This window comes from Trichosurus vulpecula, chromosome 3 (genome assembly GCF_011100635.1).
Source record: "Trichosurus vulpecula isolate mTriVul1 chromosome 3, mTriVul1.pri, whole genome shotgun sequence".
NCBI lineage: Eukaryota > Metazoa > Chordata > Mammalia > Diprotodontia > Phalangeridae > Trichosurus > Trichosurus vulpecula.
Window position 1 is genome coordinate 159,560,814 of NC_050575.1, and position 144,179 is coordinate 159,704,992.

The 144,179-nt window shown below is 43.4% G+C and overlaps 1 protein-coding gene across 1 annotated transcript; it reads right to left on the reverse strand.

Moving 5' to 3' along the window:
* Window positions 1-17,081: 17,081 nt before the first annotated feature.
* On the reverse strand, window positions 17,082-106,710 carry ZNF618 (zinc finger protein 618). Its single transcript, XM_036750839.1, has 14 exons — window positions 106,671-106,710; window positions 75,461-75,717; window positions 53,326-53,403; window positions 52,343-52,381; window positions 49,190-49,279; window positions 48,265-48,300; window positions 48,077-48,154; window positions 47,202-47,291; window positions 36,876-37,127; window positions 33,036-33,116; window positions 31,614-31,658; window positions 28,564-28,641; window positions 19,254-19,355; window positions 17,082-18,660 (listed from the first exon to the last, which is right to left on the reverse strand). The coding sequence occupies exons 2-14, from the start codon at window positions 75,624-75,626 to the stop codon at window positions 17,147-17,149; spliced, it is 2,649 nt and encodes an 882-aa protein (XP_036606734.1). The 5' UTR covers window positions 75,627-75,717; window positions 106,671-106,710; the 3' UTR covers window positions 17,082-17,146.
* Window positions 106,711-144,179: the final 37,469 nt, after the last annotated feature.

The following is a 144,179-nucleotide window of genomic DNA, read 5'->3' on the forward strand; positions in this document are numbered from 1 at the left end:
AGATGCTGTATTATCAATGCTACTACTACTGAGTCACGGTGTTCATTTTAAACCACTAATGAACTATGCAGAGATTTGGCCTAGTCCTGCCCCCCTGTGGCTACAGCCAGGACCACAGCCTCCCACGTTGGTCACAATATCTCTATTCACCTGTGGATTAGGGCATCTCACCTGCATGGTGCTGCCTTCACGTGGTGCCCGGAGCAGAAACTACCACTCAGGTCGTGGGCTCTTGGTTTCTACTAGGACAAAATGCCAGGAGATTCGCTTCTTCCAAGCAGATTCAGCCCACTTGGGTTTGGGAATAAGATTTTCTAGGTCCACATCCTAGGGATGAAGGAGTGGTAGTAGGCGATAGATGGACAAGAGACAGGGCTCCCAGCAGGGACATGATTGTGGGGGCAGCAACCTGGGCTATGGCCCAAGTACTACCCTCAAGTCCTGTACCAGGCTCAGGTGGGGCAGTAAGACTTGGCCAGCACCCTCCCGCCTCTCTCATCCCTAAGATCTTGAGAGACTGGAGGTAGAACGTGCCCCTTCTCTGGCCTCTTGTCCCTCCCACACACACCCCCACTCTAGCCTGTGCTTCTCCATTTCCTCTCTGCAGGGGAAAGAGCCCTCCCCCTCCCCCTTTCACCCTTAAGAGCCCAAATGCCCTGCCCTCAACAATCCCAGAGTTCTCGAGGCTATGAGTGATGCTGCTGCTGCAACTACACCTGACCCCCATTCTCCCCAGTCTGCAAGTGAGACTCTGCCCCCAGGGAGAATGGACAGCGGCGCTCCCCACAAGGGGGCCAGAGATGGCTCTCACTCTTCATTCTCAGATACCATAATCTCCCAGCCCCCTTGTTCCATATCTCTCCTCCCCTCCTTGACTAAACACCTTGGGAAAGCTGTCTGCCTTTCCTCTCCCCTGCAGTCTGACTTCTGATCTCATTCTTCAACTGAAATTGCTCTCTCCAAAGTTACCAATGATGCTTTAACACCATTGTTAAGGGCTTTTTTACAGGTCTTGTACTTCTTGAACACTCTGGAGGCTTTGCCGCTATCCTGAATATTCTCTCCTCTACATTTTCTTCACACTGTTCTCTCCTGGTTCTCCTCCTGCCTGTGTGATCACTCCTTCACCAGATCTTCCTCCAGGTGATGCTGACTCACTATGGGCGTCCTCCAAGGCTCTGTCCTGGAACCCCTCCTGGAACCAGTCTGGCTGAGTGATCTCATCAGCTCCCAACGATTCAATCCCCCTGTATATGTAGATGATTCCCAGGCCTAATTATGCAGACCTAATATCTCCTGAGCTCCCATCTCCCATCACCAGCTTCCCCATGGACACCTGAAACTTGATGATATCTCAAGCTTAACAAGTCCAAAACAGAGCTCTATCTTTCTCCCTTAACTCCTCCCCATTCTGAACTAGAGGGTACCACCATCCTACTGGTCATCCTCCCAGGAGCACAACTTCAGTATCATCCTCTGTCATTCACTAAACATAGCTAGTCTGGGGTCATGTCTTGGCATCTTTACCTCCACAAAATCTCTCCCATATACCCTCTTTTCTTCAAGCACACTAACACCACATTGATGCATATTCTCATTACCCCACACCTGAACTGTTGCAAGAATATTCTAATCCGTCTCACTGCCTCAGATCTTTCCTCCCTCCAAACCATCTCCTCCATTCAGCCTTCCAAAGTGATTTTCTTAAAGTGGGGGGCGGGAATGATAAGGAAGGGATCTTTGGAAGGGGTTAGGTTAAGTAATAGGAAGTCAAGGCAGCAGGTAGAAGTGAAGTTGAGGAGTCAAGAAGGATAGGAAATAAGAGATACACACCAACATAAAATAAAGATCAGGAGTAGAATTTATTAGGGAAAAAAAACTGGGGTAGTCACCATGATCTCAGACAAAGTTAAAGCTAAAATAGACTTAAAAGAGAAAAATAGGGAAACCATATTATATGTCAGCCATATTAATCAATACTGTTTTAGATTATTTAAAATAACTAGACAGTATAAGGTTGGAATATTGCCATGGTATAGCAAACAATGAGTTGGTGAACTCAGAAAAATATGGAAAGACTTGGACTTATCAAGGAAGTATCCACCTTTAGAGAAACAGAGGCCAAATAAGTATAGTACAGTCTTACATAGACATATATTAATGTACATGTCTGTGATTATAGATGTCTAAGTATATGTATGTATATGTATGCATATACATGTGCATATAGGTCTATATATGTCTGCATATGTATACAGAATCATATATACATATGTGTATATATAATCTCCACATTTAATTATAGCCTCATTGTGGGGGAGGGGAAAGAACAAAGTAAAAAGTGCACAGCAGAGAATAAGAGAAAACTTACAAGGAAGTAAAAAAAAAAGATGGACAGCTCAGAACACAATGGGTAGTATTTATTATATAGGCTTTCTTGGAATGGAAATTTACTGCCATATATTTTGAATCCTCTCTTATGTTTTGCTGTGCACATGACAATGCTTTTTTCCTTTTTTGTATTTAAGTTTATGCTTCTTTTTCTTTTCTTATTGTGTATTTAAGTTTAAAATAATTTTTTTAAAAAAAGGAGATTTTAAGCTAGTTCTCTGAACAATATTGTTTATAAAATCCTCACTGTTTTGTCCAGCTCAGTAAAATAATTTTTTGGTAGTTCGATTGGTATGGCACTGAATAGATAGATTAATTTAGGTAAAATTGTCATTTTTATTATATTAGCTCAGCCTAACCATGAGCAACTGATATTTTTCCATTTATTTAGATCTGATTTTATTCACGTGAAAAGCGTGTCATAGTTATGTTCATATAGGCCCTGGGTTTGTCTTGGCAAATAGACTCCCAAATATTTTATAGTGTCTATAGTAACTTTGAATGGAATTTCTCTTTCTATCTCTTGCTGTTGGGCTTTGTCAGTAATGTATAGGAATGCTGAGGATTTATGTGGGTTTATTTTATATCCTGCAACTTTGCTAAAGTTGTTTATTATTTCAAGTAGTTTTTTACTTGATTCTCTAGGGTTCTCTAAATAAATCATCATATCATCTGCAAAAAGTGATAATTTAGTTTCTTCTTTTCCTATTCTAATTCCTTCAATTTCTTTTTCTCCTCTTATTGCTACAGCTAAAGTTTCTAGTACCAAATTGAATAATAGGGGTGATAATGGACATCCTTGTTTTACCCCTGATCTTACTGGGAATGCATCTAGCTTATATCCGTTACAGATAATGCTTGTCGATGGTTTTAGGTAGATGCTATTTATAATTTTAAGGAAGGTTCCACTTATTCCTATGCTTTCTAGTGTTTTTAATAGGAATGGGTGTTGTACTTTGTCAAAGGCTTTTTCTGCGTCTATTGAAATGATCATATGGTTTCTGCTAGTTTTGTTGTTGATATGGTCAATTATGCTAATAGTTTTACTAATATTGAACCAGCCTTGCATTCCTGAAATAAATCCTACCTGGTCATAGTGTATTATTCTCGTGATGAGTTGCTGCAATCTTTTTGCTAATATTTTATTTAAAATTTTTGCATCAATATTCATTAGAGAAATTGGTCTATAATTTTCTTTCTCTGTTTTGACTCAAACAAGAGGTCTAGAATATCTAGGGTATTAATGAAAAGAAATGCTAGAGAAGGTGGCCTAGCCATACCAGATATTAAACTGTACTACAGAGCAGCAGTCATCAAAACTGCCTGGTACTGGTTAAGAAATAGGGGTGTGGATCAGTGGAATAGGATAGATACACAAGTAGGAGAAATCAACAAGTTTAGCAATCTACTCTTTGATAAACCCAAAGAGGCCAGCTTCTGGGCTAATAATTCACTATTTCACGAAAACTGTTGGGAAAATTGGAAAATGGTAGGGCAGAAACTGGGCATAGATCAACATCTCACACCATATACCAAAATAAAGTCAAAATGGATTCATGATTTAGGAATAAAATCTGATACTATAAGTAATTTGGGAAAGCAAGGAATAGTTTACTTATCAGATTTATGGAAAAGTAAAGAATTCATGACCCAACAAGAGATAGAGAGCATTACAAAATGCAAAATAGATAATTTTGATTATGTTAAATTGAAAGGTTTCTGTACAAAAAAAGCCAATGCAACAAGAATTAGGAGGGAAGCAGAAAATTGGGAGAAAATCTTTGCAACTAGTCTCTCTGATAAAGGCCTCATTTCTAAAATATACAGGGAACTGAGCCAAATATATAGCAATACAAGCCATTCCCCAATTGAGAAATGGTCAAAGGATATGAACAGGCAGTTTTCAGAGGAAGAAATTAAAGCTATCTATAGGCATATGAAAAAATGCTCTGGATCACTACTGATTAGAGAAATGCAAATCAAAACAACTCTCAGATACCACATCTCTCCTGTCAGATTGGCTAAAATAACAAAACAGGAGGATGACAAATGCTGGAGAGGATGTGGCAAAATTGGAACATTGTTACATTGCTGGTGGAGTTGTGAGCTGATCCAGCCATTTTGGAGAGCAATTTGGAACTATGCCCAAAGGGCTATAAAAATGTTCATACCCTTTGACCCAGCAATACCACTTCTAGGGTTGTATCCCAAAGAAATCACACAAGCGGGAAAAGGACCCATATGTACAAGGATATTTATAGTGGCTCTTTTTGTGGTAGCCAAGAAATGGAAATCAAAGGGATGCCCATCAATTGGGGAATGGCTGAACAAGCTGTGGTATATGAAGGTAATGGAATACTATTGTGCCATAAGAAATGGGGATGACACGGACTTCGTAACAATCTGGAAAAACCTACACGATGTAATGCTGAGTGAGCGGAGCAGAGCCAGGAGAACATTGTACACAACCACAGATATATGGATTCTGTGAGGACCAACTCTGACATACTTCGCTCTTCTCAGCAACGTAAGGTACAAGGACAACTCCAGGGGACTCACGATGGAGAATGCTATCTTCATCCAGAGAAAGAACTGTGAAGTTTGAATGCAGATTGAGGTGCACTTCATGCTCGCCTTTTTTCTTCTCTTTGGTTTTTGTGTTTTTTTTTTGGTTCTGTCTCTTCTTTCTCATGATTCACTCCATTGGTCATAATTCTTCTCCACAACTTGACTAGTGTATAAATTAATTCAATGCGAAGTTATACATGGTAGTTATATGAGATTCCATGCCGTCTTGGGGAGGGAGGGGGAGGGAGGGGAGAAAATCTGGATCTCAAAATTATGTAGAACCGTGTGTTGTAAACTAAAAATAAAAAAAAAAAATTTAAATAAAATAAAATAAAATCCTCACTGATGTGGCAAGCATAGAAAACTATGGAAGGGACTTCAAGCCATCAAATAGCAGAACCAGAAAGAGCCTAAAACAAAAGTCAGAGGCGGAAGGCACCTTTGAGCATGGAATGTCAGAACAAGAAGGGGCCCTAAAACAATGTTCAAACATCAAATGTTTGAGTTGGAAGAGACGTTAATGACTGTGTTGTCCAACATCTTCTCTTTATAAAAGACAAAATTAGTATTTCCAAAAGAAGTGACTTATCCAATGTCACAAAGGTAATGACAGTCAAGCAAAGAACCCTGGCCTCCTAACCCCCAGGTCAATGCTTTGTTCCTTATACCTGTATCTCAAGGTTCTGCTCTCTGTTAGGTGAGAATTGGAGCCAATGAGTTAATGTGCTAAACCCTCTCCAGGTAACACCACACCTTCACTCAGTTAAGGTCCTTAAGAAGACTTTTAAGAAATGAGGAATGATGGGGATTTCAGGTTTGGGACATGGGATCGGGACAGCTATCTACATTGTCCTTCTAAGAAGTCCAAATCTGCCCTGTCTAGAGCATGAAGACCATACCCTCTCCCAGGTAATGAGGACTGCTTAGGATGATAGGATCATAGATTTACACACATCTGAAAGACACCGTAGTGATTTTCTAGTTCATCCCTTAATTTTAGATGTAAGGTACTGCCCCTTCAGTATATAGACATATTGATTGTTATTCACTGAAAGAGGTAGAAAAAGGATATTCATGTGAGATAAACAGCTTGAGATGGACCTGAGGACCTGAGGGAAAGACTGCCCCTCAAATATAGGTACTGAGAGGACCTGTTAGAAAGCAGTTCAAATCCACCCTGAAGATGGGCGTGGCCACAAGGTACTATTATCTATCAGCTTGTGTACATATAACTCTTTTCAGGGTTTTGAAGGCTATATCTTAGAACCTATAAATCAAAGAACTGATTGGGACTATGGAAAAAAATGAGTATTGTTTGTATGAAAACTGAATTGTGGACTTTGGGCTCTTCAGCCTCAGTTAGACATGGGTCACTTCTTGTAAGAGGCCCTGGTTTAAGGCACTAGAAGTCATAGGAGAAGAGAGATGTGAAGCCAGAGATCAGAAGAATGAGAAGACAGGACAGCTGCCCGAAGAAAGGTGACCAGGGAGACTGTCCCCCCTTCCTTGTGAAAGAAGCAGAGTGGAAAAGAAAACAGGAGATTAGAGCAGCATTTTTAGGCCGAATCTATAGCTGCTGGGACTTTACCAGAAGAAGCAGAATTCTCTTGTTGGGTAAAGAGCTGCTCTTTAGCACTGTTGAGGACTTGACAGCTGAAGACAGAAAAGCCCTGTGGATGCTCTGGGATCTGATTGGAAGAAAGCAGAATCCTGTTTCTGAGTCAAAGGCTGGCCAGACATTGCCTTCTATACCTTAGGTGGAGGTCAGCCTGTCATGGCTTGATTGCATTGCACCTCTACATCACTTCCCAACTGGAGAGGGCAAAATCCCTGAGAGTCCCAAGAGCAGATATTAGAAGCTTTGTAGTTCTCCAGCTTAAGGGAACTGCTTGTCACTGGTTCACATCCCAGCCAAAGAAGTGGCCTCGAAGCTTCAGAACTCAGGCTTAGGGCTGCTGTTCACTGAAAGGTTGTAATGCTGATCCTTTAATAAAAGAGCTTAATACAGCTTCAACAATCCTTGAGTAGCAGGGAAGTGGTTTCATCTACCTAGAGGGCAAAGAGGCTCAGAAAACGAGCAGCCGTTAGACTATTCTCTAAAAGAGACTGCTGACATCTAGTCCTGCAATCCAGAGTTGCGGAGGGCCCTGGGCACGTGTTTACTTTTCCCACTACAGACACAGTGTTCATTAGTGGGGAGGGTGATCCAGGTTTACTGGTGGAATGCTATGTTTCAATTATTCTTTTTTTTAATATTTTATTTTTCCCAATTACACGTAAAAACAATTTTTAACATCCATTTTCTAAAATATTGAGTTTCAAATTCTCTCCTCCCTCCCCTCTCCCTTCCCTGAAACAGTAATTATGCAATACAGATTTCTATATTAGTCGTGTTATTTCAATCACTTTTGCTTTTGCCTTCTTTTTGTTCAGTTGTTTTACAGTTGTGTCTGACTCTTTGTGACCCCATTTGGGTTTTTCTTGGCAAAGATACTAGAGTGCTTTGCCATTTCCTTCTCTAGCTCATTTTACAGATGAGGAATCTGAGGCAAATGGCGTTGTAACTTGCAAAGGGTCACATCTGGTTCCAGGCCTGATACTCTGTCCAAAGTGCCACTTACCTGCCCTTTTGCCTTCTACTGACTAAACATTTTATGACTGTTCCCAATTTTTACTTCAGAGATGTAATAACTATTTTTGCCTTTGCCTTGCTATTTAGTAAATATTTCATTTTTAAAACTTAAGTGTCATTGTGGCTGGGTTTCTGTTAATGGGAAGCACACCAATGGAGGCTCAGGAGCTACAGTAGTAAGTAGTAAAATTATATCTTTCCCACACCAGGGTTACCCTTGTAAACAGTGGTAGTGACCGTTAAGACACCCCTTTCCAGCAACCCCTCCCATTCCAAGCTACCAGCACAAGTGAGTTGTTGGCCATGCTCCCTTTATATGTGCTACAGATGAGGAGACAAGCTTGGAGGGTTTAGCAAGGTCAAACAGATGGTCAAGGGCAAAGCCAGGACTTGAACCTAGATCCTCTAACTTCAAATCCAGGCTGTTGAGGCGATGAGGGCAAGGGTAGCCCTCCCTCTATTCTGCCTGAAGTCAATTATCCCTTATCTCAGGCTGCTGATGGCCTAATCAGTCTCCTGATATCTTTGGAAGCAAACAGGTGAAGAACACAAGGGTTTGGCCAGCTGATTCTTCCCCCCACCCCTACTCCTGCCCCAATGCCTCAGAGGCTGGTTCAGTGGAAAGAGATGAATGAAAATGAAAATAGTATGAATGAAAAGCTTTGGCATCAGAGACTCTGGGTTCAAGTCCCAGTTCTGATGATTACTGCTCCTGTGATCAGTTCTCTTTCCTGGGCCCTAGTCTAGTCTGTGAGATGAGGAGGGAAGCTCAAGTACACATCCTCTGCAGTCCCTTCCAGTTCTATCTCATCTCATATGCCACTAACTCCCCAGCCCCCTTCAGGAGGGCTTGAAGCTGGCCCACTTGGAAAGGCGCTGCATTTCACTCCCAAACCCCGCCTTGGTGCTCCCTGAGGAACAGGGTAAAAAAAGGCACTGGACTCAAGTCAGGAAACACAACTGAGCCCCAGCTCGGACACTTGCTAGCTATGTGACCAGGGAAAATTAGCTCACTTCTCTGTCTCATCTGAACAATAAGTATGGTACTTATATTAGCATCTCACAGGGCTATGAAAGGGCAGAAGCCCATCACAGGACCCACATCCAAGCTCTGGCTACTGGAAACAGTTGTGTTGTTTTTCAGTTGTGTCTGTCTGACTTTGTGACCCCATTTGGGGTTTTGCCATTTCCTTCTCCAGCTCATTTTACAGATGAAGAAACTGAGGCATACAGAGCTAAGTGACTAGTACAGGGTCACACAGCTAGTATCTGAGACTGGATTTGAACTCAGGTCTCCTTGACTCCAAGCCCAGTGCTCTATCCACTGTGCCACTAAGCTGCCCTTACCAGTTGTGACCTTGGGCAGGTCACTTCCCTTCCTTGGTGGGCTCTTTTCTTCATCTGTAAAATAAAGAGATTGAACTAGAGGCCTCTGAAGTCCTAAGTGATCCTAAGTACTTAGAAAACCGAAGAGTCCTGCAGATAGGAACTATTGTTGCCCAACACTCTGAAGTGAATTTTAGACCGATTTCATCTGAATAAACACATCTGGGGAGCGGAGGACAAAAGAAGAAAATATGGATATGCTCCTGACACTTACTTCTATGACAAAGAGAAAACCTGGCCAATCTGCAGTCTACAAACTATAGCAAGACTTCTTTCTTCTCCACGGGGAACCCTCACCTCCCATCTAGGCTGCTTAGCACCAAGAAGTCAGGCCCTCAATTCTGAAGCTTGGGGTCATCAGATAGAAACAGGGGCCACTAGCCATTCCCAAGAATCCTGCAAGGATCAGAAGGAAGGAAGGAGTTTTCTGATACCTAGAACTCTTTCTTTCTCAGCACAGGAGTTTTGACCTCTTCCTATTTTCCTCTCCCTAGGTGACCTCCTCCCACCCACTTTGGGGCCCCCATATTAATGTTGAAAATATAAATACCCAATTGGCTTAGTCCACTCAGCTCAGAACTCTTGAGCTCAGGGCCTTTGCCTTCCCGGGAGCAGGAATTAACAGGCACATGCCACCACGCCCAGCTATCAGAAAATTCTTCCTGAAATCATATTCCTTAGATCTACTGGGCAAGGCACTTAACCTTTGTGGACATCAGTTTCCTCATCTGTGAAATGTGCTGGGAGTATGGTGTGGTGAAGGGGAAAGCATAGTGGATTTGGAGTCAGAGGACTCAGGTTTGAATCTATGTTCTGCTATACACTACCTATGTATAAATGAAGAATGGCTGGGACTTGGCACACCATACCTCATCCACAGTAAGGAGTCATAGATCAACTACAGGAGAATTCTCTTCTCCAGAGAGAACATTCCTAGGTCCTTCGTGTCTTTTTTGTATGCTAGAGTTTGCAGTCTGCCCTCATTGTCCTGGCTTCCTTCCTCCGGATGTACTCCATCTCATCAATGTCTCCCACACCTGACACCATCACTGCCATTTAAAAAACAAACCACAGCACCAGATGCAGCCATTTTCCTAAAGGTTGTTTTATTGTAAAACCATAAATACAACACTGACATGAAAATCATTAAGCAACTGATCCTTTCTAACAGTTACAGTATGTCTTTCCATGTTGGCATCAGCCACTGGACATGGAAAAGAAACTTGTAGGAACGCTTGAGACCCATCTCAAAGCAGGGTCACTGAATTCTGGACAAGGGCTTTTGGCTTACAGATAAAGAACGGAAATGGGAACTGCTCCTTTTCTCATTGGAAATGCCCCGCTTTCCGACAGCAACAGACTGGTAAAAAACAGCAACATTGACACGGCTCAATTTCCTTTTTTTTTCCTTTTCTTTCTTCTTTTTTTCCTAAAAATCTTCCCCCCTCCCCCTCCATCTGACATCAGTCTATGTTTCAAACAGCACTAAACGGTTTTGGCTGCAAAAAGGGAAAACAGAACCGTAACGTTTAAGGAGAACAAAACGAAACAAACAATAAACCGAAAGAAAAACAAAAAACGAAAACCCAACAAACAAACAGAAAAACCCTAAACCCTTGAGCTGGCCCCAAGCGTTTTAATATCACAATGAGAACTGGGAACTCAATCGTGCAATTTGGCTCTCTAGAGAGTCACTTGATCCACACCAACAATACAGGAGACTTCAAACAATTTCTTTTGTTTATTAACACAGCAAGTGTGACATTAGGTAACCTTTTATTTTTATTTTTTTAAATACAGTACACGGTACACAGGGCCCCCGCAGGCTGCCCTGCGCATTCCCCTCATGAAGACATAGCCAAGCATTGGCTGTTTATAAAAATATTGTGTTGCTACAAAAGTATAAATTAATGCTACCGGTATTAAGAAATATTAAACACATAAAACTTATAAGGATTAAGAAAAATATTCATTAATACCTGTAGAAAACTCTGGCCTAAAAAAGATATTTTTGTTTTTTGTTTTTTTGTATTTTTTGTATTTTCTCTTTTTTTTCTTTTTCTTTCTTTTTTTTTAAAGATGACTTGAGTTTCTTACACTCACAGAGAAAGAGACGCACACTCAGGTGCGTCTGTGGTATTGCCTAGAACGTCTGTTATCTACAGAAAGAGAAAGGAAGGTGGATACCCACAGTTACTGAGGGAAGGGGGCAGGAGAGAGAGGGAGAACAGCTGGTCATGGTCTTGACCTGATGTGAATGACTCATAATTCAACTCCGACGTGGGTCATGGGGGTAGGAACACCAACAAGTGACAGCAACAAAAGACAGACTTTTCCAAAAATAGTTTTACTTGGGTTATTATATAAAAGGGTTTCCTGACATTTGTCCAAGTGGGTTTGCACCTCGACTTTCCCACCCCAAGGGTCAGTGGGTTTCCCCCAGCCTTCTCTTTGCACCAATTCTCTTAAGTTTCCCTCTTAGGGAATGACCTTGGCTCCCATGGAGGGAGGAAGTCCAAGAGAAAGGTCCCTTGCCTCTCCTTCTGCTTGTCCCTCTCGCCCTTCTCCTCCCCAACCCCCAGTACAGCTGGTCTTTCTCCTTGTTGATTACCAACCAGCTTGGATTTCAGAAAGCACCAAAGGAATCTGGGACCCCTGAGGTTGAACACGAGGCTAGGCCATGCCCCATTTAAGGAACTTTGGTTATAAAAAAATAAGTTGCCCATTAGGACATGATCTGTCCTATGTCCCTTGGATGGGTGGGTTGGGATCCCTGGTGGATGAGTGGGCAGGGGACCCACTCTTGAACAGTGATGTGAATACCCAATGGCAAACCAATCATATCTTCCTCCAATAACACAGATGTGGCATTAACACAACTTGGGTTTTTCATTATGACCGAGGGAAAAGAACAGTAACTATCTTCATGCAGCTGTCTAGACCACAATTTTACACCTTTAACAAGTATGAGTGAGCCCTGTGCCTCAGGGCAAGCCTAGAGCTCCTCCTGTTGAATCCAGGGTTCAACAGTAATAGTTCTGAAAACAAAAACAACAAACAAAAAAGGAAAAACAAAACAAAAAAACCCAACCATCTCCAAACCCCCAAATCCAAACCCAAACAAAACCCTAAAAACAATAAAATTAGGGGGAAGGAGACTCCAGGACAAAAATGCTAAATCATTGGTTTACCATACCTGGCCTAGCAAAAGAAGTGCCACAGTGATGGATGAGGGATTGAGCAGAGGGAGGGAGGACCAGCTAACTTAGACTTCCTCATTCTTAATGACCCATGTTTCTTTCAAGACATGGGGTTGGCTTGGGGCTCCTCTGGGGCGGCAATAGTCAAGGTTGCAGGAAAAAAAAATCCTTGTTTTTGATTCCCAGGCAATGGGGGACAGTGGGGGTGGGGAGGATCTAGCAGCCAGCTCCTGACCTCATATACAGGTAGGAGATTCTCCTCAAACCGTTAAATCTCATTCTTCAGAAATTTCCCCAGAGATGAGAACATAGCAGCCATTTGAGACAAAAACAAATATTAAAATCACAGCCTAATTATTGGGGGGGGGGGCGGAGAGGGGAAGGGTTCTGTCTAGCTGGGTTCAAAGCAACAGCAACTGAAGGAGCAGTTAAGATGCTTTGAGTTATGGCCATTTCCTTAGAAAATCCATCTTTCCATTGAGCAATACCTCTCATCAAGTTTTCCCAACTGTCTTTGGTGCTCCCACTGGCAGGAGCCAACTCCTGCTTGCCTTTAGTCATATCTGACACCTCTAGGACTTTTCACATACTGCTCCTTTTGTCTCCTCGGCTTGTCAGGTACACTGAGGTTCAGAGACAATGTGCTTCTTGTATTTCTCTGCAGGTGCCTGCTTTCCTAGGCTCAGAGCTATGAAGGTGCCATCATATTCTTCTTTCTTCTAAGGCTGTGCCCTGGAGACGGAACCCAGGGATGTTTATGGCTGGACTCAGTTCTCTGGCTCCCAGAAGACACGCCCTCTCAGGAGACTGGGATCTAATGCCTTCTTTTTACCCTTTAAGCTAGCATCTGCCACTGAGCAGTGATGCAACGATCACCTATCTTCCCCTGATCTGAGTCCCCTCCCCCAATCCCTTTCCACAAGGGCTCCTTGAGTCACTTAAAGGGACAGTTGATTTGGCTGAACAAGCCAAAATTCCCGAGGTAAAAGGGTAAGGGAATAATGACAACTCACAAAAACAGACAGAGGGGTTTAGTTTCATTGCTGAAGGTATTCCCTGTAGCTGCTTGTTTTCCTTCCTAAAGGTGCCTGACACAAGTCTTCTAACTTTCAGGGCAGGAGTTAACATTGGGCTAAGGCAGGAGCCTCTGAGTCTTCTCCTTCACAATGAAGAAGGGCATCTGGCTCTCCCTGGTGGACACTGGCTTGCCCCACCAGAGGAGTAACACCCACAGCTGACTAGGATGGTAACAGGATGAGTGGGCAGAGTACTTCTGAAAGAGAGAACAGAAGCAAAAGCCTGGATGGCAAAAAGAAACATCCTCTGGTTCTCCTCTGATGGAAAAACCTCGTCTTCAAATGTGGCTAGTCACCGTGGACCTCCTGTCTCTGTTCTTGGGAGCCCATGTGCTTTCTCTGTCTCACCAGTAACTGATCTGAACATGAGAGATGAAGAATACCACAGAGACCTGGGTTCCTCTCATTTGGGTGCCTTATAAATTGGGTCTGTACTGGATCTGAGGGTCTCTCAGGACAGAAGAGCTGACAGTGATAATGTTTCAGATGTTGCTTCACAGGTGGTAAACTCCTGGATGGTGGAAAGAGATACCAAGAGCAACCTTGCTGGGAAAGAGAGAAAAAGGGGGTGTGGGGATGGAAATGCTGGATCACTGTCCCCCCCACCTGGGAGTTCTATATCTCTACAAAACAAAGTGGGCACAGAACATTTTTGTCCTGGAGATTTAGTGGTTCTGTAAGAACTGTCCATTTCAAACCACAGGCTCCATTCTCTGGAGGACCTGAGAACAACTCCACCCATGCGTCTGTCCTTCAAGCCCTATGGTCAAAATGACAGATATCTCATCGATCCCCAAGATCACAAAACTCTATGTAGAGCGTATGAAAGGTCAAATGCCATGCTAGTGACCAAATGCCGAAGGAGTTGTCCAAATTCTTTGGCTGTGTGAAAATTTGGAACAACTGAATATTGCTGAGACTAAGATAGGGATGGGGGGTGGGGATTGGCCAGGCCATGGCTATTTTCTGGCTGTGCCATGTAATTTGTTGTAATGCCACTTGACTTGTACGAGAACTCTAGCCAAGAGACTTTGTCAAGGTCTCTCCAGTTCCCAGTGCCAATTTCTGGGGAAGCAGAGGAAGGAAGAGAGAAACCCTCACCAAACCCCACCAATGAATTGTTCCCCTTTCACAGCCCTTTGGAGACTAAGACAGTTAGTTCACAACAAGCAGCAACCTTCCCAAGGAAGAAAAACAATACAGAGTGGAATTCACTGAATTCATCTCAAGAATGAGAGGGGAGCGCTCTTCTCTAGTCCAGTCCAATTCCTGGTTGGGGTGGGGAGGTTGCGGAAAGCAGGGGATGAGACAACAATGAGGCAAGACTGGTTGTTTACTTTGAATTTCAAAATCAACATTTTCACTGCAGTATGGTCTCTAAGCTTCAGAGTGGTAGGCGCCACAAACGTGTCCGAGAACCATATGCAAAGTTCACTTCCCTGGGTGCAGCAGACAAGGGATATACAAGATCATGCTCTCCTTTTAACAAAATGATACAATCAACTCAAACGCACAAACCACCAACTACCTGGATGACATTCCCCTTTAAATGCCCTAGATGGGAGGATTAGGGGAGGTTCCAATGACAGAGGCTGTAAATCAAAGTGATCCTTTCTCCCCCTAAAGAGCATGATCTGGGCCTGGGGTTCTCAGGACCTCACAAAGTTTCAACCAACCTCACCCCTCCTGCTGGCACAAGAGAATGTTTGGAAGGAGGGGAATCCAAGAAATGCTCACAGGCCAATTAAAAACATGAGAAGAAAATGGGAATTCTACTTTCCCTCCTCATGGCATGAGGCCTTTGATTGTGGAGGTATTCATGGTAAAATGGGGTAATGCATAAGTTACTGATGACTTATTCCTTACCTAAGATGTCAGAACTTGTCTTTACAAACAAGGCAAATGATACAGGAAACCACCTGGGGTCACCTTCTGAGAGGGCCAACAGCCTCAACTCTTTTCCCATAATAGGGATCACCCGAGGATGGCTATACCTCAACAGGGTTTCCTTAACTATGCAGGTCAAAGACCATACAGTACATAAGCCTCGAAAGACAGAGTTCTTAGCCTTCCTAGCCCATCTCTATCCAGTGAGTAAAAGGGTACCAAGTAGAGAGCCGGCATCTTTAGGATCGGCCCAGATGGTCACTGCCAGTTGCTGAGTCCATAGACCTCAAATCTCTGTGTAGAGAAGGGAAATAAAAATTTCACAACTGGGAGGGGCCCCCAAAACGATGTAGTCAAGTCAGGCTCAGCTTAAATACACTGATGAAGGCGAAAACCCCTGACATTGGACTTTGGCATGAAGTCTGCAGAGGCCCACAAGGTACCCAGCCCTATTGCCTTGTAGGAATAGGATTCTGAGTCAAACATTAGGGGCTGACCAACTTGCACCCCCTGCTCTGAGGGTTTTGTGTAGCAGGGCCAAGGGCTAGATGAGGGGGGAAGCTGTGGGTCTGACATGCCACTGGACATGAATTCTGATCAACTCACAAGCCTCTAATGAGCTAGAGTAATTCAGTGATGTGATGAGTAGTGTAATGCACTATAGGTATTTCAGTTAGACATTCCTGGTACTAGAGACAAATGAGGCAAAACAAACTAGGAGGGTATATTCTTTTCACTTACATTCAGAAGATATCCTAAGCCACATGCTTCCACCAGATGCGATGCTATGCTTGTGAAATCATGGAATCCTCTGCATGGTTATGCCCCAACCCCCCACCCCGACCCACTTGCCCCCATGCCTTCGGAAGGAATACATCCTTTGGAGTTCCGGTCTATACAGGGAAGCCTTAAGAGAAATGTTAGGATGTTGGTTACACCACTGAGATGAGCTAGTTTACAGTGTGACTTGGGGAGGAAAGGCAAAGGGGAGGGAGGAAGGGAAAAGATTTTTTTAAAAAAACCATAAACATAAGTTACAGACATTCAGTGCCTCCTAGAGGGTTCTAAATCAAATTTTAAAAATTAAAAAAAAAGGTTAAAACCCACTAAAATGTTTAAAAAAAACTCAAAAAACTAAGGTGTGGAGACAGTTTACTAGAGTAACTACTTTTCTGAAAATTTTTCTTCTCCATCTCATATTTTAAAAAGCACAAAGTCCTATTTGTTTCCATATGTCTCCTTTCCTGATCTGAGAGGTGTGTTTCTAGAATGCAGCTGCCTTTATAACATGTGGCAGATGTTAGGAAGGCGGCTGATCAATGCCCTGAAAATATACAAGGTAATTGGAGAAGCAAAGTCCAGTGCAGATATTGTCCACTTAATGCAGATACAAATATCCATGGCAAGACAGCCCTGAAGGGGAGAGGGGAAGGGAGCGGGAGGAAAGGAGAGTAGGATGGAGGGGGAAGGGAGGAGAAATCAAAGAAACTTCAAGTCACTTTTAGATCTCAGCTGCCTGAAGACTTTACGTCAGCCTCCTACTGGTCTGCACACCTGAAAACATGGAAAGTCTGTTAAAAAAAAACCCCTGATGGAGACAAGAAGCATTTTCCTGGTAAAGTACTCCCTCTCTCACATACACTCATCTTTCCTCACATACCCCACTTAATACAACATGTACACACAGGTACACGTCCATGAGCACTGGGGCCTTTATGTGTATGCATGTATGTGGTTTCTTTGCCTGTATAAACAGACCCAAGGAACCACCTACCCACATACACAATGTATGTGTATTTATCCATAGGTATGCGTACATATGTACATACACATGCGTGTGTCTGTACACACACTTATGTATATACACATAGAAAAAGCACTTAAGTTTCCAGGGGCATTTAGAATGAGGTCCACAGTGTTTAGAACTTAAATTCCTTTTCTTTGATTGCGACAGTGTTTTATAGTTATTATTATAATTAATTATTATTTTAAACTAAAAGACAGTTTTAAAGCATGTTGGACTTCAAAAACATGAGTTTGTTCATGTCTTCGGGACTAAGAAGTCGTCTCCTTTTAATGAGAAGTGCTTGCTCACACATATTTACACACTCACTCCTGGCCCCTACGGCGGGCACCGCGAGGAGCCAAAAGGCCAGTTTGGCCAGTTTTGTATGCTTTTGGGTAACACAAGACCAGTACTGAAAGAGGTCAGGAGTGGACTGGAAGAGAGGTTCCTGCAAATAATCATAAACTTCGTTTTTCCCAAACCGGTCGTCTTCCTGAGCTGTGGCGGCTTCGCTGGTGGCCCGTGGCTTCTTGGTGGAAGGCTCAAAGTCCGCTTCCTCAGTCCAAGACTCCTTCACCTCATTGATGAGCTCACACACTTTGCCGATGATCTCCTCGTGCTGGTAGGGTGGGACGGGTCGCAGCTTCTGCTGGGGGTCCAGGATCATGGCAACTTTGTGGGCTGAATGCACCTTGAAGTTTTCCTTCAGGGCCTCCAGAAAGAGGTGGCAGAGCTTGCTGACGACCCCGGCGTCATTGGCCTTGGACGTGAAGAGCTTCTCCAGCTTGACGTAGGTGGGCAACACCAGCTGCAGGGTGGGCCGGCTCTCATGGCTCAGCTCGATCACCGCCTGCTTCACGGGGGCCAAGATGGCGGCCAGGTTGCTCAGGAGGTGCTTGTTCAGGTTCTGGATGAGGTTCATCTTTTTGGCACGGCTGTAGAACTCGCAGATCTGTTCGTAGCGCTCGTGCACCAGCAGCAGAGAGTCTGTCACCGAGTTCCAGCAGGGTGGGGGAGAGGTCTCCTCCAGGGAGCCGAAGGTCTCCTTCGAGAGGCCTGTGGAGCCCGCCAGGTCTTCACAGACATTCAGCAGCTCAATAACCTCGTGCATGTTGCGGGCCTGCAGCGTCCGCTTGTTCAACACGCTCTGCACCACTGAGTTCAAGGCACAGGCTGAGCAGCGAAGGCACATGCCAGCCTTGGAGAAGGCAGATGAATTCACCCTGCAGTCTGTCACGTAGACTGTCCTGATTTCAGACATCACAAACTCGGACAGCACGTTCTGGACCCAGTGGTGGATGAAGTCGCCACTGTCCCGGATGTCCACACCCTTGATGCCCAAGACGTAGCTCTTGATGTGGTTGCCCTCAGCCTGGTAGGCCGTCAGGATGTAGCAGGAGTCGGGGCCGATGCTCTGAGAGTGGCAGGTCACGCCAATGCCCAGGCAGGCATTGCTGCCCAGGGCACAGGTGACCTTCACCTTCACCTGATTGTACATCCGAGGCAAGTGTTTCAAGGCCAGAGTGTTGAAGTTGCCGAGGATCTCGGTAACCGAGAAGGCGCCGTAGCGGGCACCGCTGTCCACCAGGGTCTGTGCCAGTTTGAGGAACTCCTTCCCGCTTACCACACTCAGCGTGCCCAAGTCTGCGCACATTACGCGTAACAGCCGCTCTGCGATGTTCTGCCGCTCCTTCTCTGGGATGGTGCTGTTGGGTGCTGAACTGCTCACCGATGCTACAGAGATGGAGGGGGGACAAAGCAGAGAGTGATTACTCCTAGCAAAGGACTCTGGGATTTTGCTTATCATTCTGGGAAAAACTGAAGCTGCTTTTCTTTTTCCTACACGTGACAACAACCGCAACAACAGCAAATATTTATATAGCACCTACTGTGTGCCAGGCACTGTGCTAAGTGCTTTTACCAATGTTACCTCATTTGATCCTCATGACAACCTTGAGGGGGAGGTGCTATCATGATCCCCATGATCCCTATCCCCAGATGAGGAAATGGAGGCTGACAGAGGGCAAGTGGCTTGCCCAGAATCATCACCCAGATAGTAAATGTCTGAAGCTGGATTTGAACTCAGATCTTCCTGAGTCTGGGTCCAAGCCTATTGGCTTCAATAGGCCTTGGCTTGGTCATCATTTCTCCTCTGTCCTACGGGAAGCCAGTGGCCTAGAGGTGAAACAGCTGGGAGAAGTCATCAGAGCACTAGGGAGCTGTCCAGGGTGCTGGTAGAGGGCAGCGGCATGGAGCCAGCCCATGAGAAGGCAGAAGGCAGGAGGATCCTGAGCAGGAAGGCCCCCTCACAACCCTTCACAACGTACTGTTGTTGGTGCTGTTCCTTTGGGACTGTGGTTTCCACTTCTCTTCCACAACGGCTGGAGGTGACCGGGGCTGGTTGAAGGCGATGTTGTTCTCGTTGTCAGCTGTAAGACACAAAAGAGGGTGATGACTGAGCCCTGGCTCAGGAGGATGCTTTCAAGCTACGCCCCTGCCAGGATGCAGGCTCCCTGGGCAAGTCAACACCACCAAGGCAGTCTCTTAAAAACCCCATTAGGAAAATGGGTCTTCTTCATGACTTAAACCATGAGTTTATGCGTATGGGTGTGTGTAGTTTCTCCCCCAATTAAAGTGATGGCCAGAATCCACTGGCAGAGAGAAACACTATAAAGCTGACTCCTGGCCCCTCCCTGGTAGCTTTTCCTAAATGCTTTCCTGATCAGTCTAGCTCCAGCTCCATTGACAACTCACTATGTGACCCTGGGAAAGTCATTTCCCTGCCTCTAGGCCTCAAGTTAGTCCTCTGAAATCCTGTGTTCTAAGGTCTCTTCTAGCTCTGACCTCCCATGTTCTAATGTCTCTTCTAGCTCTGACCTCCCATGTCCTAAGGTCTCTTCTAGCTCTGACCTCCTGTGTTCTAAGGTCTCTTCTAGCTCTGACATGGTGTTTTAAGGCCCTTCCTTGCTGTGATATTCTGAATTCTAAGGTCCCTTCCAGCTGACATTGTGTTCCAACAGCCCTCCTGGGTCTAATGTGCTCTGTTCCAAGGGCCCTTCTATTTCTGGTATTCTATTTCAAAGGCCCCTTCCAACTTTGACATTCCATGTTCCAAAGGCCCTTTAGGCTTTGACATACCAAGGAAGGTCCCTTGAAGCTCTGACATTTTATATCCTCCGACCCCAACCAACTCTATCGATCTATGTTCAGAATCCTTCCCACTGTCATTCAATATTTTAAGTTTTTTTTCCCCCATAGCACAGTAGAAAATTCCCTGGCTCTGGAATCAGAAGACCTGGGTTCGAAACTTGTGCAAATCACTTAGACTTCCCAGGCTTCAGTTTCCTCATGAAAGAGTTGCACTAGAGAGCCTGGAAGTGCCTTCTAGGGGTCATCTCAGGATCCCTTCCAGCTCTGACAGTCTATGTTCCATGGGCCCCTTCCAGCTCTGGCACTCTATGAGTCATGACCATGAGCACCCCCCGCCACTGTCCATGGTAGGGCAGGGCGAGAGCAGAAGGTTTCCAGCTAGGAAACTGAGAAGGTAGTTTATTAGGGGGAATTAGCCTCTGTGATTCAATACCAAGTTAATGAGATTTGTGTATTTGGGCTTGATCCTCCTTATCAGGCAGGCTGTGAACTGCACAGATCATGGCTCTTCAAATTCACTCAATGGCGCCAAACCTTTAATCCTGGTTCAGCCTAGCTGTCCCTTTTATTCCTGTGCACTGGATTGCCGGGAAGGCTTTATGCAGTAGCACCAGACCTGAACAAAGCAGTCTAAAGGAAGTCAGAGCTGTATATTGTACTGTATAATTACAGAATAAATTCCCCCCTCTTTGTATTTTGCTGTTCTAGCTCAGAAACTCAGGCACCAATTTGCATTTTAATTGCTTCTCTCCATTGTGTTGCTGTTTGGGGATGAGGATGCACCTATAATCTTCCCTAATTATGGTTTAGCCTCCAGAAGTCACTAAAGGCAGGGCTGGAGGGCAGACATCTCTTCTGTCAGGAACCTGAAGTTCCGAGGATTTCATTATTCTCAAGAGAAGAGGAACCTAACCAGGAAGAGAAACATAACGCTAATAATAATTGTAAATAACAATAATAGCCAATAGTCATTGCGCTCTAAGGCATACAAAGTGCTGTACACATATCATCTCATTTGATCCTTACAACAACCCTGCGACTTTGGTGCAATTAGCATCCCCATTTAACTGATCAGAAAATTAAGGCTGAGATAGGTTGAGTGGCTTGGCAGGTTCATACAAGTCAATAAGCTGTCACTGTGTGCCAGGCATTGTGTTCGGTGCCAGAGATACAACGAAAGGCAAGAAAACCGTCCGTGCTTTCAAGAAACTCAGACTAGTGGGGGAAACAACTAGTAAATGTCTGAGGCAGGATTTGAATTCAAGACATCCAGAATCCAAATCCAACACTGTCCTCTACAGCACCAAGCTGCCCACTATTTAATCCCGGTTCAGGGCAAGCTGGTAGGAACCTTACAGGTTATCTAGAACCAGCCCCTTCCTTTACAGTTAGGAGGCTGAGACCCACAGAGGGCGGTGTGAGTTGCCCCCAGTCACACAGGGTTACTCACAGCAGGGCAGAGCTCTCATGTCAGGACTATTCAAGGCCTTCCACAACCCTGTCCTAAACAACACCTCCGGGTTTCTCTCTCTGCTCCCCAACATGCACTTTCTGTTCCAAGCTTTTGCTTATGGCCAGCCTTTTGTGTCTCTGAGATTTTGATCGAGTGGCTGTCAATCAGGCCCCTGCCTCTCTTTCTAGACAAATTTCACATGGGCTCCAGGACCCACCTCTTCCAGGAAGTATTCCCTGACCAGCCCAGGGTTTCCTTTGTTTAATGCTTATGTCTCATCTGACACTGAGCACATGATGCTTCCTGTTACAAGTAGACTTTTTGGGGGCTGTCTATCTGACTTATCCTACTAGACTATAAGCAGAGACAAGGTTTCCCTCATCTTTGGAACCACCCCCACCCTCACTTTCCAGAATCTAGCTGCTAGATTTAATAAAATTTGTTTTATGAAGTTTGGATTCAGTCAAAGCGCTGCACTTGAAGACTTAGAGGGCCACATGTGTCCTCGAGGCTGCAGGTTCCCCGCCCCTGATTCTTAGCACAACCCCCTGTTGCACAGAGTAGATACTCTATTTGTTGACTGATTCACTAACTGACCCGATTAATGGATATTTGCACACATATAACTATCAAAGGAAAATTTTCAAAGGTCGATTTCTCCAAGTTGCTTCCTCTTTTTAACTTTACCCATTCCCTGGAACAGAGTCCTTGCTTTGCGGAGGCATGGGGCTGGTGCTGGGGATGCAAAGGCAAAAGTGACAAATGCTCCCCTTCCTTTAAGTAGCACAGGTAATCCTGGGGGAGCACAATATGTACACAGATAAGTAAATACAAAGTAGCATCTGATCTGAGCCCTGAAGGAAGCTAGGAATCCTAAGAGACAGAGGTGAGGAGGGAGGGCATTTAAGGGATGGGAACTGCACGCAATGGGACAATACCAAGGTCAGGAAACAACACGAAGAATGGTTTGGCTGGATGGTAGATTATGTGAAGAGGAATAATAGGAATTAAGTCTAAAAGCTTGGCTGGAGTTAAACTGGGAAGGATTTAGAGTCTCAAGCTGATCTTTTTGTGGTGGCAAAGAACTGGAAATTGAGGAATGGATGAACAAGTTGTGGTATGTGAATGTAATAGAATGCTATTGTGCTATAAGAAATGACAAGCAGGGAGATTTCAGAAAAACCTGCAAAGACTTACATGAACTGATACAAAATGAAATGAACAGAACCAGAATACTGTACATGGGAACGGCGATACTGTACAATGAAGAATTGTGAATGACTTAGCTCTTCTCAGCAAGACAATGATCCAAGACAATCCCAAAGGACTCAAGATGAAAAATGCTATCTGCCTCCAGAGGAAGAAGTGATGTTTAAATACAGACTGAAGCAAACTATCCTTCTTTCTTTCCTTCCTGTCTTCTAGCACAAAATGACTAATACGGAAATGTTTTTACATGACTACACATGCATAACCTTTACCGCTTACCATATCAGAGAGGAGGGAGAAGAGGGATAGAATTTGGAACTCAAAACTTTTAAAAAATGTTTAAAATGTTTTTACATGTAATTGGGAGAAAATAAAATATCATTTTAAAAAATAAAAGGCATGGGAAAAAATCCCAGGCTGATGAGACTGTGTTTTATCCTCGAAACAACAAAGAACCACTGAAGATTTTTGAGCAGGGGTGTGACATCACTAAACCTGTGCTTTGGTAAAATATTTTTACTAGCAACATGGACAACAGCCTGCAGCGGGGAAGGGAGGGAGGAGGGAGGTGAAGAAGATGAGGGGAGGCAGAGGGAGGGAGGGAGAGAGAGGGAGGGGGAGGAGGAGGGGGGAAGGGGGAGCGGCAGTGAGAGATGGGGAGGGGAGAGGGAGGAAGGGAGAGAGAGAGACATTGAGAGAGAGAGAGAGAGAGACAGTGAGCACATTCAGAGGCTATTATAATAATAGTCCAGATTAGATGAATTGATGGTTTGAACCAGAGTAGCAGCCATGTTAGTGGAGAGAAGGGGATACAGACAAAGATATTGCGGAGGAATAACAGATGTGACCTGATGACTGACTAGATGGAGAGGGAGGAGCGGGGAGAAGTTAGGAGTCTGAGGTTACAAACATAGAAGATTTGTAAAGATGGATGATGACTGGAAGGACAGTGGAAAGAGGGGGATACAACAAGAGACAATATGAAGGAAAAATACATATGACCTAATGACTGATTAGAGAGGGGGAGGGAGAGAAGGATGGTAAGAGTTGGGGATGGCTCTGAGGCTATACACCTGGGTGACTAGAAAGATGGTGGTGCCCTTGAAAGATACTAGGAAGTTACTTCAGGCACTCTAACCATTACCATCTGCATGTTTATTTTGTTCAGAATCATAAAATTTCTGAACTTTAAGCACTGGAAAGGACCTTCAAGAGCATCTAGTCTAAGCTCTTTAATTTGCAAATGAGGAAACTGAGACCCAGGGCAGTAGCTTGTCCACACAGCTAGCTCTAGAAGAAGATCCAGGGCTCCCACCCCTCAGTCCAGTACTCTTCCCATTACAAGGGGCTATCTTCTCATACATACTCCATGGTATATGAGCCTTTTCAAGCTGTCTTTTTCCTTAAAGATTCCCAACTTATTCCTTTGGAAGCCTCTCCCTTGCTCCTGGCCTGTGTGTAAGGCAGTTATGTCTTTCTCATCTGAACAGAAGCAATAACACCCATATTCTGATTCTTGCTACGCACAGTTAAATCCCAAGACACCCAGGACCCTGTATTCTCATAATTCTTGGTCTCTGAATGATCTTTGGCTCCCCCTGCCCCACTTTGCAAAGGAAAGCCTCCCCACCACTGAAACATCGAATGACAGTTGTGCTGACCCCCAACACTACTAACAGCATTTGGCAGCTCTACCTAGCATCTGGGCCCCTACTGTAACCAACAGGGCTCAGCTAGGTGGTGCAGCGGCTAGCATGTTGGGCCCGGAGTCAGGAAGACTTGAGTTCAAATCTGGCCTCAGATATTTACTAGTGGTGTGCTCCTGGGCAAGTCACTTAACCCTGTTTGCCTCAGTTTCCACATCTGTAAAATGAAATGGAGAAGGAAATCGCAAACCACTCTAGTATCTTTGCCAAGAAAACCCCAAATGGGGTCACGAAGAATTGGACACGACTGAAAACAACAAAGGATCAACCTAGCTCAAATTCCTCTTCCTACCTACTGGATATTTAACTAGGAAAATATCCATTTCCTGGGACCAGGAAGTTCCTGAGTGACCTCTGTCTCTCCCATACAAATGTGCAGTAACCCTTACACAATATACCCACACTCATTTAGCATCATCACACATAGTTCAAAAAAAGACAGCAATGATCTGTAACCTGTGATTTTAATAGCATGGGAATTTCCAGTGGGAAAAAACTCCCTCTATCGATGCAGATGAGCAATTGCATATTGTGTACCTCATGGTCTTAGAGAGTTGCCTGGGAGGCCGTGAGATGCTGAGAGACCTAGCCAGGGTCACACAGCCAGTGTGCACCAGAGGCGAGATCTGAACTCTTGGTTCTGAGGCCAATGCTCTATTTACTGTGCTATATGGCCTCTTATGGCACATTCGATAAATTACTTCCCATCTCTGGGTCTCGGTTTCCTCATCTGTAAAATGACAGGGCTGAACCAGATGGTCTCTACAGTACTAATGGGAGAGTACAGAAACCATGAAAAGAAGCCGAGAAGAAAGGAAAGGACAGTGAAAAGAAGAAAAGAAAGAAAGAGATGAGGAGTGAAAGAAGAGGAGAATGCCAACTAGTAGAAAGAGGAAGAATGGGCAGAAAGCTTCCCAGAGGACATTTTCTTCTCCCTTCAAAGACTCTCCAAACCCTGAACATCCACCTCTAAAGGATGCTTGCTGACCCTCACCCACATTGCTCATGATATAAATGGACTTCCAAGCAACCCACCTGGGAGCCCTTCCAACCCTTAGAACCAACAACCCTATGGAGGGGCCATTCCTGGACTCCTCTTGGTCCATTATTCATAACAGAAAAAAAAAGCAGAGGTGAGCCATAGGAAGGGAAACACAATCACTGCACAGACTTGGTTTGGGTCTGTCCACAGAGGCTTGCTTTCCATGCTAAGCCAAATGAAGGGCTGGAGGGGGAGACAGTCAGGTATTCAGTTCTCGCTCGTCTGGACACAAATGGTCCAGAAATGACTTTCTAACCCCAACACGCATGGTCAAGAATCAGAGGGCAGGGGCAGGTAGGTGGTGCAGTGGACAGAATGCTGGCCCTGGAGCCAGGAGGGTGTGAATTCAAATCTAGCCTCAGACACTTGACACTTACTAGCTGTGTGATCTTGAGCAAGTCACTTAACCCCAACTGCCTCCCCCAGCCCCTACCCCCCCCAAAAAAATCAGAGTGCAGCAGGGGCAGAGAAGGGGGCAAAAGGGAACCTGCCCCAATAGCCTGATGGGGAAATAGTCACAGCCCAGTATCTGTGGCTCAGGGGAAGTTTCTAACTCCTCAAGGGGCTAGTTTAATAGACATAGCTCTTTGACCAGGATATTCTGAATCCTGTTCACTACGATCACTCAATCCAAACTCAAGAGCCATGATAATGATGGGTTTTTTTCTTTCCCTTCTTTAATTCCCTCTAGCATTCTCTTCCTTCTCTTCCTCCTTCCTTTCCTTCTCTCTCTCTCTCTTTCTTTCCTTCCCTCCCCTGTCCCTTTTCTTTCTCTTTCTTTTCTTTTCTTGAAGACTTGGTCTCCCTATCTCACCAGGCAAGAAGCACAGTAGCCACTCAAAGGCCCAACACCACCACTGACTGGCACGGAAGCACCGATCTGTTCTGTTTTTGCCCTTTCTTAGGCAGCCTATGGCCTCCCCCTCCCAGAAGCTCATTACACTTGATAGGTTCTGGCTGTGCAGTTCAGAATGCCTGAGCTCAGTCAGATCAGCAGCCTCAATTTTCTCTAGTAGTAGGGATTAGATGTCTGTACGCTACACTCAGAAACACAATGACAGATTCCAAGATCATATGGAAGGAAGAGGGGGTAGGGGGACAAGAAGGTTGTTCCTGTGTCCAGTCTCTGAAGTGAGAAGTAACTGGGGTTGAAGGTCTTCATGGAGGGGGGGGAGCCAGAGTGGGGAGCAGCAATAACCAGTCAGTGTGCAATGGGGAAAAGAAACATCACAGGCTGTTGACCCCCTACCCAAGGCTATGGCATCCACCCCTTCTGAAGAGAGGAGAACTGAATCTTAATTGGTCCTTTGCTAGGGGAAGATTACCAATCAGGAGGTTCAGAGAAGGACACCCTCCCCCGCACCGACTGTGCTGGAAGGGGCCACTGGGCTAATGAAATGATGGTAGTTACTATTCTTAGGATGAAAAAGCTGGGGAGAGTTCTAATTTAATGTGCTCCCGACGAGTTCCACTCCTGCCTTTGCACCTTTCTCAGCAGAGTGAACTTAATTAGCCTCACACTAAAGTCCCCTGGGAGTATGAAGCTGGCACTCTCGCCAGAATGCAGCCTGGTTCCTAACCTTCCCAGGAGGAAGAACAGGGTGGAATCACTGGAGCCTCTGAAACCTTCGGCACAGGAAACTGTTCAGGCCACTTGCCCAGGGCCACCATTACCAATCCAAACATAATGTAATTATTAGCAAGACTGATTAACTTCACAAGCAGGCACCTCTGGGGTGAGATGAGAGACACGAGGCAGGAGCCCCTACTCAAAAATTACCCATCCATCCCACTGCCTGATGTTTCGCTCTTAACAGTATACTCCTATGGATGTTAAAGAAGGTTCTGCAGTCTCCTAAAATAAAGCCCCCCATGAGAGTAGTTGCATCATAATCCATTACCAGTAGTATTGGCGGGTGGAAGGGGGGAATGGCAAGGTGCTAAGAGCCAGCTGAAAGCAGGGTCCTGGGCCAGGAAAGGAGAGGGAGAGACAAGACAAAAAGATTCCCAGGAATGGGGAGGTGATAAGTCCCTTTGCCCTGGGACAGACCTCATTTGGTGTACTGTATTCAGGTCTGAGCGCCACGGTTCAGGAGGGCAATGATAAACTCTCCAATATTCAGAAAAGAGCAACCAGAAAGGTACAGGGCCCAGAGTCTGTCACATGAGGAACAGCAGAAGAAACCATGGATATCTACCCCGGAGAAGAAGACTCAGGGGGGACTGAGCGTGGTCTGCTGAAGGGCCACCATCAAGAAGAAGGATTTGATTTAGGGGACAGGACCAGGAATGATGCATTAGAAGCAACCCTAGGCTTGCTGTTGGAAAGAACTTCCCATAAGTGAGACCAGCCATCCAGAAGTAAAATGAGCTACCAAGACAGGGGTGGCTTCTCCCTCCTTGGACACCTTTAAGCAAAATCTGCGAGACGATTCATCAAGTTACGTTGTAGGAGACAGTTTTATGGGTTAAACTAGATGCGTGCTAAGGTTTCTTCCAACTCTAAATCCTGGGATTCGCTGACGTCACCATTTGGTCATAGATCAGACCTGAGTGTAAAGTAGGTTGTACGGTGCTGTGTCCAGACCTGGGGCTTTGAGGCCAGAATTCAAGCTCTGACTTAGACGTACTCTAATGATAATCCTATACATCTGAATGGCTTTTTAGAGTTCATAAAATGTTTTCACATACATTATGGTGGCTGCCCTGTGAGGTAGGGTAGGCCAGTATTATTATCCCCATCTTACAGATGAGTGAACTGAAGTCTAGAGGGGTCAAGTGACTTGCCCAGGTCATACAGCAAGTGAATGGAAGAGAACCAGAACCAGAACCTTTGTGTCCTAATTCCTAGGCCTGTGTTCTGTATGCTACTCTTGATCTGGATAAAATCTCCTTTGGGCTGGCAAGAAGTGTTCCTACTGCGTGGTGGGCCTCCCCTCCCCCAACAGCGCAGACCACCGCACAGGTAAATGCCAGCTGCCTTAGGGGACAACACACACCCTGGGTCCTTGGTCTCAGCTCTCCTTGCAAGCTGAGAGAAGGCTGGGCTCTCAGCCACCTACCCACCCAGGGCTTACCTGCATGGGACTGCATGTGCTCCAGGAGATTGTTATAAAACTGGAACTGGATCCCACAAGCGCCACAGGTGTAAGGTTCTGTTTGGGAAAAACCATTTCAACCTGGTTACAATCAGCACAAGGCTGCGCAGTGCACACGTACATGCTGCAGGGTGCCAGCAGGCCGCCCTCGGGCGTACCTCCACCTGGCCAGCGCACGTCTGTCAGGCCCCGGGCATGCTGCCTGCCCCACACCTGCCCTGCCGGGCTTGTGGCCTTCCAGAGCTCTCCAGAAGAGAAGAGTCACGGTCTAGGAAACTCTCTTAGACTACTTCCTTTTGACCTGAAAGTGACAGATTTGGCTAGTAGGCAAATGGCACCACGGGGAGAATTTTTAAAAATCACTCAGCTCAGCGAGTGGCTGAGGCCTTTGTTTACATTTCAGATAGGAAAAGAACAGAAAGGCAGAGGAGACCCAGAAACCATTCCTAAGCTGTGGGAGGCACGAAGGCATCGCTGCTCACCCAGCAGTGAAATCAAAGAGCACCAGGGGCTCTTCTTGGCAAGCTGGGTCTTCCACTGGTCAGGGACTGTTGACAGAAACTTGTTTCTCTCAGGGACAGGCTGATGGAGATAAAGAATAGGAGGGGCTGCCATTCAGTGGAAAGCTAGGATGCCTGGCTGCTTGGAAACTCATCCCTTCATTGAGACTAGACATCTTTGTAGCTTGCAAGGCATGTGCCCCTAAAGACATCCCATACCTCTGCCAGGTAACATCCACCTAGAATAGCTGTCCCATCCCCACCCTTTTAATTCCTCTTCCCAATCTCAGCCCTTCCAGGCCCAGTTAGAATGCTACTTTAGGATCAGACTTAGAGGTGTGACCTCAAAAGCCATCCAAACCACCCTCCCTTTACAGATGAAGAAACTGAGGTCCTGGGGAGTGAAGGGGCTAACCCAAGGTCACACAGGTAGATAAGAGTCCAAGGTAGGATTTGAACTCAGAACTCCTTCCACTATAGCAGGCTCTGACACTGTCCCTGAGCATCCCTAGACAGGCATTATTTCTCACGCCTGCTTCTGCTTGCCCATCTCTTGTAGTGCTTCCTGCACAGAGACCGGTATTACATCCTGGGATCAGATTAAGCACCACCACCTCTACAACTTTACCTGACCACTGCCGCCCAATGGCCAGGGATAGCTCTGGGAAATTAGCCTGAATGTAATGTGCTTATACTTGTGTCTGTCACTTCCCCTGATAGAAGGGAAGTTCCTTGAGGGGTAGGATTAGGTCATTTTTCCTTTGTACTCTCACACCTGCCTGGCACATAGTAGGTACCTAATTAATACTTACTGATGGTCTTATCTTGCCCCTATCACTGTGTGAGCACCTGATGGCAGAGACTTCGTCTTACTCATCTTTCCATCTTCCATACAACATCTAGCATGGGGCCTTTCACAGAGCAGTCACACATTTGTTACACTGACTCTCCCACCTAAGGCCTGAGAGGACCCAGGCTCCTTCCTCCTGGGTCCATTTTGCCCACCCTATAAATCCTAAGACTGGTAAATGCCAAAGAAGAAAAGGAGAAGAGATGTCAGAGGGGAAGAAAAGGAAGGAACAGGCTGGTGGGCAAGTGCAGACAATGAAATTGGCAATGGAAGAGATGTCCAAGAAATTCCATTTGATAAAATTTGATACTTGGGAGAATAAGTTCACTGATCTCATTCTTGACCAAAAGCCCACCAATCAATTTGGAAACAAGAGGCCTGAAAGGCTGGGGTGGCAACAAAACCAAAGGGTTGAGACAGACAGGTGATTACTTCCCTAAATTATACCTTCCATTCCTGGCAGATGATAAACTTAGTAAGAGTCAAGGACTGATTTCTCCTCCTCTGTTCAGAAAGTGCTCTCTCTTCCCCTCCTCCAAAGCCTGTCGAATGCTACCCTAGCCTCCATCAAAAAGGGTGGGACCAGAAGCCCTCCTGTTTAGGTCCAAGCATAGTAAACCCTCAAGTCATCTCTCAGTCCCAGCCTAAAGAAATTCCCCTCAGCGCCCTAAAGAAAACAAAAGCTAGGTAGAAAGGGGGAAAGCAAATTCCTTTGCCCCCCATCACACTCTGCCTTGTGTTATACTTATCTGTGCACATGTTAAATCCCCCCAGATTAAAAGCTTCTTGAGGATAGGTCACTTCTCATCTTTGTTCATCATTCAATACCCAGAGAAGTGCCTAGCATATGGTAGGTACTTAATAAGCATTAGCTAAATTATAGAAGATAGGGGGGAAGAAGTAAGGGAAAGAAGACAGATAGGAAGGGAGAGGGGGAAAGATTAGAAGTGGGGTGGGGGAGAAAGAAGGAATAAAAGGGAGAGGTCAGACCTCCAACCTGCAGGTCTCAGAGGCACAGAAGAACCAAGTGAAAGACTGTTCTGAAAAGGATGGTGGGTAGGCATGGCCTAGACCTGCCCTTGGTTTTCATCCCATCCTGCCACTCCCTCTCAGGGTCAACAGCCCAAGCCACCCTGCCAGAAGGCCCATTCAGGCTCTAAGTGAAGGGTCTGCTCGAGGAGCGGGGAGGCTCTGTCTTTGGTAGAGTCTGTGCTACCAGATACAGTCCTGGGCATACGGTGAGGTGCTGGCTTAACAGGGAGTCAGCATGCTATAAATCACCACCAGGGCTTGGTTTAAGGGCCACGGTGTGCTGACAGACAGGCAACTTGGGGAAAGGCAACATCTCCCATAATCTCAGGCCCTTCCATAATTCAGCCCAACTATCCCAGCCACTGTGGCCCAAGTAAGTGCCCCCAACAGACTCAGATGCCAGGCTCAGAGTTCAGGAAACTGGGTATTTTTTCGAAGATTTTTTCAAGAGCTCCTAACCCAAGCTACAGATGTTTAGACAGTGCCCATACCATCCCTCCTCCCCACAACCTTCCCTAGGCTTCCCCTTCTCAGGCATCCTGGAGTGAAAACTGCTTCCCAAGAGAGACATCATGACTGAGAAGACACAGAACCATGACTGGCATTGACCAAAAGAGCCTGGGCACCTTCCGATGCCCATCACTTACTCTGCAAGAGCGGGAATGGGTTGGAAATCAGGGGGCTTGCAGCTTCTGCAAATAAGAAACAGGTTTAGAGGAGAAAGGCTCCATAAAGCTTTTTTTGGGAAGGGTGGGGGGAGGGGGAGGTGCATGAAGATGTGGCCCATCCCCCAATGAGTTCCCCTACCTCTCCAACCTTACCTCCCACTGGTCCCCATTATGCAGCTTCTGGAGCACCCAGGCTATTCTTACAGTCTCCTAAACACGCCCACCCTTCAAGGATATGATCAAGCTCTGTGTCCCTGTCCAAAGATTTTCTTGGCTACTCTAGCCCACAGAGTCTCCCTTTCCTGGGATCATGAAACCTTTGCTGTCTGTACCCCCCACTCCAGTGTTAAGATTCCCTGTGTCATAGTGACCTCTAAATGGGCAGAGACAAACTGCACCTCCCTAGTGTCCCACATCCTGGGACCATTCTTATCTAAACAAGTAGAAAGAGAAAGAGAAGATGTGGGACAGTAGAAAAATTACAGGGCTCTGGGTCAGAAGACCTGAGGGTCCAAGTCTGGGCTCTGCCACAAACTAGTGACCTTCAACAAGGCCTCTGTTTCCTCATTACTAAACAGGAGACAATCCACCCTGCCCTAATTCCCTGCAGGAGGCCTAGGGGATCCTAAGAGATGTGAAAGGGCTTTGAAAAGTTAAGATAATGAGAAGCAGTCTCCATTTTAAAACATTTTACAAATTTGTAAATCACTAATATGGTTAAGACCCAAGTACTACAGGCCAGGGCTTGCAGTTTCACATTAAGTAGGACTAAACCTGTGATTTCCTTGATGTGGTGAGCTCCTAGTGAAGAAGCTTCTTCTACCCATGAAAATCAGCAATTGTTCTACAACTTAGCTTCTTAGAAAATTCCCTGGGGATGCCAAGAGTTTACGTGACTTGCCCAGGATCCCATGGCCTCTGTGTGTGTGAGGGTATGTGAGAGAGGAGGTACATGGAGCCTAGTCTGGCTGACTCCGAGGCCAGCCTTATCCCCCCTACCCCATACTTCCCATCCCACAGGGGCTATTGCAAGCAGTATTACTGCCTGGGTCTGTGTGGCTAAGGCTTGACTTCACCAGCTTACTTCGAGACCGACCTTTTCCCATCACTGTAATGGGATGTTTCCCTTAGTGTTCTGGGGCTAACAGGCTTTTTGAATATGGCTGGATTCACAAGCTTCCCTTGGAAATGCAAAGAAGATAGGGCCAGAGGAGCCCATCTAAGAGATCTGCTGGGTAGGCTTGGGACAAGCATGCTCTGTTGTGTGCCTGTGGACTGCAAGTGCACCCAGGACCTGAAGCTACATGAGGGTTTAAGGGAAACTGTGTGGTCCCTATGGGGTAATGGTGGAGCAGGAAGGCCAATGGGAAACGCTCTGTCTGTCTAGGGGCTGATACTCACCACTTGAGTTTTGAGAACTGCTGTTTGTTTCTTCAAAGTTGTTTTGTGCTTTGCTCTCGACTCTCCTACTGAAGGCGCTTTCTGCTGGGTAGGGAAGAGAGAGAGAAAGAAAAAGGGAAAGCAAGAGAGAGGGAGACACAGAGAGAGAGGGAGGGGGGGAAGAGAGAGAGAAGGAGAGGGGGGAGAGAGAGGAAGGGAGAGGGGGAGAGAGGAAGAGGGAGGGAGGGGGAGAGAGAGAGAGAGAAGGAGAGAGGGAGGAAGAGGGAGAGAGGCAGGGAGGGAGGGAGGGAGGGAGAGGGAGAGAGAGAGAGAGAGAGAGAGAGAGAGAGAGAGAGAGAGAGAGAGAGAGAGAGGATGGTGATTGGTCAGCACTGGTCTTTAAAGGAAGATGCTGAGAGGAAGAGAAGCAGGGGTTCTTGTGCCCCCTAAAACCCCAAAGTGATAGCAAAGCCTCAGAATATGGACAGAGAGTGGGAAGGGCATGTGATCAACTAAAATCACCACTGGTCTACAGAATAGTTCTTTAGCATTCCCTCAAACAAGATGCCAGCTGGTTAGCAGAAATGTTATAGCACAACCTTCCCATCTTGTGCCCATTTTCCAGGTGGCCAGATCTCAGTGGTAGTAGTAGCCCAACCAGAGAGGGCCAGGTATGGATTCTAAATCTTAGTGGGCTGGATGTGGGGTCAGAAAGACTGGGTTGAAATCCTCTGCTAATTACTAGCTAAGGGAACTTTAGCAAATCACTTAACTTCTCTCGCTATCCATTCTCTCATCTGTAAAATGCTGGGGGTGTAAAAAAAATGATCCACAGATTCCTTCTGGTCTAGATTCATGATTCTACGATATGGAAGTAGTTGCTACAGAAAGAACACTAGACTGTGGGTAACAAGACCTAGGATTCTCACCCCATCCTTGCCACTTAGTAGCTGGGTGACCTGGGAGAAGTAATTCAGCCTTCCATTGCCTCAAAATAAGAAAAATAAATCATCAGCCCTGTCAAGTTGAAAATATTTTGATCTTTTAAAGTGCAAAACACTTAAAAATGGCAACTTACTACACAATAAAAGCATCATCTAATGCACACCATGCATTTGACAGATGAGGAAACTGAGACCCAAAAAAGAGCTGGAATTCTCCCAGGACCCCACAGAGAGAGGCCCAGAGAAGATCTAGGCCTCCTGATTCTCAATCCAGGATGCTTTCCTGGGATCCCCCAGCTCTTCTCTGAAGGGACATTCCAAAGAGGAATTTGGCTTCAGTTGGGAAAAGTTTAAAGGAGGCAGTGGAAGAGAGAGGAAGGACTGAGAAAGACAGAGGGGCAACTGGCAGGTGGGTCAGCCAGTTCTTCAACACTGGGTTCTAAACTTGAAGAAACTTCTCAAGGATTCTAAGTTGCAAGGGTGCTAGGGCTGGAATCACTGGGATAGAGGAGGAAATATTGTATCCAGAGTAGCAACAGAGTTATTGGCTCCATCAGTTGAAGTTATTCCAGTTGTTACCCTATGGAAGGAAAGGGAGATTTCCTCTTGAACAAGGTAGAGAGCAGGAAGGGGAGGTGTCCTACACAGTTTGTTTAACACTCAGCTGTCAGGGAACTTAGACAATATTTCTTAATTCCGATCCCAACCCCTCCCCACTAGTTGTAAAAACATCGTTCTAGCCCATTCTGCTGTAGGCACTGAGAACAGAACCAAAGAATGCCAGCACTGGAAAGAACCTTGGATATCATCATATCCAAGCCCTTTGTCTTACAGGTGAGGAAGTAACAGAGGCAGCTAGGTGGCACAGCGGATAAAGTGATGGACCTGAATTTAGGAAGACCCAAGTTCAAATCTTACCTCAGATACTTAGTAGCTATATGCCCCCTAAGCAAACCACTTCACCTCCATCTACCTTAACTTCTTCAACTTTCAAGTGGGGATGATAACAGCACCTACCTTCTAGGGTTACTGTAAGGATCAAATGGAAGTATATTTTTAACTTAACTTTTAACTTAACACAGTGCACATAGGCCCTTCTTCCCCACCAACCCCCTTTATCTTATAGCTGAGGAACCACAGACTACAAAAATCCATCAAAGCAACTATCGAGAACCTGCATTCCAAGGCACCCTGCTACACACCTTCCTCTCCCCTCCATCGGCCCTTTTGTGATGGGACTTGCAAGGGAATCCCCCTTCCTAGAAGGACTGTCCATAAAGGTCTTCAGGTTGTAAGTTACAGAGGATACAGTGGAGGAAAGGATAGAGTAGGACTTTCCATAAAGTTGTTGGGGAGGGGGGTGGAATAAAAACCCAATTCTTGGGGGGAAAAGTGACCCACTCTCTATTAAAACTTTTGTAAAGACAGGATCAGCTGTAATCACTCCCTCTTCAGGAGAGGGATGTGGTGCCTGAATCTATTGGGGGATACACAAACACCAAAGAAAAAGTCGACGGCAAATTCTGATTCAATGAATATCCGGTTCTTACTGCCTCATTAAGGAAGTGAACCTAGAGTGATTATCTAGGTAAAGAATAAAATTGGCTCTAAAACAAAAAGATGGTTCCGGAAGCCGTAACACTGCTGTTGATCAAAGGGTAAGAAATCACCTGTAATTTCATTCAGACCAAACAAAGTTAGGAAAGGAAGAGTTAAAACAACAACTGATTAAACAGATACCCATGGGCATACAAATCCCTCTGGCCCAGCCCCACAGTTAAATGAACTGAACATCCTTTAGATTAAATATCTGGATTTCCTTTCTCAAGAACCCAGTCATTTTCAACCCAGCCCATGAGAAAGCTAACAGTATATACAACTCAATCCACCTTTGTTGGTCATGTCATAGCTGACCACCAAGCTCACTCCACTGACATGCCTTAAACCGCTCATTACATAAACAGAAGCTTCTTTTTTCAAAGATAGTGACAGTATTGGTAGAAAACACACCCAGTCTCTAAGTGACCTTCATGGCGAATCCTGAGATTTTCAATATCATGATAAGAAACGTATCTTTTAAGCCATATTTATATAGTGCCAGCACATAGTAGGAGACTAATAAATGCCTGCTATATGAATGAATTTATATAATTAACTTGACTGAACTAATATCCATCAGCAATGGTCAAATTAGGAGAAATTTCCTCTATTCAGAATTCTGTTTATAATAACCATTTATGCCAGTTTTTGTGAAAATGTCACACAACAGCCACTGTGTTTTCACAACTGCCAGGAGCTGGAATAATTACTAACCTAATGGTTTATTAAACTGCTGTCCTCATTAAAGACTCTGAGCACATCAAAAGGATGTTTTTCTAAAAAATAACCTTGGGAATCAAAGTGTGTAAACACAAGCACATTTTATCACTTTGCTACTTATCAAGCAAGGCTTGGATGGTCTATTAGCCCCTAATGGAGGCTGGAACCATCAGTTAAAAAAGCAAATCATTAGGTTGAAAATGTGACACGTCAGCACAAGGACTTTCTCCCAATTGGCTGATCTTTCATCAACTTTTATCAAACACAATAAACAATAATTTTCACTAAAGTTCTTTCTTAGTTCAAGTGTTTCCCATTAGCTCAGGACACCAGGTTTTAAACCAGATTTACTGCCACCCTTATACTTAGTCTTGTCTTATCAAGGATTTTCCTCAGGAAATAGGTATGGCTGGGGGCTGCTGGTCTCTTTATTGAGAGTCCACACTGCTGGAGACTTCACTTCCATTCCCTTTTGCTACGTGTAGCAATGGGATTTGGTCTAAGACTGGGTTGGGTGCAGAGAAAGGCAGGGATCACTTCAGAGGTGGAAAGCCCACCCAACAGTTAAGAAAGCTGAGGGCACAAAAGCCATTGGTACCTGTGGTTGCCTTGCTTCCTGGGGATCCGGAATTTGGAGCACGGAACATCTGGGTTTGGGAGGCTGGAGGGGCACCAGAGGAGGTGCGTTGTAGAAGGGTGGAGCACCGGACTATGGAAGCTGGTGTTTTTTTGCCCGACTGGCTCGCCTGTGTCTTCACTGCCATGAAGAGTGGAGATCGAGAGAACTCTGGATGTGAACACTCAGAACTAGTGTCGGGCTCCTCAGACGGCTCCCACCCAGCGGAGGTACCTGGCAGGATCGGGTCCTCAATGTCGGCTTGCCCGAGGCTCTCCTGTGGGCTGTGCCGCCATCTTGGATTGGCAGCCTCTTATGACCATGGCCTCCCCCACCAACAAACCCCCCAAAAAGGGCAAAGAGCTGGGAATGGCTTCACCAAATTCTACCCCCTCTCCTCATTCCTTGACAAATGACAAGGATCCCGACCCCGTACCCCTTTCCACAGGGATGACTGAGTTACTTAGAATCAAAGAACCATGCCCTTAAGTACTCTGCACTCTAGGCAAGCAATTACTTTGCGGGTGGGGGGAAGGAAGGATAGAACCACTGTAAATGGGGTTTGATCTTCATAGTAGCGATGAGAGGAGTGGGAAAGAGGATTTCTTAGTCAGCATGCTTGGAAACCTACAACTACTTCCCCATAACTGAGTTCAATTGAAAAGATATAAAGGGTCATGACCAGGAGGGATAATATTGGTCTCTGGTTTCTAGCATATAAGGGACTAGCAGGTACAGTCTTTGCAAAGTAGAACCAATGAGAAGTGAATGACGATTCCCATAAATCCAGAGCACCCTCTGGTTCTCAAAAAGCCCTGTAGTAAGCAGAGTCAATCCATTTCCAGGAGTTCCTAACATTTTGCTGGTTAACATGATGCAGGGCAACCAGAACTTGACATCTGCACAAAACAGTAATCATCAAAAAGTCTCATGTACTCTTGGCCTAGGGCTAAGGCACCTATCTTTAAGATGTGGCCACCTAGGAAGGCATACCCTGTATTTATTAGTCTCAGAGAAAGAGAAGGAATGCGTGTCCCACACAGTCCTCCATGGAAAAGATCCCTTACAGGGCAGTTTCCTAAAGCAACCACGACCACAATATTCACGCTGAGATTCAACAAATCAATTCAATTAGCATGTATTACAAACCTACTATGTGCAGGGTGCTGGAAAAACCAAGAGAAAAACAAAATAGGCCCTTCCCTTAGAGGAGATTATACTCTACAGGGCTGACTTGTAGATTTAAGAGGGCTCTACTGATGCAATCCTTGATAACTAGAATTATTTCATATTGTTGTTCTCTTAGGCTGTTATTTTATAAGTCCATGGTATTCAGACCATTTCTGAGTATATCAGTGAAAAAAACACCCTGGTAAGGGGTGGAAGGGAGTGGGAAGTGTCTCTATGTATTCTAGGACTCAATATTCCTCCTTTTTTTCATGACAGTTGCTCTAGTCACAAGACACTCATGCATCTAACACTTCTGCTAACACCACTAGGTTTCCCTGATGGGGTGCTGATGGACATAAGGCTACTTGACACTCAAACATTTCCTATCTCAACTTACCTATGAAACATATTTTTCCCATCCATAATAATGGCTGAGTTCAGTGGTAGCAGGTTGAGAACCACTTACAAATTTTCCAAGACACCTACTTCCTCTCCCATACCTGGGCTCAAAAAAGTCTTTCAGGTGCCTTACAGGAAATACTTAGCTCCAACCTCATCCCTCTAGTGTTAATAAACTGTTATCCTTTTTCTTTTTTGTTCCATGAAGAGCAACAGCTTTACATCCCTGAGGAGACAGATGACTAACAGATGTCTCCTTCCTTCAGCCAGCGGTTTGTAAGGTAGGCTTCATGGCCTTACTTTTGAGGAATCTCAACAGGTCTCATGCCTTCTAAAGTAGACTTTGACTCAATGAATGTCAGAGCTAGACCATAAAGATAATCTGGTCCAAATCACGGTCTGAGAAAGGTCTGAGAGGAACATGAATTAAACTAGCTCCATCTTTACTGAGATGGGGCAGAGAGGTTTGAAATCCCCTTGCTCTCACCTCTCATAACCATTTTGAGATGATTGTGGTACATGGTATAAGATGTTGGTGTAAACCTAATCTTTGCCAACTGCTTTCCAGTTTTTCCAACATTTCTTATTAAATAGGGAGATCTACCCCAAGTAATTTATGTTCTATTTATCTCTCAAAACAGATTCAGTTCTGCCTTTCAGCAACTGCAGCCCACACCCGTGGGGAATGAATTTTTCACAAGGGGGAGGGATCTGGCACAAAAGAAGATATGTGAAAACAATGGTGAATTTCAAAAGAAAGAAGCAGGAGAGTTACTTATAATACCCATGAACATTCAAAAAAGGTGATGTACATGCAAACATGCTCATATCCAAATGACTACAGAATAAATATGATGGTTAACTCTATAAATTTAAGTTCACCAAGTTTACAAAACCAAAGGTCAGCTTTTTAGAAGTAGCAACATTAGTTCAATCAGTCCTGGGAAGTATATAAGAACATGATATTTACCATCATATCATGTTCTATAATTTTCAAAATTATTTTACAACTCTCCCTTCATCGAATTCTCAAATCCTCACAACTACCCTGTGAGATAGGCAGGGCAAGAATTATTATCCCTACCATACAGACTAAGCTCAACTGAACAAGTTGTGGTATACAATGGTGATGGGGTGCTATTGTGCTATAAGAAAGGATGAGCAGGATGGTTTCAGAGACACCTGGGAAGACTTACATGATTTGACGCAAAGTGAAGTGGGCAGAACCAGGGGAACACTGTACACAATAACAGAAATATTGTAAGAATGATCCACTGTGAAAGACTTAACTACTCTAAACAAGACAATTCCAAAGGACCCATGATGAAAAATACTATCCACCTCCAGAGAGAAAGAATTGATGAGTTCCCAGGCTAAATGCAGACTGAAGCATATTTTTTAAAATATTATTTTTACTGCTTTATTTTGTTTGGGTTTTCTTTTGCAACATGGTTGATATGGAAATATCAAGTTGCTTAGTTTCTCAGGGAAGGAGATGAGGAAGGAGGGAGAGAATTCGACTGTAAAAATTTTTTTAAATGATTGTTTTTTTACACATATTTGGGAAATATTTAACAAAGTAAATAAAATATTTTTTTAAAAAAGTGGTAATATGATTTGCTTAAGGGCCACAAAATTAGTCAATAAAAGATCCAATACTCATGTCTCCCCATTCCTAGTTCAGTGTACTTTCATTTCCTTAATTAAATGGAGTTACCTACCAGCTGACATGTCACGTATCAACTCTCTTAATCCTAAATTTAACCTTGTCCATAGCTCCAAGCCATCAAAAACATATGTTTCTGTTTACAAAGAGCTCTAGCTGATTCATACCAAAGAGTCCTCCTCCTTCTAGCCAGTCCTCTTGCCTTTTCTTCTACATTCCTCCAAATTTGTCTAGGACTCATGGAACAGGATCTTTGGTCAAACCTTTGGATTAGATATCTCTTGGTAAAGCTATCTCTTATTTTCTGTATCCACAATGATAGCTGGGTTTTATGATGGAAAGATGGAAGCCCCTAACAATTATTCACAAGCATCAGTCCAAGCCACCTACTCCCTCTCCTTCACCTGGGACGACCAACTCTTTTCAAGTGCCATAGAAGAAATGCTTAGCCCTAATTTTCTCTCTCTAGACCAGAGGTTCTTAATCTGGGATCTTTGGATATATTTCAGGGTGTCTATGAACTCGGATAGGAAAAATATACCTTTATCCTTACTAACCATTAGCTACAATTTTCCTTCCTTCAATGATGCACGTAGGCAACAATATGTCTCTAGGCTTCACTAGATTGCCAAATAGGTCCATGACATAAGAGATTAAAAACCCACATTCTAACCAACCTTAGAGACAATGGACAAATCACTAACATCTCACGTTTCTTTCCAGAAGATCGCCATCAAACCCCAACCCAATGAGAATTTCCTACTCTGGAACACCATCAAGAAAAGCTATCACTTGGCCATCCTGTTAAATGGAGAGTTCTTCTTGGTTCTAGATTAAGTCTCTCATACTCATGCAACAACGTACCTGAATCTTTTGCCACCTGAGTCTCTATCTGGTTTTCCAGACAGGCAGGAGCACATAGACTACTTTCTGGGCATCTCAAAAATACATGGGCCATTTCTCATGCTCCTAAGGGGAAAATATGATATCAAAGACTCATCGCATTTAGAGCTAGAAGGGACCTTAGCTGCCATTTAGTTTAATCCATACCCAAAAAGGAATCCCCATTATAATCCACATGACACGTAGCTGTCTGGGCTCCACTCCCTCCAATGAAAGATCTCCTGAAACATCTCATTCCACTTCTGGACAGCCCTCATTGTTAGTAAGTGTTGCCTATGATCAAGCCTTAACATGCCTCTTTGCAACTTTTACTGATTGCTCCTTGTTCTGTCTTCTAGGTCAAAACAAATCTTCTTTTTCATATGTCACGCTTCAAATACTTGAAGATAAGCTATCATGTCCCCTTCAGTTTTCTCAATCAACAAGCATTTCCTAAGCGGCAGTTCTGGGAGTTCCCTCTAACAATGAAATCACAGGTTCAGTTCCTATTTGTATCCCTGCTATGTGCTGGGCACTGTGCTAGGTTCTGGGAATACGAAAATTAAACAATCTCTGCCCTTAAGGGGCTCACATTCTACGGGGCAAGACAACATGTGCATAAATACATGTTATGTACAAAATAAACACAAGGTAATTTGGGGGGGGCACATACAGAAGGTGGTCTTTGAGCTGAATTCTGAAGGATATTAGAGACTCTAAAATTTAGAGGTGACAAGGGATGCATTCTATTCCCTAGGCTAAGTAACAGGTGATCTTCCCTTCTCCCTAAAACTAAGAGGGGAGAGATGACAGATTGGGTGGGTGGCTAGATAGATGGATGACAGGGGCTAGAAGAAGAGCAGAAGTTCTTGGTAGTCTGTCCCACGGGAGCTGATCAATAGAAAGCAGAGCTAGAAGGTATGGTGAAAGCTGTCGTGGAGAGATCATTCCTTCTTGTTGAGTCATTTTTCATTCATGTTTGATTCTTCATGACCCCATTTGAGGTGGTTGTCTTGGCAAAGATACTGGAGTGATTTGCCATTTCCTTCTCCAAATCATTTTTACAGAAGAGGAAATTAAAGCAAATAGGGTTAAGTGACTTGCCTAGGGTCACATAGCTAATAAGTGTTTGAGGCTGGATTTGGACTCACAAAGAAGATTCTAGGCCCTGTACTCTATCTACTGTACTGCCTGGCTGCCCAGAAATGCCACCCCACTCCTAAAGTTGAGAAGCTTTGTGATCTGGTACTAGCTCTGGAGAACGGGGACACAAAAGACTAGGTCATTTCACTCCTTCCATGACAGTTTTTTGAATGGGTCTTCCCCTTGAGAGTTCTCAGGATTTCAGGGAGAGGACAACTACTGAGCCTCGCTATGGAGCTGGGAAAGACAGGTTGAGTAAGCAATACTAGATTTCTGAAGACAATATGCTGCAACAGCGCACATTCTAAGGGTGTAGAGTTTGATGAGAGATGTGGCCTACCACAGGTGGTCAACTGAGCCTCTCCACCACACCCAGAAAGTGGTTCAGTCCAAGCCAATGGAGACAGAAAGAACAAGAACTCAGAACTCTAATCTGGCTGAGGCTGGAAGAGTAGCAAAGGGAAATCCCCACCTCCAAAGGGAAAGCACTGATCAAGAGGTGTCCCCAAATGCCCAGGAGATGACCATGTCTAGACACATGGCTGTGTCCGAGTAGAAGGGGATGAAAGAAGAATAAGAAGGCAACTGTGAAGAACTGGTTTCCAAAGGAACTTTTCCCTTTGGACAATTAAGAAATGCTACAGCACCTAGACTAAGCTCCAATCTGTTCATTAGATTCCTAGAATCTCAAAGCTAGAATGGACCTTGGAGACCATACAGTCTAAACCATTTAATTTTACAGATGAAAAAATGGGACCCAGAAGAGAGGAAATGATTTGCCCAAAGACACACAGTGAGTTGTTTGAGACATTAATGAAGACCTTCTGGTTAGTTGGGATTCTGCAGAGACACAGGGATAGGGCCATGAGGAAGTGGGTTTTGCCAGGGATTATTGGATAAAGTTGGGAGCAGGGTGAGGGGAGGAGAGGAAGTGAATGGGAAGAACAGAAGCAAAGCTCTTCTCAAGAAATAAAGACAAGGCACATTCTCAGTTGGTTAACAACTTTATTAAGTGACATAATTAAAAATTAATTGAGTGTAAACACATTCTGGACATACTCCCCTCCCCAGGCCCTTAGCAGATGTTACCAGACTGCTCCATTAGAGAGCATGCAGGACAGCCCCAAATTTGCCAGCTCCCAGGGCCCAGGGTCACTGGGCAAGTGGGGAGAGGGCACTGTGTACTGGTTTACAGAAAATCCTGGGATGTGTATTCTACCAAGGGAACCTGGCTCACCTTAGGAAAGAGGCCTATGATGGGGATAGGAGTTAGCCAAGTCAAGAGGGACCTAGCAAAGTCATTCTTTTGTGGAAGGCCAAATCTGCTATACCCAATCACACTGTTGTAATAGAGCAACAGAGTCTCCTAGACAATCGCCTCTCCCCACCCACCCATCACCATCAAGTTTGCCCATGAAAACCTTCCCAAAATCATCTCAGAGAGTTAGGCATTAAATCTCCTCTCCCTACAAGAACCTCACATCTACACCATCTGGCTACAGGCCAGAGCCCAGGCTTTGGAACCCATGGCATCCTACTATTTAGCAAACAACGGCAGATGCTTTCTACTCAGTGGGCACTGACACACAGAGGTCCTCTACCTGCTAGACGTTAGCAGATGCCATCTGCCTAGTAGACACTGTCATGTGATGGTGACATCCTGTCTGACAGGTACTGAGAAATCAGCAGGTATGGACATACAGATGCCCATTGGCTGGTGGGTGCTGACATATATTGATACTCACTGTCCAGTACACATGGGATTTGGAACTGATAGATGCTCTCTGTCTAGTGGAAACTGATAAGATACCAACTGATCGGAACTGACACAGAGATACCCTCTCTCCAGCAGATATGGACAGATGCCCTTCTTCCTCATGGAAACCGATACTAATAGATATCCTCTGTCTGATATGAACAGATAGATCCGTTCTTTCCACTAGGCACTGATATACAGATTCCTACTTCCTAGTGAGCAATGACACACACAGACAACCTCTGTCCAATGGATACTAATATACACAGGCACTCTCTGTCCAGCACACGGACAGAAACCTTCTGTGTACTGACAGACGCCCTCTGCCCAGTGAACCCTGATACATATGCATGAATGAGCATTTGTGCCTTTATAAACACACACAAAGAAGCTAGCTCACTGTGCCATCCTCACCAGATGGGCCCTCTCATCTTCACCATCCATAGCCCTTGGCTCTGTGCTATCCACTGATTCCCTTCCCTGCATCTGAAGCACAACCTGAGTGGTAGACTTTTGCCCTTCTTCTCTTGGAAACGTCAGACAGAGGTCCCAGAAGCACAACCATTGCTGCAAAGGACAGCCATACAGCCTGCACATTTCCCTCAGGACATGAATACAGCAGAAGGAACTGACTATTAACAGAGTGGGGGAATCATAGGATCCTCAGAGTTAGAGCTGAAAGGGAGGTAAAGGACCGTCACCTGGTGCAACCCCCTCCTTTCACAGATGAAGACATCATGGTTTAAGAAAGCCAAGAGTCTTGTCCAAGATCACACAGGCAGTAGGCCTCCAGCACAAACCCAGTCGCCTTTCTATTAAACCCTCTGCTTCATCCAGCACCCTCTAAAAGGTCTTTGGGCTTTCTGCTCCCAGACTCCCCTGTATGTACCCTGTTTGATCTCTTCTTAAAGGCTTCCAGGTGTGGTTCACCTGAACCTCCCACCACACCGTGGAAAAGATTTTGATCTGAAGGCTGTCGTTAGGAATTCTTGGCAAAGCTGTCCCCACCTTCCACAAGGCTCGGTGTGGACAAGCCACTGTCACAGAAGACAAAGAATTAGCTTCACTACCTTTGGATCACAGTTCACAGAACAACATTCCAAGAAGGTTAGATTTCATCCGTGGGCACCCTTTGCCCTTTTTACACCTAGGAATTATGGTGAACATCTCCAGTCTTCTTTCCTTCTCAACTCTCTGTCAATTGTCATGGGACAAAGGCTACCCCGGGGAGGGAGAATATGTCACCAAAACTTCTTTTATCCCCATCCCCCATACCAAAATACCTATGTGGTAGTACCCATATGGGGGTCTAGAGCTAGCACATGTATGGAAGGGAAAGGGAGGTGAAATAACTAGAGGGCCAATCTTCCCAGAGCCCTAGAAGGAAATGCCAAGAACTCTCCCGCCCAACAATCTCTGTGGAAGGGATACATTCTAGATACCTGGGTACAACTAGGAACATTTTTGCCATATTTACAAGGGATGAAAGCCCAACAGGGTTTAAGGCCCCGTCTACCAAACACAGGCCTTTGGACTCTCTCGGTGGCCCTGACCCAGAACGGCAAAGAGAACATGGTATCAGGTGGAGAGACAAACAAAGACCTAATGCAAGATGCTTGAACCATGCCCAGGAGCTCCAGAGGGCAGAAGGTCATAGTCAGAACCCACCCCTCTGAAGAGAAAAGAAGAACTTTCCAAGTCTAATGACCCTAGTTGGGTTAATGAGACAGAGGCCACTGTGAGGATCAGACATTCTTATCTATAAAACACAGGCCAGGGAGAAGAGAAGGAAACCATAAAATGTTAGAGACGGAAAAAACCTCAAAGATCAACTACGCCTATACTCTCATTTTACATATGTGAAAACAGGTGCAGAGGAAAGTGACTTCCCCAAGCATAGGGGACAAATGAATAGCAGAGATGAGACACAAACACAGGGCTCCTGCTTGTCCATCAACATCTTTTCTACTACAACAAACTGTCCCCTTACTCCATTCAATGAGTACAATCCAGAGCCATGGTACTAAAGGGTTTTGGGATATCAGGATGGCTCAGCATTGGTTCAGACTAAAGGCCACTGAGTCTAGAAGAATTAGGAAGACCTGGTTTCAGATCCTATTTCAGATAATAGCTGTGTGGTCCTGGGCCAATCAGTTAACCTCTCTGGGCCTCACTTTCCTCAACTGTAAAATGACAGAGTGGACTCAGCAGTCTCTAAGGTTCCTTTCTGCTCTAAGTCGATGACCTATGATCCTATCTCTGAACTGTACCCCCTGGTGGCTTAGGCTTCTAAGGGGAAGAAAAGAGGAAGAAGAGGAAAGAAATACCTTAGAAACCTACAAAGGGCCCCCTGCAAACCCAGCCAGAAATCTGGGTCACCTCTATTGCACAGCCTGGAAGTAATGATCCTGCATGAAGGCACAAGGTTGGACCCCTGAGACCTTAATGGTCTCCTGATAGAGGCTGCCAAGGTTCTCCTCCCAGGAGACCTGCTAGGCCAACTCACAGCACAGTAAGGTGCTTAGGCTTTTAGGAATTAAGGGCTCATGGCCACATCCATGGTACCTGAACTTGAAAGGCCATGTTGTAACCATCTGGGCAGCTAAAGAAATACTCCCCAGAACAAGTCAGGCCTAAGAATTAAGTTACTCCTCCTCCTCTCCCCTCCCCCCACCCCAGAGAAAAGCCAATAGTCCAAGTTCTTCTCCCCAAAGGTCCCCCCCACAACAGCCCAGGCTCCCCAGGCAAAGGGCTTCTATCACAGGATGACAGACTTAGAAGCGCAAGAGACCTTAGCAATCATCTAATCCGACTTCCTCATTTTATAGATAAGAAAACTGAAGATTATCCAGAGATCTGCCCAAGGTCACACAGGTAGTTAAATAGCAGAACTAGAATCTGAACCAGGTCCTCTGCCTTTAAACCCACTGCTCTTCCCATAGTACCATGGCTGGTGCTCCAAGGGGGTCTAACTATGTATATATACACACCCCGGGTCAGCTAAGAATTCACAGCTACGGAAGGGCCAGCTATGACCATGGCCTGCCACAAGGTGGCTCCAAGTCACATGCACAGTTAGGAGGAGAGGCTGGTGCTGAGAGAAATGGCCCTGGAATCAATTTCCTCTTCGGCACTTCAGCCACCAGCAGGTGCCACCCAACACACACTCCCATCCCCTCGCTGGCTTCTTCCCCCAGGGCAGTCAGTGACAGCGACTTCCCAACCCAGGCCCACAACACCGATCCACACCCCCCCAGCCCACCCTCCCTTGCCATCCTTAGCAGATACTCACTGATGGGGGCATGAAGGGCCACGTGCTCTTGGTAAGGGGTGTAGTACTTATACTGCTTGCCACAAAATTCACAGGTGTAATTACCAGTTTCTGTGGAAAAGAACAAAAATGGGTTGGGAGAGTCATTAGCTTTTCAACATCGACTCCCTCCTACAGGAAAATCTGGAACTCTATGTCATACTGCCTTCACTCTAGCCACCGTGTCCACTGCCCTTACCTTCCCCCCTCCCAGAGCCTAGGGATGCCAGGCTCTTATGGAAGAGATTTTGTTTTATTTGTCTTGGAACCAGGCCTCCATACTATGTGCTATCTCTCCCCATTAGTCACTTCCTTGAGAGCAGGGACTGTCCTGTTTGCTTGTATTTCTATACCCCACAGTCCTTAGCATAATGCCAGGCGCACAGCAAGCAATCAATAAAATTAATTCCTTTCTTCCTCCTTTCCTTTATTGCGAAGTTTGTAGGTATTGGCACCTCAGAAGTTGGGTCTCTTTTCAAAATTTCAAAAATCTTCCCTCCTTCTGTTCCCCCCACCCCTCATTGTTATCTACTTATCACCTGAAGATGGAAGACAAGGGAAGAAATCCCAAGACAGAATGTGGTAACTACATCAAGGTCCCGAAGTGTTTCACCCACTGGCCAATTCCTTGCATTAGAAAGATGACTAACAAAATGAGAAGCAAGATCAGGCCTTAGCACCTGGTACTGAATACTGTCAACCTGCCTTGACCCCTTCATCCCCCACCAACTTCTCTTTTAATAGCTCTTATAGGACTTGTTGCAGAATCCCCTTTGAATGGCTAGCCACGTCCGCGGGGACCACTCACTCACCCACCACCCCTGTGCCCTTGAACCCACCCTCCCAGGTGAGCATACTTGGCCCAATTTTCTGGAATGGCTCTGGAGGTTCCTCTTTTACTTCATCTGTAGCCACGACAGATTGTTCAAAAGGGTCTGCAGGAGAATAAATGCCATTTAGCTTCCCAAGGATGCCACTCTGTGAGGGCCAGGACCCTGGTCATGGGAGAGGGGAGGAACAAGGGAAGAAGAGGCCAAGGACTTACCTGCCCGATTTTCTGGGGCTCCTTCGACACTAAACACTGAGCCCGGATAGGAGGTAGCGGCAGTAGCAGAGGGAAGGAAGGAAGCAAATGAGTGCTATTATTCCACCCAGGAAAAGGGCTCTGATTCTCTCAGGGGGCACCTCATCCCAGTGACCTGGGCTACAACCACCAACCTGCTCTTGGGAACCTCACTCTTGGAACAATCAGCTTCCTAAACGGAGGCCAAGAAAACTGGGATGGGGAGGGGGCAGTAGAAAGGGTATCACCAAACCATGTCCCAGGTCCCATCTCATCACAACACTCAGCTCCATTACTCAGATCTCCAGGCAACAGACAAGGACTGGGGGAAATGTGGCGGGAATATGATGAGGCCTTCAACCCAACACAGGCAGGCTCAGACCTTGCTTCTTCATGAAGATATTTTCCTGAGATCACCCTGTCTCCTACGGGGGTCACACTCATGTTCCCCTTGCCATGCGCCCAGAAGTCCATCACTCTGCACCCCACAGACATGTAACAAATGTACTATTTAATTTATTTGTGGTCACCACTCAAGACGAGGAGGATCTTTTCTGTCTTCATTTGTGTCTCGATCTAGAGTCAAGGACTGTGTTCCAGGCCAGGGCTCAATAACCATCATGGGCAGGGGGAGAAGGGGATAGATGGTTTAAAGAAATAATCACTGAGAGGAAAAACTGATAATAGAGGAAAATGACAGAAAGGAGGAGAGGAAACAAGGAGGAGAAGAAGAAAGGAACGGAGGAGGGAGCCTGCTATGAACCAACTTTTCTAGCAGGATGCAGGAGAGAGAGGCTGTGATTAGCCCGTGGCTACCCTGCACCAGAAAGGGGCGGCCCTGCATCCTTCCTGTTCAATCTCATAATCCCCGGGAAAGCCCCAAAACAGAAGGTGTCACCCCACTCACCATCCACAGCATGCAGGTCTCGATGCTCCTGAAAACAGCTGTAATATTTATATTTCTTCCCACAGATATCACATGTGTACCTAAAGTTGTCTGTGGGAGCAGTGGAGGGAAAACAGGAAACGTGAAAATCTTCTTGGTCATTCAGGGATGGGAACAGCAGGCCGGCTGACCTCAGTCAGGAGTGGCTCAGGTTAATAGCAGTTATTTTGAGAAATCACAGAGTCTTTAGTTATGGTTTAGCATCCCGTTCCTATTTTCATTTGACACCACCGTCCCATACCATGCCCCTCGCTTAAATTAGGGCTCCCGTGGAAAATATCCCCAGGCCATTCTGCTACTTGGCAATGCCCGTTCCAAGGGCTATGGGAACTACTAGGATATCAGCTCACCTCTGACTACACCATCCTATTCTCTCCTAAATCGCTGTTTAACTCAAATGAAAAAGCACTCAAGTCTAGGAGAATTTATAAAGCTAGTTTTCTTTTTAACTGAAAATTGCCAGCCCAGAGATCTCTTCCTACCCTCAAGGACTTCCCAGTCTACCTGGGGAGAGTGAGAATGAAAGAAGAGTACTAGCTAGGGGCGTCCTCTAATGGATCAGAGGCAGCAGACAGAATGTTGGACTTGGAGCCAGGAAGACCCCCCAAGTTCAAATCCAGCCTTAGGCGCTTGCTAGCTGTGTGACCCTTGCCAAGTCATTTACCTGCTTTTTTTTTGCCTCAGTTTGCCCATCTGTGAAATGGGGATAACAAGAGAGCTGTATCTCGTGGGGCTGTTGTGAGGATCAAACAAAACGATATTCATAAAGCACTTTACAAACCTCGAAGCACTATGTAACTGATAAGCTGTTACTATTATTGCTATCAAAGGGCCTAGAATCTAAGAATACTAAGTGGTGCATTTAGGGACTCCACTTGAGAACTCAGAAAGATCAGGAAGAAGGGAAGAGAGCATGCTAGAACCAAGTTTTCCTGATCTTTGCGGGGAGGGGCTCAAGCAGGGCCTGAGACACAGCAGAAGGCCTGCGGTCACTGACTCACTATAATTTTCCCTCTATCTGTCTTGTTTCTTTTCACCTATAAAACAGAGAAAAGATAGAGAGGTATAGAGGAAAGATCATTTGAAAACGGGTTAGGAGACTCATCTCTGGGCTAGTCAATTCCCTTCTGTGGGCCTCAGTTTCCTAACCTATAAAAACAGAGGTGTTGGACTGGCCGCTTCCTTAACGTTGACCGATCCCCCTGCAGGCTGCCCTTCCAAATCACCAGCAGGATGCCTTACGCTCACGTGTCCACTTCCTTCACAGGGGACAGCCAGTCACCACAAACCCAAACACAGGACGAGCCACCCGCCTGCCACCCACCACAAAGGCCACGGGTGACCAGGCGGTTTTCTCTGCAGGAAAGAACGTCTGCCTCTTAATTAATTGAGCTTGGGAACAGAGAGTGCATTATTCATGTGCACATCACAGTTACAGCCTTCTGCTTTAAGTGCTTAAGCAAACACTTAGGGAAAGAGACTAATTGTTCTGCATGTGGGGAGCTAGCAGCCCCAGTCCTGACTGATACGCTGAGTTTGGAGGGCAATGGCTATGGCTGGGGCAACCCGCTGGGGCTTCTGATGATATGAACCAAAGTTCACAAGAAATGTGTCAGCGAAGGGTTTGAGTTCTAGTTCTGACACTGCTGCAAGCTAGGATCTATGACCCTGGGCAAACTGGGTATTGCCAAGTACTCTTACGGTTTCTGGGGCTTCTTATCTACCCAGCAGCTAAACTTTCTTTTATGGGCTGCCTCTCCAGATTAGAATGTGAGCTCCTTGACAAGAGGACTATCTATTCTATACCCAATGCTTAGCAAAGTACTTGGCACATACTTAACACTTTTGTTTCTTTGGTTTTGGTCTTTTGAGGCAATGGGGGGAGGGGTGGGGATAAGTGACTTGCCCAGGGTCACACAGCTAGTAAGTATCTGAGGCCACATTTGAACTCAGGTCCTCCTGATTCCAGGGCCAGTGCTCTATCTACTGTGCCACCTAGCTGCCCCTCCTTAACACTTAATAAGCCCTCCCTCCTTCCCTCATTTCTCTCTCCCTCACTCCTTTCTTCCTCCCTTCCCTCTTTCTTCCCTCCCTCCTTCTCCTTCTTTCTTTTCCTTCCCTTCCTTTCCTTCCTTCCTCATTCTTTCCTGATCTTTAAGACCTTCTCTGGCTCTAACATTGCTGGGCTCTACTGTATGACTAACTCCATGACCAGGCTACTGGATCAGCTGTGCAGTAAAGGTGATTGGGTAGGAAGCTGGCAGCAGTTGTTTGGCCTCATGAACTACGTTTGAGTGGGGGCAGGCCCCGGGAAAGAGGACAATAAGCATGGGGAAAAAAAATGAGTAACACTGAGCTAGCAATCGAGGTGGTAAAAATATTCCTGGCCATAAAGACCACAGCAACCAGCGAGTCATTCCACACAAAGGAAGCCAAGAGGCGTACAAACCAGGCCATTGAGGGGAGGGCTGGAAAGGCAACAGGGACCCAAAATAGCAAAGGAAGGAAAGATTAAATGGGGAAATTCTTTAAATACACTCAGAGGCGAATCAACGGACCAGGAAAAGAAGGGAGCTATTGAAAGCAGGGAGGACAACTTCAGGCTGAGGAGGACAGCGGAAGGTGCCCTTGCTGGCCTCTAGGAGGACAGACTGCAGGCCTTCCTGTGACTCAGAGCTGGGAAGGGCTGTGGAGATCACACAGTCCAACCCCCTCATTTTACAAAGGGGGAAACAGAGGCCCAGAGAGGGAAAGCCAATTGTATGAGGTCATGGACTGGAAGAAATGCCATGAGAACCCAGGTTCTCAGCCTCCAGGCCCCCACCTCCACCCCCTAACCCTGAATCCAGCACTGCTTCTAAATCCCACTACAAAAGGGAAGGCTGGTCAGGACCCCTACCTGGGGCTGCTGCTCTTTGCAACTTATGCCTTAGCCACAGGAAGCTGCTTTCTCCAGACAAGCAAGCCCGGATTCCAACACTACCCTCAATAGCAGGGAGTACAGATCAGGCAAAGAGAGGGGGATCTTCCCGAGAATCGAACTCATCTACATTCCCTGACTCAGCCCTCCCCCTGCCCCTCCCCTCCTCCCCATGAAGACAGCAAGATACTTACTGCCCTGGGATGCTCCTTCACCTGAGGCTGCTTCAGTGTCTGTAAGAGAAGGTGGGACAGGTAGATGAGTCCATATAGAAGGGAGCAGAGGACCAGAAAAACTGCTTTTGAGGGACAGGAAGCAGGCACATGGGAGCATGACTGACTCTGCTCTGACAGGAGAGAGCAGATCACCTTCCATAGACATCAGACCACCTTCCACTGTCTTAACTTTTCTCAATGTCCCTCCCATGTTCAATCACAGGTAATGTCCTTACCCAGAGGTTCCAGGTCCTAATCCCTCTCTTAAGATACAGGGATAAGCTTAGTAGGGAAGCACAGCCTAGAAAAGCCATGCCACCAGTCTGTCCCCAGGGGACCAACAGAATCCAATGTTTATTGTACTAGGTAGAACAAAGGAATGCTGGAGGAGTTGAGGCATGGGTCCTGTTTTCAGGGAGCTTCAGCACAGCTGAATAGCTAAGACATACAGTCATAGAGGACTCTGGCATTGCCTAAGTGTCAAATGAGTAGAACAGACTAGCAAAGACTATCCTGTCAGTCTAATCAGGTCTCCATAAAGGCATCCTGGGCCAGACTCTGACAAACCAGGATTTTCACTGGCTACCAGTTTAGCTGGATAGACTGCAACGCAGCTGGCTCCCACCTCTCAACAGCCTTGAGGTTCCTCAGTCCATTACCTACATCACACTCTACAGGGCTCAGAACGGAGGAGGCAGGCTCTTTTCTTCCCATTTCAGGGACACTGAGTTCTCTACAGTTTCCCCCAAGAGGACAGGTAGAGATCAAAGCTCTGTGTCTTTATTTCACCCAGCATAAAGCACATGTGAGGCAGGAGCAGGGTCAGAAGGAGAAGTGGAGAGATGTGGGAGCAGAAGGGGAGAAGGAAACATAGGGGCCAGTTTCTCACACCATGCCTGCCCCACCCCCCCCATTTTGCACCAATCTGAGACCAAGGCCAAGGCTGCAGAAAAGATTCCTACCTCGATGTGCTCGCACATGGGTCTGGAAACAATTATAATATTTGTATTTCTTCCCACATATTCCACACTCGTAGGACCCTGGAAAAAAGCAAGTGAAAGGATAGGTCATTCCCCTTCATCTGCAACCAACAGCCAGGCCCAGCTGCAGGAGAGTGACTGAGAACGACTCAGTCCAGGAATCCTGTAGGTTCTACCATCCTGGAAGAGGTTCCGGAAACAAGGTGATGCCCAGACCCTGTGGATCACTTGGGCACAGAACATAGGAACAAATTTTAATTCTGTTCAATCTCAGTTATCCACTTGTAGGTTAACACTTGCCTGTATCAACTTGGGATTTTCTCCCCATCTGGCCTCCCCTCCCTGCTTAGCCAGAAGGAACTTGGGGGCCAAATCAGGAGCAAACATATATACATGCCTCATTGCAGGTTAAGACATGTACACAGTGCTCCAAACAAAAACACAATTAAACCTGCTGGGAACCTATTCTTTTTTTCTCATCCTATTTCATACTGTCTGAAGCTACATTTCCCTTTGTGAATACAAGAGTCTCTAGTCTTGGCTCCATTATGAACTAGCTATGTGACCTTGGGCAAGACTCTCTGCCTCAGTTTCCCTCTCTACAAAAGAGATGACTGCTCTAGCCACTTCACCTTAAAATTAGTATGCCACGTGAAAAAACTGGAAAGAAAAAAAACACACTGTACAAATGCAAAATATTGTTTGTTATTATTGTATCTGTCCAAAGACACTTTTAGGGAAAAACACAAGAGACTCCCTATTATTAATGCTGGCCACACCATTTTTACTAGGAGTGAAGAAAATATGACTAGTTTTCTCCATAGGAGCCAATCAAGAGTAAACGGCTACTGTACACAGAACAAATCTTTACTCAAGTAACAAACAATACATTTCACAGTCCTCCTGAGACTGAGACTGAGCCAGGAAAACACCCAATCTCACTACGGCTCAAGGCACACCCTGGACACTCTGGAAGCCCATGGAAGAGAGAATCCCATTTGCATAGAAAGAGCCAGAGACATAAAGATGGAGGAAAGGAGAAGTCCACGGATGCTGGCAGCCCCATGACCTGCAAACCTTTACCTGGACAAATCTTTTGAGGGGAGCAGGAGCAGCAAGAATTTCCCCCTCTGTGTATGTGTGCTTTATTTTAAAATTCTGAACTATAGAAACATCAAATAAGAGAAGCAATTCCATATGGCTTGTGTGTGCAGCTGCCAATTTGCCCAGCTTGCTTCCCCTCCAAGCACACAAGTATATTAGCTCAACATGTTACAAAGTTGTCCTACTCATCTATGTTTCGCACTAACCTTCCCTCTCTTCAGTGAATTAAAAAAAATGCTTCGCTCTTTTTGTGGTGGCCAAGAACTGGAGATTGAGGAGATGCCCACTAATTGGGAAATGGCTGAACAAGCTGTGGTATATGAATGGAATGGGATACTATTGTCCTATAAGAAATGATGAGCAGGCCGACTTCAGAAAAACCTGGAAAGACTTGCATGAACTGATGCTGAATGTCGTGAGCAGAACCAGGAGAACACTGTACACAGTAACAGCAACATCGTGCAATGACTCACTTTGACAGACTTAGCTCTTCTGAGCAATGCAGTAATCTAAATCAATTCCAAAAGACTCATGATGAGAATGCTATTCACATCCAGAGAAAGAACCATGGAGTCTGAATGCAGAGCGATGCAGGATATTATCTCTTTTTGTTTTTTCTTTCTTGTGATTTTCCCCTTTTATCTGATTCTTCTTTCACAACATGACTAATGTGGAAATATGTTTAATATGATTGTACATGTATAGCCCATCTCCAATTGCATGACATCTTGGGGAGAGGGAAGGGGGAGAAGTTTAGAACTCAAAAATCTTATAAAAGTGAATGTTGAAAATTAAAAATTAATTATAAAATTCTTTTATATGTAATTAAGAAATATTTAATAAAATAAAAATATCTTTAAATGCTAAAAAAAATGACCTTCTTTCTTAGTTTTTACTGTTACATTTTTTTCTAGTGGAAGGTTTTAGCCATTTCTGGCCCCATACGGAGAGTAGAAAGAACTTTTCATCCCATGACACTGGAAGAGCTGTATTAACAACAGCTAAGGGGCACAGTGGAGAGAGAACACTGGGATTTTGAGTCAGAAAGACCGGATTTCAAATCCTGACTCAGACTTACAAGCTGTGTGACCTTAGACAAGTTCAGTTTCCACACCTGTAAAAGGAGGACAATAATAGCGTCTACCTCTCAGGGCTGTTGTGTGGCTATAACAGTTGGGACACTACCCAGGGCTCTCAGACACCCCCAGGGAAGCAGGCAAAAGGGACCCACTCATTGATACCTTCCCAGGGAACTTCAAGTGGCTCGGTCACATCTCAGCCTCCTCCAGAAATCACTGACACGATTGGTTCTTGGCCCCCATGCCAAGTGACCTGAGTTTCTACAGTTTGGGTTGGAGGTGGCAGATGTAAAACCTCAGCCCAAGGGAGCCTGGTCACCACTCTCAGGATTGGGGAGGCTGTCTTTTGCTTCTCTTTGTATCCCAGAGCTTAGTGCAGTAGCTGGTGCTAAATAAATGTTTACTGGCTGACTGACTGAAGATGTAGTAATGGTCAGTTGGAACCTGGGTTGTTACAGTCCCAGCTCCATTTCTAGTTCATTATATGACCTATCCTCTCAGGATCTCCACTTCCCCCTCTGTAAGTAGAGGAGGTTACACTGGATGCTCTCAGAGCCTTCTTCCAGCCCTGAGATTCGATGACTCTACTGTCTTTTGATGGCCCACGACCTGTGTCCAATCCCACCCACCAGCATGTAAACACTAACAGACAATGCCTGCCCTCCCCAGAGGAATTTCCAGGGATGATTCCATCTCTAATTTCACCCCCACAGTTCCATCCAATAAGGCCAAAGCATGAAAGAAACCTAAGGATTCTTGGTGCTTCTATTTACCCTCATATGATAAAAACAAAAGCTCGAACCAACTATACTCGATTTCTTTTTCCTCTGCTCTTTAACAAAAATGAAACCAAAATCAAACAACGGCTCACTTGTTCAAGGGCCTATGTGTTAAACAAGGTAGTTTCCTTGTTTTCTATACTCTAGTCATCCTGAGGTTCCCCCAGGAAAAGCAACAGGGAAAGTAACAGCAAAACAGAGTCGACTTTAAGGTCATCTTCTTGGTATACGGTGATCATGTCAAACCAAAACACTGCCTGAAACCACACCCCTATTCCTGAACCAGGGCGTAGGTTGTGGGTTTACCCAAAAGGGACACTCTTTCATCCCAGGTATCCCAAGCTAATCTTATTTATCCAAGGCTGCTCCTCACACACCTTTCCTGATCCATCTATCCTGCGTCCCATCCTCTTCAGGGTCCAGATCAACAGAGACACCCACCCCAGGGGCCTGGTCTAGGACTAGCCAGCAATGGGAAAGGCAGGTAATACAGAGAGTCTGGGTCTGTGATAGCGGGAAGGAACAAGAGTGAGGAGTAGAGAGGGACAGGGTAGGTAAATTAAGGTCTAGGGATAAAGGGAGAGGATAGAGGAAGGCCAGGGAAGAAACAGAGGGGGATGAAAATGAGAATGTAGGAATGGGAAATTGATGAGGGAAAAGGGAAGGAAGGGGAAAGGAGGGAAAGGAGAGGAAGCAATATGGCAGAACGAAAATAGCATGAGAAAAGGATTTCAGAGACATGAGATCTAGTCCCCTGTCTGCCACTAACTCAAGCCAATGGCAATCGAGATCTCAGCCAAGCTGCTGGCTAGAAGTGTTAGTTAACACTAGCCCAGGAGAGCTTTTGCCTACAGGCACAGGCTGGTGTAAAAGCTTGGTGCCAATGGAAATCAAGAAGCCAGCAAGCTAGGAATGGACAGGTGCCATAAAGGTCACCCATCCTGCTACCCAGTTGGCTGATGCTCCATCTCTGTTGGCAGTCCTGGGGTCTCTGGGAGCCTGGCTTGCCAAACTCAGGGTTTAGGGCCAGGCAACTGAACTGAGAGACCACAGAAACCACCATTCCACCATCCAAACCCAGACTCCTGGTACCACGAGCCTTTCCCACTGCTGGCTAGTCCTGGGGCTAGGCCCCTGGGCTGAGTATCTCTCCAATGATCAGGATACAGAGGAGGATTTTCTCTCCTTGGTTCTGAAGACCCCTCCCCACCCCCCCACCCCCCGCAGTATTTCTCTGGGAGTTACTTCCTCCCAAATACACCTTTATTCACACTAAAACCAACATATACTTTGAGTAGGGCTTGAACTAAAAGATGTTCCTTTTAACTCTGAGAGGCTATAAATTCCACTGTGGAGCACTCTTATATAGACCTGAGTTCAGAAACCTGGGAAATTACTTCCTTGCTCTCAGATTCAGCCTCTTCATCTACAGAATGTTTTGTTGTTGAGTCGTTTCAGTTGTGTTCGACTCTTTGGTGACCCTAGTTGGAATTTCCTTGGCAAAGATATTGAAGCAGTTTGCCATTTCCTTCTCTAGCTCATTTAACAGATATAGAAAGTGAGGCAAACAGGGTTAAGTGACTTGGGTCACATAGCTAGTAAGTGTCTGAAGCCAGATTTGAACTCAGGAAGATGAGTCTTCCTGACTCCAGGTCCAGCGCTCTATGCATTGTGCCACTTAACTGCCCATACCCACAGAATGAGGGGCCTAGAATAGATCTCTGAAGTCCCTTCCAGCATTGAGAGGCTCCAAAAATTCTGCCCAGGCAGAATAGGGTATTCCCTCAAAGCTGTTCTGAAATAAAGCAGTGCCCTTCTTCCTGCTGAGAGATTCTCCCCCTCAAAGGTCTAGGTGGTTAACCAGACTCATGCCAAGAAAATGGCACCAAGCCCTGCCAGCCCATTCTATGGTCTTACCTAGAACAGTGAGAATGCCTGAAAACAGCTGCTAGGAGATAGATCTATGACCGCAGGTGTGTTCAGGGACTCATTCTGAGTGTTCCCTTGTAGTGCCCCACTCAAAATACCTCCTAAGACCTTAAAGCTCAAGGGAACTTAGAGGTCATCTGATCCTCCCCCCCACCACCACCCAAAACACACACACAAAATGCAGGAATCCTCTTTCCTAGCATCCACAAAGGACAGTTACCCCCACTCTTCCTGAATAACCACAGGGATAAGGGCTGGCCATCATCCGACTTCTGGCTAGCTTTAATTATTGGGAAGTTTTGTCTCATATGAAGTTGAAATCTGACTTCCATTTGCTTCCACCCACTGGCTCTGGTGTCTGGAGCCACACAGAACGAGGCTAATCCCTCATCTCCATGACAGCCTTTCAGATATCTGAAGACAAGAATCGTGACTACCCACCCTCCCAAAACAACTTAACTAACAACTCCCATCCCTCAAAACATTCCAGAAATATTTTAGTTTTCAGATCCTTCTCCATCCTGGTTTCTACAATTTTGGCCCCCTTCGGGAATTGTTCCCAGATTAATCACACGACTAATCCCCCCCCCTTCCCCTGTGCTATAGCAGCATTTATGAATCTATCCACTGATAGGAAATGGCTACTGAATAAGAAATCATGGGAACTCTGGGAGGAAGTGACCACTCCATATTTTAATTTGTGATATTAAAAAAAAAAAGGAGGAGGCATGTACTGTAGAGTTTGGGAAAAGAGATTTCAAAGATATTATAGAAAAGATGGATGGGATTCTATGGGCTAAAAGTTTAGAGGGAAGAGAAACAGGAAATCCTTAAGAAGACAATTCTAACAACGCAAAAGACAAACAACTCTATAGAAGAAAAGGGAGGCTTCAAAGAAGAAGCTGATGTGGATAGAGTCAGTCAACAATCAACAAGCATTGCTTGAGCACCTACTACGTCCTAGGCAAGGTGCCAGGGATACAAAGAAAAGCAAAAAAAAATGGTCCCTGCTCTCAAAGAGCTCAAAATCTAATGGAGGAAACAACACGTAAATAACCACGTGTATACAAGATGTATACACTGATTAATTTATAAGCAGGAAATTGAGAGTGAATGACAAATGAGTAGCAGGATAACAATGATGTCAGGAGGTTGATGATGAATGCCAGGAACAACGACAAAAAGAATATTTTTAAGATCCTCAAAGAAGAGAGATGATTACCACGTGGATTAGGTAAGATGATAACAACAGATGAAGGAGAAGGCAGAATTACTCAACTCTTGAAGGACAAAACAAAATTGGTTAACTGGGAGTTGAATTTAAGACAAGTGAAGAGAAGAGAAGAAAGCTCCTGGTGAATTCACTTAATCAGGTCCCCAGATAAGCCATATCCAGGGTAAGGAAAAGACTAACCCACAGGGTTGCACAGTCACTAATAGTGACTAATGAGAAAGGCGCCGCATGACTGGACACTAACAAATGCCTGGAATTTCAACTAGAAAAAAAAGGCAAAAGGAAATAGATGTGTCCACACACTTGAGGTCAGAAAGTTTGACATCAATTCTTGGCAACATCCCAGAACCCATCATTAAAGGAATGGTTTAGGAACACTTAGAAAAAGAGGTGACTGCTAAGAGGCAGCATGGCTTCCCTGAGAACACATGATGAATGGCAGGCTAACAGGAATGAAGGAAGGGATGATGGAAGGAAGGACAAAGGAAAGGAGGGAGGCAGAGTGGGAGGGAGGAAGAAAAGGAAAGGACAAAAGGAGGGAGGGATGGTGGGAGGGAGAGAGGCAAGAAAAGAGGGAGGGAGGGAGAGAGAGAGGGAGGAAGTGAGGAAGGGAGAGAAGGAAAGGAGGAAATAAGCATTTATTAAGCTCCTACTCTGCACCATGCACTGTGCTAAGCTCTTTACAAATATCATCTCATTTAATCAAGGCATAGATGACTTGATTTAGAAAACTGAGAGGCCTAGTTAAAACACTGGATGAGAGTCAAGATCTTTTTAAAAATCCTGATAACCTAGAACAATGGTCAGATCTGATAAGCTTAAATTTAATAGAGATAAAAGTGAATATGGGTAAAAAAAATCAAATGTACTAACAAGATCAGGGAGGTGGCTGTATAGATATAGATATAGATACAGGTACAGATACACGTACAGATACAGACAGTCATGTGAAAAAGATCCAAAGATTTTAACCTACAGCAAACTCAGTATGAATCCACAATGTAACACAGCAGCCCCCCAAAGCTAATACAATCTTAACTTATTTTAATAAAAGGAGGCATAGGAGGAGATACTCCCATTGTGCTCTTCTCTGGGCAGACGACACCTGGAGCACTGTGTTCAATTCTGAGTGGACAGTGATAAGCCGTACTGGGTCCAGGAGGGCAAACAGGACGATAAGGGGGCCAGGAGATCATGCCTCAGGAGGACTTTTTAAAAAGAAATTAGGGGTGTTCAAACTGGAAGATCATGGCAGAAATGATGGCTGCCTTCAAGACTACATATGGAGGGCTATCATGGAGAAGGGAAAAAGGTCATCATGAGGAGAGATTAGTCCTGCTCTGCTCAGTCCCAGACGGCAGAATGGGAATCAGCGGGTGAAAGCTGTAGGGAAGCAGGTTTGGGTGCAACGCAAGGTAACAAGAGGAGGGGGAATCGAGGCTGTGCCCAGGGCTCTTTGTGCCGCAGATTCCTGCTCAGGCACAGACTGGGCTAGATAAGGTCCATGGTACCTTCCCACTCTGAGATTCTGTGACAAGTCTTGTCTTCTATAAACTTCTTAAGATACAGACGATGTGCTCCTTTTCTCTTTTTATCCCCACAGCACACAGTACAGGTGTCTCTATACATAGGGTAGAATTGGAGGAAGAGACAGAGGCTTAAGAAAGAAGCCTCCTGGATCATGGCCTCTGCACAGAGGGGAGAAGAAGAGTTTTACTACCCATTCCCCTCACTGCTCTCGTTAGGCAGCCAGATGGTTAAGTGGGTAGGTCTGGAGTCAAAGTGGTATAAGTTCAAATCTTGCCTCAGACACTTACTGGGCAAATCACTTAACCTCTATTCGTCTCAGTTTCCTCAACTGTAAAAATGGGAAGAAAAACATCACTTCCCCATAGGGTTGTCGTGAGGATCAAAATGAGGTGATACTTGTCAGAAGCGCTTAGCACAGCACTGGCACATAGTACAGCCTGTGTAAATGCAATTATAATTTCCAGATGGCTACACAGCACAGTGGACAGAGCGTGAGTCAGGATGACCAGAGCTCAAACATGGCCTCAGATATTTACTACCTATGTGACCCTCGGCAAGTCAATTAAAACAAAATCAAACAAGTCTGCCTCAGTTTCCCTGACTGTAAAATAGGGATAATAACAGCACTTTACCCTGCAGAGTTGTGAGCATCAAACAAGATATTTGTAAAGTGCTTAGTACAGTGTCTGGCACCTAGTAGGTACCTTAAAACTGCTTATTCCCATGACTGTACATGTGTAGCCTATATCAGATTACATGCTGTCTTGGGGAGGGGGAGAATTTAGAACTCAAAATCTTATAAAAATGAGTGTTGAAAAGTAAAAATAAATTTTAAAAATGTTAAATTACATTTTTAAAAAATGCTTATTCTCTTCTACTCATTGGCTAAAGAATGTAGCAAAGGGATAGAATTCTGGGATGAAGTGGGCTCAGAGCATCAGTTACTTATGGTACCATCTTGAGGGCAGGGAGGTTGTGGAGAAGGGGTCATACAGAGGCCAGCCATGTAGCAGATGGAAGTAGGGAGGATGAGCTGAAGAACCTTATCCTTTTAGTCACTTTGCCCATTCTGCCTCTAGAACATCTGTCAGCAGCTGGGCCAGTTGAGGCTCTTCCCCCCCAGCCTTTGAGCTATCCCCACTTTAAGAGTCACAGCCTCAGCCCAATCACATGCCCAATGCATATCTCAAAGCATGGTCCAAAATCCAGGCATGCCCTCACTCAGATCCATTATGGGGACTACATTCAATTGCTTTCCATTTAAGGGCACAAGAAATTAGAAAAGAGTCCTAAAAGCTAGGGGTTTTCCAAAGCTTGGGTGTAGAGAAAAGAGCCCTGAGCTGGCAGTGAGGAGATGCGGGTTCTAGTCCCAGTTATACTGTTGACAAGCTGCGAGACCCTGGGCAGATTTCTTCACATTCTTGAGTCCCAGTTTCTTTAACCATAAAAGTTTTCCTTTTGGAACAAATACTAATAGCTAGCCTTTTTATAGTGCTTTAAGGTCTGTCATGCAGAGGTGGGGGTCATTATCAGGCCCATTTTACAGATGGAAAAACAGGGGCTGAAAGAGAAAGGTTAGGTATGGAAGGATTATGAATGCAGGGTTACGACTCTCAAGTCCGGCACTCTATCCATCGAGCTAATGAGCTGCCCCTGTCAACACAGTGAAGGACCCACTGGTGTTATGAAAGAGGAGATTAGCCCAGAGGAAGAACATGAGCCAGGCAGCAGAAGCGACTACTTCCTAGCCCTCCAGATCTCTAGGGCAGGCTATTCAGGGGTCAGGTTCCCAGCCTCTGGGTGATGCCAAGGCCTCCCCTCAAACTAAGTAAGGCTGGTAGGTGCAAAGTCTTGGGCATGAGTTCCAGGAGTAAAGTCACCATCCCACAGGGACTGATAAGACAGTCTTAGAAGCAAGGATAAGAGTCTTAGAAACAAAGGATCACAGAATATAAGAATCTTAGCACTAGAAAGGTCTTCAGAATACAAAAAATTTGAGGGACCTTAAGAGTTATCTGGTCTAAGTCTCTCATCATTCAACAGACATGAAAACTGAGGCACACAGTTATGCCATGTAAAAGAATTTTTTTTTAAAGAGCTGATTCTGAGTCCAATCAATAAACATTAATTAAGTGCTATGTACCAGGCACTGTGATACCTGCTGGAGATATGAAAGGCAAAACAGCCCTGCCCACAAAAAGCTTGGATTTTAACAAGGGAGATAATGTGCATAAATAGGAAGAAACACATAGAGTACATAAGTATAGAAGAGGGAGCACTAGCAGCTGGGGGAGGAGGAGGGAAAGGAAGAAGGAAGGGAGTAGAAAGGCCTCCCAAAAGGTAGTATTTGAACCTCTGGTTCTTAAAGGAAGTCAGAGATTTTAGAGGCGAAGGTAAGAAGGAACAACATTCTAGGCACAAGTAACAGCCATTGGGCCGCAGGTTGTGTAGGCCTGACTTCCCCAGGTGAACTTGGGACAAAGACCTCCTCTGGGGATATAGGACACAGGAGTCCCAAGAGAAGACACAATTACTTTTTTTGGTAATTGCTGTGCAATGGTGGTGAGGCTAAAAGTTTGGCAGGGAGGGTACAGAGGGAGTTGGGAGAAGGAAGAGAAGAGAGGAAGAGATAAAGGGAGAAGGGAAGAAAGAGGGAAAGACAGAGAGAAAGAGGACAAGGAGAGGAAGATAGGGAGGGAGGAAGAGGGAAAAGGAGAAGGAGGGAGAGGGGGAAGGAGAAAAAGGGAAAGGGAGAGGAAAAGAAAGGACGGGAAAGTTAGAAGAAGAGGCAGAGGGAGAAGAAGAGAGGAGAAGGAGGGAGAGGGGAAAGGGGAAGGAAAAGAAGAGGGGAGGGAAGAAAAGGAGAAAGAGCAGGAGAAGAGGGAGAGCGAAAGATGGGGGGGAGAGAGAAGGAGAGAGAGGGAGGGAGGAGGAAGAGGAGAAAGAGGAAGAAGGGGGAGGGGAAGAAGAGGAGGAGGGAGAGAAAGCAAGAGGGGGAGGAGAGAAAGAGAGGGGAGGGGAAGAGGAAAAGGAAGAAAAAGGGAGGGAGGGAAAAAGGGAGGGAGAACAAGAAGAATGTCTTCGCTGAGGCTGAGAAGTTCTGTAGCACTTCCAAAGAACCCTGGGGCCTAGCAAGACACAACCTGCTATATGTGATGACTCAGATCACAAGATTTCTCTGGCTCGTGCAGCCAGGGCACTAAGCATTTTCACTGAGGTCCAGGGGCATGGCGCTGAGGATGACAGAGAAGACAGCTGGAGTGAGGCCCAGCCCCAGATGTGGGAACCCTGGGTCAGCATCATCGCTGGCAGCAGATCGCCGGACTAGTTAATGACGCTTGTTGTATGCTTATAATGTTTATGAGGCATTATACAGACAACATTTTCTTTGCTCCACAGGCATGCATCTTAAAGAGACAGTAATGAATAAGGATAGATTCCGAAGCCCCAGAAGGGATTGGGATTTCAGCCAAAGTAGATGAGTTCCTGGGAGAAAAAAAAAAAAAGGGAAGTCAGTGTCTCTCCTAGGAAAGTGGCTAGGCTAGAAAAGGCAGAGGATGAGAAAGTGAATGTGCCTCAGTTTCATTTTTAAAGCTTCAAGCCAACTAAGTGATTCCTGCCTGTCAAGGAGACACAAATGCCCACAAGCTCTGGGCTGTCAAACAGTGTTACTCAAACTGAATGTTACGAAACAAGAGGAAGCAACCTGGCAGAAGCTCAAGTGATACTGCCTGTACCACCAATCAAACAATCCACCCATTCATCAGGGGTAAGCCCCTAGGAGCCAGGCACTGTGGTTAGAAAGACCAAAAGGAAACAGGCCCTGCCCACAAGATACTACACATATGTAAAAGGAGTTATGGGGGCCAGGGGGAGGCAGTGCAGCTGCGGAGGATGAGGAAAGACTTCACAAAGAAGGTGATGTTTGAAGGAAGCTAGGAATGCTAAGCTGTAAAGGGAAAGGGATGACTTCCAGGATCGAGGAGACAGCGTCATGGAGGAAGAGTAGCAGCAAGGTGAGCGTGGCTGGACAGTAGTATGCACGAAAGGGAATGATGCCAGACACAGCTGGGAAGGCAGGCTGGAACTCAATTCTAAGGGTTCTGAAAGCCCAATAGGAGTCTGTATTTCATCCCAGAAGTAACACGGAGCCCCTGGAGTTTACTGAATAAGGAGAGGTGGTTCATGGTCAGATCGATGCTTTGGGCAAAAAGTTGTGGAAGACGTGTTGGAGAGGGGAGAGATTTGAGGCCAGGAGACCCAGAAAGGAGCTATCATGAGAGCCCAGGAAACAGGTGGTGAGGGCTGCCCTGGGGTGATGGGAGGTCTTGTGCCGGTGGATTGAACAAGAGGTGATAACTGACTGGACATTTGGGGTGAAGAGGAGGGAGGCGTCCAGCACAAATCCAAGGCTGCAAAACCAGATAACTGGAAGGATGGTGGTAGCCTCAATAAAGAGAATAATTTTCCATTTATACTGCATATAACTTATCTGTACAATTTTTTTGCATCTCCCCTGTTAGATTCTAAGATCCTAGAAGCCAGGGACTGTATTTTTACTTTTCTTTGAATCCCCAGGGCATGGCACAGCACCTAGCATATGGCAAGCACCGAATATATACCAAAGTTCAAATCCAGCCCCAGACCCTTACCAGCATCGTGTGACCCTGGACAAGTCACTTAACATCTATCTACCTCAGTTTCTTCATCTCAAATGGGAATGATAATAGCACCTACTTCCCAGGGTTGTTGTGAGGACCAAGTGAGATAATAATTGTAAAGCGCTTAGCGCAGTGCTTGGCACAAAGTACTAAGTTATTACTAATATTTAAAATTTACCGACTAGGGAAGTATGGGGAAGGGGGTGGGCTTGAGGAGAAAGAGAGTGAGTTCTGTTTTTGATTAGATGAGTTTGTGATGCCTATGGGGCACCCAGTTCAAAATGTCCAATGGGCACCTGGATCTGTAAGTCATCTTAATAGAGATGATAAATGAACCCATGGGGTGGGGTAAGAGAGATTGAGATAGAGAGCAGGAGACAAGAAGAAAGAAACTCTGTGTGTGTGTGAGAGAGAGAGAGAGACAGAGAGAGAGAGAAACAGAGAGAGAGAGACAGAGAGAGAGAAACAGAGAGACAGAGACAGAAAGAGAGACAGAGAGAGAACACATAGATAAGGGCAGAGGGCCCAGGACAGAGTTTTGCATACACCCGTAGTCACGGGGTATGGGATGAATGATGATCAAACAAAGGAGACTGAGAAGGAGAAATCATAGGTAGGAGAGAACAGTGTCACAAAAGCCCAAAGAAGAAAGTTATCTAGGAAGCAAGGGTGGTCAACAGTACTGAGTGCCTCAGGGAGGTCAGAAAGGATGAGGCCTGGGAAAAAGCCATCAGAAGAAAGGAGGTGGATTCTCACACACACACACACACACACACACACACACACACACACACACACACACACACACCCCTCACCTGGGTAGCCAGGCACGGACAGGCCAGACAAGCAAGTCTCCCTCAGAGCCACTGTGAGAAGGGTCCCATCGGGGCACATGGCACAGCAACCCGGAAGTTCCAAAGCAGGAGGACCAGCAGGACAATGACCCCCATACTTATGCACTACGTACTTATGCAGCCAGACAACAGCCTGCGGAAGAGCTAATCTCAGCAGACTAAGAGTACAGAGGTTCGGATCCTGCAAAATTCTCTGCATTCCCAGAAATAAAATCCCTCACACGTTTGGACATTAACTCAGCAGTGATTACCCCCATTTAGTCTTTTGCTATAGCCCTAAGAGAATCCCATATCAGTAAGTGGTGACTAAAATACACCTGACCAACAGAACTAGTCCTGTTAATTCTGTTACTTCAGCCCTGGATTCATCTCTACCACATAGATGATAAGAGATGGAGAAGAGACTTGTGATTTCACTGGTACAGAAAACTATTAAGTGAGGAAACTCTCTCTCCCAATGAAGGTTGGCACTTAAGAATCAGAGCATCGACTGGGACGCTGGAAATGACTTGCCCAGGGTCAGACAGCCAGTATGTGTCATAGGTAGGACTTAAGCCTATGTCCTCTTGAGCCCATTTCTCTCACCCCCATGCCATGGTGCTTCTCAAGTGATGTCTTCATCAAAGTCTTCGTCTCATCCTTGATCATGGAGGAGTTGTAGAAGGCAAGGACAGCTGAACCCAAGCTCTGGCAGGTGCTACCAAGCTGGAGAGGCTCCAAGGACAGGTACAGTGATAAATGGGATGTCTATTGGCCTAGGATCAGCCCTAGTTAAGTGGTGAGAGACTGGAGAACAGACTGGCCACAGGATGATGAACCTTTTGGCCACAGAAACTTCTAGAAGAACACAGATTTAGAGGGCGAAGGAACCTCAGAGGTTGTGGAGACCAATTTCTTTATTTTACAGATGAGGAAACGGAGACCCCAAGATGTTAAATGACTTACTAGTAAGTATCTCAAGTAGGATTTAAACACAGGTCTTCCTGATTCCGGCATTCCATCCATCACATCGCGCTGTCTCCCAGGGTCCTTAAGGTTTAGCAGTTAGGTGACTGCCGTGGATAGAGCGCTGGAGTTAGAAAGACCTGATTTCAAATTCTTACCTAAGAAATCTGCTAGCTGAGTGACTTTGGGCAAGTCCCTTAACCACTGCCTGCCTCAGTTTGTTCATCTGTAACATGGGCATAAAGGCAGCACCTACCTTACAGGATGTAAGGCTACTGTGAGAGTCGAATGGGCAAAGAGCTTTGTAAACCTTAAAGGGCTATATAAACGTTAGCGAGCTGGTGGTAGTGGTGGTGTTAGCTAGTGGTGGTAGTGGTGGTAGTGGTGGGCAGGAGGAGGAGGAGTGGGCTGGGGAGGGGAAGGTTATGGGGGCAGTTGAGCAGAAGATGCAATGGAGAGAACAACTAGACTAATGAAATCAAAGATCTTGAAAATAAATGCAGCGGGCACGCATCCCACCCCACTCCCCACCAGAAGGAAGTAAGCTCCTCTTAACATGCGCAGGGGACTCCTGGGCTGCATGGTCAAGAGGCGAACTGCTTCTACGTAGAAGGGAACACGGGAGCCATAAGGAGCAAACCCAGAAAGGAAGGCAGCAGCAGCCCAGACACAAAGGGAAGCAAGGGACAGATGTGCTAAGCTTTGCTCAAGGTCACTGCACCCACCTGACCTTTGTTTCAAGCAACCAGTGCAAGATGGAGATGGGACGCTATACCCAGACCAGAGACAGGTATGAGATGGAGGGCACAAAGTCTACGTGGCCTGCTGGACCGGCAGAGGAATGCTGGCAAAGGGAGACAGATCAGGGCAGCAGGACACCAGGAAACCCAGGTCTAGAACCAAGAACCAATGACATGCAGAACCACTATGGGGAGGAGTCAAGCTGGACCTTGCCCTTCACTGAACCCAGGAATCATGTGACGGTCTGGTTGGGGAGGAGGTGAGAAGGTTGATTCTAATAACCCAGAGTCACACAGTATAATACTCTAAGGCAGAAACACCATCTAAATCTTAACAGAAAGTGGAGGAGAGTTGTTCTCCCCTATCTATGGGCTTGGGTTCGAGTCTTTCCTGCATTTTTGTTATCTACATAAAAAAGCTTTTGCAGGTTTAATAGCCTTGTTCTTCTGAGCGCTTGTAGGGGAGTCGAGAGCCCTTTGGGGGAAGCCAAATGAGCCAGATACTGAGGTCCCCGGGATTTCCCTGGGTAAAGCACATTCCAGAGGGATTTTCAAAATGAGCCAGGGACTGAACATTCCCAGGATTTCCCTGGGCAGAGGACAAGCCAGAAAATTTTACGAGAGGCAATCCCCAAATCATTCCCTGGGCCCTTAATTCAGAGGGGTTGCTCCAACCCCAGGATTACATAAACATTTCCTATCTGTTCAGCACTCTCTGGGGCCTTATGTCCAGCTCCTTCCTAGCCATCGTTTCATTTTATTTTCCCACTGACACCGTAAGGTAGGTAGCACAATTACCATGACTGCCATTTGACAGACTAGAAAACTGGCTGAGAGAAGTCACTTCTCCTTAACTGTCTCTGAATGCACCATGTCCAGTCTCCAAAAGACCCAGCGTCTGAATGTTGGACTTGGTGGCGGCGGCGGCAGCAAGCAGCAAAAACCGAGCAGGTCTCAGAACAGCCAGGACTTCTTCCTGGAACTGCTGCCTTCTAAGAGGCAAGCGAAGACGAGGCAGGGAGTTGGAGGCCATGTGTTGACTCTGGCAGACTCTACATACCTTGTCATGCCAACAGAGCTACAGAAACTGAAAACTGTCAGCAGGCACCATGGGGAAGAATTGGCCCAGCCGCCGCCAACTGTCACGTGCCGCCCGTTGGCTATGTGGCGGAAAACCCACGTGGGCTGCATCCGAATGGCTCTGAGCTCGGCTATACCGCCCTTCAGAGCTGCTCCTGGTCCATCCTGCTGCCCCCTTCACCCTACCTCATATCTTCAAGCACTTTCTCTTCCTCTCATTGATAAAGAAAACTCCTCCCAATGTTGCAGGCCTGTCTCAGTTCATGGGACCACTAAAAAGTCAATGAAATGTGTGCATTCCAATCTCCAGTTTGCCCATGCTGCTTCCCCCTACCCTCATGTGGAATGCCCTCTGTTCATTCTTGTGCATCTCTCCTCGTGGCCTTTACCGAACTATCCCAGTCTTCTCACCTGATCTGTCTAAACCGCCTACTGTCTAAATAACCCATGAGTCTCTCCTTGCATCCTGCCTATTAGTCACTTTTTAATATAACTAATCACCCAACTAGACCTCAAGCTCCAAGTCTTAAATTCAGAAGGTATCTGAGGTCATCTAGTCCAATCCATTCATTTTACCTATGAGGAAACTGAGGTCCAGAGAAGTTGGGAGATGAAGTAACTTGTCTAAGGTGGCACAATCAATCTAGAGCAGGGCTGACACACAGGTCTCCTAACTCCCCAGCTAATGTTGTCTCACTACAATTCGACTAACATTTATTTGAGCAGCTGTGCCCAATTGTGTGAGACTGCGCTGGGTGCTAAAGCCTCCTTGAGTTAACAGGATCATAAATCTAGGACGGGATGGGACCTTAAGAGGTCACCTTGTCCTGCCCTCTCATTTTAAAGATGAGGAAACTGAGGTCTAGAGAAGTGACCGGCCTAACATCACACAAGTGATCAGCATCAGAGGCAGACGATGTGCTCTGACTCCAGGGCCTGGGCTCTTTCTACTGTACCACCCTTCCTCCCAAAAGTCTCTCTTTAACAACTTTAATGGAAACCAATATATCTTCCCTTCTCTATGTTTCCGCACTCTCTCTCTTTCCCCTCTCCTATACTATGACATTCTCCATTCTCCACAAGTTTCTGTTCTCCTTAAGCTCTATGAGGGCAAGGATACGATCTTAGTCACCTCTGTGTCCCCCATGGTCCTTTGCTAAATTGTATACAGCAAAAGCTCAGGAAAAAAAAATGTTTATTGAGTTGAATCATTAACCCACCTATAACCACAATAAATCCTATGCTTGTGGATGTCAGCAGTACTGTTAATCTAGCCCCAGACACACATCTTCTGGCCAGGGTTCTTGACCCAAGATCCACAGGTCTCTAAGAAAGCCATTATTTTTACTAAACTTCTGTTTTGCTTTATAATTCTCTGCATTTTAATTTTAGTCATTAAAAAACATTCCGAGGCAGGGTCCATAAGCTTCAAAAAAGGGATCCGTGACACACAAAAAAATCTAGGTGGATGTTGTGATCTGTCAGTCTATCTAGGCCCTGACTTTGTAATCTCCTTGAGGGCCAAGGATAGAATCTGGGTCACACAGCGGATTGGGTGTTAGATTTGGAGTCAGGAAAATGCAAGTTGACGTCCTGCCTCAGGCACTTTCTCAGTCTCAGTTTTTACATCTATGAAATGGTAGTAGTAATAACAGCTACTTCACAGGGGTGCTGTGCAAACCCTAAAGGGGTACAGCAATGTTAGCTATCATTATTAACCTTGCGGTGTTCAGAAGAGGACCACCTGAGCCCTCCTCGTTCTGTAGGCATTCTGGATGCTGCTGCTGCTGCTGATGATGATGATGACGACAATGATGATGCCAGGGATGGAAGACCAGCCAAGGTCTCAGAACTAAGCACAAAGTTCTGCTTTTCCTCCACAGGTATTTTTAAGGTCCTGAATGTTAACAGCCCAGTCAGCGAAAGCATTCTTTACAGCAGTAGTTTACAGAGTTTGGAGAATGTAAACCATGGAAGAGACTTCAGAGATCAGCTAAGTCCTTCATTTTACACATGAGGAAAGAGGGGAACTGCATTGCCCAACATGTCACAGGTAGGGAGCACCAGAACCTGAACTCAGGACTTCTGATTCTAAGGCCACAGCTCTCTGCGAGGTCTCCTGCCTAACAGGAGCCATTCAGCCATCTCTTCTCTAGGGTGCTATCAGACATTGGGGAGATCCAAAGTCATCCTCTCAGATGATGACCAAAAAGGAGCGTTGGCTTGCCACCTGCCTTGTCAGTCTTTACCCAGTAACGAAAGCCTCCATCTCTCACATCAGCCACTTTGTCCCTGACGAAGGGAGAAAACCAAAGTCTTTCCAGGATTCCCCTCTGGCCCCCCAGTGAACCATTCCATGAGAGTTCTATTCAATGCACATTCTGAACAGAGCTGAGGGGAAACCCTTATCAAGTGATTAATTCCTGGACTCTGTGGCAACAGCCAATGTGGCAGCCAGCCTCTGCTCCCTAGTGAAGGCCATGGAAGCAGCCCAAAGTACCCCCAGCTGCTCCAGAAACATAGATGTCCCTTCCAAAAGCAACATTCCCACCCATCCCCTCCCCCACTGGAGAAGCTGCCAAATGCCAACTTCGAGCCTCAGCCCTCAGGCCATCACCACCAGGGGAAGTTGCACAGATAATGTTTGCAGCTTTGGGAACACTGTTTGTCTGATGACTATTATAGAGGGGATGGGTGTGGGAGGGAGAGAGGAGACTCCAGGGAAGGGGCATCCGGGCACTCCAGTTCAAACAGAGTGCAGCCTTGAGGGATCAAAAAGGAAAGCCATTCATCCACAGAGCCAATCTCTGCACCTCCCAACACTGGGCAAGCACTGTGCAAGTGGCTGAATGAATGGGAACACTCAGGAGCCTCTCTGCTCTGTGGAGTTGAGTACCCAATGCCAAAGGCCTCTGGACTATGCTGCTTCCACAGGCTCCCCAGCAGCTACAGCATGAAATGAGGCATTTCAAATGGGAAGTATTTGCCAGTAATTTCCCTCCTCCTGGATCCTAGGGTGCTCTGGAGGGTTTAGAAGGTGTTCCCTCTAATCATTCCAAGTCCCACTCCCAGCTTCTGCCCTACCTTCCTCTCCCCTCCCCATTTCAGATATTTACAAGGTCGTCAGCTCCCCTTGGCACCCGCCCCATTCCTGCAACCTAAATGACTCCCCACCTGGCAGATGTCATGCTCTGCTGAGGGGCCAAGCTCAGAAGGAATGCCTGCCTTGCTGTCCACCAGGGAGCTAGCCCTGGCCCTGGAACCCTGGTTTCATTAGGGAATGCAGAGATCTGGCCACTAGAGGGAGCTCCCACCTCACTTTGGTGAGTGGCCAAAATGGCAACTCCCCTCCCTTTAGGTTCTCACATAGGGGGTGGCCTGATTCTCCAGTCATTTGCAGACAATAAACAGGAGGCCAGGGAAATAAAGCATTTCACAAAGACCCTCCGAATTCCTAGACGCATCAAATGTCTTAACTGGAAAGCAGCTCAGAGATCATTTGGTCTAAGCCCTCCCTATTTTAACAACAAGGAAGCAGAGACCCAGAGGGGGAGGTCCTCACCTCTTTAGTGGAATTGCTGCGTCTAGCAGTCACGTCTTCTGACTCCCACTCCAGTACATTACACTGCCTGTCTGAGGATTTCAAAGACAGTTTCTATGTCATGTCTCTTCTCTCCATCACTCCTAATTTCTTCCTTAAGCTCTGGAACTCAGATGATAATAATACTCGTCCCTTAGATCAGCACAGGACTTCCCATGCATTACCTTCACTATTAATTCTGTGAGGCAGCCAGGGAAGGTATCATTATCCCCAACAATGAACAGGGAGGCCAAGTGACTTACCCAAGGCCACTCAGCTAAACCCAACACAACTAGCCCTAGAACTCAGGTCTTCTCGTTTCTAGTCTAATGCTCTTCCCATTCCCTCACAGGGCAGATGATGGGATGCAGATTCTGTGAGGGAGGGGCGATGCACTCAACAGCCTTACTGGTGAAGGCCATGAAAGTCTAGCACTGTCTTTCTCTAAGAAGTAGAAGTTCATCCAGGAAACAGAGAACGTCTCAGCTGCCAGACACCCCACTTGTGCCTGTTCAAAGGAATTTAAAAGTAATGGGACCGCCTTTAGAGTTTTCACCAAGGATGGACGAGAACATTTAAATGTTGGCTTTGGGAAAGGTGCTCAAAGTTCTGACCTGTATGTGAATATGTGCTTCCTAGCTCAGTCCCTTTCTAATGTTTGGTCACTCAATCAAAGGTTCTGTTTAAAATGAAAGGTGGGTCTATCCCCCCTTCATGTCAGGGATGGGGGACTATGAATATGGAATATTACATATGTTAGCAGATGTGGTTGTTGCCCAGGTTAGTTTGGCTGAAAAGCTTTTTCCTCCTTTTAAAAATCTTTGTTGCATGAGAAGGATCACTGGGTAAGGGAGGGAGATGGGACACAGTACCCATCGCTCCAAGGATAAGAAATGGGGAAAGAGATTTGGAAATAAAGGTAATGCAAAAATGAAAGTTTTTTTTTAAAAGAAAAATAAAAGCAAGGAAGCGCTTTTTGTGGTAGCGAAGAAATGACAACGAAGTAGGTACCCACAGTCTAGAGAATGACTGAACAAGCTGTGAAAACTCAACGTAATAGAATATCGCTGCACCACAAATAACTAAAATGGGGAATTCAGAGAAATGTGGAGGGATGATCCAAGAAAGCAATATATACGGAAACAGGAAGAACAAGAAAATGAAACTGAACATCATAAAATTATAATGACCGAGCTGGGCCCTGAAGAAGGGATGAGAAAATGCATTTAAGGTGGGGAAATACAAGTGCTGAGTGTTGCCTGTGCTGCCAGGAACAGGTGATACATTGGGTGGTTTGGCTGAACTGCTATTTTTTTTTCCTTCCACCTCGGTGACAAGGGACGACTCACTGGGTAGCAAAGTATGTTGGAAATGAAGTTGTAAAAACAAAGGGCAGCAACAAAACTTTTAAAAAGCCTAAACATTTTAAAAAAGGAAAAGCAGAGAACATGGCTTTCTTTTGACCATCTGTCTTTACTCAGCACCTACTCTGAAGGTGCTTAAGTCTCATTAGAAGGAGGATACAAAGCCAGTCCATACACAGTCCCTGCCTTCAGAGAGTTTATAGTCTAGCTGGGGAAACAAGACGCAGAAATATGAACAAATAACTAATTAAGGGCACTTCCTGGTTAGTGTCAAAGGTATGGGTCAGATTTAGGAGGTGCCTTCAGGACTACCTCAGACTATTGTGGTTGGAGAAAGAGGAAGTGAGCTGGATCTCAAACATGGGCTGTCCAGGTCAGAGAGTCATGTGAAGAGTGGGTTCATGGGACAACGAAGAGACCAGTTTGGACAACAAGGGAGCAGGGAGTCTGGAAGGATAGGATCAGAGATTCAGAGTTGAAAGTGACCTCAGAGGTCTCTAGTCTAACCCCCACATTTTACAAATCCCCAGGAAAGTGGCTGGTACTTGAACCCTGTCCCTCTGACTCCAAATCTGGGACTCATTTTTTTAATTGCCCCCAAAAGGGTCTTGAATGATGAAGTATACTTTATCCTGTGGGCAACAGAGAGTTACTGAAAATTCTGCTATAAATAACCCAGACAAGTTTCTTTGAGGAGGGGAGGCCATGCTCACAGTGAGTACTGAGTCTTAATCCCCCTAGGATGCTGATGAAAGAAAAGTGGGGAAAGGGAGGGAGACCAGGAGGAGGAAGGCATACTAACACAAAGAACAAGAAGATAAAAGAATGTCCTGAAAGAGTCCAAGGGGATGGATGGAGGTGATACCATGAGGGGCAATTCTACTGGTTCAGAGTGTGGTAGAGAGCAGACCAAAAGTTATAGGGTGTGAGAGTCAACAACACATTCCCTCCTTGGCTCAAGAGCCAAAGGAAAAGGATAGGACCTGCTCTGAAACCTATTTCCATGGAACTCAAGAGTTTGCCATACAAAGAGATCCAGAAAAAAGAGAACATCAAAGGAGTGAGAGGAAGACAGACTGGTAGTCTTGGCTAAGATGCTGTACAGGAAATATATAGTTATTCCCCACGGCCCTGGCCCCATCCTGCCCATCCCCTCTGACTTGCTGCTAAAACTACTCAAGACAATGAGAAAGGAAAGTGAGCTTGCCACCTTTCAGCAGTCACTCTGGGTCACTCACCAAGGGTCTGTTGGTTCCGGACACCCCCAATCACCACACAGATCTCAGCCGGCACATCCCCAGATCCGTCCTTGACGTTCTTCTTGGACTCTTTGGCGTCGTCCTGCCAGATCACCTCCTGGATGTAGTCATCAGGAAGCTCCGTCTTCACCTTCACGTCTGTCATCGTCCCCTGCTCCGAGCACAGTGAGGTCTCTGCCGGCACAGGACTGGAGCCCTCTGCCTTGGCACTCTTCGGGCTCCTCTTTAGCCTCTCCCTGCAAAGGCACACAGAAGAGATCAGGGGCCTGCCCTGCATCTGGGCAAGGACCCTCGATGTTCACTTTATTTAAGCCTTATTTGCTGACTAATGGTATCCCACATCTGACTAGTTCAGTTCTTACATATAGGGTCTGTAGTATTTCCCTGATATGAAATCCCTCAATCCTCTAGCCCTGCTGACAGTTAGGAGGTTATCTTTATAATACACCTTTTTAAGGTGTAGGAACTAAGATACAACCCAACAAAATGAAGTACGTTGCCATGTCAGTTTGTGGGGTAAGATGGTACCTGCAGCAGCCTTCAACTCACCCCCACCCAACCAGTATGCTTTAAAAATAAGTTCATTTTTTTAAAGTAAATGCCCTTCAACCAGGGAATGGCTAAATAGTAGAGGAATATAACAGAATATGACTGTGCTATAAGAAACAATAAATGCGACCAACTTAGAAAAGCATGGAAAGACATACGAAATGATGTAAACAAGGTGAAGTAAGCAGAACCAGGAAAGAGAATATACAAAATCATAATAATGTTGATATATAAAGACAACAGAATGCTGTTGAGTTCTAAGGACCAAATGTGACCCCAAGGAAGAAATACCTCCCCTGCTTCTTTGCAGAGGTGGAAGACTACGGTTGTGGAACGCCACAGAGAATTGCTGACATTTCCATGGTGCTGCTTAGTTTTACTGAACTATTTCTTCCCCTTAAAAAAAATTCTGTTACACAACCAAAACTCTCAGTATTCTAGGTCAGGGCTTCTTAAACTTTTTCCACTGGTGACCCCCTTCAGCGTTTCTTAAACCGTGAGTCATGACCCCAAGACCCGACGTTTAAGTGCTGCAGGTAACTCTTAAGACTACAGATGGCAGAGAATTTGCTGACCTTCATTGGCAGAGGGAGTTTCTTCACCTGGGAGTTCCCTATACCAATCAATTCACAGACAGGTTCAGTTTCTATCATTATTTCTATAAAGGATAACTGTCTGGGAGGGGAAAGAAGGAAGGAATACATTGAGAAATGGACACAATAAAAAAACAAGAGATATCAACAAAATATACTTTAAAAGAACAAAAAAAAAGTCCACTAGATGAGCAAGTTTTAACACAGATCATTCTAATTAATTAAAGCACAGACTAATTTAATTAGATAGCATAATTTATTCACTTCAACTTCAAGAATGTGTGAGTTGGTGTGTGTGGGTCCTCCCTCCCTTCAAACATATCAAGACCCCTCTCTGCCAGCAAGTTCTTGGAGAGCAAATACAGCCCCAAAATTCATTATCCTACAGCAACCTGAGGATGGAACTCAAGAGGTACTTCCATAAAGAGGTTATTCAATACACTGTTAACAACACTAATGATGGAGGTCCTTTAACATGGGTGGTTATTAAGGCTCTGAAGTCGTGAAAACAGCAGGTGCTGGATCAGCACGGCAACAGAGAACAACATCTTTCCCTAAGTCTTCTCGGTCTTCTCCATCCCTCAAGACCTACACAGAGCTCTTTAACCCAGACAAGATCAAGCAAGCGCTTTCTTCCACTCTGTCCTCAGTTCACCAACAGAATGTGAGCTCCTTGAAGACAGGAGCTGCTTTGCATTTTATCTTTTTTGTTTCTAGCATCTTGCAGGGTCTTGAGATCAGCTAGTCAGTAAGTACCTACTTTGTACCAAGTATGGTGCTATCCCCTGGGGATACAAACCATCTCTGCCTTCAAGAAGTACACATTCTGGGGCAGCTAGGTAGGGCAGTCAGTAGAGCACCGGCCCTGAAGTCAGAAGTACCTGAGTTCAAATCCGGCCTCAGACGCTTGACACATTTACTAGCTGTGTGAACTTGGGCAAGTCACTTAACCCCAATTGCCCTGCCTTCCCCCCCCTGCAAAAAAAAAAGTACACATTCTAATGGTGGAAGTGACCTGTGAATAATAACTAGGTGATATAAGATGTACAGAGACTAGATGAAAGACAATGTGGGAGGGGAAGGCGTGAGCAGCTGGGTAAACTGGGAAAGGACTCCTGAAGAAGCTGAGATCTAAGTGGAGTCTTGAAGGAAGCCAGAGAATAAGGCCAAGGTGGGGAGGGGGAGCATTCCAGGGGTGGAGCACAGCCAGGGCAAAGAAGGCACACATCCAGGAGATGGAATGGTGTATTCAAAGAACTGCCAACAAGGCTGGTGGAGTTTTGAGTGTGTGGAGGTGAGTATAAACGATGAGAACACTGGGGAGGAGGAAGGAGAGTTTAGGAAGAGTCTTAAATGCCACACAGAGGACTTTATATTTGATGCTGAAGGCCACAAAGAACCACTGAAGCTCACTGAGCCGAGGCATGACACAGTCAGACCTATACTTTACAAGATCGCTTTGGCAGCTCAGTGGAAGATGATGGCAGCGAGAGATCATTCTGAAAGCTACTGAAATAGTCCGTGTGAGATGTGATGAGGGGCTGGACTGGGGTTGTGGTTTTTTTTTAAGGCAGAAATGACAAGATATGGTGAAGCATTTGGATATGTGAGGGGAAAGAAAGGGAGGAGTCAAGGAGGGCCCTGAGGTTGCTGGCCTGGGTGATGGAGAGGTAGTGTAGTCTGTGATACTAATGGAGAAGTTTGGAAGAGGGGAGAGGAAAGATAATGAATTCTGGTTAGGACATACTGAATTTGAGGTAGTGATCAGAAAAGAGGCCAGGACTGAGTATGTAGTTCTGGAAACATCTGAGAAGAGGGCCCAAGACAGAGCCTTGAGGGACACTCTTGGTTAGTGGGTTTGAGACAAATGAGGAACCAGCAAAGGAGACAGAAGAAAAGGACCAGGAAAGGGCAATGGCACAAAAACCAAGTAAGGAGAGAGTATCCCAGAGGTTAGTGTCAACCAACAGTGTCAAATGTTGCAGAGAGGTCCAGAAGGACCAAAGGCTATTGGATATGTCATTTAAGAGACTACTAGTTACATTGGAGAGGGCAACTTCCACCAATGATGTGGTTGGCTTCCAGAGTTCAGAATAAGAGGAGAGAGTAGAGACACGAAGTGTAGAAAGCTTTCTCAAAGAGTTAGCTAGGAAGGATGCCAGGATCAAGTGAAAATACACACACATGTATATATGTACATATATACACACATATGTGTACGTAAATGTGTGTGTGTATAGATATATATAAACTTTCCTCCCAATTACATTTTTAAACAATTTTTAAACTTTTTTTAAAAGTTCTGAGTTCCAAATTCTATCCCTCCCTGAGATGGTAAACAATCAGAAATAGGTTATGCATGTGCAATCACACAAAACATTTCCATATCTGTAATTTTGTACAAGAAGACTCGAATAAAAGAAAAAGAACGAAAGAAATAAAGTGAAAAATAACATGCTTCAGTCTGTATTCAGACAATAGCAGTTCTTTCTCTGGAGATGGATACTATGCTTCATCATTAGTCCTTTGGGATTGTCTTGGATCACCGTATTAAGAACAGCTGAGTCATTCACAGTTCTTCATTAAACAACATTGCTGTTACCTGAGTGACCTTGGGTTGTCATTTTGCCTCTCTAGCCCTTCCACTTCTGTAAAATGAAGGGCCTGAATTAAATCACCTGTAAGGTGCATTCTGGCTCCAAAATTCTATGTTCCCAAAAACATTCAAAGATTATGTTCCATTTCCCCAAATGAATGTAAGGTCTTGGAGCATTCTTAAGTTCCTTCTGTCCTATACAGAGCCTAACACAAGGCAGGATATGTATAAAGTGCTTACTACAGGTTGTGGATGATGATGAGGATGGTGACACGGATCTCATAAACTTATAAGCTAATGGGGCTATGAGTCTGTCATCTGCTTTGGGCCATTTCCTGGCTCTTGGACTTATTCTAAATCTACGGAGTAAAACAAGAACGGGGAAACAGGATACCCACCCCGCCCCCAAGCTCCAGACTGATCCACAGTTCTTTTCTGGGAGCTGGTGAAGAAAAAAAGCTTCTGCCTCCTCCATGAGATGGAAAGAATGAACTGGGAGAGAAAGGTAAAGTCCCCAGCCAACCGGCAGTGAATAGAGATCTTCCTTAGAAAGGCAAAGGAAAGGAAAATACCCTGGGGAAAAGGACAGGAGGGAGGAGGGAAAGTGCCAAAGACCAGAGGAAGAGAGAAGTGTCTTCAGGAACAATTCCAGCCCAGCCTCCTACAAGGAAAGCACAAAGCTTCTCCAAGTGGGTCAGCCACGTCAGAGCTGTCAGACCTTACAGTATTCATCTCTTGTTTGTTCATTGAGGAAAAGAGAAGTGTGATTAATAGCTCACTATTCCTGAAGCCAAGCCCACAGCCAACTCAACAAGCCCCTCCATCCCTTCCCTCCACCTCCTTAGCAACTCGCCAAACCACTTGGTTTCCTTAATGGCAGAAAAGATGAATGGATGAGTGAATGAGTAAGTCAGTGAGTGAGTGAGCGAGCGAGCGAATGCACAGGAACAGCTGGGCCTGCCTGGCTCTGAGGAGCTCAGCTTTTTCTCAGGCACTCTCGCCTCCAGGGGTACAGGCTGGTCCCTACCAGGACACAAGAGGATGGATCGGGCCTGATCTTCTGTGGATAAACAGCAAGAGTCAAGTCTAGGGTCACTTCCACATGAACCACACTTGAGTCAAACACAATCCTCACCTGAGCTAAGAAGGAGACCAGCTGAAAAAGCTCACAGGGCTTGGTCCCCAACCAGAGCTGACCTCCATCCTGTTCAGCGAACCCAGAAGAACAGCTCCAGGGCTCAGGGCTCTAAGTGGACCCTACTTGGCATGCTTAAAAGTGAAAGATCTGCAGGGCTTATGGTCAAGAGAGCTGAATTCTACAGTCCTGGTTTGGCCTCCAGAAACTAAGAGTGCAATTTTAGGCAAATTACTCAACCTCTCTGGGCCTCAGGTTCATCCTTTATAAAATGAGGAATTTGTACTAGATTATATATATAAGTGGGGAGGCAGAGAAAGGGGAAGAGAGGGGGAAAGAGAAAAGGGGAGTGAAAGAGGGGAGAAAGGAGGGAGAGAGAGTTACTGTATTTGGGGTGGAATTAGCCACTGGAAAAGGAGTCAGAGGACCTATGCCTGACTACAGTCTCTTCTAGCTCTAAACCTATGATCCTATGTCATGTTTTACTCAAAAATTTCCAGTGCCTTTTCACTGCCTACCAACTAAACTATACATTTAAAAAACTGACATTCAAGGCCATTTACAGTCTGACTCCAAATTACTTTTAACTCATTATTCCCCTTTTGCGCTCTCTATATTCTTAAAACAGACTACTCTCACTCCTTCAGTGCCTTTCCTATGACATTCCCTGTGCCCAAAACAGAGGAAGTTCCTCTCCTTTCTTTCAAGCCCCAGCTAAGGTGTACTACCCCTTCTTCCTTGGAGCCTTCGACGAAAATACCTTCTCCACCCGCAGAAAGTAATCTATCACCTAATTTCTCATAATCCAGATATTTCTCTGATATGTATTACACTCTCTCTTATATCAGCCAGTCGGTATACATCCTGTAAAACTATAAGCTACTTGAGAGCAGGCTCAGTATCACAAGGCTCTCCAGCAGCTAGTGCTGGGTGCTGCACCAAGGATGTGATTAATAAGTATTTCCTTAATGACTCTGAAGGCCAAGCCTTCAGAAGTATCTTGTATAAATGTTTACTAAATTGAATTACCTTTACATGTTACAAGTATATGGGCACACATACGCACATTCTCTCATTCTGGCAAAGGTGGAACAGACTCAGCGTGGGCCAGTTAAAAGTGGGACTCATTCTCTTAAAATACATTCTTGAATGGAAATCACAGGGCCCCAGTAAGATTAAAGAACAGTAACAGAGAACATTTTTAGCAGTAATAAGAATTATAAACCACCAAACAGTACCCTCAGGTACAACAGCATTACCCTGGGAAGCCATGGAGAGACATTATTACTAGCCAAATGGTGACACACATGCCTCTTCCTAAATTCCCAGTTTCCTAATTTGGAAACAGAAAAATGCACTTGCTCCCCTAGCCCTACTGACCTCCTGCCTCCATTCAAGGCTCTAGGCCAGGGTTTGGGAGCCTCTTCAAGCCCCTTCTGGGCTAAGTGACCACAACAGAATGGGAAAAGATGATCCCTAAGGTCCCTTACTATTTCTAAGCCCTAAGATCCAGTAAGGAGGCTGATAATAGGTATGGGGGAGGGGAGAAAAAGGAAAAAGAGAGTGGGCAAAAACTGACCAAGTAAAGAGATGGAAGGAGGGAGGGAGGGAGGAACAAAAATATCAGAAAAATTAGAAAAAGGGGGAAAAAGGTCTGTATTGTTTAAAACCAGGAGAAAGGGCTCCCCACAATGACCTGGATTTGAAGCCTGGATCTGCCCCTTATGCCTGTGTGAATTAAACAAGTCACTTCCTTTCTAAGCCTCAGTTTCCTCACCTGTAAAATGAGAAGCCTGAACAAGATGACGTCCAAGATCATTTCTGGTTTTCTGTGTCTAGGTAGCTAAGCTGCCCTGTTCTAAGACATTCCTACAAGAATTCCATCCATTTGTTAGGAGGGCTTAATTTGCAATTTTGAGGCACTGCTTTATTACATACCCCTTTCACTTTTACAAAACAAACGCCATGTCCGTCAATTATCTCATTTGATCCTTACAACAGCCTTGGGACCCAAGGAGGGCACTAAGACTTCTTGTCCTTACCCCCACGGTAACCTCTTCCCACCACTGTATTTTAAGAGAAGAGAAATTCGAAACTAAAAAGGATTCCATGACCAGCTCAAGGTTACATAGCAAACTAGTGATGGAGTTAGGATTAGAACACAGGTCTCCTGACTTCTCCCCTGAAGCCCTTTCACTTAAATCATGACCATCCATCTGAACATCAGAGAACACCCCACAATTCCTATTGGTCATGCCTAGCAAAGGGTGATTGAGGAAGTAAACCATCCCAATCAAGGGGAAGTACAGACCCAGTAGAGCCAGGCCAAAGTGAAGAGGGAAGTGAAGAGACCACTGGTGCCCTATGGAACACAAAAGAAAAGTACAAATAAATAAACCAGAATTTTACAGCACATTGGACTTGGTGTTAACAAGACAATAATCATTTATTAAATACATACTATGTGCCAAGGACTGTACTAGACACGGAGGATATGATTAGAGGCAAAACCAGACCCTGCCCTTAAGGAGCTTACATTCTAATGGAGGAGATATACTAATCACTACGCACATATAACATATGTAGAGAGTAAATCAGAGGTCGTCTCAGAGGGAAGGCAATAGAATTAAGGGGGACCAGAAAAGGCTTCTTGTAGAAGTCCTGAAGGAAGCCAAAGGGCAGAAATGAGAAGGAAGAACATCTAGGTATGGGGGGTGGTCTGGACATGGGAGAAGGTATACAGGAAAGCAGGAAGACCGGTGTTACTGAATCACAGAGTCATAGAAGGGGGAATAAAGAAAGGTTCCTTCTAAGCCCAGGAAGTTAAGAAGGAGGCAGGTTGTAAAGGGTTTTACAAATCAAACAGAGGATTTTATATTTGATCCTAGAGGTCGTAGGGAGTCACTGGAATTTACTGAGTGAGGAAAGGATGTGGTTAGGCCTGTGCTTTAAGAAGATCACTTTGGCAGTGGAGTGGCAGGTGGACAGCCGAGGAGAGAGGCTTGGGGCAGAGAGACCAACCAGCTGGTTATTGCAGTACAGAAGTGAGGTGAGGCAGGCCTACACCACGGTGGTTATGAAGGGCCTGGAGTTGACACATAGGAGAGATCTTGCAAGCAGACACTTACTGGTTGTGTAACCTGAGTAAGTTATTTAACCTCTCTTGGCCTTACTTTCCTTACCTGTATAATGGGGATAATCATAGCACTTACCACCCAGGGTCGTTGTGAGTATAGGAAAACTTAATTGCATTGTTTGAGCCTAGCCCTGGCTTGGCTTAGAGATCAGATGTGTTTAATGCTTAACTCAAGACGTCCAGGTTATGCTGACTCTCCTCCCCTCAAAAAACCTTTCCTAATAGGAATGTTGGGGGTAGAATTTTCACCTGCTAAGAGGATAAATATGTAATATGATAAAGATGTATAACAGAAGGAAATTCCTTACATTCCTTGCATCAATATTCAGATCCCTAAAAGGTTTTTGGGGTCAGCATAACCTGGCTGTCTTAAGTTAAGCATTAAATGAATCTAGTCTCTAAGCAACAAGTCTGGTCTCTCAGCCACACAGGGCTAGGTTCAAACAATGCAATTAAGTTTTTCCTATAGTTTCTCCCCTTTGGGGCTTTTTAAAGCCCAGCATTTCTGTACTACAGAAAGCACAATTACCAGAGGCAAAGAGCTAGGTTAAGTAACCCGAGTCGATGGAAAGCATCCCCTTCACTGCTCAATTTATCTAGAACGTGATATAATTCCTTTACGGAGGGGTAGGGACCAGACTGGGGGCAACGCATAGTCAGAGGGATCAAAAAGAGTAAATATCAGGGGCCGTAAGTCAGGGTACTTAGACTTGTAACAGGAAACAAGTGTACTCCACAATACAGGGAGATTTCCCAGACACTGAAAGAAAACATAGCCACGAATATCACAAAAATAGTTTTTTAAAAAGATTCACAATCCTATGTTTCTTTCAATGTCACAAAAGTTGAAAAAACTTAATTAAGCAATGTCATAATCCCATATATTCCCTAAGGAAACAAGCCTAGTTAAACTCTACAGGTAAACTAAGTCAAGTTACAAATTAAACCACATTTAACCAGCTGTTAGTTCCTCCTCATGACTTTGTTTTAATTCTATATCAGGTTAAACTTACAGCGGCTCAGAAGAAGTGGGCCACCTTTGTTACTCCCCTCTGCTGGATGACTTAGTAAATTTTTTTCTAAAACTTTTTCAGTTCTGGATTTATTCTCTGATGACATTAGAATCAAATACATTAATGTGTAAAAAGTGCTTTGCAAATCTCAAAGCATTATAATGTTACATAATCATATGTACATATAAAAATGTTATATAATTATATATATAAAACATAAATGTTAACTATTAGTATTACTACCACCACCACCGCAAGTACTACCACTACTACCACTGCTACCACCACCACCACCACCACCCCCATCACGACCATTACTACTTCAGCAAAGAAAATGACTTTTTCATGTGATAAAGATCTAGAGCTATCTAGTTAGCTACAAGCTTAATATGAGGAGTAGATGACAAAAGCTAATGAGACCTTCCTTTGGTACTTGGAGCGATCTGTGATCTCACTGGTATGGTGACGATTTCCAGAGGCAAAGTGGCCTTCTCATCTAGTATGATTCCTGCCCAGTCAACACACAAGAGGCTTTCTTCATCTCCTGACACTGCATGGGCACCAATGGAGCATGTAGGCTGTTCACTGGGTATCCCTCATTCACCACGTAACTGGTCCACCCGCTTTTTGGATCACCCATCTCTCTTAAGACATCTTTTGCACTGCTTCTCCCATGCAACTCCTTTACTAGTAATTCGCTTGTGCTTCCACATGTCCACTATATACGACTATGCTTCTTCTCCATTGCCCCTTGAATGACCTGCACTTCTATTACTATCTTTTGAGTGTCACTGAACAGAGAGGCATCTGCTGGTCACAGATGTTTGCTACTATCATGGCAGAGGTCCAGCCCTGAGCCTGAATGGAAGACAGAGTCCCTCCAATATGTCCCTGTTTGGAAATGACACTGTCCTGATTATGTCAAATCTCCTAGAGGTGACTATAGATTGTCTTAATAGAAGGAATACTCCCCAGATCACCAAAGGAGATTGTCCTACTGTGCCCTGGTCAGATCACATTAGGAGGAGTGTGTTCACTTATGGGTATCAGTTTTTTAAGCTTTTTAAGACAGACTGGGATATACCCAAAAGAGGGAAACCCGGATAGAAAAGGATGCAAACATCCTATGAGAATCAATGGAAGGAACAGCAAGGTTTAGTTCAGAGAAATGAAAAAGGAGCAAGAAGATGATGACTGTGTTCAAACACCCAAAGAGCTTTTGCATGGGAGAGGGAATTAATTTGCACATGTATTCTGCATGAGATCAAAGGACAGAACTGTGATCAGTGGGAGAAAGTTATAGGAAGGCAGACTTCTACTCAATATGAGGAAGAACTTTCTAACAATTAGACTTGCCTAACAAGGGAATGGCATGCCTTGTGAAGGGTCTGGAAAAGTTCATATCAAGGTTTAATGATCACCTGTCAAAAACACCATCATTAACTGATAATCTTAAAGGTCCCTTCCACCGCTCAAATTCTGTGATCCTATGACTAAATCATGGGGACTCCATTTTTTAGGTCTCTAAATGTATAATGTGAATTCACTCATGCACTCACAATTTACATATTTGCTTTAGCATCATTAGCCCTCTTAATTGGGCGTAATAAGGACATAGATTGAGTTGTGGCTATTTCCAAGAGAGTGGAGGCTGAGGCTAAAAGAGGCTGGCAGTACAATAGACCCTGTAGATAAGCAACAGATGAGCAATTTGACAAAGGGATCAGACACAAAGGCTTGAGAGACAAAAATGAGTTTCACTGAAGAGGGGTAGTTAGGGTACAGAGAGCCAAGAGTTTGTTACTGCTTCCGGGGAAATTAAAGGCAGAAGGAAGAGAAGACAAGGCTGGTGTGAAATCTGGTCAGGATATATATAGTCAGGAGATATAGATATAGATATACACACATATAAATATCTCACATACATGTATATATTTATATATACACGTGTGCATGCATATACAGGTATATATGGAAATAACATATATACACAAAACATACATGCATAACCACATACACATACACACACGTGTATACAAGAGCTCAATGTATGTATGTGAGTGTGTATATATACACACACACACACACACACACACACATATTCACATATAACCACTCCATATCTTTCCCAAGAAAACCCCAAATAGGGTGGCAGATGTATGTAGGGGTGTATATATGTGTGTATTCACATATAACCACTCCAGTATCTTTGACAAAAATACCCCAAATAAGGTCATAGAAGAGGTGGTCATAACTAAAAACAACTCAAGAAGAAAATTTGCATATATTTTCACATATTATATATAGTATATATGTGTGCATATATTTATACATATTAAATCTTCTAGATATATTTGTATATTGTGTATACGTATGTATATATCTGTGGATAGACAGGTAGATAGATCTTTTCTCTCCTAACTGGATTTCCCTTCCCCAGTATCATATATGTGCACATATGTGTGTGCGTGCATGTGGGTATGTATTATTGTTGTTCGTCCTTCGTTTTTGAAGAGGATCAGTAAGATGATAGGGTGATGACTTGCGAGTGAATTGGATTTAAGTGAGACAGAGTTGCACAGTCGTCAGCCTCTCACTCTCAGCTCTGGGTCTCAGTGTCTTTGTCTATAACATAAGAGGGCTGCGCACCATCATTTCCAGCTCTGCTCTCTTAAGACTCTAGGGTTCTAAGGCAGCTAGAAGCTTTGTCAAGTTCAACAAACACTGCCCGTAGGAAGAGGACCAGAGTCCAAGTGAGAGCCACAACTCAGGAGCGGAGACTTAGGAGTGGATGAGCCCTCACGGATACCTGAGTCCGACCCCCTCGGTTTACAGATGAGGAGTCTGATGCCCACGGTCCCATAGGCAAGAAGGGGACAGAGTCAGGATTGAAACCCAGGCCTTCTGATTCCAAAGTTAACACTCTGTCCACTATCCAATGCTAAGTGAAGGCTCCAGTGAGGAAGCAGGAAAGAGACCAAGTCAGGCTTTTGCCTTTAAATGACGACAGTAACAGTAACCAAAAACAGCAAACATTTATACAGCCCTTTAAGGTTTGTAAAGCTCTTTACATATATGCTCTTCTTTGATTCTCGCAACAACCCTAGGAGGTAAATGCTATAACTATCACCATTCCCCTTTTGAAAGTGAGGAAATGAGCTAAGTTATTCACTCCAAGTCACAAAGCTAATAAGACTCCAGAAACCCAGGACTCCTGATGCCAAGTCTGTTGTTCAACCTACACCAGCTAGCTGCCTGGTACAGTGGGCTGCTTACTACGCACGATTTCAGAAGCCCTCAAGAAGGCCCCTGCCCCTCCCCACCTCCCAATAATCACCTTCCTCCTAGCTGATGCCTGAAATTTCTCTTTAACAGGAAAATAATTTTAAGTCTGCAAAGAAACATCAGGCCCAAAATGCCCAGGGAAGGGAAAACCTTCATTTATATTCCCATGAATGTTTAAATGACCAATCTGGACCCTTTGCTGTAAGCAGGTGTATAGTTTGAGGATGGGGTGACAGCAGGTGTACAGAAAGCATACTTAGTGGGGGGAAAGGGGGAAGCAGGGCATAGGAGGCAAACAGGGTCAAACTCTGGAGGTACACAGTAACAATGAGAAGGAAGCTCACTCAAACTTTGACTGTTAACCCTCTGCATTTAGCTGGCAGACTTTGCTTAGCCTGGTGCAAATGCTTCCCCCACTGGGCAGTCATCAGCTGCTCCCGGCCAATCCCAGAAGTCAGCATCCAGTCCTCCAGGCAACACAGAGACCACCAAAGAAGAACCAGACACATCCTAGCTCCTGTGCTCGGGTTCCAGGGCTGGCTTCGGGGCCACCGTCATGTCACCTCTGTAGTACACCTGTTCTATTTTCACACGACTAGTCATCCTCTTCAGTGCCATGCCCTTGAGTCCTCCCCATGCAGAGGGGAGGGCCTGCCACTGCAGCTATTTCTTGACTTCTGCATTTTAAATTTACAGCCCAAATGTTGCTTTCCTCCCAATCTTTGCATTTAATTAGGTATCCTAATAACAAAGGCACCACAAAGTAGTTATATCACTTTGAATTACTAGTGCAGATACTTCTAGTTCCATTTTTAAATTTTTTTTTCATATATCACTTTTAAAATAGAGCTCATTATTTTAATTATATCCATTTAAAATGTACAGTACAGTACTTGGGTATTCTCAGCACGAATCATTAGGTATATTAGTGAAAAAGCACTCTGAATCTATCTACACGCTGACATTCCATAATCTATTCTATTTGCGTCGCTGTAAAATAGATTTATATATAGATAACTACAAAATAGTTGCTCAATATATGCTATGAATTTTATATTTAACCTGAGTTGCACTCTGCTAGACCATCAAAAGTTAAAACCAAAGGGGCAGGGGGAGGGGAGTCCATACTGAACTGGACCATTAGGGGTTTGAGAAAAGCCACCCTGGATGGGGTGGGGTCACATCATCTTCTCACTTTTAATAAGGTACGTTGTCTCTTCTAGTCTTTCCTTTCCGGATATGTTGGCTTTTTCTCTCCGCCTTCCTCATTCTTCCCCTCAACTCTCCTGTCAGGACAAAGCAAAGCACCTTCTGACCTTGGCTGGGCGGAGTTTGAGTATAGGCACAGTACCAGTAACAGTGGTAATAACGTTCAGTTATTTTTCAGTCATGTCCAACTCTCTGTGGGTTTGTTTTTTTGGGCTGTTTTTGTTTTTGGCAACAATCCTAGAGTTGTTTGCCATTTCCTTCTCCAGCTCATTTTACAGATGAGGAAACTGAGGCAAACAGGGTGAAGTGACTTGCCCAGGGTCACATGGCTAGCAAGTGTCTGAGGCCAGATTTGAACTCGGGGAGATGAGTTTTCCTTACACCAGGTGCTCTATCCACTGTGCCACCTAGCTGCATCGTCGTCATCATCATCGCAGTAACAGCAGCAGTAGTGGTAGTCATTTATGTAATAATAGCACCTTAAGGTTTGCAAAGCGCTTTACAAATGTCACTTCATCTTTACCCTTACAACAAGCCCCTGGGAGAGGAAACTGAGGCCAACGGCTCTTAATAAAGTAATAATAACATTTATGTAGCACCTACTAGGTTCCAAGTGCTGTGCTAAGCACTTTACAAAGATCTCCTTTTATCCTTGACAACCCTGAGAGGTAGGCACTTTTATTATCTCCATTTGACAGATGACAAAACTGAGGCATGCAGTGACTTGCCCAGGGTCACAAAGCTAGTAAGTGTCTGAGCTTATATTTGAACTCACGTCTTCCTGACTCCAGATCCAGCGCTCTACAGTGCCGCTCAGATGCCTAAAAGTCCAAAGTGGCTTGTTATTTATGAACTGACTCTGAGATAGATTTGGAACTTAGCAACCAACGCCATTTGTGCCACCCACTTTGAATAAAGCATCACAGTGGCCAGGTCGCTACCTCTTAATCCCTAAGAAGACCAAAGAGTTTTCTGACATTCAGAAACAGGGTATCTGCTCCGCTGAAAAAATGGCCACCAGAGGTTCTAAACATATTCATTCCATTATGCAGAGGAGGTGTGGACCTGGACCTGGACCTGGATTCAGGAAGATCTAGGTCCCAGGCCTGCCTCTGACACATAGCCCTGTGACTCTGGGCAAGGGTGCTGGAGGCACCTCAAGCTTTAGGTTTCAGAGAAGATGCTGACCTGTACTGGTAGAGAGAGTTCACTCACCTGAGTTCCCTATACCAATGAAATCACAGGGCAAGTCCATAAGCTATGAAAACATGCTTTCCTAACTAAACTATCAGTGTACACAGAATTACAGGAGAGCTATTTAACCTACTACAGAGAACAAACATTTTCAAGTGTTTCAGTAGAGCTTATTTACGCCAACAATATACTAATTACAAATCATTTTAGTCAATTTATTAAAACAGGTCGCCACTACCACAAACCAGCAGCCCTGTCTTGACCATTAGTCAAATTAGTGACTATATTCGCAATCACAATACAACTGGATTTTATATCCAGATGTCTTCTTATTAATAACTCAAAGTCAGACTGGCCCTCCCTTTCTAGGTGAGACACTACTCTTCTTAATCTCTATAACAGCTTCCTAAATAGTCTTCCTGTCTCCAGTCTACATCCTCTCCAATCCATCCTTCTCAGCACTGCCCAACCAATCTCCCTAAGGCTTCACCATAAACATGCCTCTCATCTACTCAAAAGCCTCTCCAGGGCCTGGGTCAAGGATTAACTCCTGACTTTGGCATTCAAGGCCCTCTACAATCTGCCTCTAAACTTTATCTCCAGCCTTATCTAAAAAAAACACTTCCCTTGAAGTGTTCTACTTTCCAGATAGACTGGACCACTCTCTGTCCACGGTTCTTGCCTTTCCTTCTCCTATCTCAGTGCCAATCATCCCCCATTTCTAGACAGTAGTCTCCCTTGAACTTTCACCTCCTCCTCTTCCTAACTGCTTGGCCCAAAGTGATTATTCCCTCATTGAGGTTTTCATGGCATAGTCCTTAGACCTCCTTCGTAGTTATCTCTGTAGTTGTTTGTCACTATATTAGACTGAAAGATTCTCAAAAGCCAGGATCCTATTGACTACTGTCTCTTTGTATCCCCAGAGCCCAGAACAGTCACTTCCACATAGTAGGATGTGACAGTCCCACATAGTAGTAATACGCATTTGTTGAACTGAACTGAATTAAATGGACTTGCCTTCTCTTGAAAATTAGCTCACAAAACCTCATCTGTGAAAGGTCTACCACAGTCAATACAGGTAAAGTCTTTTCTAGCCAGCAGCTAGATTCTACATCTTTCCCCTGGGATAATCATTCTCCGCTGCCATATGAAACAAATGCCCCAACCGCAAAAACCTTTGTGAATGTCTGAGGTGTGGCCTCCATCACCACAAAAAGGGACAGCATCTGGTTTCAGTTTCTTTTGGGGGAAATAAACCCTCAACACGCACCACTTTTATCTGGCACAATGTGCATCGTAGGTACTTGATATAAGTATTTGCTGCTGCCATCAATTTATTTCTCTTAAGTGAATTTCCCCTCTAATTTAAGCTTATTATACCCTTAAGTGCCCAAACTTTTTCAAAGTTTAATCTGAATGATTAGAAAGATATGTATGGAAGACTGACCTCAGTCATCAAGACCTGGTGTTCAAATCAGGAATCTGACAACATACTGACTACATGACCCTGCGTAAGTCACTTAAACTCTCAACGCCCCCAAGTAACTCTCTAAAACAAGAGTTCTTAACTTGATTTGTGTCATGGACCCCTTTGGCAGTCTGATGAAATCTACAGATCCCTTCTTGGCATAATGTTTGTAAGTGAATAAAATACATACAATTATTAAGGAAAACAATTATGTTGAAATATAGTAAGTGACTTTTTTTTTAAGTTCATGGACCCCGTATTAAGAATTTTTTTGCTCTAAGACACACAACTTCTATAGAGGAAGTTTCTTTATCAGGAGTGTTCTACACCAGTGTAATCATCAGTATGACCTATCCCTTCCCTCCCAAAAAAAATATTATGTGTGTGGGCAGAGAGTATACTGTATCTACATCTATATACAAAAAGCACATATGTATATATACACATGGATGTACATATACATACATACGCATTACTTTCAAGGAAAGCAATTTGCATTCAAAAACAAGAAAGGATGATGTGTGTGTATATACACATGCATATAAAACATAGATACCTACAGCACACATATGTACATGTATTATATACATTGTATGCATATTTTTATTTCTAGGATGCAGCACCCTTCCTTGCTTTTGAACACGGTATGCTTTTCTTGAAAACTCAGAGTCAGGGGCAGCTAGGTAGCCACTGGCCCCAGGGGCAGAAGGGCCTGAGTTCAAATCTAGCCTCAGACACCTATTAGCTCTGTGTCCCTGGGTAAGTCACTTAACCCTGATTGCCTGAGAGACAGAGAGAGAGACAGAGAGAGAGAGAGAGAGAGGGAGGGAGGGAGGGAGAGAACGAACTCAGGGTCATCCTTATGAATGAATTCTTTGCTCTGCTATTTCCTACCTGCCTGACCTTGGAAAAAGTCACTCCCCTTTTCTGGAGGCCTCAGTTTCTTTATCAGTAAAATAAGCCTGGACTGCAAAACCTGCTCTAAGTTTTCTTTTAAATGTTACAGTCAATAGAGAGCGAAGCCTTCTCAAGAACTATGAAAGTGTCTGAGGCTATCTGTCCCTACACTAAATATCCCCAAATTACATTTCTATTATGCATTTCTAGTGGTAGTTCCTGGATTTCTTCCGTCGTCGTATCAGTGTATCAACTGTTTATGATCTGGTGCCTTATTTGATACCCCTTGCCTTTACTTCTCCATCTCCCTCCTCAGTTTTTAACCCTTTGTAATCTGGCTTCCAATCTCAGCACACTCAACTTCTTTCCAAGGTTACCAATGATCTCTTTAAAAAAATTATTAATATTTTTTGTTTTTACATTGGTTTTGTTTTCAAATATATACTCCCCCTCTTCCCTACCCAGAGAGCCTCCCCTACCAAAAGAAGAGAAGGGGAGGCAACACATTAACCAAAGCTGATATGACACATGTATGCGGTGTTCTACCTCTTAGTGAAGGGCTGAGGTGCATTTTCTCATCTCTTCTTCAAGGTCTACTTGGTTATAGAGTATAATTAAAATATTCAGTTTCTTTTTAAATTCTTTCTATTTACATTGCTGGGGTCATTATGTATATTATTTTCCTGGTTCTGTCTACTTGAATTTCCATCAGTTCACATCACTCTTATGTTTCTTATTCTTCATACTGATCTTTTTATTTTGGACCAGTAATATTCCATTATATCTATAGACCATAATTTGTTTACCAATTCCTCAATCAATGGACATCTACCTGGACCAACAATTTTGGAAATTATGAAATTCTATGGCCTTTTCTTAGTCCTAATCCTTGACCTCTCTGTAGTGTCTGACACCGTTGACCGCCTTTCTCTTTTAGACATCTGCTTCTATACTGTCTGACTGCTCATCCGTCTCATCATCTGTATCCCACACCGTCTGCAAGGATGTGTATGTATGTGTGTGTGTATGTACATGTGTATATGTGTGTATATGTACATGTGCGTGCATTTATACCTCCATCCCAGGGCTCTGTCTTGGGCTTTATTCTCTCTCTACACACTTTTATCAGCAATATCTTCAGTTCCCAAGGATTCATTTATCATCTCTATTAAGATGACTCCAACAATTATAAATCTAGCCCTCACCTCCTTCAACATCACAAACTACCTGCTAAACACATCTCCACCTGGATGACCTATGGACATCTCAAACTCAATATGTCCAAACAAAAATCTCTATTTTCCCCCAAAAACCCATCTTCCTCACTTCCCTGTTTCTGCCAAGGACATCACGAACCTTCTGATCACACAAATTCAAAGCTTCAGTGTCATCCTCAACTCTTCCCTCTACCATAATCCCCAGGTCTGATCAGTTGGTCAATTCTACTTGCACAACATCTATCCAACTATCCCTTTCTCTTCATTGTTGCAGGTACCATTATAGTTCAGACCCTCACACCTAGATAATTGCCATAGCCTTCTACATGGTCTCCCTAGCTCTGTTCATTCCCACATTTAATCTATCCTCCACAAAGCTGTCAAATTAATATTCCTAAAGCACAGGTCTGATCGCATCATGTCCCCCATCTAAAAGCTTCAATGCATCCCTACATTCTCCAGTATTTACAAACTCCTCTGCCATTTAAAGCCTTTCACAATTTCACTCCAATCTATCTTTCCAGACATAACTCACATTACCTCCTCCCCGCCCCCCAAACATGCTATATTCCAGACAAATTGGCTTTGTTGTTCTCAATGAGAAACCTTCCCTGTGCTACCTCCAAGGCTTTGCATAGGCCATCACCCATATGCTTGGAATGCTTTCCCTATTCAGCTCTACTTTGAATCTCTAGCTTCCTTCAAAGCTCAGCTCAAATGCCACCTTGTAAAGAGGCCTTTCCTAATTTTCCTATTTGTTAATTCTCCTGCCCCACCCCAAAATATGTTAAATTTACTTAATTTGTATATATTGTATCCTCCCGGTCCCAATTTTCATTATCACCTTTGTGTCTTCTATGCCAATATTTTACATAAAGAAGTCTGTATAAAGACCTGAAGGCTGTTCCCCGTCACCTACAAATGGAAACACATGAGCTCTGTGACAGCTATTTACCTCTTGGAAGCCTGTTTTCACAGTTTCCAGCTTGACAGCCAGGTTCCAGGGTGCTGAGGCTGCCTGAGTTTGAGACTAAGTGGGTGGCACTGAAAATACTTTTTTAAAAAATGTATTACAGCTTGTTTTTAGCTACTATAACAAGAACCATAATTCGAGAAGTGTTATTTCTGTTACTATCACCTGGGTACAACCAAACATGCCTCAAAGGCCACCACAAACCCCGCCACCATAAATGGCCTCACCCCTTACAACTCCCCCCATGTCTCCTTTCTTCATGATGTTACCCATTCCTTAACAACCCTCTAAATCATCTGCCTTTTTCATTCCTGTCACATATCACTGAGATATTTTAATAAATAGTCAAGTAGAAAAGATTAGATTAATGGATTAAAACTATTAACCTATTAAACAACTCTAACAGTTCAGAAATTCAAAATAACCTACAGTGTATAAATACATCATTAGTCTGAAATAATTCTTATACACTTAATTGTCTTCCATGTACAATGTCAGTCAGCCACAACGCAATGTAATATTACAAGAGGGGAAGGGGAAGTTGAGATTTAGTCATTAAGAGTTAATCTCCTAGTTAATTTCATAAATAATGAAAGGCAGTTTCTGCAGGCAGCCCCTCAATGGATAGACTCCAAAATGTGGCCGGTGAGAGCTTTCTGTGAAACACCGTAAACTTCAATTCCAGCTGTCTTGGCACGTGAGAGACAGCTCAGTGTCCTTAACTACAAGCTACACTTAACGGGCGTGTTGTTCCAAGAAATGTCTTTAGTTTTTCCACGTCTCTGGCAATGCTGCAGTTCCATCCGGTCAGTAACACAACACACATGGCTCTCTAAAGATACAATCTCATCATACCTTTCTTGTAGAAATTCACTGAACACCCATAAAATCATAGAGCCCTACACTTGGGAAAGAAAGCATGGCACAGCGCAAAGAACACTGACTTTGGAGTCAATCGGGGATCACTCCTGCCCCTTCTATTTGTCTATGACCTTGTGCAAGTTGCTTTGACACCTGTGGACCTTAGTTTCCCCATCTGTAAGATGGAAGGGTTGGACCACGTGGCCTCTTCCAACTCTAAGAGCTAAGTCAATGAACCTTCCCTACAAAAATTCATTTAGCAAACAAATAAACAAAATAAAATAAATCATTGAGCTCCCATACAATTATAGAGCCCTGGACTTCTGAAGGGTTTTTGTTTGTTTGTTTGTTTTCATACTCGAAGGGACTAGACATCAACCCTCTCATTTTAAAGATGAGAAAACTGAGGCTGTGGGAAGAGGGAAGAGATTTTCCCAGAATCATATCCTCATCAGCAGACTCCCTCTCCCTGGCTTTTCTCAGTCAGCCAGGCTGCCCCTCACTGCTATAGGACCTGGAAATACAAGCATCAAACTGGTCAGTGCCTGATGCCCATCACTTCTTCAGACAGAGACTCAATCCCAGGACAGCCATTCCCTCCCCCAGCACCCTGAAGATGTGAACATAGTCTTTCAGAGACTCTCTGCCACCCCACCATGGTGCCACATCTGTAGTGAGAGGCAGACATTTTAACCTCAATGGGTTGTTATTCCAGGCCAAGGCCCTTGGCTTAGTAAAGTCAATGAGAGAAATGTATGTTCTTCTTATGTATCCCTCCTTATGTGTCCTTCTAATGAAGCTATGACTTGAGTAACCTTCTCCCTTTTTTCTCCCACCTTCCTACCCTAAGAACCAAGCCCCACTTTTTCTATTCCTTTCTTCTTCTTAGAGTAAGAGCTGAGGCTTTCCAGCTCCCTTCCCCCAAAGCCTTCTTCCCAGGGCTGGGAAGTCTCCCTTCAGCTCTCCACACAACACCCAAACCCACCAATCTTCATCCTTCTTCTATCATCAGGTCAGAGCTGGATGACTGGAATAGGTTGTTAGATGTGTCCTTGTGTCCAGTGTCACCCACATCTCATCAGTGCTACGCAAACTGCAGGGTTCATGTTCCTAAAACCTCAATCTGACCATGTCCTTCCAAGACATGAAAACCTTTAATGACTCCTCAGTGATTACAGAATAAAATCTCAACTACTTGGCCTGATTTTGAGGCTCTCTAAAATTATGCAATAACCTCATCTCCCACTGGTGAGTTCCTTGACCTCCACTTTGAGGAAGGACCCAGAGCCACCATGCTTCACTCTCCAAGCTCCACCACCATGCTTCAGTTGCCTTCTTCTTCTGCCCCTGAAGCCCTGCTTTCCCACTGGCGATTTCCTTCCTTGACCTCTGTTTTGAGGTAGGGCCCAGACCTGCCATGCTCCAAACTCCACCACCTCACTTAGGTAACCCTTCACCATGGTTTCAGTTCCTTTTTATGTGTTATCTTCCCCCATTAGAATATAAGGTCCTTGAGGAATGGGACTACCTTATTCTGGCCTTTCTTTGTATTCTCAGAGCTTAGACTAGGTGCCTGGCACATAGCGAGCACTTACTAAATGCTGGCTGATTTGACTGAACTTATCTCCCAGTCCCCTATGAAAATATTTCCCTCTAGTAGCAATTGGTAGTGCAGTGGATAGAGGGCTAGGTCTGGGGTCAGAAAGTCTTGAGTCTAAATCCAACCTTAGACACTTACTAGCTAGCAATGTGGCCTCGGACAAGTCACTTAACCTGTTTGCTTCAGTTGCTTCAACTGTAAAATATTTATCAAAGTGCTGGTACACAGAAGGCACTATATACATGCTTATTCCCTTCCCTTCTCCCTCTAACTAAAGTGGTATATACAATCCCCAAACATGCTATATATTTTCCTGACCTTGGGACTTTGCATATACATTCTTACCTGCCTGAAATACCCTTCTTTTTCCTATCTAAATCCTGCTTCTCATTTAAAACCCAGCTTAAGTCTCATCTCCTCCAAGAAGTCGTCCATGATTACTCTGCCACAATAAGCTTTCCTTCTTTGAAACTCCTGCAGCATCTGTAGCCGCTACTGTTCATAAAGAACCTAGTATATGTACTACCCTTACATGGTTATCTTTTAATATCTATCCAGTCTCCTCCACCAAAATCCTAAATTCAAAAACTCCATCTTATTCATGCCAATAACCTCCAACATTGCCTAACACTAGGGACTTCCACCCAATAAATCCTTGTTTGTTGATTCTGCCATCCCCACTTCTCTTTGCCTTGACCAAATCCTGGATCCTTTACTCCCATACCTGCCTCTCAGACTCCAGGCTCCATAAAACCTATGTCATAGTCCACAGAAACTTGTTTTTTTCAGGCTAGTCTTTCTCTTCCATCAGGCTATCTTTGCCCAGGGGGCATCCTCTCCTACCTGGTACCCCGTCCTCCTTGTCCTATCTTTTTCTCCTTGCCCTACTATCTACACCTGGAAACCTCCTATACCAATTAACTTTCAGGGAAGAAGCTTCCAATTTCCTAGCCAATTGGAGCCTTCTGTCCCTCAACCTCAGAAAGTGGGGAAAGCGATCAGACAAAGGAGATTCCATGTCTCCTTAGAAAGCACCTGGACTTCTTCAGCTGCCTGAAGCTGCCCTGACCCCTGAGCTATTCACACGTATGGAGTGAAGACAGACATGGACATCCCACCCGTCAAACTGATGGGAGCTAATATAAAGTCCTGGGGGCGGCTTCTTTCAAGACTACTTTGTATTAGACTAAAGAATATGATGCTTGAGACTCTCAGATAATATCCCTGGTTGTGCCCCTTTCCTTCCTTTCTCATACCACTCTGGAGGTGTTCAGAGGTTCATGCTGCAGTTCGGGGGAGGACAAACAATCCTCATTTTAGAAGTATCAGCTGATGTTCTTGCTTAGGGGTTGGGCATGCTATTCCCTTTTATTGTTGTCCCTGCCTTCCTCTCTGTGCTCCCTTAGGCATCTTGAGCTATATCGTGTGGCCTTCCCTTAAGTCAGGGGTTTTTAACCTGGGTGCTGTGGGTTTGTTTCTTTTAAAAATATTTTCAAGGTTGTATTTCAATATAATTGGTTTCTTCCATAATAGCATGTATTTTATTTTATGCATTTAAAAATATTATTCTGAGAAGGGGTCCATAGGTTTCACCAGACTGCCCAAGGGGTCCAAGACACACAAAAATGGTTAAGAGCTCCTTCCTCAGTTTTCAGAAGAAGAAATCAAAGCTATCAATAGTCACATGAAAAAATGCTCTAAATCACTATTGATTAGAGAAATGCAAATTAAAACAACTCTGAGATAGCACTTCACACACATCAGATTGGCTAACATGAAAAAAACGGAAAATGACAAATGCTGGAGGGGATGTGGAAAAATAGGGACACTGATGCACTACTGGTAAAGTTGTAAATCAGTCCAACCATTCTGGAGAACAATTTGGAACTATGCCCAAAGGGCTATACCACTACTAGGTCTGTATCTCAAAGAGATCAAAGCAAAGGGAAAAGAATCTATTTGTACAAAAATATTTATAGCAAGCAGTTCTTTCTGTGGTGGCAGAGAACTGGAAATTGAGGGGATGCCCAACAATTGGAGAATGGTTGAACAAATAGTGGTATATTATTGTGATGAAATATTATTGTGCTTTAAGAAATGAAGAGCAGGAAAGTTTAAAAAAAAAACCTGCGAAGTCTTATATGAACTGGTGCAAAATGTAGTGAGCAGAACCAGGATGACACTATACACCGTAATAGCAATCTTGTCGTGATAATCATTTGTGAAAAGATTACTCTGATTAACACAATGAATCGAGACAGTTCCAAAGGAACCATGATAAAAAACGCTATCCATCTCTACGGAGAAAACTGATGAACTCTGAGTGTAGACTGAAGCATTCTTCTTTCACTTTCTTTGTTTTTCTTGGGGTTTTTTTTGGTATGTCTTTTCTTTTGCAATATAGCTCTTATGAAAATGTTTTGCATCGCTTCACATGTATAATCAATTCTACAGCCCGCCTTCTGAAGGGGTGGGAGGAAGAGGGAGAGCATACAGCTCAAAGTTTTAAAAAATGAATGTTAAAAAATTTTAATGAAATTGGGAAATAGTTAACAAAAAAATAAAAATATATATTTTTAAAAAGAGAACTCCTGCATTAAATTCACAAAACAAAAAAACCCTAATGATCTCAGCACTGATCAGCCCACTTTTCTACACTGTCCCTCTGAGCCCTAAGCCATAGACCATTAACACATGGTCCAGATCTAAGCCACTCCCTACAGAGACCTGGGATCGATTGAGAGGAACCAAGTAGCAGTACAAGGAGGACTGTAAAATCACGAGATGAAGAACCTGATAGTAGCCTGTGCGATCACAGATGATAGGGTTTGGCAGTTTCTATACTCCTCCAATGGTTACTGACCTACCCCTGCCATACACACAGGTACACACATGAGTGTAGCCTGAAGTAGTATGAAGCAATATTATTTTTTGGATTACATACACACAGGAAAAGGTCTACAAATGGAAGATTCTTCAGACCTCAAATACAATTTCACCAGCCTGTCAAATCAGCTTCAACACATCCTACCACACTCACTATATTTCCAAACTCATGTCCACACATGTCTTCCTGAATGACTACACTGGGGTACAACCCCCTAAAGCCAATATACCCAAAATCTCAGTAGAAAAAATATTAGTAAGTTGAATGAAAAGAAGGAAAGAATTCCTCTGCCTTCAAGTTGAGGCTAGATGCCCATTTGCTAAGAATATTGAAAAGATTCCTGCTTTAGGTAGTAGCCTGGACTAAATGACTTCTAGCGTGACTTTTGACTCTTAAGTATGCATAATTTGGTGCATTTGTGACATTTCTGGAAGGATCGCTGATGTTTAAAATCTCCATCTGATTTGTCAGAACCCCTGGGAACCTGAGAATTAGTATTGTTTTAATTGTGTGTGCCACTACATATAAGCTGTGTGTGTGTGTGTGTGTGTGTGTGTGTGTCTTGTACATAAGAGAAACAAATTTTGGCTGCCTAATGTTAATATTATTCAGAGGCCTGGATGTTAGCTCTTTAGAGAATAAACATAAATTTGTACTGTGGTCACCAATAAACAATTATACCTGGGGAATTAAAAGCACTTCAAAGGCATGAAAAGATATCTTTCTTAAGTCCTGTTGAGGGGTAAACTCTATGGGGTTTTCTGTTTGTTTGTTTGTTTGTTTTGTTTTAAAAATGGAGCATCAGACTACCATTTTTTCACATTAACCATATTTCACTGGTAAGTTACCTCCACACATGCGCACGCACAGAGATCAATGCATACTTCAATTACAAATAAGCATTTCAAACTAGGAGGCATCTTCTAGCTTGAAGAAAATCTACGATCGTAGCCAAGAGGCCTAGATCACTTACAGTAGAAACTCATTAATTAGCACCATACTCATTCATAATTTGAGATACCTCTGATAGTGACTGGACTGAAGTATCCCTGTAAATTATCTGTGAAAACATGGTTTACTATGCAAATGAATAGTATAAAAGAAGATGGTAGGAGTAGTATTCCCTGTCCTTAAGCTATCAGATTGCTTTCAACACACTTCTAAAACAAAAGACCTCCGGAGAGAGCTGGCACAGACCTTCAAAGGGCCATCTAGTCTAATCCCCTTATTTGACAGAGGCAGGGCCTGAGGCCTCTGAAGACTGGGGCACTTGCCCCAACTCACATGGGTAGTTTATAGTAACATCTGATCTGCCCACAAATAAAGAAGATCACGTCCCATATTTTTTGTCTGCTTCATGGTACCTAGCACAATGACAGTCATATCAAGAACACTTAACGCTTGACTAATGTGATAAACACAAAGGGCCCTTGTCTCTCTTTAACAAAGGAGACCTGGCAGGAATTACTCTTGCAAGTAACAATAAGTTTAGCATAGTCTACAAAGCATTTCCAAATACATTCTCACCTTTGATCATCTCAACCACCCTGTGAAGTGAACAAGGTAAGCACAGTTACACCTGTTTTTACAGAGAGGGAAACTGAGGCAACACTCACTACAGTGAAAATAGACCAAGTCTGATTATTTAAGCCAGAACCTCAGTTTGCTTATTTCTAAAATGGAGATAACCTCACGTTGGCTACCTGATTCATTGTGTGTTAAGGATCACTCAAGATAATAGGTCACAGGGCTACAGAAATATAGGCAGTCATTCTGAGGGAAGGGGGTGGGGTCAGAATGGTGGTGGGGAAGCAGTCTGCTTCTTTGGGAGAGAGGTAAACACAAAATAAAAATACAAAATATATCATAAGAAAGAAGGACAAACAATAAAAAGCTGTGCATGTTTTTTTTTCAAGGTGCAAAAATATGCAAGTGGCAAATCTGTGCTGGCTTCATTAAGTTCATATTACTACATATACTTAAAAAACAGGAAAATGCCAATTTTGCAACCTTCTAAAACTCAGGTCTGTCACTAATTCAGACAGGCTCCCCCTCAATGTATGTGAATGAGCAAAGTTTGGCTGTATGCGCAGTTATTTAATTTGTAGCTTTTACACTGGTTCAATGTTAACCCAAAGTGCCTATAATGCTGGACTTATAAAACTGGCCCCATTTCAGTTACAAGGGAGTAAAATAAAACCGCATTAAGTTGTTTCCTAGGATCAGAAACACCAAATCCCTCCTGTCTTCTAATTCCTAAGCAGCCCGTGCTGTTGGTTTTGGTCTCTGGCCAGAGGGCTTTCAGGGAAAGATCCAACAAGAGCACCCTCCAGGCCAAGAGGAAAAAAGTTGGACAAAGGTGAAGCAGTTTGTCATGTAGCCAGTGAGTGACAGGACCAGAGCCCCGGTCTCTTTCTCGCCTTCTTCTGGGCCTGAGTTTCTTGACACCATATCATGACAGGAGTGGGACTCTGAGGTCCCTCGCAAATCTAACTTTCTACATCCTAAGGTCTCTCCCACCCTAATATTTTACATCCTATACTCTAATATGTCTTCTCTACTCAGACCACCACCTCCATGTCTTCCCCCCATTTCCCATCCCTCCATCAGTAACCTGGATTCCATCCCTGGATCCCATAGCTCTGATACTTTATCTTGCCCTAAATCAGGCCTTCAGGTCACTCTCCAGCTATTCCCACACCATGCTGCCCTGTAACCATACCTGCCCTTTCCAGCTTCCCTTTCTATGTATTCCCTCATTAGAATATAATCACCTTGAGGCCAGGGACCTTCTACTTGTTTAGCATATGCCTGGAATATAATAAGTGTTCAATAAATATTCTATCTATCATCTTTCCAGATATCTGATAAGTCTTGACTGAATTCAGTGGCCAAGGTATCAAGCACACAAGTCAGAATTCACCACTTCTAAAACAAATGTCAATAACAAAAGACTGTATTTTCCACCTCCCCGCCCCTACCAAAATATCATACATGGGTGATTTATTATGCTAAATAGAATTTATTTGCTTAAAGTGCCCTCATGTGTCTCTACACTGTAACACCATCATAGGTGTTTCAAAGGATATGACATGACTTTTCATCACAACATCCATGCAAAACGGACCATAAGCTCTTTGAAGGCAAAAAAGGTATCATTTTTCATCTTTGCATTCCCAGTGCCTACCATAGTTCCTTACATAGAGTATGCACTTAACAAATGTTTTGAATGGATCATGCCTCTTGGTATCCCTCAATACCTCCAAGACACTTAAAAGTTTGTGACTTGGTAACAGTAGACATTTCTTTCACCCTTGCTTCAGAAACTTTCAAGAATCCCATGAAAACATCATGGTGCCGTCACCTTGGTGTACATGTTCACATGATCCTGGGGTCATTTTTGGGATCACCACCGACCAAGAGTCTCAAAGGTATGGTGTACACCATGGAGTTAAAATAGGATATTTGAATGCAGAAATCAGAATCCTTGAAGAGTTGCAGGTGCATTATCTAAAAGCCAGTGTCTGAGTATCAGAAATGTTGGCCACAGAAAAAGATGAGTTCCCCCCCGCCATGCCACAGAGTGTATTCTCTCCCATTCCCATTTTCCCCATTCTCTTCCAGTACCCGTGATGTTATAACTTCTCTCCCTGATCCTTGCTATCCCCTGCAGCAATACACCCCCCGAATTTCCCTCTCTACCAAAGAAGCACACCTCTTCCCCACCACCACGCCAACCCCACCCCATTCCCTCAGAATAAGTGCCTTACCTTTCTGCAGCCCAGTGACCAGTTATCTCTAGTGATTCCTAACACACAATGGAACAGGTAGCCAAAGTAAGGTTATCTCCATTTTAGAAATAAGGAAACTGAGGGTCAGACTTGGTCAAAATCCTGACAGAATCCAACCAAGATGTCCTGACTCTAAGCACACTGGATCCTCTCCCTCTGCCATGCTACACTCCTTTGCTCCATCAGTAAGGACATGAATGATACCCACCCAGTCACACCGTGCAGAAGGCCAGCCCGGAGTGAGAAGAAAGCTTTCCAAAGTCTATCCCCATCTCAGCTCTTCCCACAGATTAACCAAAAAAGAAAAAATAGTGATGGACACTTTAAACACCCATTCAATCTTCCTTGGAGGGGAGACGATGGCAAAGGATTCCTGAAGGAAGATGGGGGTGAAAAGGTGAGTTTAGTTCAGGCCCCAGGTAGAGGTCTGTTCTAGTTCAAAAGGTTCCTTATATCTTCTCAGGGGTACTTTGGGTTAGACTGCTAGGTTCCTGCTAGTTCCATTTTCTTAGCCTGATAAAGGAGAGACTAAAGAGAGGTTGTGACAGCGTGTGGCTGAGGTTTTTGTCTTACTTCTAAAAACTCACACATGGGACATGGATGAGATTTTACTATGGAGGTTATTAAACAGTGGCCTGTGAACGTTAAAAAAATTTTTTATTTTATTTCAAAATAATTGGTTTCCTTTGTCATCCTATGTATTTATGCATTTAAAAATGTTCTGAGAATAAACTTCTCTGGACTGCAAAAGGGGATGGATGCCACAGAACAGATTAAGAACCCTTATCTTACCTCTGTTCTGTTTTTAAAAAGCTTGGTAAATATGAAATGTGACTAAGGGAGCACCTTTTCTAAAGGGAAGGGTGTAGAAGGCTGAAAAATGTGTTAGACTTGAGTTGAAGTTAAAATCTTGAACAAGAAAGAAAAAAAAGCAGCAGCATCACCTTTCCATGTGGTTTCTCCTTTCTCTTCAGCAAATGAAGTCCCCACATCTGAGACAGAGGTACCATGCTTATACAAGATCACCAAAGGTTAGGAGGACAACTTTTCCCAGACCCTAACAATACATATGCAGTAGTAAAAAGGATGGCTATGACTCTAGGAGCATTTATTGCAACAATTAGGCTAGCAGCTGCTGTGAGAGTGGAAGACCAACACAAGCCCAACAACAAGAATGCTGCCAGCACAGGTTCCTTTGATCTGCTTTACTAAGGAAAGTAACATTAAGGGGTAAACAATCTTATTTCAATCCAACATATGAATATCATTCACTTAGTTCAGGGGAGAAAACCAGCACCCTGAATTTCAGATCAAATACAAACAAATTACAAACATACATCATAAACAGACCAAATACAATTCATATTTACCAAGAAACCATCAACATCTGGATTGACGAGCCAGGAGGCTCTTAGAGCAGCTGCCCAACATCCCACACCAACACTCCTCCAGGAGTGAGAGCCTCAAGCAAATAGCTCTGTTTTCTCTTTTTATACAGTCTTTGGACATCATCAAACAGTCATCTGAGCGACCAGAACTTAGGCACCTACTACTGGCTCTGGTCTTAGCAACTCCCCTTAGGGACCTGAGGGCTTCACGCCCACATGGGCTTAGCGCTTAGATAGGGGTTTGGGCCTGGGGCTTTGCTCCTAGTAAGGCTCAATCAAAGACACTAAATTAATTTAGCATTCTAAAACAGTAAAAAGGTCCCACCTTAATTAGTATTACAGCATTGTGCCTGGTAACTAAAGTTCTCCTTTGCATAGATGTGTGTATATCTCATTTGTGATCTGGTCTTTTTAGTATCATGCTTTATTCAGTCCAGGGCAGTGGAAGGGAAAATGCAGAGAAGCAGAACCTGCTACAAGAAGCCCTTCTGGATCCCCTGCTTAGTTAGTACTCTCTTCCTTCTCAAATTGCCTTGTGTTTCCTTTTCTGTACACGGTTGGATTCACACTCTACCCCACCCCCAATCTCAGTAGACTGTAAATTCCTTGAGGGTAGAAACTGTTTTTCCCTTGGTCTTTGGATCCTTAAGGCCTAGCCCAGTGTCTTGCAAACAGTAGGTGCATAATAAATGCCTGCTGAAATACTAGAGATTAGGAACAAAAAAAAGGGAAAAGACCTATATATACAAAGATATTTCCAGCAGTTCTTTCTGTGGTAGCAAAGAATTGGAAAATGAGGGGATGCCCATTAACTGGGGAATGGCTGAACAAATTATGGTATAGGATTATGATGGAATAGTACTGTGTTATAAGAAATGATGAACAGGATGCTTTCAGAAAAACCTGGCAAGACTTAGATGAACTGATACAGAGTGAAGTGAGCAGAACCGGAAGAACACTGTACATAGTAATAGCAGTATCGTACTACAATCATCTGTGAGTGACTTGGCTATTCTCAACAATACAAAGATCCAAGACAATTCCAAAGGACTTACGATGAAAACTGTTATCCACCTCCAGAGAAAGAAACAATGGAGTCGGAAGGTAGATCAAAGCATACTATTTTTTACTTTATTTTTTTCTTGGTTTCTTTCTGGTCTGTGTTTTCTTTCACAACCTAACTAATATGGAAATATGTTTTGCATGACTGCACATGTATAACTCTATATCAAATTGCTTGCCGTCTCAGGGAGAGGGAAGAGGAGGGAGGGAGAGAATGTGGAACTCAAAAAAATTTTTAAGCAAATGTCAAAATTTGTTTTTGATTGTAACTGGGAAAATAATAAATTTTTTTAAATAAATAAATGCCTGCTGAATTGAATTCAGAAGGGACATACCTGCCAGCTGTGTTCCTCCTTCCGGTAGCACCGGCCCCTTCAGCCTAAAAAACAGAAAACAAAACAGAACACACCTATATCAAGGGATGCCAAAAACATGCCCAGATTTACCCTCACCAGCAGGAATATCCAACCCAGCTAAGAACAACATGTCCATGCACAAGCCAATCCTCTAGAGTGGCCTCAGGGATGTAGTAAAGATATCCCTTATCTTTAATGGTAGCACCTAACTTTCTTCTGTTGAAAGAGTTAGGCACTGAGGGCATCATATTCTGACACATGGAAGAAGCTGCTACCTTCCTTTCCTGCTGACCCTAACTCTAGTACCAAGGTAGAAGAGCCCTGCTTCCATTCTCCTTCTGCTCTCCTAGTTCTGTTCCTTTAAATTCTGTCTTGGTGCCCATCATTTCTGCAAACCCCAAACACTGACAACTGCAGTACCCAAGGGACTTGGTTTAAAGTAAGTAACCAGCTAAATCTGAGATTGAATTGCACCATTTTTATTTTCAGCTGGGATTTCCAATAAAACAGGAACAGCAGATTTATTCCTGCCAACTGGAGAAAAATCCTATTACATTAAAATATTCTATCCTTCCATCGTGAGTGCAGGCAAGAAGTGCAAGGATAGTGGAAGGTATTTTTTAATATCTTGTTGGAATGCTGACAAATGAAAGTTGCACAGATGAGGTAATAGCAGGTGATGGACATGGGAGAAGGCAGGACTCCTGGGTTCTCATTCCCTACTTGGCATATGACTCATTTGCTGACTTTGGCAATTCATTTATAGTCACCATGAATGCAATGAACTGGGAGATCGGAATGAAAAGAGTATGGCCCCTGTATCTTTTATTAAGTAATGAAACATTCAGCAGTAATGTTAAGGATAGAAAGCCATTTCTGAGATTTACAGAAGAAAAGGGGCTGAGAAAGGATCACTAAGTTGTGTTTCCAAAAAAGCTAATTTAGAAAGACAAGTTCACTTTTAAGTGTGTCTGTGCTACCACAATTAGGAAGGTGGGACAGTTGAGCTATGGGGACAGGAAGGCAGCCACTGCTTGCAGTAATTCTGGTGAAGGCACCAGCCTCACACTCTTGTGCTCTGAAGCAAAAAGATACAGGACCTCTTGGCTGGTGGTCTAGACCGCAATTATTCCACTAACTGTAGCTTCACAGCTAATTATCTAAGGAGAAGGAAAAGAAAAAAAAAGAAAGTGCCTATGTGAGAACACATAGTCATACCGGGTAAGGATTCTTCACTACAGAGCGGGATTGCTGGTGGGGTCTACAGATGGCTTTCCCTGGGTCTGTTTATGTTCTTTTGTGCTCTGTGCCTCTCTGACTATGCTTTGTGCTGCCTGAAGTCTCAGACACAAAGACAAAGGGTTTTTCCATGATGATTCTGTGCCTCCAAGTCAAAGACGGTTAAGTCCTTTACCCGCCTTCTGGGCCCTTCCCTCCTCTCTTAGGGATGTCTTGCTGGAGGTGATAGCAGGCTGTTTTTATTCTTCTTACCCCTGACCTCGCTGAATCTTCATCTCTTCATATATAAAATGGAGATACCGGGGCTGTATTTTAATTATTAAGATAATATTATTAATTACATGGGCACAGCACTTTTAACTTTGTGAAGCACTTTCATATCTGTAATCTCATCTGATGCTCACAAAAACCAATTCGGGAAGCATCATCCACAATTAACAACAAAGGGGCCCCCAAACTTGCAAAAGGTCACAAAGTTAGTTACCTGCACAGCAGGGATTCTTTCACTCACAATGCATCACCTGCATACCTCCTGTGTACAAGGTACCCTTTTCTGGGGAAAGGGATAAGAAAATGGCCCTTGAGGAATTTATAAAGAGAAATTTCCAGCTGAAAGTTAGCAAGCAACTGTTCTGTCTATTGAGCCAGAAAGTAAAGTCTGAATCATTTGTGTCATTCGTGCTAGTCATTTGCTAAGGCAGGTGTGTTCTCAGCAAGTTATCAAAGATGACTGTTGAGAATCATTATATCTAAGCTTTGGAACTGGGGACCCCAGGTAAGAAGAGATCAAAAAACAGTGTATGCTTTATCTGTGCCCAAGAACGCAGAATCATGCAGAATCTATCTGGGGGAAGCCATTGACTTCAATAAACCTTCCACCCAGCAATTTCCAGCCCTGGTTTTGCTAACAACCTCTACTTTCCTTCAAAGATACTGCTGACTGCCTGGGGAATTCTGCAAAAATTCTCAAAAATGGTATTAATTTTAATTAGCTTTGATTTGAAAAACCCATACGCTCAATGGAACTCTTTGGCAGATGAAATCAAGCCAACAACATGAGAATGGCGATCACAGAAAGGTTGGGAATTGCCGCCTCTGAGATCCAAGAGTAGAGAGAGTGCTTTTAGCCTTGCTCTCAAGTAGAACGGATGCTACCAATCCCTTCTACTGGTGAGCCCGTAGTGAAGGGCCAGGGGGAGCCAAGGATTTGTCAAAAGAAAGCCAGAGACAACTGCTACAGGAACCCACTGAGGACTAACCAACTACTCTTACTCAGATCTGTGAATGGCCAACTGGAAAGAGAAGGTGCCAATCACAAGGTAGTTGGGGTATACAAGACACAACCTTCACTCTACCTACTATGTCCTGAGTAAGGAAGGTCATCAAGCCCATCCCACCTAGAGGGAACTCAGTCCCACTCCTTCAGCTACAATCATACCTAAACACAACCTCCTTAGAATTTGGTTCATTGAGAGATGATATCACTTCTTCTCCTCCAGCCCAAAATCTGCCCCTCAGTTGCTCTTTTCCATCCTCTTATTACAGGTTTTCTTGGAAAGACAATATTATTCCAAACCCAGAAATTTTATTTCTGAATTTGTGCAAATGTAAGTTATAAGACATTAGCTGCATTTCACATTTTGAGCAAATGGCAGGAACAGGCAATTCGTGTGCTACAGGATGGGGGCCAGCCAACGATTTCGATAAAATAAACCCTTTTTTAATTTAAATGCTAATGCACTGAATTAAAATTTAATAACTGAGGAAATTGAAAAGCCGAGCAGGAATATTGGAAATAAATCCAAGCAGAAACAGCTGAAATTAAAAATTCTAGGGAGTGGGAGGATGGCAACTAAGCTGTCTTATATGATTACATTTTTTTTTTCAGAATGAAGAAAAAAAAATCCTATCTCTGGCTGGCTGTAGGGCAGTAAATCCACAGCACTGTGATTTATTGCTCAATTTTCCTGAGGGAAAAAGGCTTTCTTTCATGCTGAAATATTTCATAAATTTCAAGCCAGCACAAATTCTTAATTTAAAAGTTATGGAGGTCACATTTAGTGCACTGGGATGCTTCCGAAATCTTAAAGGAATAGCAACCACCATCACCAAAAAAAAAAAAATCACAATTTTATTTCCTTAAAAAAATTCATGAGGTAAAATTTCATTATTGAATATTTCTCTTGCCTAGCTGAAATGGAGGCACTTGGGGGACCAATGTGTATTGGAAGCTTGCTGCAAGAGATGAAGAGATAAAGATTTAATTCAATTACAAAAAGGCATAATTTTTTTTTCTTCTCTCTCATTTTTTTTTAAAGCCACTTGAGAAATTTCTGGTAAAAATTTCCTCCCTTCATCGCCCGGGAAAGTCCAGGGGTAGGGGGAAGGGCTGCGCCAATATAATTGCTTTGGCTAGATCTCCAATCTTTCACAAGCACTGATATGTTCATTTCTCATACAGCTGTTCAGCTACAGGAAGAATGGCGGGGCACCCACAATTCCAAGCAATCCATCACAAATTAATGATTTGTCATGCACACACAATGGGGGGAAAAACAGCTTCATGGGTCCCTGCAACTAGTAGACTGCTCATGATTGTAGCACGTCCTCATGAAAATTAGATCTATGTCAAAAGGAACCTAAGCACAGAGTATATAGCTCCAGGGACTGGAGAAACTATGCTTGAATTAAAAAAAAAAAATTCAAACTCAGATAATTGATCAAAAAACATGATCTATATGGAGATAATTGAATGACAACGGTAGTACTGAAAGCACTATCTGGTGAGACCTAATAGCTTAGGGGTGGGGGTGGGGTGGTTTGGAAAGCAAGGGAAGATTCCAGAAGGGTCTACTCTAAAGTATCCCTAGCTCACTGCTCAGGAATGGGAAAAAAAAAAAATGTTTGCCCTGGTATTTGCTGATGATACCAACGATGAAACTGGCCAAGAGCAGAGGATGAAATTGGTTGAGGCTAATGCTACACATTCCCAGATCTCCCACTTATTGGGATAATTTCCTGGGAATTTTCTGCCTAGCCCTAATCTTGATACAGTTTGCCTCCCTTTCCCAAGCAGGCAAAATCATAGTGATTAGGGATGACGGAACCCTGTGGTCTTCAAAGAACATACATCCTCTTGTGACACTCGGTGTGGTCTTTTTTGCCTCCTCATCTAAACAAATATAAACTGGGATACAGCTATGATAATAATCTAAAGACAAGTTTACAGCTGGATAAAAATCATTCTGATTTTTCTGAGATTTTGGGTAACAACATGGTTTGGTCCTTTTTTCCTCCTTCCCCATCACAACAGCGGCTATAAGGCCATCATACAAATTTCAGCAAAACTCCTACCCTGTTTAAAGTGAGTCTCACGCAATGTTAGAGACCTATTGGGAATCAACATTTTTCACACATGACTTGAATCAAAACAGGCTTGAGATCATGGATGACAAAGGCTCTTTGGAAAGACCAACTAAAGCTGGAACTACATATCAAGTTCTTCATTCGAAACATGCAAATACAAAAAGGGGAAAAAAAAAAGACCAAAAAAATTATTCAACTGTGCTAGTTCTTTCGTATTTTTTTAATTTCGGTAAATGTGATACAATGCAAAATTATTTTGTTCACTGCTGTGTACATATGGAAATCACATGGATTCACAATATCACATGGAAAATGCAATCTTTTTCTTTTCATTTTTCCTATATTTCCACTATCCACAATAATCTACACTGTGATGGAGACGTCTTGGAATGACTTCTGGATTTTAATTTAAAAAAATATATATATATATACACATATATATGCATATAGTGTGTGTGTGCATGTATGTATGTACGTATATATATTCTCTTCTCTGCTCTAGATTATCTGACTTTTGAACAATCTAGGTTGTGCCTGGTCCCAGTCAATCTGAACATATTAAATCTTACCCATCCTTCGAGGTTCGGCTCAATTCAATTCAACTAGTATTTTCAAAAAAATCTCCCACAATGTGCTAGGCTCTGGGGATACAGAGATAAATACAAAATGGACACTGCTCTGAAAGAGATGACAATCTTATGGGGGGAGGGAAGGGGAAGGGAAGAGAGACCTGTACGTGAGTAACTAGGAAAGTAACAATGGAGAATGTGGGATGTACAAAAGAGAGGTCTAGACAAAGGACTATATAAAACTGGAAGGGGAATGATCAATCATTCTATTGGGGAGGTGGGGCACCGGTTGGGCTTCAAAATCAGGAAAGACCTTCAACATACAGGTCACAGAACCACAGACTTAGAACAAGAAGAGCCCGTGGAGGCCATCTGGTTCAACCCCCTCATTTTAAAAAGGACAGACCTGGGGTATTCGGTTATTCACTCAAGGCTACACAGAAGGCAAGCACCAGAAGCAGCCATTGAACTCCAGTTTTCTCCCTCTAAAGTCAATGTTCTTTCCACTGCACCTTATGATCTCCTTATGATGGAGAGGAATCCACATCAGGTATAGAGGCCAACGTGAACAAAGGTCATAAAGACAGGGAGATAGATCCGTTTGACTGGAATAGTCTCAGAGAAGGCTAAAAGTATTGGGGAAGGCTTGAAGACCAGGATCAGGAATTTGTCACTTATTCAGGGGGCAGCAAGGAGCCACTGTAGATTTTTGGGCACAGAGATGGCTCTAGGTAAGATTCTGCAGGCAGCAGGGTAGGAGGGCCTGGTAGCAGCAGAGACCAGTTAGGAGGTAATCACAATAGTCCAGATGAAAAGAGATGAATGCCTAAATAAGGCTGGTTGCAGAAAAGAAAGGACAAATATAAGAGATAATTCGGAAAACTTCAATAGATATTTAAAACAACATTAGGAATGTGGGTTGAGAAGAGAGAGAAGCATAGTTATGCCTTCCACATGGCAACTTTCCCCATCACAATTTCAAAATAAGCATAAGAAATCAAATGGGAATTTTTTTAAAGGGCTTCGTGGAACCCACAAACAACAGAGAAGAAATTTAGAAACTCAGAAATACACAAAATATATGTATAGTATTGTATAATATGAACTTACAATAAGGCACTGTAAATACCCCATAAAAGAAAAAGAAAAAATTCAAACTTCTTCTCTGGTACAAAGGGAGGGCCAAAAAATTTTACAGGGATTTTGTAGGCTGCAGGGGTGTTACACCCTGAACCCCCATGATGTGGAAGGGATGACAGCAGTAGCAATCATGGGTTGCTGGGACCATATTGGTATTCTCGAGAGAAATAGCACTTTTGGTTTTTGTTTCGTTTAGGGGGAAGACAGGGGAGATAGGACATTCAATTGTGGACAAACTCACTTTAAGGTGACACTGTGACAAGCTACTTGTTATACTCATGGAAATACCAGCCCAGAATTCTAAGGGTGGAAAGGTTGGGGCATGAAGATAGAAATTTGTGAATCATCTATACTGATGTGCTAATTGAAACCATGGGAATAAATGAAATCACCGAAGGGAAAGAAGTAGAGGAAGAAGGCTCTCGAATAACATCAATGTTTAATGGTTAGAAGGATGATAAGGATTCAGCAGAGAAAATAAAGGAGTAGAATGAATATCATGGAAGAAAAAAGAACAGATGGTATCTGGAGTTCACAGTCAGATATTACGGAGAGGTCAGTGAGGTGGGAGGCAGTCCTTTCTCCTTGCCTCAGGGCACTGATAGCACCAATGGGAATGAAGCCCTTCTGGATAGGAATAGGACTTAAATTCAGGAATACCTGTTTTCAAATTCTGCCTCAGACACTTTCCAGGCCCTGGACTTCCTGTCTGACATCAAGGGCTCTCCAGGAACACCCCTCAGGCTGCCCTCTGGTGACTTTTTTTCCCTTTCTCTGGACTTCTGGAGATTGTCATTCATACCAAGGGGTCTTACCCCAGGGTTCTAGGGCTTAATTTTTTAAAAAATATTCGGATAACTATATTTTGATATAATTAGTTTTCTTTGTAATATTATGTATTTAAAAGCATGATTCTGAGAAAGGGGGTCCACAGGCTTAAGTACATTGTCAAAAGGGTCCATGACATACAAAAAAAGGCCAAGAATCCCTGATTTAATCCAAACCCTTCATTTTACAGATGAAGAAACTAAGTCTCAGGGGATGATAGTGACTTCAGCACCCAAACCCTTTCTCCAAATAAGATCGTGTGTCTAGCAGAATTACTGATTTGACACTGGACAGCCCCAAACAGGAGCATGCCCACAAGCCAAAAAATTGGCTATAAGATTATAGGTTAGGACAAATTAGGGAAGCAAGGAATAGTTTATCTGTCAGATTTATAGAGAATGGAGGAATTTATGACCAAACAAGAGATAGAGAACATTATGAAATGCAAAATGGATAATTTTGATTACATTAAACTGAAACATTTTTGCACAAACAAAGCCAATGCAACCAAGACTAGGAGGGAAGCAGAAAATTGGGAAAGAATTTTTACAACTAGTATGTCTGATAAAGGCCTCATTTCTAAAATAAATAGAGAATTGAGTCAAATTTACAAGAATACGAGTCACTCCCCAATTGATAAATGGTCAAAGGATATGAACAGGCAGTTTTCAGAGGAAGAAATTAAAGCTATTTATAGCCACATGAAAAAATGCTCTAAATCACTATTGATTAGAGAGATGCAAATCAAAACAACTCTGAGGTACCACATCACACCTATTGGATTGGCTAACATGACAAAACAGAAAAATGATAAATGTTGGAGGAAATGTGGGAAAGTTGGAACATTAATTCATTGTTGGTGGTGCTGTGGAGCTGATCCAACCATTCTAGAGAGCAATTTGGAACTATGCCCAAAGGGCTATAAAAATGTGTGTACCTTTTGACCCAGAAATACCACTTCTAGGGCCGTATCCCAAAGAGATCACAAAAATGGAAAAGGACCCACATGTACAAAAATACTTATAGCAGCTCTCTTTGTGGTGGCCAAGAACTGGAAATTGAGGGGATCCCCTTCAATTGGGGAAAGGCTGAACAAGTTATGGTATATGAATGTAATGGAATACTACTGTGCTATAAGAAATGATGAGCAGGCAGACTTCAGAAAAACCTGGAAAGACTTATATGAACTGATGCTGAGTGAGGGAAGCAGAACCAGGAAAACATTGTACACAGTAACAGCTACAGTATGCGATGACTGACTTTGATAGACTTAGCCCTTCTCAGTAATGCAAGGACCTAAAACAATTCCAAAGGACTCACGATAGAAAATGCCATCCACACCCAGAGAAAGAACTATGGAGTCTGAATGCAGAGCGAAGCTATTTTCTTTTTTGTTTTGTTTTCTTTTCTTTTCTTTCTCATGGTTTCTCCCATTTGTTATAATTCTTCTATACGACATGACTAATGTAAAAATATGTTTAACAGGGAAGTATATGTAGCGCCTATATCAGATGGCAGGCCGTCTTTGGGAGGAAGGAGGGGGAGAAAACTTAAAACTTATGGAAGTGAATGTTGAAAACTAAAAATAAATAAATTAACTAATTAAAAAAGAGAGAGAGAGATCATAGGATAGGATTTAAAGTTAGGAATCAGAATAGTCTAGTCCAGGGTTGAGGAACCTGCAGCCTTGAAGTCACATGTGGCCTTCTAGGTCCTTGATGCAGCCTTTTGACTGAGTTCTAGTTTTACAGAACAAATCCTCTTACTAAGGGGATTTGTTCTGTGAAATTTGGATTCAGTCAAAGGGCTGAACTTGAAGACCTAGAGGGCCACATGTGGCCTTGAGGCCGCAAGTTCCCTGCTCCTGGTCTAGTCCATAAGTTCCCAAAGTGGGCAATACTGCCCTCTGGTGGGTGCTGGAATGATCCAGGGGGGTGGTAGTAGCCTCAGGTGCAATTGGGGGGCATTGAATAAAAATAAAGGGGCAGTGAAAGCATAAGAAGAGAAGAGAATTTTGAAAAACTAGTTGTACATGTTTCTTCTGTTGTATAACAGCATTCAAGTCATAGTGATTACGCTATTTTCCAAATAAACACACAAAATGCAAGTTATAATTGATCAGCGGTCAAGTCCGCCAACAGGTCTTAATAAGCAAGTGTTGGCAGGAGAGTGCACATTGTCAGGAAGCTTATGATGCATTGGCAGGAATATGTGCACGTAATGACTTGCTTACAATATGATACTATATGGTTACACGATGCAATACTGCATCATCAAAATTTCAATGCAGGAAAACAACTCCACAAATTTACAATAAATTATTAAATTTAAGATGTGTCATTTAAAATATATGTGTATTTATGGATAGATATAGATATAGATACAGATATATAGATACATAGATTTGAAATGACACATGCAAACTTCCAAAAAGAAATCATTAAAAAAAGCAGATTTCCAGGGGCATGCTGAGTAATTTTTTTAAAAGGGGGTAGTAGGCCAAACAAGTTTGGGAACTTGTTTTACAGACAATTTTACATTTTACAGACAATGAAACTGAGGCCCAGAGAAAAGAAAGGATTTGCCCCATTCAAACAGCAAGTAGCAGATCTGGGCTTGAACCCCAGGCATGGACTTCATAGCCAACTCTTTCCACTTCAGCACTGCAGTCCTCAGGGTGACTAGAGGAAATCCCACCTTCAGCTCTTCACTCAGTAGGATGGTCCGTGTGTCTTCTCTGGTTTTTGCTTGGGGAGCCAGAGATTCTTCTATTTGAGACTGGAGAAGGTGAAGACAATTCCATGATGTTACAGAGGAGCTTCTCAGTGAGGCCACAGTGGTGGGATTTGGACTCAGATCCTTTGACTCTAAAGCAAGGATTCTTGAGCTGGAGTCCATGAACTTGTTTTATTTTTAATATTCTGATAACTACTTCAACATAATTGGTTTCCTTTGGATTCCTATGTATTTTCTTTTATCCATTTAAAAAACATTACTATGAAAAGTGGTCCACGAGCATCACAACAATGCCAAAAACATGTGCCATGACACACTAAAAAGGTCAACAGCCTCTCTTTCCACTAAGTTTCAGCCATGAAAAAAGTACTAGAGAGAGGGACAGTGTGATTTACCCTGCACCAGCACCACTCCCCTAAGGATGGCTCCATGTCCCAAGTCCCATAGGTGTCCAAACCATTATATAGGCAAGTTTCTAGCCTGATCAGTACTCTCTCCCTCAGGAGTCCTCCTGCCTGGCTAAAGCCACTCTCCCAGAACCCCATGATGCTTATCCCATAGGTGCTATTTATCAGCAATCACTTCAAACTTCCCCATTCCCCCAGCCCAGAATAGGAGGGAAGAAAGCTCATGTTACATTTGGATGCTGCCAGGAAAATTCAAGGCTTCCTCTGGTCCCGTTCCAAGGATGTTTGATTTATTTTTTTGACATCTGACCCCAGAGAGCAAGACTCCAAGAAAAAAAGCATCACAATGAAGAAGGTAAAAAGAAACCAATCATTTCCCATTTGGTTTTCATTTCAGCAGAAATACACATACAATCAATAAAGACATCTACTCATCTCCAAAGCCTTCCTTCCAGGCCAAGGTCAAGAAGATCTTCTGTGACAACATGGAATTGTCTTCACCTTCTCCAATCCCAATCAGAAGAATCCCTGGTTCCCCAAGCAAGATCCAGAGAAGACAGAGAAGACCATCCTACTGGGTGAAGAGCTGAAGGTAGGATTTCCTCTAGTCACCCTGAGGACTACGGTGTTGAAATGGAAAGAGAATCAGCTATGAACTCCACACCTGGGGTTCAAGCCCAGATGTGCTACTTGTTGTTTGACTTGGGACAAATCCTTTCCCTTCCCTGGGCCTCAGTTTCATTATCTAAATGTAGAGGTTGTATTGGACAATTCCTAAAGCCCCTACTAACTTTAAATCCTATCCCATAATCTTAAAGGAATTATTGGCTTGTGGGCATGCTCCTGTTTGGGGCTGTTCCACATCAAATCAGTAACTCTGCCAGACACCAGATCTTATTTAGACAGAGGGCTGGGGACTGAAGGACCCAAGGCATTGTAAAAAGAGCTCTGAATTTTAAGAGCTGGATTTCAGTCCTGACTCTACCATGTGACCTTAAGCAAATAACTTAACTTTGCCACATCACTCTCCCTCTTAAAGACCTCCAGTGGCTCCCTATTACTTCTAGGATCAAATCCAAACTACTCTGGTTTTTAAAGCCCTTCACAATCTAGCTCCTGCCTGCCTTTCCAGACTTACTACAAGCCTAGAATACTCTCATTTCTATCTCTTGGATCCTTCCTTCAAAATTCAGCTCAAGTACAACCTTCATGAGGTCTTCCTAATCCCCACAGCCTCAAGTGACTCCCTGCTGAAACTGCCTCCTATTCACTTTACATATATTTGTTTATATGTGTAAATGACATTTCCTTGATAGAAGGTAAACTCTTAGAGGGCAGGGACCCAGGCCATCATAGGCACCTAAATGCTGGTTGACTGACTAAGCAAGCCTCAGTTTCCTTCTCTATATAGAGATAATGATCATCCTATTACCCACCTCATCATGTTATGAGGAAAACAGTTTATACATTTATGAATTATAAATATGAGCCATTATTATTAATGAAAGCAATGGGAGAGAATGGGTAAACCATAACAGGTGACTATGTGATAGGGACATAGCTCTCTTTTGGGCTTGGAAACCTCATTTGAAATTCCCTTTTCATCCACAAGCCAGATTGTTAATCACGCTATAATTACTCAGAATGTTAAAATGATCCCTACTCCTGATCAGTCTTCCATTAAAATATGTTCATGCTGACCTCACCCACAGCCAGACAAGGGGCAACAGAATGCAAACTTGGATCCAACAGAGTACCCCACCCCCAACAAGTCACAAGCAGCTGACACTGACCAAAGGTTGATGGAGCCTTTGGACATGGCACCACTCTCAGCCAGAGAGAAAAGTCAAGTACTTAACCACTGTGGTTCCCAGACAATTATATGAGGGAGGGAGGGAGGGAGGGAGGAAGGACGGAAGGGAGAGACAGAGGGAGGGAGGGAGGGAGGAAGGAAGGAAGGAAGGAAGGAAGGAAGGAAGGAAGGAAGGAAGGAAGGAAGAAAGGAAGGAATGGCGGAAGGGAGGGAAGAAGGAAGGGAGAGAGGGATACTGGTCACTGAATACAAACACTGGGTCTGAGTCCCAGTTTCAACACTTACTAGCTACATGACCCTGTCATTTAACCTCTTTGTACATATATCTTGATCTATTTAAACTAGGAAAACAACACTTAGCCAACCAGCCTCATGGAGCAATACAGAAGCGTGAGCTGTTCTCTCACTATTTCATGTGAGTTCATCCTGCCTAACTAAAAAGATCATGTGCTCCTTGAGGACAGAAACCCAGTCATCGCTGTTCTCTAGCACAGGGCTAGAGTTGATATGAATGAACTAACTGTGCAAGTCATTTGACAATCACAGACTGTACTGCCTACCTTGTTGCCTTAAATGTTATGTCTTTGTACCATTATTTAACTTTTCAATTTACTTATCTTATATCTCATGTTTGCTCCATGAGAATAGAATCCAATTCTTATGGGTCTTTGTATTGTAATACAATGAAATACAAAGCCAACACATATAATCCAACACAAGTAGATGGATAGATAGACAGACAGACAGATATATATATATAGGTGCATATATATGTACATATATAGATATAATAATCTGAGGAGAGAGCAGAGGCATTAACTAGAAGGGGGAGCAGGAAAGAAGGCATGTGATCTTAGCCTCAAAAAATGCAAGGGATTCCAAGAGGCACATGTGGCGAGAGAGTAATATCCCATGCATGGAGGACAACCAAATTTGGGAGACACAAGTCCCAGAATGGCTGGGACACAGAAGGTGTGAAGCATAGCAGGCATGCAACAAGTGTTTAGTGATTCGATGTAGGTTTCAACTAGTCAACTTCCTTGATATTCAGACTTCACTAGAGCTGGACAAGGTTCTTAAGGGGGCCATGATGGAAAAGGTGCCAAATGGTCTGCCTTACAACTTGACCTTAGTTTAAAAAAAAAACCCGAAACTATAAAAATATCTTTGCTTTTTGAGGTACACACAAGAAAACTAATCTCTTTATGGTTAAGTTATACGTCATTTATGAATCCAATGCATATGGTTCCAGCTTGATTATTAAGCCTTATTTACTAGATGACATCAAACAACTTTTGACCATTTCCAAAAAAAAAAAACCAAAAAACCTCTCTTCAAAGGCTGAATATTTGCCATCCGGTTTAATTTTACAGAACAGGCTACAAACTCTAAAGATAATTCTCAACAGAGAATACTCCTCATCCCACCCCACCTTATACCACCCCCAAACTGAACAATGGCATTCTCATAGGAATAGGTGTACGGGCTGACACTGACAACTCTTCGTCTAAATTGTGCCCTGTTTCTTACAATCAACTTCCTTATTTTGCAGTTTTGCTTTGCATAGTTTATTTCTCAATTTATAAAAGAGAGGATCATGTGATTAGATTCCAGAAAAAATCTCCTCTCTCCAGGTTTATGATTTTAGAGAAAACTCCAGGGAAAACTGCCCAGAGCAAGTTAAAACCAGATCAGCCATAAACTACCTCCTGGTGTGCGGCCTCTCCAGGACTCCTCAGACTCAGATTACTCATTAAATATGTGATAAATATTCGGTTTAAATAAACAGGAAGCAAAGGGAGAAAAAACTGATATTTTAGGGTGGGGGAGGAAGAAAATTTTAATCCACACGCGTAATGGGGGATGAAAACCCAAGCTAGTCCTTTCCCTACAATTTGGGAATGCTAGCGGGAAAATGTGTTGCTTCTAGGACACAGGAATTTCCCATATTTCATCGAGGAAAATAAAATGTAAGTGATGCACAATAATCCATGATCTAATTAAACACTGTCATAAGAAAAGGAGGGTTGGCTGCAGAGAGTCTAGAAAAGGGAAGATTTAGATAGAAACAGACAAAAATGAAAACAAGCTCTTATTTCTTGGTGGTCCTCCTTCCACTTCCATAGTTTAGGCATAGAAAAAGGGGCAGAGTGCTAAAAATCATCCATACCTACAGACTGTCTACAGAGATTTTAACGGCTGGTACTCCAAATGTAAACTCTTCATCTAATGGCCAATGAGTTGATAAGCTAGTCAACGAGTCAAGTCAACATTTATTAAGGGTAATGTCAGGTACTGTGCTCAGCGCTATTGGAGGAGCTGAATCCTATAAACAGAGGAAGTCCTCCAACATACTATGAGATGGGAGAATTTATGGAGGCCATGAACAAGAATCCATAGGATCATCAATTTCAAGCTGGAATGGACCTTGGAGGCCAGCTAGTCAAGCCCACCCATTTTAGAGATGAGAAAACTGAGGTCCAGAGTGATTAAGTGACTTTCCCACGGTCACACCAGTAGAGTAGCAGTTAGTGGTTGAATGCAAATGAGATGCAAAAGATAAGAAATTATGGATGGATTACAAGCTATTCTAGCAGGGAAGTACCCGCATAAAGGAGCTGATGGATCAATGAAACAGTGAAACTTCCCACACTGCATGGGGGGTAGGGGAAGAAGTGAAGAGTGCTTTTATTCTAGCCAGAAATATCCCTGGATTGAGAAAGGGTTATCTCTCAGGCTCCCACAATCCTCTGGTCTCCTGAGTCTCTTCAGCAGACCTGTCCCCCAAAATGGAGGGCTTTGTGCAGATAACTGACCATCAGACATCTTGCCAAATACAACTCCCCATTACAAACTAATTCTGTTTTATCACTAAGTCTTTTCAGAGTCTAGCTAGTATGCAGTAATTTCCCCACTGCTTGACTCACTCCTTGAATGTACTGATAAAATCAGGTTCTTGGACCTGCAAAGCTGAGGACCAGACCCCTAGAACTGAAGGAACCCTACCATGAAGACAAATACACCATGAAACCTAGCTCGAGCACGCGAACGCACGGTGTGTGTAGGGGCGGAGGGGGGGAGACTGACTCTTAAATCTTGGCCACTATATCATAAACTCCCCCAAACAGCAAGTCCTGGAGCACAGCCTGCAGTCTTTAGTAGCAATAGGAATTGGAGGTGGGGAGGCAGGGGAGGGAGGGAGTGGCCAAGACAGGACACAAAATCCCCTTTTCCACTAGGACACATTAGATGAACCACCCAGTTCTTATTATTACAAGACCAGTGACTCCAGTAGTAGGGAAGACTGGGCTTAGAGAGAAAACAAGGAAGTATATCTTTTTGCAAAAGAAAAAAAAAAAAGAAAAAATGAACAAAGATTTCAAGGCCTCCAACCGCATGAGTAAAACAACAACAAAATCCTATGGCAGGAAAACTGATGACTACTCAGTGGGTGGTATTCTGAGTGGTTTGTAAGATGGAGAGGGCAAAGTAAAGGATCACAGATATCCAGATTTCATCTGGTGACATTGTAGCCCCCATCAAGGAACAAAATTTTAAGTTATATTCCCATTTGTTTAAAAAAAAAAACCATTTGGGAAAGTCACTTCATTTCTCTAAGTTTCCCTTTCTTCATCTATAAAATGTTAGATTACATGATCTCCTAGGGTCTCTTCCACTTTTTAAAGTTCTCTATTTCCTGCCTGAACTGCCCATCTACCTCTCAGACAACCCAAATCTTACCTCTTGAGCTCCCTTCAAAGCACCCTGATAGCCAAACTGCTGACTCCATGTCTTTGCTCATATTGTTCCCTAAGCCTGGAGTGCCCTCTACCAGCCTCTTGGCCTGCTGAATTCTTCCCACCCGTCCTTTAAAGATCAACTCAGATGTCATTTCTTTCCTAAAGCCATCTTTCCCTGATCCTCAACTCCTCCTCACTTTGGTGACAATTTTCCCTGCCTGTCCCACAAAGCATTTTGTTTTCTAACACCCAAACACCTTCACGTAATGATGTAATTAATATGTCCGTGTTTGTATTCAGTCCTCCTCCTGTGCTGGAAGCTTCCTGAGGACAGTCACTGTGGCTTATCTTTAACGCAGAATCTTCCTCAGAACCCTGTACAGCTTTGCAAACGGGGGATGCTTACAATGAATCTTTGAAAGCCCAGCTGTCTCAGCCTTCCCTAAACTCTCTGGTCTTCACTATTACTTCTCTTCTCTAAAATCCAACAGCAGTCTGACTTTACAATTCACCCCTTGGTTATCACTAATAATAGCAGCATATAGAGAGAGACAGACAGACAAGACAGAAACAGAAACAGAAAACTTTAAAGGTTCAAAAAGTGCCTTACTCCTAACCCTGAAAGCCAGATAACATAAATTCTACCTTCCTCATTTTACAGATGGGAAAACTTAGCCTCAGAGAAGTATGGTCAGACAAAGCATCACTCAGTTAAGAAGACACAATCTCTTATCTTCATGCCATACTCTAGCCTCCACCTCACTACCTGGCACTCCGGTAAAAGTTCACCAGCCTGACCCAGACCTACCATTCCCATCTTCCTGCATGCAGCCTAACCATGGTACCAAACCACCCCTATCCCATCTCTCACTGCCCCACCCCCACCCCCACCTTTTCTACCATCAGCTCTAAGAACAGTAATCAAGTCAACATGACCAAATCTGGAATAGGCACGTCAATCAACTGTCCTATTCCACTAGTCACACCATTGACCTTCCCCTTGCCATTGGACTCTGATGACTCTGGAGGAGAGAGTGAGCCTGATGACTGTGCCCAGCTCTACTTCACTCAAATCCATCTCATGCACAAGGACCAACAACAATCAGGGTCATCGCCATTCGGGTCTTGACCTTTGTCTTGCCACTAGATCCACATGACTCTGGAGGAGTGAGGAGGACAACTCTGCACAGCTCTGCCTCAGTCAAATCCAACTCATTAGCTATCATTGGTACAAAACACAAGCAACAACCACCACCCGTGACGTCCCCAACCAAAATACTCTCCTTGGACCAACACTACCCTATGGATCCTACTAGAATGAAGATTCTTGAGGACAGGGACTATCTTTTTGTAGTTTGTAGCTCCAGCACCTAACACTGGCCGGGCAGCGAGTAACCACTTAAAACTTGTTTACATTTCTCATTCAGATTTTACACACACCCCAGCACAGTAAAGGTGTGAGATTATAGGTGTGGTATATGCAATTAGTGGTCAATGTGTAAACTGGCTTAAATACTTTGTAGTAAGAAAAGTGGGGGGTGGGGAGTAGGGGAGGTCCACCAAGTCAAGGGGAAATTACTGTGACATGAAAACAAGATAAGAGGGGGTGGAGGGGATTGTTAAGTGAGGCAGAATTTGAACCCAGATCTCATTAACTTTAAATTCACCACTCTTTTCATGTCTTGTGCTATTTGTTCCTGTTTCCTAAGTGCAAGCCTTGTCTCACTAACTAGACCATGAGTTCCCTTCTCTCAAGCTTCTAGGACAGCAGGGAAGTCCAGCACTGGGCTGAGAACACAGTAGGTACTCAGAAATGACCTACTGATATGCTCATATCATCCAAGAATTTATTTCCTGCTTACAAAAATGTCAACCCTATAGTATGCGTCTCCTTTGTTGGGAGGTTTGAGGTGGCTGGGTTATTGGTTTTTTTATTGTGGAGTTTTTTTTTTAAACAAGTTTTGTAGTTGCGCTTTAATGGGGTAGGGACTAGGCCATTTTTAGTCTGGTGGAAGAAAAAAATACCAAGAAAGACAGCTCCAGAGGAGGAAAGAAAAAAAGACAGAAAGAGCAAGGGGAGAAATTATGCTCAAGGCAGAACTTACTACAGTTTTAAAAGAAGTAATTACAGAGGGGAAAGAGTAGATGTTCTAAAAAAGGAGTTTATCCAAAAAAAAAAAAAGAAAGAAAGAAAAGAAAGGGGGAAAAAAAGAGGCCGGAAAACAGTCAAAGTAGAAATCTTAGAAATTCTTATTGCAAAATAACTCCTGGTCAGCCAACCGCAATCTCTATAAATATCACAAGATCAACTCTTCAAGCACATGGTGGGGGGTGGGGGTGGGGGGAGGGAGGGAGTAGGGGGAGGGGGGAAAAGTCTTCAAGATTTTTAACAAAATTCAAAATCCCTCCTATGGAGGGGTGGGGTGGGGAAGGAGTCCCCATTTCCTTCTGAATGAAAGCCCCTAACAAAGAGAAGAAAACCAGGGGACTGCAAGGTTAACATGCCTCGGTTGACTCCTGCAGAGAAATTAGGAAAGCCGGAATATTTGCAAACTATTTGGTGACTGTTTTCCTTTCCTGAGTCTTCCAGGCTGCTTTTCAGAAAAACAGGATACAGGCTCCCCGAGAAGGTGGGCGGGGGTTGTAGTACCCTCAGGCTGGAAGAGATCTGGACTTCACCCAGTCCAAATCCTTCATTTTATAGATCCAGAAACTGAGTTCTAGATTAGCAAAGTGACTTCCCCAAGGTCATACAAGCTAAACTGGGGCAGAGCCAGGATCAATCAGTCCTTGCTTTCTTTTGTTTTGCCAACACCACTTTTCTAAGACAGGCAGGAAACCTCCACCTGAACAGACTGATTTCCCAAAGTCCTGAACCCAACAAATGGGTTGTAAGGTCTCAGCTGGCAAGGATTTTTCTTGTTTATCCCAGTACATTCACTCACAAGTCAAGACATCACCTGTGATGTCACTGGTCCTCTTCAAAAACCAAGGGTGAAAAACAACTAAACCATACTGTATATGCCCAAATTTCCCCTCCCCTCATACATATGTGCATTTGAACGTAACAATTTTATGGACGGGTTTTTTTGTTTTTATACCACGATTGTTTCCTAGCATATACCTTTCCCTGCCCTTATTCAGAGAAACATGCTTTGGAACAGGGGATCTTCACCAAGTCTCTCCCCACTCCAATCCAATCCCAATCCACCTTCCATTCAATCATTAAACTAATTTTCCTAAAGTGCAAGTTCAATCATATCACCCTTCCCCCCAAACTTCCCCCTTCTCCCAACTCATTAAACTCCAGTGATTTCTTATTGCCTCCAGGAACAAACACAAAATCCTCGGTTTCTAAACCCTTTATAACCTAGCTGCCTCCTACCTTTCCAGTCTTCTTATACCTTACCCTCCAATGCATGTTCTTCAATCTAGTGACACAGCCTCCTGGCTATTCCACCAACAAGATACTCCATCTCTCCATTACAGACATTTTCTCTGGCTATCCCCCATGTCTCCCTCTTCCACTCAGACTACTGACTTCCCTGGCTTCCTCTAAGTCCCAAATCCTAATTCCTAAAATCCCACCTGCTACAGAAAGCTCTCTTAATTGTGGTGCCTTCCCTCTTGATTATTTCCTATTTGTCCTGTATTTAGCTTGTTTTGTTTGCATGTTGTCTTCTGTACTAGACTGTAAGCTCTTCAGGGCTTTTAGCTTTTAGCTCTTTTTGAACCCCAAGTGCTTAGTACAGTGAATAGCACAAGGTAGGTGCTTAATAAATATTGACTAAATGATTGATTGTGTCATGACCCCATTTGGCAGTATGCTGAAACCTAAAGATCTCTTCTAAGAATATTATTTTTAAATGCATAAAATAAAACACATAAGATTAGAAAGGAAAAGCAACCAGAGTCCAAGAGTATATGCAGTATGCCATAACCAAAGCCTGTGCTATGAAGGGAGGGAAGGAGGGCCTATACATATCCAGTATTTATTGGATAAAAATGAAAACAAGCTTGGACTACTGCTCCAAGGTGGCTTGAGGCAGAAGTAGATGTTTTTGCTACAAAGAAGGCTCATGCTCTGAATGAACTCAAAATAGAGCAAACCATATCCTGGCCAAAAACTAATCAGGGATAGGGAGCCTGCAGCCTTAAGGACACATGCATCCCTCTGGGTCCTCAAGTGCAGCCCTTTGACTGAATCCAAACGTCACAGAACAAACCCCCTGAATAAAAGGATTTGTTCTGTAAAATTTGGACTTAGTCAAAAGGCAACACCCAAGGACCTAGAAGGCCATATGTGGCCTCAAGGCTGCAGGTTCCTCACCCCTGGACTAGATACTCTCCCTGATGTCTTTACCTCTGAAAACATATAGCACTTTAAAGAGTTTTAACCATGGATACCTACTCACAATAACAACTATGTATTATGCTGTGGAGGGAGAGAGACACAAAGGCTAGATAAGACTGGCAGGCCCTCACTGACCTCACAGTCAGGTAGAGAGATAAGCCACCAATACAGAGAACTCTAACACATAACTCTGTATAATCAGTGGACTGATGAACTACAACCCCATCAACCATACACTAACACCCAAGACTTGCCACTTCCTGGGAATTTCCAACAAAACCTAGCCTAGACAGGCCTGGGCAGAGTAGTAGATGCCCCATAAATATCTCCTGACTTGACTGAGAAGCTAATTCTAGGTTCTGTTAGTGAATGTATGAGTAGAAGATTGAGGCCCAAAACGTGGCACGGGCTGATTCCAAGGAGCAAGCAACAAACACACTGTCTTAAGAACCCTCTATGGACTAAGCCCTAGGGATACTGAGTGAAAAACCAATCCCTATCTTCAGGAAGCTTACTCAGGGATATAAGGGTGGACACCTACATTCAAGAGAGCACCTACATTCAGCAGAGGTTCTTAACCTAGAGTCTGTGAACTTTTTTTTAATTGTGATTACTATATGTTAATATAATTGGTTTCTTTTGTGATCCTATGTGTTTTATTTTATGCATTATTCTGAGAAGGTGTCCATAGGAATCACCACACGGACAAGAGTCTATGGCACATCAAAGGTTATGAACCCCTGATATAATAATAAAGTTCTCTGGAGAAGATAACAGCTGAGTTAAGTCTAAGAATTTGGTTACCTGTGGAGTCCCTGAAATAGAAAACTTTGTACATACACATTTGCTCTGCCCTGAGCATCTGGAACTATAAGCAGATGTGTCTTGGTAGTGATTTAAACTAGTATTCCTGCTAGGAAAGGGTAGTTCTAGAAGTTACTTACTGTCCCACACAGATACCTAACTTTTGAAGTCTTTCTCTTGTTGCACGGGCTGTCGGCAGAGGCTTGGCTCAAAAGTACAAACTTATTTGGAAACACTTAGAATTGGGATCCCACGAAAGGATCTTCACCATGAACCTTCAGACTCGAAAATCTGTATCCAGACAAACATTTTGCCTCCTAAGTACCACAGAGTGCCACTTACTGGTCTCACAAGCCAGTATCCCTCTCTAGTCAGCTGCAGAAATGCCTACAAAGACCCAGGCCAAATCTAAGCTACCATCCTTCTGGGATTTATGCCTCCTTCTTTCTCTGTCCTTCTTTTTTTCCTTATATTGATGGAGGAGATAACTGCAGTAGGTCTGTCTGCATAACTTAGGATTCCCCCAGTTCATTGCTTGTGTCTCAGAGCCTTAGAACTGAAGGACACCTGGTCCAACTCATTCATTTTATAGAGGATGGAAACCATCCCTAATTAGTGGCTCAGCCACTTATGATAATCCAAATCTTCTGACTTCCCAGTTCAAGGCTCTTTTCAGAATACCATGAAGTCTCCTCCAAGGAGTCTATGTCTACGGTCAATGTTGGGCTTTCAAGCCAGCCTTTCCTGCTACCCTGTCACAGAGAGAGGCACTGGGCCTTGACCGAGACCATGCTGGCAGTCTAAGTGACAGAAGATCACAAATAAAGCCCAACGTAGGCTCAGGAGCCCCTCTTCTATATCCTCCTCACCTCTCTGGTATCACATTTCAAAAAAGGGCAAAGAAAATTGCAGTCATACTTTTAGAGCTGGTTGGGTCCTTAGAGATGATCTAATCCAACCCCCTCATTTTATTGAAGAATAAATTGAGGTCCAGAAAGATTCAGTCATTTTTATCAAATTTCAGACTGGAAAGAACCCTCAGAGGTTCATGAATAGGGATGTCTCTCACCTACCTCATAACACCTCTTTACAAGACCTTCATGGATAAGGGATCCATTTCCCTCAAAGGTAACCTTTACAGTTTTGCACAGTTCTAAAAAGTATAGATTTTCCTTTTATCCGTTAAAATATGACTCCTGCAACTTACACTCACTGCTCATTGTTATGACCCCTGCAGCCAGCCAAAATAAAGCTAATCCCTCTATGAAAGGTCCTTCAAATCTGAAGACAGTTACCAGATTCCCTCCTAAATCTTCTGAAATTTTGCCCCAAGTCACATAGCAATGGAAGGACTGACACCAGATTACAAGAGTTTTGAAAAGAGACCAACTTTTGAGGTACCACCACCTAAAAGTCTGAGAATGAAAGAAGGGAGGGAAGGAGGGAGGGAGGAAGGAAGGAAAAGAAGGAGCCTCCCAATTAGACTATGAGCTCCTTAGAAGCAGAGACTAGCTTAATTTTCTATTTGTAATATTAATGCTTAAGTATGCTTGGCATACTGTAAATTATTAACAAAAACTTTTTTATTCATTTATTCACAGCCTCTGACTACTTATCTATTGGAGAATAGCTTTTGGTCTTATATGTTTCTGGTTATTGGATAATAAACTCTTTGTCAGAGATATTGGTTGCAAAGGTGTTTTTTTTCCCCTCTATTAACCACTTCCCTTATTATCTTAGTTGTATTAATTTTGTTCTTACAGGTTTTCCATTTCATGTAATAAAAATTATCTAGTCCATCTTTTGTAATTGCATTTATCCTTTGGTTAAAAATTCACCCCCTAGCCATCTGTGAAAGGTACCTATCTGGTTCTCTTCTCATTTTTAAGACTCAGGCCACATAACCAATTTGAGTTTATTATGGTATTATAGTATGTAGTATAAGGTGTTGATCTAAACCTAATTTCTGCCAGACTATTTTCCAGTTTTCCCAGCAATTCTTATGAAATAAAGAGCTCTTTCATAGGCAACTTATGTTTTCAAGTTTATCATAAAATGAGTTATTCCCATTAATTCCAAGTTCAATTGATTTTTTTATTCATAGAATTATAGATTTATAGCTGGAAAGAACCTTGGAGGTCATTAAGCTCAACCCTTCCAATTTACTGATAACAAAACTGAGACACAGATTAAGTGGCTTGCCCAGAGTCACACAGCCAGTAAATGTCTGAGGCAGAATTTAAACTCAGGACTTCCTGACTCAAAGTTCAGCCTTCTATCCACTACACCACTTCCTTCTTCTAATGTATTCTATCAATTTCCTTTTCTATTTTCAAGAAAAATAAAAGTTTCATTGATTACTCCTTTATGATATAGCTTGAGGTCTAGAAGTACTATTCCCCCTTCATTCCTTTTCTTTTTCATCATTTCCCTTGATAATCTAGATTTTTTTTGTTCCTTCAAATACGATTTTGTCTAGTTCTGTAAAGTAGCCCCTTGATAATGTGATTGACATTGGCACTAAATCTGTAAATTAGTTTGAAGAGTAGTATTATTTTTATCATAAATTGGCACAGGCTAACCATGAGCAGTGACTATATATACCTCCAGGTATTTACCCTTTTTTTTATTTTTTTAAGGAGTACTTTGTAATTGTGACTATACAGGCATTAAATGTATTTTGGTAAACTGACTTCCCTCTCTTTTATTACCTCCTGAATTTTGTTGCTGCTGTATAGAACTGTTGATATTTACAGGTTTACTTTGTAAGCCTATTACTTAAAAAAATCTTCATTGTATTCTGTTTTTTCCTTAAGCAACTGTCCTAGTTGTTCCAACTGTTTTAACTGTTCCTAGATTTCCTCTCTTTCATAGCCAAACTTCTGGAAAAGGTAATCTGTTCACTTAGCTTCAATTTTCTCACCTCCCACTCACTACTCAATTTCTTGCAATCTGGCTTCCAACATACCACTCCTCTGAAACTGCTTTCCTCAAGGTTACCAATGGTTTCTTAACTGCTAAATAAATTGTCTTTTCTCAATAGTCATTTCACTTAACCTCTCCATAGTTTTTGACACAGCTGAGCCACCACCTCTTCCACTAGAACATTTCCTGTTCTTCAATTCTTTGACCCTGTTCTTTTTAGGTTCTTCTACTATCTGACTGCTCCTCCTCAGTCTCTTTCTGTAGGTCACCATTTCATCTTTGTCCCTTCCAGTAAGTATGGACATTCCTAAGACTCTGTCCTGGGACTTCTTCTGTCCTGTCTCTATGCTCTCTTCTCTTCTCTCCTATGGGTTCAACTAACTAACAATACAGACAATTCCAAAATCTATATATCTAGATCTAATTTATCTCCCAAACTCCAGTTCCACATAACCAAATGCCTGCTGGAGGATATCAACACCCAATTATTCCCATAGGCATCACAACATGAACAAACAAAACCTTTATTTCCCGAAAACCCATCCAACCTTCAAACTTCTCACTTTCTATTGGTGGCACTATCATTCTTCTAATCACCCAAGTCCTCATCCTTACTTAACGGTCATCTTTGACTTTTTCCCTCTTCCCTCAACACCTATATCCAATCAGCTATGAAGTCTTATTGATAATATTTCCACAATATCTCTTGCTCTTCCATTTTCTGCCTCTCTACCTTTGTGTAAGTGGTCTCATGTCTAGAATATACACCTGCTTCTTCTCTAGCTTGCAAAATTCCTATCTTCCTTCAAAGCATAGCTTTGCTAGAGGGCCACCTGCTACAAGCCCTTTCCTCCCTCCCCCCCCCACTTTCCCTCACTCTCCTTCTCCCTCTCCCTCTTTCTCTCCATTTCTTGGCATTAATTTGTATATATTCTGTATTTATAATATAATTGTATATATTCTGTACATGTTGGATTCTATTCAGGAAATGTAAACTCCTTGAGGAAAAAAAAACTCTTTCATTTTTGTCTGTATCCCCAGCCCTATAACTAATAAGCACTCAAGAAATGGCTTTTGGAATGAGTTACTGTGTATAGTTTTGAACGTACTTGGACAATGCTCCAGATCCCAGACAATAAGTGGGACGTGTACTTAAGTTTCTACTCCAGACGTTAATACTGGCTTTGCAGTGATTCACTCAGACGCAACTGTACTTAGTCCCTCAGATATGCCTCGGACTCGAGGAGTTTATGAATGGTGAATATATGTAGTTCAATGATCCATATGGGAAGAGAATCTGTGGCTTTAACCTCATCTGCACTGGATATGTCCAGAAGGTAACCAGAAAGAATGGGTGGGGAACGGAAACTCTACAATGTAAGAACTGGTTGAAGGAAGTAGGGATGGTTTGCTAGGCAAAAAGAAGCTTTAGGGAGAAAATGGTCAATGTCTTCAAATACATGAAGCACTCTCAAGTGGAAGATTAGATTTATTCTATTCTGTGCCAGAAGGCAGGAGTAGGAGCAATGGGTACAATTTATAAAGAGCTGAAATACATTGCTTCAACAGACAGTGAGATGCTCATCACCTGAAGTCTTTAAGAGGAGCTACATGATTATTTCTTGCCAAAATGCTTGATAAATGAAGTAAAGGGGAATCATGCTTCATGCATAAGAGTGGTAAGGTAGCGTAAATTCCATAGCCCCTCTCTGGTTCTAAATTTTCTTATACATAAAATGAGGTGACAGCTCAATTACCTTTCAGCCAACTCTGAAACTATGATCTCATATTATGACCCCATGAAGTAAGAAATGTAGTATAGTCCTAAAAATGGACATGACCTCTAAGGACCAACAGAGCTTTAACATTCTATGTTTTAAGATTCTAACCCAGCTCTCATACTCTATATTCTATGCTTATAAATCAAGTTTTCAAATATTTTGAAATCACAGAATTTAATTTTAAGTAGGAAAGAAAAAGACATAGAATCTTGATCAAGTGGTTAAAGTTTTAAAGCTGTATTTATAAGACAACTGGTAAAAAGCAAAATTTAGATGTTTATAGCCAATGATTCATGTTAAGGGCACGGTCTAAAATAATAAGCAGAGAAGTAACTAAATATTGGTCTAACAAAACTGGGGTTACAAACTGTGGGAGGTTAAAATAAAAACTACTCTCTTTCCATTTGTTATTGTTGCTCTTCTGTGTCTTGATAAAATAGATGTGATAAATTTCCAGTCCATAGGTGGTCCTGATGTCAACACATCACAGCTAATGACTATAAGCAAGTCAGCTCCCCTCTTGAGTTGTCCTCTCCTTGTTTATAAAATGAAGGTAATAAATAGTACTTGTACTACCTGCCCTACAGAGTTGTTGTGAGGTAGGGCCTTTGTAGACTGTAAAGCACCAACTGAATGTGAGCAGCCATTGTAGATAGCATCCCTGTCAAAGCAACATTTAATTAAATTGCCACCAAATCACAAAATGTAAAGAGTAGGAAGGTACCCAGAGATCATGTTGTCCAACCTCCTCATTTTACAGATTAAGTCACTTTAAGTCCCACAACCAATAGGCCACATTAAAAAGAAACCTGGGTCTCCCAAGCATTAGTCCCTTGTTTGTGAGTCAATAATACACCGTGTCTCAAGACCACCTTTTGGCCCTTTTCGGGAAGGCTAGGGCTATAGCAGACACTACCAGAAGGCAGATTTCAGCTACAATTAAGATCTACCTGACAATGGAATGGGTTGCCTCAGGGAGAGTGGGTTCTTAGAGATCTTAGAGAAGATGAACACCTACTTACTGGAGGTCCTTTAGAGAAGTTTTATGCTTTCAGCATAGTAGACTAAATGACCCTTAAGGTCTTTTCCAACTCTTAAGATTCTGTGAGTCTACCACATGTACAAAAATATTTATAGCAGCTTTTTTGGTGGTGGCCAACAATTAGAAATTGGGGGGATGCCCTTCAATTGGGGAATGGCTGAACAAGCTGTGGTATATGAATGTAATGGAATACCACTGTGCTATAAGAAATGATGAGTGGGCAGACTTCAGAAAAACTTGGAAAGACTTATATGAACTGAGGAGCAGAACCAAGAGAACATTATACACAGTAACAACCACACTGTGCTATGACTAACTTTGATAGACTTAATTCAGCAATGCAAAAATCTAAGACAACTCCAAAAGACTCATGATAGTAAATGCTGTCCACATCCAGAGAAAGAATTTTGAAGTCTGAATGCAGATGAAAGCAGACTATTTGCTGTCCTTTTCTTTTGTTATTTTGTTTCTTCTTTCTCGTGGTTCCTCCCACTGGTTCTAATTCTTCTTTACAACATGACTAATATGAAAATATATTTAATATGAATGTAAATGTAGAGCCTATATCAGATTGCATGACATCTTGGAGAGGGGAAAGGATGAAGGGCGAGAAAATTTAAAACTCAAAATCTTATGGAAGTGAATGTTAAAAACTAAAAATCAATAAATTATTTTTAAATTTTTAAAAGATTCTATGAATCTAACTAAATACTTGTATATTTTCAGTTTTAGTCTTACTTAGTTCACCTTGAGACCATATAATATACAGTCTATATACTTGCCCCTATAGCAATACTTGGAGCAGAAAGGAACTGGCTTCAGACATAACATCTTAAAACAAAGGAGGAGTTAGGAATGGGGGGGGGGGTGGAGAGGGGAAGGTGAACATGTTTTCAGGCCCCCCCCAAAAAAAACTGACATGAAGTCAAATTCCATTTGCAAAATGCCCCCATGCTAAAATATATTAGGTCCATATCTCACAATATTACCACATTAAATTTCAAATGGATCATTAATCCTCTTTAAAATGAGTATTGGACATAGAGGACCTCTAAGGTCCCTTCCAGTCTAAACCTGTGATACTATGATCTAATGTTTTTAAATGTGCCATTAAAAACTGGAAGAAAATATAATGCTCTATTATAACTGTGGGAAAGGGGAAATTTTCTTATCTACTCAGCAAAAAGAAGAAATTACAGGGGACAAAATAAACTAGTTTTGATAACACAAAAAAGTTTTTGTATGACAAAAAGCAATGATAAAAAGGAAAGAATCAAACTAAGAAAAATATCTGCCATAAAGATTCCTCATAAAAATTCAACATCCAAAATCTATAAGGAACTGATACAAATATATATGAGTAAGATCTGTTCCTCAATAAGTAAGTGATAAAATGACACGAACAGGGAGGTCTCAAAAGGCAAAACAAAACTGATCCAAAAATAAGACACCCATTAATTGTTCAGGAAAAAAAATTAAAACGACTGTGAGATACTACTACTATCTACCCATTAAATTAAGGAATGCTACAAATTACAAAATTCCATGTTGGCAGGGCTGTGGCAAAACAGGCATACTATTACACAGTGGGCGGAGTTATAATTTAGTTCAATCTCTGCTGGAAAGCAATGTAGCATTATATAATAAGCACTACAAAACTAAACACATCTTTTGGTCCAATAAATTCACTCCCAGAGTACACCCTAAGGGATGTTATTCATCCCCTCGGAGAGTAAAAGGGTAGGAAGTGGGGAGATTCTTTTCTGTATAAAATACCCACAATAGAATTATCTGCAAAAAACTGAAAACAATCCTTATGTCCAATGACTAGGGAATGGCTAAACAAACATAGTGGTGGGTACCAGGCCTGGAATCAGGAAGACCCCTCTTCCTGAGTTTAAACTTGGCCTCAAACACTTACTAGCTGTGTGACCCTAGGAAAGTCACTTAACCCTGTTTACCTCAGTTTTTTCATCTGTAAAATGAGCTAGAAAAGGAAATGGCAAACTACTCCAGTATCTCTGCCAAGAAAATCCTAAATGGGATCACAAAGAGTCAGACACAATTTAAACAACAACAAAAACAAAAACAAATTATAGTATGTGAACGTAATAGAATATTATTAAGCCTTAAGAAATAATATGAAAAATGGAAAGAAATAATGAGAAGACATATGAAGTCATACTGAGTGAAGAAAGCAGAAAATATAATCATATAAAAATTATTAACAGAATATAACAAACAAATTCTCGGAAAATACACAAAAGAAGAATATTCAGAAGGGGGCGTGGAAGCAAATAAAATTTATTTTGTTGCTATCTTATTAAAGTTAATTCACACTTTTAAAAAAACAGGCTGTAAATAAGAGTTTACAGTATCACATACAACAATTTTTACTGTTTTTGTACCTGAATGTTTGTTTCTGTTGATGGTTACTAAGCATAGAAATAATAATTTATTCATAATAACCAAACAAGGAGGAACCCTAGCAAAGTTCCATAGAACAAGGCCTGAAACACCCTATTCTACTCATTCACTGAGCACAGAGACACCAGCACCTGACTCATACCTGTAACACTGGGTACAAAACACAGGTTAAGATTTCCTGGCTAAAGTTCTGGCCAAAGATGACTACCACTTATTTTAATAAGCAGGCAAACACCCTTACTGGGGAATACCTTCCTTCTACCACTCTGGAAAGGTCCTCCTGGCAATCTTACCTAAAATAAACAATGTGCCTAGGAAAAGGCTCTGTGCCTCACTTAAATAAGCACAGTGCCATGGGAAAAGTCTTAGATTTAGAGTCACAACAATCTGGGCTTCAATGCCACTGCTGCCCAATTTACCAGATGTGTAACTCTGGGCAAACATCTCTCTGGGCCTCAATTTCCTTAAATTTTCTAAATGAGCAATGTTGGTTGAGATGGCCTCTAAGGTCCCTCCCAATTCTAAAGTTATAACCCTACCAGATTGGCATCTCTCCGGTGGTTTTGTAACAGTGAATTCAACCCCACTGCTGGTCTCTGAGAGCCCCCTTTGGTGGTGTCTCTACCCTTCTAAATCCAGCCTCTATATCCCCAGCAGATACTGATTCCTAAAACTATAGCTTTTAGGCAGATGACTGACCCTTCTCAAAAACCATCGGTGGCCCCCAAATGCCCACAGAGTCCTCAGCCTGGTAATCATGGCACCCGCCTTGTCAAGTATAGAGGCCTCCAACCTTATCTACTGTTATCGAATAGAAGGTTAAGAGCTGGAGTCAGAAAGACGTGTCTCAAACACTTATTGGCTATGTCACCTGGGCAAGTCATTTATATCTGCCTGCCTCAGTGTCCTCATCAATAAAATGAAAGGACTCGATTCAATGTTCTCTAAGTTTCCTTCTAGCTCTAAATCTATGATCCAGTAATCCTAGTCCACTCCAGTCAGCGTGCAGTCCCTCAAACCCACCATAAGCATTCCTGCCACCACTTCCCTTTGCCTGCGTATGCCATTCCCATTGTGGGCAATGTCCTCCCTGTCCTCTCTACTTAACTAAATCCTTCATAATGTGGTAGAAAGAACAATGGACCTGGAAGTTAGGAGGAATGTAATACTGGTTTTGTGACCTTGGCCAAGTCGCTTAACCTCTAAGGTGGGGTCTCAGATGGGGAAGAGAATGAGGACATGCAATCAATCTATCTATCACAGGGTTGTTCTGGAGATAGCACATTGCAAACTCTGAAGTTACCCATTAAATTAAGGAATGCTACAAATTACAAAATTCAGTGTTGGCCTACTCACATCCAACCTCCTCCAAAAGCTCTATTGTGAACACTCAATTGCAGCTCCCCTGTGTTGATAGTTAATTCACATTCTGTCTTCCTAAATAAACTTTAAAGGTCCTTAAAGGCAAGGACCTCAAACATCCCCACCACTAAGCAGAGGGCCCATCAAGGCCCTGAGTTTTATCAATTAATTAACGAGCATTTATTACATGACTACTATGAGTCAGGCCCCATGCTAGGTGCTAGAGATAAAAAGCCAAAATATTAAACAGCCCCTGCCCTCAAGAAGCTTATGTTCCATGGGGCCAGGTGGTATGTATAAGATGACCAGAGGTCATCTTATGATCCCAGATCTAGAACTGGAAGGACCTTAAGAGGCCTTCTCCTCCAATTCCTTATTTTAAAGATAAGGAACCAGGCCCAGAGGAAAGGGTAAGGGGGAAGGCAATAAGCATTTACATCGCACCTACTACACAGACAGAACAGTGCTAGGCACTATGCTAAGCACCTTACGAATATTACCTCATTTAATCATCACAATGACCCTGTGGGATAAGTGCTATGATTATCTCCATTTTATGGTTGAGGAAACTGAGGCAAACAGAAGTGAAGTGACTTGCCCAGGGTCGTACAGCTGGTAAATGTCTAAGGCTGGATTTAAACTCAAGTCTCCCTAACTCTATCCACTGAGCCACCTAATTGTGTCTGAGGCAAGTTCAGTGACTTGTCCAACATCACCTAAGTAATAAGAAATGCGATTCTATTCTAGGCATCTGGAAATACCTGGGCTCCAATACCAGTAAGCTAGTAAGATGGCTGTGTAGTCTTTAAAGTGCCTAAATCTCCCTGGAGCCTCAGTGCTCATGTAGTTAAAATGATGCATCTGAACCAGATGATCGCTAGGGTGCCTTTCTACTCTAAATTATTCAACTGAGATAAAACTAGTGCTAAACTGCTATTATTTAATAGCTGTGGGCACTGGGTCTCCTTGTATTATTATCTTAATCTCTGTGTGTGCCTTATTCCTCTCCCTTTACTATAAGGTACTGAAGGGCAGTGACCGTGTTTTATTAATTTTTGTAACTCCCTCAGTATCTAGCACAAGGCCTTGCAAGTAGTCATGATCAATTACTGTTTGCTGAATTGAATCTGGATTGGATGATCCATTAAGAGACAGGCTAAGATGCAAAGGCACTTTCCAACCTAGGGATCTAGAAATGGTTTGGGTTTTTTTTCCCCCCAACACACATGAAGTACAAATAGAACAAACAACAAAAAACAAAACCTGAATTCTGTATTACCTGCACAAACTAAGCCTGGCCACAAACAAGAAACACGAGAATATACTTCCCTCCCTTGGCTGCAGAAATAGGGCAAATGGGTATGAAGCATTACATATAATTTCTGATTTGGCTGATATGTTGGTCAGTTTTGAAGAATTTTTTTTTCCTTAAATAATCCTGATAGAATGTAAGCACTTTGCGAATGGAGATTTTTTTCCATCTTTGTCTTCGAGTGCCTAGATGCCTGCTGGTGAATCAATTTCTCTTTATTCTTTGTTGTAAAGGCTAGCTCTCTCTAGAAGGAAAAGAAAGAAGGTTATATATTGGGAAATATAAGTAATGTAAAAATAAAAGACATCAATGAAAAGGGATTTTTTAAGAAAGTTTTTCAGTTCCAGTCAGAATTTTCAAAAATAAAATAAAAACAAAAAAAAGTGAATGCCAGAGTGAGGTTCAAGGAACAGAGAGTTCACTATGACAAGCGCAAGGCTGACGTGAGTGTATTGTGTCCTTGTACTCTAATCCTGAACACCAGCTGGTGTGTGGGGGCTTCTTCAGTACAGGAACCTCAGTGAGTCTTAGGCACAATGGACTCTTCTGAGATGGAACTTAGCTGTGCATTAATGTACCCAGGTCTGCTGAATAATTAATGACAACAATAGCTAGCATTTATATAGAACTTTAAGGTTTGCAAAGCACTAAAAAGCTATTATCCTGTTTGATCCTCATAACAACCTCCCTGAGCTAGGTGCTATTACGATCCTCATTTTACAAATGAGTAACTCATTTGTAATGAGATACGGTTAAGTGACTTGTTCTGGGTCCCATAGCTAAACTGGCACGAGAGGTGGGATTTGAATTCAGGACCTCCTGATCCCCCGTGTCACCCCACTGCTCTATGCTGCACTTTGCCCCAGCCCCCTAACTTCAAACAAAACAGTTTAGTAACACTAAAGTTGAGCTGAGAATTCGGAGACCAAGGTTTTCGGTCTGCCTCTGTCACTAACTTGCTGCGCTGCTGCAAAAACCACTTCACCTTCTGCGCTTGGATTTCTTTATCTGACGGGGGTTGGCTGAGACAACCTTTAAGATTTCTTCCAGCTCTGACATGCTATGGTTCTATTATAGGGACCTTTCTACCAAAAAATTAAGTTATACGTTCTATATTGGATAACAAACATATGGAACTCATTACTCTCTTGAGGTGGTTCAGGCTTAAAATAGGCCCAGAGATCACTGGATGACAAACACCCAATGAAACATGAAGGGATTTGGGGGGGTATGGGGTGTGTCTCTTCTTTTTAATTTAATTTTTGTTACATTTTGAGTTCCAACTTGTCTTCCTCTCTCTTTCCCTCCCTTCTAGCCCTATGTTAGAGAAGACCAACATTTGATATAGATCTCTCTACAGACAGATAGATATATAAATATATATGTGGAACCATATAATATGTACTTCCATATATCAGTTCTTTCTCTGGGGGTGGATAGCATTATCCTTCACAAGTTCTTTGTAGCTGATTTGAATGATCATATTATCATATTCAAAATATGATTAAAAATGATCTCTCAAAATAGCTTAGTCATTTATGGTTACTCTTTGAGCATTCTCTTGGTTCTGCTCGTTTCACTCTTCATTATTTCATGCAAGTCTTTCCATGTTTTTCTAAAACCAACCTGTGCTCATCATTTCTTACAGCACAGTAATATTCCATAGAAATCATACATTACAACTTACTTAGACATTCCCCAATTGATGGGCACCCCCTCATTTCCAGTTCTTTGACACCATAAAGAGAGCTGCTATAAATATTTTAGAACCTATAGGTTCTTTTTCTTTTTCCCTGATCACCATAGGAAACAGACCCGATAGTGGTATTGCTGAGTCAAAGGGTATAGAAAGTTTTATGACTCTTTGGGCATAATCCCAGATTGCTCTCCAAAATGGCTGGAACAATTCACAATTCTACCAACAATGCACTGATGTCCCAATTTTTCCACATCCTCTCTAACATTTGCGATTTTTCCCTTCTATCATTTTAGCCAATCTGATAGGTTTGAGATGGTACCTCAGAGTTGTTTTAATTGGCATTTCTCTAATCAATAATGATTTAGAGCATTTTTTCACATGCTTATATATAGCTTTAATTTCTTCTTCGAAAAAGGTGTGCCCTTTCTTGATCAACTTGTTTGAGTCAGAACTTTGGGATGAGATAGATAAAAGGAATAGCTCCTATCTAAATAGTGCTTTGACGTTTTCAAAGCATCGCAGATGTAACCTCATTTGATCTTACAACAACACTGTGAGATATAGCTACCAATGCCCAATTTACAGAACAAGAAACCAAGGCTTGTCCACGTATCTGAGGCAAGATTTGAACCAAGGCCCTCTTGACTCCAAGTCCAGCGCTCACTGCATTACTCCACACTCTCTCTCCACATTCAGCCCTGTACTGAATTTCCTACATAAAGCTGCATATAATTGGCTGAGAAGACCCTGATTCTTCTTAATTCTGAATTCTTTAAAGCTATTCCTTGTCCCACAAGTTTGTCTTTCTCAAAAGCTATTTTAAAAGCTAAGCCTTCTTTCAATGAAATCTTGTCAACTAGATAACCATTTCCTTTCCTCTCTTGTTTTTGGCTTTACGATTATAGTAAAAAGTTAATGAATCTATAAATTGCTCACTGGAAAAAATGTTAGTAGAAATTTTAATAAAAACAACACATCAACAAAACTGATGACTAACTACAGGCTAAAAATATTGGCCACTAGTTGGATCTAATTTAGTATCAGGAATGTTATGTAAACGTTTACTTTTTTAAAATTACAACAAAAATTTGGTTCAGAACTCAAACAAAATGCTCACTGGTGTCTATGTGCCTATACTGGGAGCACGAATCGCAGCATCAAGCTTTTGGGCACAAGCTCCTCTTGTAGAAAATGTAATAAAAAGCAGATTTAACCTTCTGGATTGCTCCTCTAGGTGCTGACCACACTGACTTGGGAAAAGGTATCACTGCAGAGCTTGGTGGTCAGGTGGGGACAATCCTAACTTCAACGGGAAGGTTGCAAAAATGTGACACAAGGCTTTTTCAACCCTAAATTGGTGTCAAGTTTACCTAGAACTTTGATTTACATCATCAATTAAACAACAAGCATTTCTTATTAAGCCCCTACTGTGTTCCAGGCACTATGCTGGGTATTTGGGACACAGAAAAAAATGAAACAGTCCCTGTTCTCCAAGAGTTTGGGCTATGAGGAGAGACCACCTACACATATAAATATTTGCAAAATATATACCAAATAAATATAAGCTAACTTCAAGGACATGGAATAGCTGGAGGGAAGACCTCATGTAGGAGGTAGTGCTTGAGCTGAGTTTTGAAGAAAAAGAAAGATTCTAAGAGGTGGAGAGCAGGAGGGGAAGCCATTTCAGACATAAGGGGCAACCTGTGGAAAAGCATAGAGGCAAGAAATTAAAATGAATATTGAGAAACAGCAATCAAGCCAGTTTGGCTGAGTGAAAGAGAAAGTGACAAACCATGTGGAAAAATAATGACAGTATCCATAAAACATGGAGCTATTCGCTTTGCAACCAGGGGAAAAGGAGGATGCTTGTTTAAAGAATAAGGACCACCAAGAGCTGCCATTGTAGCCAGAGGTTGTTGCAAATTGCATATTCAATAAACAGCATACTCTCACTGTGTGTGTGTGTGTGTGTGTGTGTGTGTGTGTGTGTGTGTGTGTGAGAAAAAGTCCTCAGTGCCCCTTGTCAAAGGAAACAGTTTGTTCTGGAGACAACAATTATGGAAAATGAGATAAGTGACTGATAGGCACATCAAGTTATTCTATGGACAATAGTAATAACTTCCATGGGGCATTCTTTTCTTTTTTTTTGACATTCATATTAAACATATTTTCACATTAGTCATGATTTAAAGAAGAATTGGAACCAATGGGAGGAACCATGAGAAAAAAGAAACAAAACAAAACAACACAAGAAAAAGAGAGCAAATAGTCTGCTTCCATCTGCATTCAGACTCCAAAGTTCTTTCTCTGGATGTGGAGAGTATTTTCCATCATGAGTCTTCTGGAGTTGTCTTACATCCTTGCATTGCTGCTAAGTCTATCAAAGTCAGGCATCACACAATGTGGCTGTTACAGTGTACAGTATTCTCCTGGTTCTGCTCATTTCACCAAGCATCAGTTCATATAAGTCTTTCCAGGTTTTTCTGAAGTCCGCCTTTTCATCATTTCTTATAGCCCAATAGTATTTCATTACATTCACATACCACAACTTGTCCAGCCATTCCCCAACTGATGGACATCCCCTCAATTTCCCATTCTTTGCCACCACAAAAAGAGCTACTATAAATATTTTTGTACAATCTAATCTTTTCCCATTTTTATGCTCTCTTTGGGATACAGACTCAAAAGTGGTATTGCTGGGTCAAAGGGTATGCATAGTTTTATAGCCTTTTGGGCACTGTTCCAAATTGCTCTCCAGAATGGTTGTATCAGTTCGTAACTCCAACAACGCTTTAGTGTTCCAACTTTCCCACATCTTCTCCAACATTTATCATTTTTCTGTTTTGTCATGTTAGCCAATCTGATAGGTGTGATGTGGTACCTCAGAGTCACTTTGATTTGCATCTCTCTAATCAGTAGTGATTTAGAGCATTTTTTCACATGACTATAGATAGCTTTGATTTCTTCATCTGAAAACTGCCTGTTCATATCCTTTGACCATTTATCAATTGGAGAATGACTTGTATTCTTATAAATTAGACTCAGTTCTCTTAATATATTTTAGAAACGAGGCCTTTATCAGAGACACTGGCTATAAAAATTGTTTCCCAGCTTTCTGCTTCCCTTCTAATCTTGGTTGCATTGGCTTTGTTTGTGTAAAAACTTTTCAATTTAATGTAATCAAAATCACCCATTTTACATTTCATAATGTTCTCTATCTCTTGCTTGGTCATAAATTCTTCCATGAGGCATTATTTTCATGCAACAAACTCAAATTTAATGACTAAATATGGATCCAGTCAAACAGCCTCCTTCCATTCTCATTCCTATGAGAGAAACAGTCGCACATCACCAACCCTCACTTATCTAGGCTAAATGAGGGATACAAAGAGTACGGTCACTGGAACTCACATCAAATTCTAGAGCATTTCTTTTGCCCAAACCTCTAATCTTTTGTCTGACTAATCCCTTTTCCAGAAATGCTAATGCAGTGAGATAGATTGACTGAGTCCTCCCTTCTCTTTGGCTGGTGGATAGCAGAAGGAAGAGAATAAAGTGACCAGACAAGCATATTTAGCAAATCCACCAACTAGTCACTTGCTCCTGAATAACAGAGTTGCCTATATATTTTTAAGGTACAGAAACTGAGACCTACTGAAGAAGATAGTAAGAAGTCTGCATAGTTGGATAGGTCCTTGTTGCTTTCTGAATGATACACAATAGTCAGTTCAACAATTCAATCCAAGAAACATTAAATGCTTTCCATATGCAAGGTATGGGGGATACAAAAGTGGAAAAAACAAGTCCTTAATCCAACTCAGAAATTTCCAGAAAGAAGTATTTTGAAAAGGAGTTATTGTAACGCCATCACCAAATATAACAAGCAGGAGATCGCATTCTCAGTGCTGCATTCTGCTGGGCACAAAAAGGTGTCCAAAATATGT

Excerpts from the sequence above, each read along its gene's own strand:
- ZNF618 (XM_036750839.1), bottom strand. The coding sequence starts at position 75,626 with ATGACAGACGTGAAGGTGAAGACGGAGCTTCCTGATGACTACATCCAG. Across the intron at positions 31,659-33,035 it reads CAGTTCTCAAAACTCAAGTG|AAGCTGCAAGCCCCCTGATT; the intron begins GTGAGTATCAGC and ends TCTTATTTGCAG. Across the intron at positions 19,356-28,563 it reads GCACATGCAGTCCCATGCAG|CTGACAACGAGAACAACATC; the intron begins GTAAGCCCTGGG and ends TGTGTCTTACAG.